We start from the raw sequence: 119,615 nt of genomic DNA on the forward strand, positions 1-119,615 counted from the left end.
GATGCCGGAAAAAAGTAAATAATTCAATGTGAAGGATATCATCTGCCAATTGTTTTCAACTATTAATGTTCGGGGGTTATACATTTATTATGTTCTTGGGCATTTTTTTTTACTGCTATTTTATTTTTCCGTAGTTTGTTGATGAATGATCTCCTGGATGGACAGGCCAAGAACAACATCCATTTTTTGTGGTGTCCATTTGTATCAGTTTGAAGTTATATATAAATAGAATGTTTGCCTATTTCATCTTAAGATTTATTTTTTTTTAATTTTACTTGTATATATAAACATTTTGCCAATTGCAGTCGTGCTTGAATTTCCTGGTGGATAGATTCCAGAGAGCAATATTGTCAATATTAGGATCCGTAATACAGAGTATACCTTTACTGGGTCTGCATAATTCTGGCCTGTTGACCTTGTTGAATGTTAGATTGACGGTTTCTGCGAGATAACCGCAGGTTCACCACCGTCTTTGACGGTTTTTTAGGAGAAGAAACTGGTATCTATGGGGTCAGCATGGTTGACAAGCAATGTCTGTGCTTACTTTGACAACTGACCTTAAGTGCATCATTTTTCTCCCCCACCTCCTCGGTTGCGACCGTAAAGAAAGACTTTTCCCCCCCATACATGTCACCATATTGTCGGCTATGAATTTGGGAATTTGGTTGCTGTAGATATGTCATGCCAACATGATTTTGTTTTTCTGGACTGTCTCACTTAATGATACTTGATCCCAAGAAAATGCATAGATGACATGTAAGGAGATAGACTTACCATGTAAATCATTCGGTTGAGACTTATCCAATCAATGTGATATATTTAAGCCATAACACTTGTGGGTTGAGCTGGACATGTGATTGGATTCATGTACACTGAACCCTGAACGTTCAAATGAAAAAAAGATAGGTCAGCAGTGACGATCTACTCCATTTCATTTTCCTTCTGTGTCCTAAGAAAACTCTGAAAACCCTTTGAAGGCACTGCGCACCAACTTCAGATTCATTGACAGAAATCAAACAAAATCTTGTACACATTTATTTTTCTGGCCAAACAAAAGTCCGTCTGAAACACATAAATTAGATCAGAAAACATAATCTTATTCCTGTTTACTTCTCTACAAATCACAATCTTAGACAAACAAGGACGGATGGATAATCCGTCACTAATTCCTCTTTCTAGATTTCTTTCTGAGTGAAACTGGAAGAGGTGGGATGCTCTGCTCATGCCTGTAGAAGTTATCTGGGTCAATCTTGGTCTTCACTTGCACCAATCTATTGAAATTATCCTTGAAATACTTGGCACCCCAAACACTAGCCTGGATAGGACTGCTGTTGCCCTTCTTGTTCATACCCAGATCAAGATCCCTATAATTCACATATGCCTGTCGAGGATTCATAGAAGCATAAGGTTCCATGTATTTGTAAAGTTCCCTTATCCAATCCATATGTTTTGATGCAATCTTCTCATCCCCACTTTGCCACGATGTTAGATACTGAATCTTCATCAAGATCCCATTTCTGTGAGGGAATGGAGTTTCAGACTCTGAAATCTTGCTCATCATTCCACCATAAGGGTTCCATATCATAAATGGTGATTCCTCTGCTAATAGTCTCTTCCATAGCCCTTCAAGCCCTGTTTCTGGTATGGGTTCTTTCATAAAATCTGATTTGGCTTTGAAATAGTTCCTGAACAAGGACTTCCCTTGAAGTAGAACTTCTGGTGGTGTGTTATCCGGGTACCCGGCCATGTAAAGAACTGACCGAATCCAGCTCGTTTCGATACAATCTTTACGCGTTAACCCTAATTCGGGGAAGCTGGATTTCATGATCTGGAGGAGTCTGTCTGCATCACCAAGAAATAGTGCATTATATGCTGTAGCTACAGTTCTTCCACCATTGCTAGAATTGGCAACATTGATGAGAACTCTAATGAAGAGATCCTCATGAAGTTTATCTGCAACTTCTTGCCATCTATAGAGGATCCTTGAAGCACCTTGTTCCAATGTTTTTGTAACTGTAAAAACTGTCACAGTTGCAGGAACAGGAACCAACTTCAACTGCCAAGCAGTAATGATGCCAAAGCTAGCTCCTCCACCACCTCTGATTGCCCAAAACACATCTTCCCCCATCGATGCTCGATCGAGTACATGTCCGGTTGCATCGATTAATCGAGCATCCGCAACATTGTCAGCACCAAGACCATATTTTCTCATCATTGAACTATAAGCACCACCTGTGATGTGCCCTCCAATGCCCAAACTTGAATAAAGTCCAGCAGGAAATCCATGAACTTCTGATTTCTCTGAAATCCTGTAATAAGCTTCACCAATTGTCGCTCCGGCTTGAACCCAAGCGCTGTTATCTTCAATATCAACATTGACTGATCTCAACCTTGAAAGATCTACAACAATGAAAGGAGATTCAATCTCTGATGCATAAGAGAGACCCTCATAGTCATGTCCTCCACTCCTCACCCTCAAGTGAATTCCAAGCTGTTTTGCACAAATCACAGAAGCTTGGATGTGGGATTCTTGTAATGGCTCGAAAATGAATTCGGGTTTCGGCACCGATGGTGTCAAGTACCTCAGATTCCGAGCAGAGGATTGGAGAACACTTGTGAAATTAGAAGAGTTTGGTGTGTAAAAACATGTAGAGAATGGAATTGGAATGTTAGAATTGACGGTAAGGCATTGCTTGAAACTGTCTTGCATTGAAACTGAAGTTGCAGATGATAGTGATGAAAGAAAGAGTAGACATAATAGAAGTGATGAGAGAACAGAAACCTTTGAAGACACAACCATGGTTTCTTTCTTGGTTTTGGTTCAAGAACTGCAGTGTGTGAGTTGTCTTTATAGATGCTGGGACCTGTTAAAATTATGGGTGTTGCACAGCACGCCACGCTTTCTTCTTTATTTTTCAAGTCATGTCTCATCAATTCATCATGTCTTTGACCGATGGAAATCTCTTGTACATATAAGTGTACAATTAGCCTTTTGGTAAATCAAGCAATAAAATTCTCTGTGCTTTTTCTACTCTCTTTTCTTCTCTCTAATCATCTTTCTTTCTCATCTGCAAATTCAAACATACTCAAGTTCTAACATAGTGTGGAAGCATAGTTTCAGCTTTGTTAGATAGGACTCCACCTGTTCATTCTTTCGGTTTGACATAACTCAATTTACACATGTCAGAGAATTTATGACTTCTTTGTTGTCTTACATCGCTTGACTAAGGCAAGTGATGTAGATTTATGGATAAGAAGTAAGTCGCTTAAGACTATTAGAGAATGTTGAAACCCACATAAAAGTCTCATCACCTCTAAACATACAAAGACGATGCCATGTGAAATTTATATGATTTATAAGACATGGAAGAGACTCAATTCATTGACTTAAACTTTTGAGTTAAAATGAGTTTTCCTCGATTGACAAGTAAACTCATATATATTAAACTCATGTAACATGGATTCACCCCGTCCAAATTTTTAACAGACAAGCGCATGGGCTGCCGACGTATACGTACCTGATAATATGGGTAATTTAACAAGGAGTTCAAACCGTGTGGGCCCGGTTGGATCGATGAAAGAATAAAGTAAGCTATAATCATATAGAGAAGAGACAAGACAAATTAAGAAAAGGAAATTAAAGCAAAATCAACAAAGTGGAGCCGGTTATGCAACCAGATCAAAGAAAAGGGTTTTACTTGCAAACAAGAGGATGCCGTATACAATTCAATTTAGGAGTCCAAATTTGTAGGGGTGTCAAAACATTGATTCTAGGACATTTTTAGGCTCAGACAACAATACGTGTTTACTAAATATTTACATGTAGAGATCCTAATTTGGGTTGAATTTTGAATGTACTTAATTGACCAAACCCATATTAATTTAAATTTGAACAAGTAAATAGGATAATCACCTAATCTGGGTTAGAGTCCGGATAAAATTTTTGTGTTTGCAGCCAAATTTTGGACATATAATTTACGTCAAAACTTAATTTAATCTCGATTGAATAAATTTGATCATCTAAACTAGACAAAATTTTGTCACTCTAGGGACAAGCTTAAGAAGGAAAGTGGGGCACGACTATTTGAAACTTGACTTGTAGTTCAAAAAGAATAGGAAAGATACTAGTCAAACACGAGAAGTAAAGGGGGAATCATATAAGGAATTAGACTTTATTTTTAGGACATTAATTGAAGGAAATTTTAAGCTATTATAAAAGGGGGAGGCATGGCACAATTAGAGGGAAGTTGTAGAGCTGCATTCACTTTAAATTTTATTTTTGTTCTTGTCTCTAATTTTTATTCTTGTTTCATGAATTTCTCATATTTAATTTTCACGTGTTCTTCATCTATGGGTTGTAACTAAATATTTTTGTTATGATGTGATGTAACCTAACATGAATATTATTTTACAAGTTATTCAATTTTACAAGCATGCAATTATAGTTCAATGGTTCTTGTTTATAATTTATTTGCTTAAAATTTATTATTTATTTGATTGAGTGACCACCAATTTAATATGCATATAAGACTAAGAAACGAACAAAATTTGCATGTTTTAATGGAATTGAAATTAGAAAGATCAATGGTCGAATGCTGAGAATACGGTGTAGGGGTTTTTTGGTTGAATAGTTCTTTAGATATTAATGAGTCATTAGCTTTTGGTTAATAACTATGAACGAATAGGATTAGTATGCTGCTTAAGTATATTTGTTGGCATCGCGAACAAACCAATAAACATAATTGAGAAAGAATCAACCCTTAAATTAGAACTATTAATTTGTGCTTGTTAATTGATGCTTGTGATATGATTGCTAAGTGAAATCAATACCCTAATCTTATTTTCATATTTGTAAAAAAATCTGAATTTTATTTCTTCATTTGTTTATTTTCTTTACACAATCATTCTTCTATTCTACCACATTTTCTCAATCATTTGTTAAGTTAGGTATCATAATTAGATTAAACTTGTCTATGTAAGACTGATATTGTACTACTTTTTCTCAATCATTCGTTAAGTTAGGAATCATAATTAGATTAGACCGATCTCGTACTTGCATATATTGTGCTATTCGTAGACATTCCTGCACTTGCGAGATTATTGCATCAATACCCGCACGACTTGTCCAGCATGTAGGCTTACGCGCGTGGACTTCAACTCAGTCTTACCTCTTAACTATCACCAAGGTCGTGCGCTAGCTTGGCGGCCCGTGTTTAGGCCCACTTAACAGTGACGACGACTCAATTTCTTTGTCCTAAGAAAACGATTTGCTTAGTAGCAAGATGAGCACTATTTATAGCCCACACTTTACTAAATACACTCCATTAACTTTGCAAAAAACGTGATCTTTCAGCACTTCATTGACCTACCATTCTCAATCCTAAATTATTCTCTTTTTCTTCCTCCATGAAACCCTAAAAATCCAAGGCAGAAACCCTTAAAACCCAAACCCATGCCATCGCTTTTTTTTGTACTCGACTTTCTTTTCTGGTTAGTAGCACCGCCGATGATTCTTTGCTTGACATTGTGCAGGTCCATCGTATTACCTTGTGAGTTCCATTGTCAACATGCATGCTCCATATCGTGTATTTAAATGAGATCGCATTCGCATTGATAGTGGAAAAAACACGACGAATGATGGCGGCCTCTTGATTGAAATATGGGTGCTGCTATTTTCAAACAAAATCTGGTACACATTTATTTTTCTGGCCTAACAAAATTCAGTCTGAAACGCATTAACTCAAATCAGAAAACACAATCTTATTCCTGTAAACAAGGATGGATGGATGGATGGATAATCCATCACTAACCCCTCTTTCCAGATTTCTTTCTGGGTGAAACAGGAAGAGGTGGGATGCTCTGTTCATGCCTGTAGAAGTTATCTGGGTCAATCTTGGTCTTCACTTGCACCAATCTATTGAAATTATCCTTGAAATACTTGGCACCCCAAACACTAGCCTTGAAAGGACTGCTGTTGCCCTTCTTGTTCATACCCAAATCAAGATCCCTATAATTCACATATGCCTGTCTAGGATTCATAGAAGCATAAGGTTTCATGTATTTGTAAAGTTTCCTGATCCAATCCATATGTTTCGATGCAATCTTCCCATCCCCACTTTGCCAACCTGTTACATACTGAATCATCATCAAGATCCCATTTCTGTGAGGGAATGGAGTTTCAGACTCTGAAATCTTGCTCATCATTCCACCATAAGGATTCCATATCATAAATGGTGATTCCTCTGCTAATAGTCTCTTCCATAGCCCTTCAAGCCCTGTTTCTGATATGGGTTTTTTCATAAAATCTGATTTGGCTTTGAAATAGTTCTTGGTCAAGGACTTCCCTTGGAGTAGCACTTCTGGTGCTGTGTTGTTTGGGTACCCGGCAATGTAAAGAACTGACTGAATCCAGCTCGTTTTGATACAATCTTTACGCGTTAACCCTAATTCGGGGAAGCTCGATTTCATGATCTGGAGGAGTCTGTCTGCATCACCAAGAAATAGTGCATTGTATGCTGTAGCTACAGTTCTTCCACCACTGCTAGAATTGGCAACATTGATGAGGACTCTAATGAAGAGATCCTTGTGAAGTTTATCTGCAACTTCTTGCCATCTATAGAGGATCCTTGAAGCACCTTTTTCTAATGTTTTTGTAATTGTAAAAACTGTCACAGTTGCAGGAACAGGAACCAACTTCAACTGCCAAGCTGTAATGATACCAAAGCTAGCTCCTCCTCCACCTCTGATTGCCCAAAACACATCTTCACCCATCGATTCTCGATTGAGTACTCGTCCAGTTGCATCGATTAATCGAGCATCCGCAACATTGTCAGCACCAAGACCATATTTTCTCATCATAGAACCATAAGCACCACCTGTGATGTGCCCTCCAATGCCCAAACTTGAACAAAGTCCACCAGGAAATCCATGGACTTTTGATTTCTCTGAAATCCTGTAATAAACTTCACCAATTGTCGCTCCGGCTTGAACCCAAGCACTGTTGTCATCAATATCAACTTTGACTGATCTTAACCTTGAAAGATCTACAACAATGAAAGGAGATTCAATCTCTGATGCATAAGAGAGACCCTCATAGTCATGTCCTCCACTCCTCACCCTCAAGTGAATTCCAAGCTGTTTTGCACAAATCACAGAAGCTTGGATGTGGGATTCCTGTAATGGCTCGAAAATGAATTTGGGTTTCGGCACGGATGGTGTCGAGTACCTCAGATTCTGAGCAGAGGATTGGAGAACACTTGTGAAATTAGAAGAGTTTGGTGTGTAAAAACATGTAGAAAATGGAATTGGATTGTTAGAATTGACAGTAAGGCACCGCTTGAAACTGTCTTGAATTGAAACTGAAGTTGCATATGATGGTGACGAGAGAAAGAGTAGAGATAGTAGAAGTGATGAGAGAACAGAAACCTTTGAAGACACAACCATGGTTTCTTTCTTGGTTTTGGTTCACGAATTGCTGTGGGTGTGAGTTGTCTTTATAGATACTGGCACCTGTTAAAATATACTTAATCTAATCCTAACACCACGTTATAATCGGTCTTTCTCTTCTTAAAAATATACTTAATCTAGAGGGGAGGCAAGATCATTTCTTGAAATAAATACGTATGGGACTCGAGGAGGGTCTTAAGCGTACAATACTTCAACTGAATTGAAACGATAGGGTAAAAAAAAACCAATAAAATTTTGGCAATAACTCCTGTCTCTATAGAGAAACAATTACGCAAGAATCTTTCATTCATTTAATGATGTGATTAAAAGAAAGTTCTTGTACAAGTTGCAACTTCACACTACAAATTCAATGATGGAAAGTAAAGTTGGCATCAAATGTTAAAATTCATATATAATATATAATAATCTTCAAATTATATGGTCTAACATCAATTCAATTCGGTTGGTAGCTAGTCATGGACATAGATATCAATAATACACTTGATGCTTCACATTTTTATTGTTAGGATGGGTCATGTCTTGTGTATGTATATATATAGAAATTCTATTATGAGGTTTTAAAATAAGGTTCTAAAATGAGATTCTAATTTTAGGATTCAAAATATATTTTTAAAATTTAGAAAAAAAAATATTTGTATTTTGATTAGTTTTAGGAACCCAACGATATACTTTTTGTTCAAAACAAAAATAAAAAAAAAATACAACCTGAAAAGTGTATGAAATGTCTTTTTGTTTTATATCCAACAATCGAGAATTATTATGCACTTTTCATGTTTAATTTGATTTTTGTTTCGAACAAAAAAATATCGTTGGGTTCGTAAGATCGATCAAAATACAAATATATATTTTTAAAAAAATTTTTAAAAAATATTTTGAACTCTAAAAATTAGATTCTCATTTTAGGATCTGAATTCTTATATATATATATATATACACACACGTGTTATAAGTAATTTCTTTTAATCAAGATAATATATAGCAAGAAAAAGACAACATGAATGGAGAAAAAGAGGGGGAGTGAAACTCACTCCCTCTTAGGGTGTGTTTGGTATGGGGGTAAGAATTTGTGGGTATAATTTGTTACCCATGTAAATGTTACAAGGGTAATAATAATTATGGAGAATAATTGTTACCATTGTTTGGTAAAAAAGGGTAAAATTTACCCAAACATTCATTACTCTTGTTTGTTACGGCTATACGTTACTGATGTAATACCATTACCCTTGTTTGTTATTATTGTAATTAATCAAACTAGAAAAAAGTAAGATCGTATTTTTTTTTTTATTGTTACGACTATCATGTATCAAAATTTAAAAAATATAGATACATATGCATATATATATATATACACACACAGAGGCAGACACATATTATATATATATATATATAAGTTTCTAGTGTGAAATTCTTCTCGTTGGAGCTTATTTTCAATTACCATGTGTGAAGAGTTTTTTGGGGATTTAATTAAGGGGATAATAGGTTAGAGTAAAACTGTCTATTACTTTTTATTACCCAAGTCCCCCCACCAGTAAACTTTATGTATAAAAAATAAGCTTAATTACTAAAATTTATTACAAGAGTAAAAATTATACTAACAAAACAAACACAAGTAAACTTAAAATTTAATTACCCTTGTAACTATTACACCCCATTACCCCTCTACAAAACGCACCATTAAAATTATAGATTACAAAAATGAGGTATTGATACCATTGACTAGCCACCATTCTTACCAATGGAATGCTTTCACACCAATGATGGGTCGCGCCCCACTGAGCCATTTGGTGGATCCATGAGTTGTGATTATGATGGGTAGCAACCCACTGAGCCATTTGGTGGATCACTGAAATGTGATTTCTCTGTATCTCTTAAAAAAATATCACATCGTTAAAATAAAGATTCGATGGTGATTATTTGGGTAGATATTTGATACTTCTTGTTACGAACAAAAATCTCGCATTGGTTGAGAGTAACCCAATCCTATAGTTTATTAAACCAAACTCACCCCCTTATTTATAGTAGTTAGCTTTGGAATGAATAAAATCGTGCAGACCCAATATATTCACGACAACCTTCTCTTCTAACTATTCTGGAAAAAGAGTTTAATAATAATTCGCAGAGTGAAATGACATGATCTAATCGTAGACTTATATGAAGTATGCATCATTGCATTGGGCTCTGACTTGACAACAGTAATTCATGCTAGATTCTTATTTTCCAACATGTTTTGGTAAATGGGCCCCACAATTTTGACATTTTGTGACCACTCAAAAGACTAGAGGGGTGTGTGTGGGCCGGCCCGTCCGCCTACGATTACTGATGCGGTGTGGTGAATGGCGCAGAAAATCAAACAGAGAAAAATTAACAACTCTTCTATAACCCTAGCTAGATTGTTCAACAAGCAAAAATTATAGACAATCAGCTCTCATACATAAGTGGCTGTTATTTACTATCAATACTCAATAATAATCATCACTAATTTTTAAAATCTTTAACGAAGTGTCAAAATAGACTTCACACAGGAAGCCCTAACAAAAGATCAAACAAATATTAAAATACCCAACATAAAAGATATTAGGAAATAGAGCATTAAATATAATGCAACGCTCAACTAGCTCTTACTCCGCTTGATATCTGCTCATTCTCTACTTGATGTCTGCTTGATGTGCTTCGCTTGATCCAATTTCTCCACATATTGTCAAGCAATGTCATCTACATCAGTTATCTCAATTGATGAAATCAAGGTCCTAACTTCTAACTACTATGTCACAATCGTTATTCTCCTATTTAACTATTAAAAAAATTCAAAAAAAAGTTTAAAATCGAGTCGGACCAGACAGGCTGGTCTGCAACAGGCCTGGACGACCGTGTGAGCCCAAGTAGTGAAGAGGTGTTGGGCCGGAGCATTCTAGGCTAACGGGCCTGAGGCCCGTTTTACACCTCCACAAAATGCTTAAAGAACAGAATTCAATGTGAAGCCCATGAATCACACAAACCTATTAATCAAATGTCAAAATGGTCGCCTACCTACCCCAACACAATCTGGTTCAAAAATAGTAAATCACTTATTTTCCGTCATTTTTGGATGGAAAAATGAACACAAAAAGGAAAATACAAGAAATTGAGAATCCTATGGGTAGCTGTTGGAGATCCACTCAAGGTCCCACATTGAAAATCACTTATTTTCCTTGATATTGTTATGTTTTTAGAAGAGTGCTCATCTAGCAACAATGGCTGACCCAAAAAAAAAGAGCAAAAACAGATCTCTTTGATGACACTGCCTGCACACCAACTTCAGTTTCCTTGACAGAATATCAAACAAAATCTGGTACAAATTTATTCTTCTTGCCTAACAAAATTCAGTCTGCAACATATTAAATCATATCAGAAAACACAATCTTATTCCTATAAACAAGGATGGATGGAAAATCCATCACTAACCCCTCTTTCCAAATTTCTTTCTGGGTGAAACAGGAAGAGGTGGGATGCTCTGTTCATGCCTGTAGAAGTTATCTGGATCAATCTTGGTCTTCACTTGCACCAATCTATTGAAATTATCCTTGAAATACTTGGCGCCCCAAACACGAGCCCGGATAGGACTGCTGTTGTCCTTCTTGTTCATACCCAAATCAAGATCCCTATAATTCACATATGCCTGTCTAGGGTTCATAGAAGCATAAGGTTTCATGTATTTGTAAAGTTCCCTGATCCAATCCATGTGTTTTGATGCAATCTTCTCATCCCCACTTTGCCAAGCTGTTAGATACTGAATCATCATCAAGATTCCATTTCTGTGAGGGAATGGAGTTTCAGACTCTGAAATCTTGCTCATCATTCCACCATAAGGGTTCCATATCATCAATGGTGATTCCTCTGCTAATACTCTCTTCCATAGGCCTTCAAGCCCTGTTTCTGGTATGGGTTCTTTGATGAAATCTGATTTGGCTTTGAAATAGCTCTTGGCCAAGGACTTCCCTTGGAGTAGTACTTCTGGTGCTGTGTTGTTCGGGTACCCGGCAATGTAAAGAACTGACTGAATCCAGCTCGTTTCGATACAATCTTTACGCGTTAACCCTAATTCAGGGAAGCTCGATTTCATGATATGGAGGAGTCTGTCTGCATCACCAAGAAATAGTGCATTGTAAGCTGTAGCTACAGTTCTTCCACCACTGCTAGAATTGGCAACATTGATGAGGACTCTAATGAAGAGATCCTCGTGAAGTTTATCTGCAACTTCTTGCCATCTATAGAGGATCCTTGAAGCACCTTGTTCTAATGTTTTTGCAACTGTAAAAACTGTCACAGTTGTAGGAACAGGAACCAACTTCAACTGCCAAGCTGTAATGATACCAAAGCTAGCTCCTCCTCCACCTCTGATTGCCCAAAACACATCTTCACCCATCGATGCTCGATCGAGTACTCGTCCAGTTGCATCGATTAATCGAGCATCCGCGACATTGTCAGCACCAAGACCATATTTTCTCATCATAGTACCATAAGCACCACCTGTAATGTGCCCTCCAATGCCCAAACTTGAACAAAGTCCACCAGGAAATCCATGGACTTTTGATTTCTCTGAAATCCTGTAATAAGCTTCACCAATTGTCGCTCCGGCTTGAACCCAAGCGCTGTTATCTTCAATATCAACATTGACTGATCTCAACCTTGAAAGATCTACAACAATGAAGGGAGACTCAATCTCTGAAACATAAGAAAGACCCTCATAGTCATGTCCTCCACTCCTCACTCTCAAGTGAATTCCAAGCTGTTTTGCACAAATCACAGAAGCTTGGATGTGGGATTCTTGTAATGGCTCGAAAATGAATTCGGGTTTTGGCACGGATGGTGTCAAGTACCTCAGATTCTGAGCAGAGGATTGGAGAACACTTGTGAAATTAGAAGAGTTTGGTGTGTAAAAACATGTAGAAAATGGAATTGGATTGTTAGAATTGACAGTGAGGCATTGCTTGAAACTGTCTTGAATTGAAACCGAAGTTGCTGATGATGGTGATGAAAGAAAGAGTAGACAAAATAGAAGTGATGAGAGAACAGAAACCTTTGAAGACACAACCATGGTTTCTTTCTTGGTTTTGGTTCAAGAATTGCAGAGTGTGTGAGTTGTCTTTATAGATGCTGGCACCTGTTAAAATATACTTGGGTTTGTTTGGTAGACAATTTTGCCAGTTCTATATATTGTAGCATATAATATGTTAGTATATATGGTGGTAATAAATGATAACAGATATGATTCTTAAAATGCTGATAGGTGTTTGATCGTACTTTTGCTGGTTGTGACAAATTACATGAAAGGTATTATACATTTAAATTGTAACAGATTTTGATAAATAGCAAAATAAATTGTAAACAAATATTTAATACTAATAAAAATATTATTAAATTAATTAAATAAGATAAATATTAAAATTATATATTTTTTAATAAATAGTTATCAGATTTAATATATTAATACCATCTCGACAATTATCAGATTTAATAAATAATTTATTATTATTAATAAATTATGAAAAACAAATCCTTATTTACACAAAGATAAGATCGGAAAATCAAGTAAATTATTGGACATAAATTGAAAATTGTGATAAAAATATTAGAAAACTGTCCAAAAGGCACCAATTTGAAAGGGCAATATTATTGTCCCTAAACTGTCTTGGAGTTTGCATCAGAAAAATTAATCTAATCCTAACACCACGTTAATGATCTTTGATTAATAGGTCTTTTTCTTCTTAAAATATATTTAATCTAATCCTAACACCACGTTAAAGATTTTTTTACTAACCTGCAAGGTACCATAGAAGAAGTTTAAATTCAGATAGTCACGTTGACACGTCTAGAAATTTTCCACCTGATGATAACAGGGTATGTTAGACCAAAACTCATTACGAAAAAAAGAGAGAGTGATACTCCTTCTAAATAAAATGTTTGTTTGGCTATCCATCTTAAATAATTGATAATACAAAACCATATAAAATGTAAAAACTATCAAGTTTCACTTACAAATTATTCTCTCTCTTTTTTGTGAAAAGGGTGCTCCATGTTTTATCCTACCTAATTTTTTTTTATCATCTAGTTTAGATGGTAATTTGGATATTCACTTTCCAAAACTAAAGAAGTTATGAGTTAGAGTGGGGGAGACGAGATCATTTCCTGAAATAAATACGTGCGGGCTCGAGTAGGGTTCAAAGCACACAATACCTCAGCTGGAATGAAACATCAGGGTAAGAAAACCTAATTTCTGCATCCACAATTTATTCAGTCAATAATGAAGAAAAAGAAATAAAATATTGGTTTGGTAAGAATTTTTTCTTCCTTGGATTATATATATATATATATATATGTATATTGAAAGAATTTTCTTTCTTGTGTATCTTCAATAGACATCAACCAATGACAATATGCTCATACTTTTATATGAAATTAAAAGGAAACTTCAATTGAATATTGAAAAGTCTTTAAGGAAATAGGAACTCAAATTCAATTATTGCCTCACAATAACTCCTGTCTCTATTGAGAAACAATAATGCAAGGATCTTTGATTCATTTAATGTTTGTGATTAAAAGAAAGTTCTTGTACAAGTTGCAACTTCACACTAGAAAGTCAATGATGTTCAGATATATATATATAAAAAAAAAGTCAATGATGTTCAGTGATGGAAAGTAAAGCTGGCATCAAATGTTCAAATCCATATAATGTATAATAATCTTCAAATCATATGCTCTACCATTAATTCAATTTGGTTGGTAGCTAGTCATGGAGATATATATCAATAATGCACACTTGATGCTTCGCATTTTTGTTGTTACAATGGAGGAATTCTTTTATCAGGTCTACTCGGATGCAAAAATACGTATCCACATCAAAAATTCATGCACGGGAATGCACGTTCTTTTAAGGTTGAATTAGTCGTAGCTGCAGCAGTTGACATTGGGAAAAAAAAATGCACTGCTTCATGCTTGATTCTTTCCAACATTGTTTTGCTAGATCGGACCCCACAATTTTTACATTTTGTGACCACTCAAAAGACTAGAGGTGTGTGAGCCAGCCCGTCGGTCAACGGTTAGTGATGATATTGGACAAAGTCCCACATCGGTTAAAAACAACAACAATATTCAGTTTATAATGGGCAAGTCTTCCTCCCCTTAATAGGCCTTTTAAGGGGGAGGTCCAAAGGGCCCAATTTATAAGATGGTATCAAAGGAGACCGTTGTGCACTCGTCCTCGATAAGAAGTCCACTCGTTAGGCCTTGGGCAGAGATACCCAGTCCACGAGTGCGAGGGGGTGTTGGACAAAGTCCCACATCGGTTAAAAACAACAACAATATTTAGTTTATAAGTGGCAAGCCTTCCTCCCCTTAATAGGCTTTTTAGGGGGAGGGCCAAGGGCCCAACTTTATATAACCCTAGATGCTTCAACAAGCAAGCAAGGATTATATAGACAATCAGTTCTCGCATAGACTTTTTAGGGGGAGGGCCAAGGGCCCAACTTTATAAGAGTTGCAGAAAATCAAATACGAAAGTAGAAAAACAACTCTTCTAATAACCCTAGATGCTTCAACAAGCAAACAAGGATTATATAGACAATCAGTTCTCGCATAGGCTTTTTAGGGGGAGGGCCAAGGGCTCAACTTTATATAACCCTAGATGCTTCAACAAGCAAGCAAGGATTATATAGAGAAATCAGTTCTCGCATAGACTTTTTAGGGGGAGGGCCAAGGGCCCAACTTTATAAGAGTTGCAGAAAATCAAATACAAAAGTAGAAAAACAACTCTTCTAATAACCCTAGATGCTTCAACAAGCAAGCAAGGATTATATAGACAATCAGTTCTCGCACATAGACGACCGTTATTTCATATCAAATACTCAATAATAATCATCATTAGTCTTCAAAATCCTTAACGAAGTGCTTAAATAGACTCCACGCACATATGAAGCCCTAAAAAAAGGACCAAACAAAGACTAAAATACCCAATACAAAAGAAATAAGGAAATATAATGCAACGCTCAGCTAGCTCTTGCTTGGTTTGATGTCCGCACCGCACATTCTCTTTTTTATGTCCTCTCGATGTGCTTCTCGTGATCTAGCTTCTCCATATATTGTAAAGCAATGTCATCTACATCAGTTTTCTCAATTGATGAAATCAAGGTCCTAACTCCTAACTATTATGTCACATTGGTTATTCTCCTATTTAACTAATAAAAAATTTCAAAAAAAATTAAAATCAAACCGGACCAGATGGTTGGCCTGCAACAGGCTTGGACGGCTGTGTGAGCCCAGCTCGTGAAGAGGTGCTGGGCTGGGCCATTGTAGGCCAACGGGCCTGAGGCCCGTTTTACACCTCCACAAAAGGCTTAAGGAAGGAATTCAATGTGAAGTCCATGAATCACACAAACCTATTAATCAAATGTCAAAATAGTCACCTACATACCCCAACACAATCTGGTTCAACAATAGTAAATCATTTATTTTCCTTATTTTTTCGATGGGAAAATGAACACAACAAGGAAAAGACAAGAAATAAATGACACTAAAGGTGGCTGTTGGAGACCCACTCAAGGTTCCACATTGAAAAAATACAAAGAAGTTGAGGTTTATAAGACAAGTGCATGAATCCAACTCACAAGCCATGATCTTGCAAAAGAAATGGGGCACCCAATACCCATCCACTTGTGTAGTATAAAGCCCAATTTTAGGCCCAGAAACATAGGCTTCCCTAAGATCCATATTTCTAACATGATTTTGTGAGAAAGAATGAGTTATGAGTTTGCCATCCACTTGTAGTATAAGTCTTATTATAGGCCCTCGGTCATCACCGTGACCGACGGATCTATTGACCTTCTCATTGCAGGTGATCAAGGATTGAAGTGGAGTTTTTATATTTGATTGAAGGACTGAATTTCAGGGCTCCCATATTGCATTGAGGCCCAAGAAGGTGAGATTCTTGTTCCACTCCTCTGTTTTTTATTTTGAGTTAAATCCTAAACCAAGCAAGTAAATCCATGGTCCCATGAGCTTTATAGCAGATAAGATTGGCACCAACTCTCTGCTCGTTGCGTCCAAGTAAAGTAAACCTGCAATCACAAGCAGAAGTAGAGTTGTGGGTTAGTGTGTATGTTTGGTAGATTAGTTGTGTTGATTTTCAACGCTAACTGTTAAGTTGTGAGAAAAAAAAATACGCTTAAACCTCTAAAATAAACTGTGAATATATTTAATATAAAGTCCTAAATCCACAGTAAAAAAAATTAAAAAAATATATCTGTCATGTTTTGATGTGTATCCCATGCCTTTTCCCATGCAAAAAGGCATGGAACCCACAGTAAAAAATTTTAAAAATAAAAACGATACCTTTTGATGTTGGATCCATACAAAAAGGCATGCAACTCACGTCAAAAGAGGTATCACCCCTCTTTGAGAGTGCATACAACCCAACGGTATCCTAGTGTTTGGTGAAGCGGACCGTGCCCGCTTCACCAAATAGAATGAGTGTGTATTTTAACCTTTTTGTAGTGAGGTGAGACAATTTTTGAAACTGTGAGTAACAATGACAAAAAGTGTTTAGCTCATCATTAAAAATACTATAGATCAAATGTCTTGTGTCGAGAGTAAAAGCAGTTTCTTGTAATTTTAGCTTCAAATTTACCACCGCGGCGGTGGTGATACGACACTACCAAATGCAACCATAGCCACACATAACGGTTGTCACTAAAAATACTGTAGATCAAACGCATTACGTCCAGAGTGAAAATAGCTTCTTGCAATTTTAGCTGCGAATTCACCGCAGCATGATGATACACTGCCAAACGCAACCATTAACCACCACAAAACAGGTCCCTTGCCGACTCTGTAATAAAGTAAACTAGCCTGCAAACTCTGACACGGTCAAATCCCCTTTCACAAATCAATATCAGTATGCCTTATTGAAAACAACATTTAGCATATAAACAAACTAGTACAAACTGCTTTGATTTTTCTGTAGACTTTTGAGCATTCTAGAGTAGAATCAACTCTGTTTTTAAGAGTATTAAGTTGACGAGAAAGAAAAAAAAAGGGTACATCTGACACTTAAATTCAAAAGACAATCATGATAATTTTTCTAATTATTACAATCGATTATCCTCTCAATCAAGGTAGAGGATAAAGAATAAAACCCAAAACATACATTTCTATGACTTATCGATTGATTATGTAGTAAGAGTCTCTGATTCTATGCCTTATTTGGAAGAGTAGGGATGCTCTGTTCATTCCTGAAGAAATTCTGCGGATCCACAGCAGTCTTCACCTTCACCAACCTATCAAAGTTGGCACCAAAATACTTTTCTCCATAAACTCTCCCTGCTTTGAAGTCATTCCCACTCTTTGGCATCACTCCTATGTCAAGATCTCTGTAATTCAAGAAAGCTCTTCTTGGGTTCTTTGACACAAATGGAGTCATGTAACTGAAAAGCATCTTTGCCTGATTAAGATAGTTTTTTGCTGCATCAGCACCCTCCTCATTCCAATTCACTGAATACTGAATCTTGTACAAGTTCCCTTTTCGATGAGGAAATGGAGTTTCTGATTCGGAAATCTCGGACATTCTCCCTCCATATGGATTGAAAACAAACCCAACTTTCCCCTGTTCGATCATCTTCTTCCATATCCATTCCAGACTCTGTTTCGAGATCGGTGTTCGAACATAATCTGATTTCCTCTTCAAGAAATTCGCGGAATCCGGGTTTCTGTCGAGCAGAACAGTTGGGGAGGTGCCATTGTCGTAATTAGCCCACCATAACACTGAATCAATCCAAGTAGTCTCGATGCAATCTTCAATTTTCAAACCCACTTCAGGAAATTCCTTCCCCAATAAACCCACAAGGGACTTTGCATTTCCTAAATACATTGCAATAACTGTTGCTCTAACTGTCCTCTGACCGCTATTAATCCTCGAACTCACCGGCTGCAATAACAATCTCAAGAACAAATTGTTGTCAATCGTTGGTGCCACTGACTGCCATTTATAGACCAAATCAGTTGCATTCCCTTCAATGGTGCTTTCAAGTCTAAAGACTGTAACTTTTTCCGGTACTGGAACCAGATTGATTGAGTAAGAAAGAACAACCCCAAAACTACCACCCCCACCTCCCTTAATCGCCCAAAACAGATCCTCCCCCATTGATTTCCTATCAAGAATTCGACCATTCACATCGACAATCTGGGCATCAAATATAAGATCCACCGATAACCCGAATTTCCTCAACATGTTACCGTACCCACCACCGCTAAAATGCCCACCAACACCCACCGTCGGGCACACTCCGGCGGGAAAGCCGAGTACTTTACTCGTCTCCCATATTTTATAATACAGTTCCCCGAGCGTCGCACCGGATTGAACAAAAACAGACTGGTTTTCGACATCGATAGTGATGGTTCGGAGATTGAACATGTCGAGAATTAGAAAGGGTGTGTCGGAGACGTACGAGATACCCTCGTAATCATGTCCGCCGCTTCTGATTTTGAGTAAAAACCCAAGTCTCTTGGCGCAGATCACGGCCCCCTGAACATGGGATTCGCTCTCTGGGGTTACGATAATCGACGGTTTTAGTGTCGATGAAGTGTTGAATCGGGCGTTACGAATGTAAGCACGAAGAATCGAAGTGTATGAACTGTTGGTTTGAGAATAAACAATGTTGGAGATATCTTGGTTGGTTTGTGTTGATAGACAATGAAGAAACTGGCTGTAGACAGAATTATCATCTGCGGCTTCGGCTTGGGATATTGAAGAAGATAGATTTAGAACAAGAACAAAAACAAAAACAGAGAGTAACAGGGTTGGTGTTTTTGTCTTCATTGTTGCAGAGAAATGAAGAGATATACATATACATGGATGCATGTTTATGTATTATATAGACTTAGAAAGGATTGAAATTTTGTTGGTATATTTTGATTTGATTGAATATTCAATGGAAATTGATGTTTATTGCGTGAACATGTTGATATGATCAATCATTATGCACCACTATATTGAAAAGTTACTAATGATATTTTTCCTTTTGTGATTGTTCTTATGTCATGGTCTTAGATTAGTTTTGATTAGATAGTGGTTTTTTTTGAAAAAAAAAAATTGATTAGTAAGTTTTAATGAATATGAGAGATGACTTTTTCTCTGTTAAACTACTATTGACAAAGAAAAATTGTCTATATTGAATTGTTGTATGATATTTATGTCTTTTTTTAAAATTTTTATTAAAAATAGTGTTTAAAATTTTAATGGTAAATTTCTATTGAGCCAAACTGTTTGTATGAACTCGAAAGGTAATAATTAGATTTTCATTATGAGCAATACCCTTGTAGCCTTTTGGTTCAACTTATCCTGTTGTCAAGTGAGAAATTTTTGTACCCGCACTTGAGTTTAAGTCTATATTGAATGTTCAAATGACAAACTTGTATAATGTCGTTCTCCACTGCTAAGACAAATTATTTAAGTCTTACATTTCTCATTGTGGACTCCAATGGAAACTTCTCTATATTTAGCCGAACCTCAATTTTTAATTATTTTGCTTTTTAAAATGGATGAGGAAATAAATTTTAATGCAATATTGTGATTGATTTATACTAAGATTGGATATTGAGCTAGTTTCCCTTTAGTATGTATTAAATTATTCAATATTATTGACTCATGCAAAATTAATACAAAGTCTATCTTTTGTGTCATTAATCTCAAAAACATATTATAATTTATATATCATATCATAATAACAAAAAATCTAACCCATAAAAAAAATATGTGTTGTAAGAAAGATATGTCCATATGCCTTATATAACTTGATGAAAAGGATATATATTCATAAATTTTCATATGAAAACATACTTGCAAATAGTTTCATAATTTTTCGTCTTTCATAAATTTAGGAATTTCAATTTCCATTGAAAGTAATATTTTTTATGACTAAACCGTATGGATTAGAAATATTTTGAATGCAATTTCCACTCAAAACAATATCCTATATGACCATATATTGATTTTTCATTTAATTTTATGTGCATATACAGATATGATAACATGAGATTAGACTCATATCGAATGTGCATGGAAAAACTTCTACATGTCATTAAGAAAAAAGAGTAATCATTAGCATTACGTTTGGTGATGAAAATACATGCAAATGCAACCATTCGTTTTATCAATTGGTGCATGTCCACGTGTAGGTTGACATCGTTGACGTACGCGCCATCAGTCAACCATAATGGTGGGTGGGTCCCGACTCGGTTAGAAGATTATCCTGTATTTGACTATTCACTATTGGAGGTCTGTCTAAAGACTTATGACTAGTTTCGCCCCACTATTTCTCCACCTTGTGAAAAGTAAACGACGACCAACTTCGTATATTTCATAGTCGCATTGCCTAATAGTGGTGGAAAAAAAATCGATTCCGAGTCAGTTTTGAATTGGACAATATCACATGTTTATAAAATATTTATATGTCCGAACTCTAATCCTAATTATATTTCAAATGTACTTAATTGACAACACCCAGATTAGTTTAAATCCAGACAAATAAAGCGAATATAATTTAATTTCGGTTAGGATCCAGACAATTAAACTGGATAAAATTTATGTGTTTGGACCCAGATCAAGTGTTTGAACTCAGATTTCGGATATATAACTTATGTCCGAAATTAATTTAATTCGAATCGGATAAATTCGCTTTGGACAGAGTTTTGTCACTACTACCTAATAGGGATCCCATTGGCATAGGGAGAAAAAGAAGCTTCATAATGGGGTCGGCGGTCGGTGGGACATTGATTGGGCAAGAAGTAGTAAAATACACGCCTCTGAGCTTATGGCATCTCCTTGGGCCTGCATCTGGGCCAGGGCCAGGCTGAAATATACGTTTATGGGCCATGAACATGAGAAATGTGCAACCCATCAACATCCACCATTCAATGTTTCTTGGCCCCACTATTCAATTTGGGCTAGAAAAGGCCACAAAGGCATACTTGGATTGCCTCATTCTTTTTCAAGTTCGTTCTTTTTGAAGTTTGTGACAACATGTAGGGTGTTAATGTGAAGAGTTGATCCACCACATGACTTTTATCTCTTTAAATTTAGAGTTTACGATGCCTGAGGTAGGTAGTTTAAACCAACCTTCTGTGATATTTTCTTATGAAATTCTAGTCCGTAGGCTTGTCCCATTTCTGGGTTCACTTAGCTTTATCTGTTGTCCATGTGGTGAGGACTATTAAGACGGTCCGAGTTTTTTCGTCCATTTAACTATCTGAATGACATGTTGAGCTGAGTGGTTCCGCCATTTAAAATAAAAAACAAGTGAATAGTTGAAAGTTTTTCCTATCACATGCAACTATAGACTATTAACCATTCATTCATTCATGCATTATCTACCACATGATTGACAAGCCAGGATGTCCTCATCTTTCCAATCCATGTCGTCATATAAACCAACACATGTTGCCATCAATATCTATACATGATAAAAAGTATTCTTTACTGATGCAAAGATCCAAATGTACATCTCTTTTTCTTGTTTTTACACAATCACAGGCCTAGCTAGGAGGAAGAAGATGGCTTTTGAACTACTGCCTGAAGATTGCTTTGTACAGATTCTATCCACCACTACCCCCCGCGACGCTTGTCGAGCCTCGGTCGTCTCTTCCACCTTCCAATCCCTGGCCGATGCGGATGCAGTGTGGGACAAATTTCTACCTTCTGATTGGCAACAGATTCTGTACAGATTAGTGAATCCAGTGGAATACTCTTCCAAGAAGGACTTGTTTCTCAGGTTATGTAATCCACAGTTAATCGACGGGGGTAGAAAGGTGAGTAATCACATCTTGTATTAGTCTCACTGTTTTTGTACATAGGGAGCTGGATTAATTGATGGACCTGAAAATGCTAAGAATTCCAGTGTTTTTTTGTTACAATTAACTCAAATGCTGAGATGAACGGACATGATTCATGCGAAATCGTGTGCCTCACATGATCCATATGAAATCGTGTGTTTCCATCCTAACATTTGAGATAGCTCTGACAAAAACAAGGAATACGGAATTCGTAATACCATTGTTGATGATCATATGGTGTTATTTTGACAGATTTTCTCATTAGAGAAATCAACAGGTAGAAAGTGTTATGTGTTGAGTGCAAGGGAGCTTTCAATTACATGGGCACACAATCCCCGCTACTGGACATGGAAGCAATTCCCCGAGTCGAGGTTACACATCACACCTTGTAAAGTTGTTTCAATTTTATATGTGTTAAGAACATGTTTCCTCTAACAACAAAGCTTTGGTTGGGATTGTGAAGTTAACTGTGGTAACTCCATGCAAATGCGAGAGATCGCAAGTTCAATTCTTACGCTTGCGCCAAAAACATGTGTTTCTGAATAAGACCGCCTACATCTGTCTGGTTAAATTTTCATTTCAGATTTCCAGAAGTTGCTGAACTTAGGACAGTATGGTGGCTAGAAATCAATGGAAGCATCAACACTTCATTGCTGTCTCCGAAAACAGTTTACGGAGCCTATCTCATCCTTAAACTCGCTCCCCGCGCCTATGGTTTAGACTCTTTGCCATCAGAAGTGACAGTTGAAGCCGGTGCCTTCAAATCCCAAGGTTCAGTATACTTGCGACGCGAAGATAGCAGTAAACAATACATAGAGCAGGTTTATTGTTTGAACCGAGTTGAAGCACTGAGATCAAGGGTTTCGGAGGGCGAGAAACGAGGTCTGTGGATGTGCCAAGACGGATGGATTGAGGTTGAGTTGGGAAGCTTTTATAATGATGGACGCATTGGTGCAGTGAAAATGAGCCTGAAAGAGGTTAAGGGTAATCACCTGAAAGGTGGTCTTATTGTTGGTGGAATTGAAATCAGGCCTAAATACTGATGATAACTAGATTATTGTTTTCTTCTCTTCTCTTCTTCCATCCAATCCATGTAATTTTCTTCTATAAGGGGAAAGTTGGACATCTACATAGTACTGTATGAATCATGACAATAAACCTTAACAGGTTTGTCCCCCAAACATGAAATGGCAATGTAATAGATTATTATGTGAACATTCTATCTTGACTTTCATATGGATTGATTGTCAATTTTTGAATTCTTCAACTCCACCATCTTCTCCCATAATCCTTCAAGAACGGCCTTCGAAATCGGCTCTTGTACATAGTCTGATTTTTTCTTAAAGTATTTTCCTGATTGAGGTTGTCTATTGAGTAAAACATCCATTTGATATTCCTTTTGGATGGTTAGACCATAACAGAACCGATTCAATCCTGCTGATTTATTTGAGTCCTTGCTCGACAAAACCCAACTCAGGGAAATTGCCATTCATGAGATCCACAAGCCTCTCTGCATTTCCAAGAAACAAAACCCACAAATTTAGCCTTAAGATCAGTGACACTTTCAGGAACAATAACAAGTTTAATTTTCCAGGAAACTGACTCCAAAACTAGCTCCACCTCCTCCTCTAATAGCCCAAAAAAAAGATACTCTTCCATTGATTCTCTATTCAAAACTCTGCCATTAACATCAACAATTTTTGCATCAACATTGTTATCAACTGTCAAACAAAAATTCCTCATCATATTGCCATACTCACCTCCACTATAATGACCTCTAACTCCACCATTGGGCAAACCCCAGCTGGGAATCCATGGATTTTGCTTCTCTCAGCAATCCCATAAAAAAAAGTTCAAGTGTGGCTCCCGATTCAACCCAAGCACTTCCATCTTCTATGTTTATACTGACTGATCTAAGATTGAACATGTCAAGGATGAAAAGCGCGGAGTTTGAGACATATGAGAGGCCATCATCACTGCGGATTCTGATCTTCAAACCATGAATTTCAGACTTCGGAGCAAATGATAGATGCTTGGATGTGAGACATGTTGATCATAACCGGCCCATTGGACCTGTACAGCCCATTTTGTAAGCTCATGGGCTTTCTATTGCTCAAAGCTTCGTAGCCCAACTTCTGTGCTTCGGCCTAAAGGATAATGGGCCCATAGATTTACTAAGGACTGGGAATTGATAGCCGGAAACCTGGACTCCGCAGCTGCTCACACGGCGAATTGTGCGTCGGAGATCACCGACGGTGGGATTGAAATGGTGAATGTGGATAGGCCAAATCAGATTGTCTCCGCACAATTCTGGGGATAAGGGACCGGCAATAGATGTTTAATGCTTTCGATTCCTGATTTCTAGATCATACAAGCGACGTCAGTATCTTCCAAACCGACGACCTGGTAGGCATGCATGATTCCACTGACAGCTATTTGGGAGATTTGCATTACCTTCAATGCGAATTGTTCCGCTCGGAGCTCAGCGACAGTGGGATGAAATGGTAGATGTGAAGCCAAAAGCACATTGTCTCCACACAATTCGGGGATAGAGAAACCCAGAAAAAGGTGGTTAATGCTTTCAATTCCTGATTTGCAGAGCACACAATCGAGGTCAGCTTCTTCCAACTCTTAAACTGACTTGGTTGGCATGATTCCATTGATAGCAATTTGGGATCTTTTTATTATTGCTTTTCATTTTTATATCCTATCGTATATACAACTAATAAATCATGCATAGTAATATTCTATTTAACCCTTGAACTGACTTGGTAGGCTTGAGAAGAATTTAGGAACAATATTGCAGTATAGTAATGCAGGTCATCTTTATCTAGGAGTGTTGAATTATATGTGTTGTATTGGTTGATTAGAAGAATGGGAGAAGATAGTATCATAACTGTATGGATGGACAGTGAGTTGACCAAGCTAAACATATAGTTTATGAAAGAGTCACCAGTTCTGTACACATGATCCTACATGAAGAATTTCTTTGTTTCAAATACAGAAGTGAAATAAAATTGATAAACTGAAAACTGGTGATTCAGGGGAGAATAATTGATTTCATTGAAAGAAAGAGTATTACAGTTTTCAGAAGCTTAAAGAAAATGGGTCGAAGAAGACCTTTATCTACGACGACAGAGAGATGATCACTCAACGCTCATTATTACGTTCCACGGTTGTTATGTAATGACTTGTAGCAACATTATGCTACAGGTGGTATGCTTTGTTCATTCCTGAAGAAATTAGAAGGATCGACCTTGGTCTTGACTTTCACCAATCTGTCAAAGTTGTTCTTGAAATATTTGGCACCCCAAATTCTTGCTTGTTTGTAGCTTGTATGATTGCCTCTTTTGTTTGTGCCAATGTCGAGATCTCTATAATTGACGTATGCTTCTCGTGGATGTTTTGAAACGTAAGGGGTCATGTAACTGTAAAGTCTTCTGATCCAATTTATGTACTTTTGTGATGCCTCAGGTCCTTCTTCTTCCCATCTCACATAGGGTTGAATTTTGTACAAATTCCCAGCTCTGTGCGGGAAAGGAGTGCTTGATTCAGGAATCTCGCTCATTCTGCCTCCGTAAGGAGCAAGTAGTAGTACGCCCCCTGCTGCTTCTTCCTCGAAAAGTCTTTCCCACAATCCTTCCAATGCAAATACAGGAATTGGTTCCTTCACATAGTCTGATTTCGCTTTGAACCGTGCTTCAAATGGTCTCCGATTAAGCAATAGTTCCGTGGGTTTAATTGGAAATCCGGCAAAGAAGAGGACAGACTCAATCCAGCTCATTTCAGTGCAATCTTGTATAGTCACATTCAACTCAGGGAAGCGCTCTTGCATCAATTGAAGGAGACTATTATTTGTGCCAAGAAACAAGGCGTTGAAGGTAGCTTGGATTGTCATCTTCCCTTCTTCAGTGGAGTTCACTCTGCCTATGATGAGCCGAAGGTATATATCTTCAGGAAGGTTAGGCGCCACGGATTGCCAATTATAGACAAGATTGGTTGCGTTTTGTTCCAGGGTCCTCGTGACTGAGAATACGGTCACAGTAGATGGAACTGGTACCAATTTCACTTTCCAAGCAACAATGACTCCGAAGCTAGCACCTCCACCTCCTCTAATAGCCCAAAACAAGTCTTCTCCCATTGATTTTCTGTCAAGAAGTCTCCCTTTAACGTCGATCAATTCTGCGTCAATTACTTGATCTGCTGCAAGACCATATTTGCGCATCAATGCTCCATATCCTCCTCCGCTGAAGTGCCCACCAGAACCCAAACTTGTGCAAACACCGGCGGGGAAGCCAAGTGTTCTACTCTTCTCAGCAATTCTATAATAAAGTTCTCCATTGGTTGCACCAGCCTGAACCCAAGCAGTGCTAGATTCTTCATCAATTTCGATCGATCGCATGTTAATGAGGTCGAGGATGACAAATGGTACATCGGAAACATAAGATAAACCCTCATAGTCATGACCACCACTTCTGATTCTGATCTGCATGCCATATTTTTTGGCACAAACTACAGTTGTTTGGATATGAGAGACACTCAATGCTGTGACAATGACTAATGGTTGAGGAGTGGTAGGTGTGGAGAACCTAAGGTTTTGTACAGAGATGTTCAAGACTGATGAATATGAAGGGTTGATTGGGGTGTAAATGAGTTTTGATGTGGAGGCAGGGGAGTAGAGGGTAATGCATTGAAGAAAATCTTCATGGGTTTGAGCTGAAGTTTCTTGAGAAAATGAGGAGAATAGCAGAAGAATTAGTAATGGAAACATTGAAGGGATTGGAGAATTCATTTGTGGTGTTTGCTTATGATTATGAAGATTGAGATACAAGACGGTGTCTTATTTATACTAGTGAGGAGGCGCCTTTATGACTTTGAAAAATAATTTTCTCTTATTACTTGTTGGGATAGATATGATGAAATTTCTCATGAGAGGCCAATTCAAGCAACTAGATTAATTTGAGTTTTTCAAAAATCTATGCAGGAAGAGCATTTCTTAGTACTTCCGCAATGCCATGCTGACCATTCAATGGATTGGTAGCAAATGAAATTAAAATTTTGAATCAATCTTTTTTGGGGTAATCGAGGAACAACCCAACCAAACCAACATGTCCTTTCAAATAGCTGAGTGGGCGTAGACCTTGAACTGCACCATGCTGGAGACAGATAAGACTGAGTTAAAATTTATGCGGGTAGGGGTCCAAAAGTGGGGAAAGCCCACAAAACCATACCTTTTCAGACAACAAAATGGGCGTAAACCTCGGCCTGCAACACTTCAGCGACATGTAAGCCTAAGCCGAAACTCATGCGGGTAGGGGTTCGAAAGTAGAGCAAACCCAGGGAACTATTATTTCACAACGAAATATCTCAGTTGGTTGGCTCGAACTCTCGACCTCGGGCACCATAAGGCGTAAGTCTAAAAAGATAACTAATTAGGTTATTGCCAAATGGTTAAATTTTAAATCAATCACCATTTAGTTTCATCTAAATGAGTAAAACAACTTCCTAATTAATAGAACTTTATGATATTAATATATGTATATATTAATTGCGCTTCGTCACGTCCATTCTTTGTGATTTACTACTAAATTTTCAAGGAAGAATTGGTAAACCATTATTCAAAAATTCAAGCATAGCCGGAGCAAATGTGCTGAACTCTGTGACTTGGTCATAGGCTTATCCGGCTTGTTCCAAACTAATTTAGTAATTTGGAGCATAATAATGTACGTTGGACCTAGTAAAATAAGCAGGATGGCTAAGTAATCAACACTTAACCATTGCACAATTGGCATTCTCCAGTCAAAAGAGGATGTATGTGTTTAAGGCTTATAAAAATTCCCACATCACCAACGATAGACGACGTAGCTTATAAGTGTGAGTCCAACTTTAAACCCTTGTAACGTATTTTGAAGGAAAAAAATCATGCGAACCTTGTGCCCAGAGCGTGATCAATACTATCAGAAATCCACACTCACATCCATGTCAACAATATTGTCCGCTTTGGGTTATCCGATTCCAGTGGATATATCGGGCCCGCACAGCTTTATTCCTCCTTAACCCAGCTACTACAGGCCGAAACCCAACTCACTGAGCAAGCCTAGCTATTATAAGTCAAAATCCAATTCACTAGGCTAGAAAAAAAACTTTGTTGGTAATAAAGGGTAGCCTTTACCCATATATACCTATCGGTTGGGACTTGTTCAACCGATGTGGGATATATGGTTTCAACAAATATCTCACTTAGATTGAGCCAAACCACTCTTGCCTCTTTCCTCTGCTTTTCACATCCTTTCATCTCATCCTTTCAATTCTGATGAAGGAGTTTAATGTGGATTTGAGGAAATAAGTCTGAAGAGATTGGAGGGTAGAGAATTGTTGATAATGCAATGCAAGAACCTATATTGGATTAGATTGGATAGGCAGTTGACATTGAAAATATAGACCAAACCAATTTGCTGAAACCCGTGACTTGGTCATAGGCTTATCCGGCTTGTTTCAAACTAAATTAGAGGAGAATGTATATTTGACCTTGCAAAATAAGCAGGATAGCAAAGTCATCAAGACTTTTACCATGCCACAATTGCCAATCCATTATCAAGTCAAAAGGAGGATGAGAGCAACATGGGTTGGTGTCACAATAAACAAAGGTTTTGGGATTGTAGGAGATGTGAAGAATGGATTTCTGATGTGGGAGTTTAATATAGATATGAATAATGGTATTGGGTACTACCTTTTTGTAAACCTGAAGATCTGCAATAAAAGGAATGTCGATCGAGACCTTCGATAACCCTGCAAGATCACACTAAAAGGGAGACCGTGAAGCATGAACACTGGTGTGGTACCAGTCGCAAAAGCTCCAATGGTCAAGTTAGTCATCGGCAGAGAGAATTTGTAGTGAGAGAAGTGAAATATTTTTAGAGAGAGAAAGGGAGAGCAAGATACCTTAAGTATTTGATAGAGTTAATGAGGATTGGTCCTCATGTAGTATAATAGTCTAGTGATTGGCACGTGTTGACCGAGCTGATGGGCCTCATACTTTGATTAGGCCTTGAGCCTTTGAAGGACCTCATGACAGCATATGCTTTGAGCCTTTGTAGAATAGACGGGCCATTCGGTGGACCTGTTGTAATCGACTCTCACAGGCCTTATGTTGACCACCCAAGCTCTCAATCTCTCATGGGCCTTTTGGTTATGGCTCAAGACTCTCATGGGGTTTGATGAACTTTGACTAAGACTCTCGTGAGTCTAGTCATCAATAGAGTTTGGGTCTTGGGCCTATAGGGCTCGACTAAGACTCTCGTGGGTCTAAAATTGTCGATTGAGGCTCTCGTGAGCCTTGTAGTATAGAGTCATGCGTGGACTGTTTTTGGCCCTTACACTTCCCACCTCCAAGAGTTTATCTGTTAAGTGGGGGGAGACGATCTTTTCCAGAAATAAAATACACAATACCTTCGTTAGGCATATACGTGGACCATTGCCGTATTCCGACCTATCTTGGATTGGATCGGATCGGATCTACAGTTGACATTGAAATATGAACCAGAGTGAGAAGTAAGTATCCATGTGTACTGGATTGGGTTTCATTAGCTGACAATGGAGGCAGGAGACACAGAAAATGAAATTGGATCTCAAGAGAACAGAAGTTGCCTAGCAATTGGGGATTTTTATTTTATTTTTATGAAGACCAAGTATTTTTCGGCCCATTGGACTCATATAGCCCTTTTTGCAATATCATGGGCTTTTTGTTGTTCAAACTTCAAAGCTTTGAAGCCCAACTGAGCCCCAAACCTGACTTGGGAGGCATGATTCCACTGGGAGCTATTTGGGATTTTTTTCTTGTCATTTTCATGTGTAACTGTAGTGTAATCTTAATTATAGTAAGGTCCTGATTCTCATCCGAGCGATACTTTATAGCCACGCGTTGGATTTTGATCCAATTTATCTTGTAGTCAGTAGGTCATATTTATCTAGGAGAGTTGCATTAGATGTAAATTTATTGGTTGATTGGAAGAATGAGAGGAGAAAACATCACAATAGTATACATGTAGCATGTGTTGAATCCACATCCCATATTTTGGAAGAATTTAAGTTGGTCTTAAAAGGAATGTGTGTGATCTCTTCATCTATAAATCATCCTAAGCATGCATTCTTCCACGATGGAGAGATTCAGAACCTTAACCAAGCTAAATAAAAGAGTCACTAGTTCTGCATAAATGAGTCATGAAGGATTTATTTATTCCAAATAGAGAAGAAAAATACTTTATTACATTGCAGAGGATAGCTTGTCATCTTCTGAGTTGTAGCAATATGATGAGATAGGTGGAATGCTTTGTTCATTCCTGAAGAAATTAGAAGGATCGACCTCGGTCTTGACTCTCACCAATCTGTCAAAGTTGTTCTTGAAATACTTTTCACCCCAAATTTTTGCTTGTTTGTAGCTTGTGCATTTGCCTTTGTTGTTTGTCCCAATATCAAGATCTCTATAATTGATATATGCTTCTCGTGGATTTTTCGAAACATAAGGAGCCATGTAACTGTAAAGTCTTCTGATCCAACTTATATACTTTTGTGTATCTTTGTAGTCTTCTTCTTGCCATCCCACCCAGTAGTGAAGTTTGTATAAAACACCAGCTCTATGTGGGAAAGGAGTGCTTGATTCTGAAATCTCTGCCATTCTGGCTCCGTAAGGAGCAAATAAGAGTATAGCCGTTGCTGCTTCTTCTTCGAAAAGCCTTTCCCACAATCCTTCCAATGCAAATACAGGAATTGGTTCCTTCACATAGTCTGATTTCGCTTTGAACCGTGTTTGAAATGGTACCCGATTAAGCAATAATTCCACGGATTCAATTGAAAATTCAGCAAAGTAGAGGACAGACTGAATCCAGCTCACTTCAGTGCAATCTTGTCTAGTCGCATTCAACTCAGGGAAGCGTTCTTGCATCAATTGCAGGAGACCATTAGTTGTGCCAAGAAAAAAGGCGTCGAAGGCAGCTCGGATTGTCATCTCCCCTTCTTCAGTGGAGTTCACTCTGCTTATCATTAGCCTAAGGGTTATATCTCCAGGAAGCTTTGGCGCCACGGATTGCCATTTATAGGCAAGATTGGTTGCATTTTGTTCCAGGGTCCTCGTGATTGAGAATACGGTCACAGTAGATGGAACTGGTACCAATTTCACTTTCCAAGCAACAATGACTCCGAAGCTAGCACCTCCACCTCCTCTAATAGCCCAAAACAAGTCTTCTCCCATTGAATTTCTGTCAAGAACTCTTCCTTTAACGTCGATCAATTGTGCATCGATTACTTGATCTGCTGCGAGACCATATTTGCGCATCAAAAAGCCATATCCTCCTCCACTGAAATGCCCACCAGAACCTACACCTGCGCAAACACCGGCCGGGAACCCAAGGGTTCTAGTTTTCTCACCAATTCTGTAATAAATTTCACCAAGGGTTGCACCAGCTTGAATCCAGGCAGTGCTATTTTCTTCATCAATTGTGACATCTCGAATGTTAAAGAGGTCAAGGATGACAAATGGTACATCAGAAACAAAAGATAGACCCTCATAGTCATGTCCACCACTTCTAGTTCTGATCTGCAATCCATGAATTCGGGCACAAATTATGGTTGTTTGAATATGAGAGACATTCAATGCTGTGACAATGACTCGTGGTTTAGGAGTAGTAGGTGTGAAGAACCTAAGGTTTTGTATAGAGCTGTTCAAGACTGATGAATATGAAGAGTTGATTGGGGTGTATGTGACATTAGATATGGAGGCAGGGTTCTGTGAATAAAGGCGAAGGCATTCAAGAAAGCCTTCCTGGTTTTCAGCTGAAGCTGCTTGTAGAAACCCGAATAGCAGAACAAAAAGTAACCGAAACGTTGAAGAGATCTGAGAATCCATTTCTGGTGCCCAGTACGAAGATTGGATACAAGATGGTAGAAGTTTGGATACAAGATGGTGCCTTCTTTATAGGTGTGAGGATGCATGTCCACGTTAACCCTCAAACCATTTTACCGTTAAAATAGTATGATGTGGACACCATTTTCATATATGTATTTTATTTTGTTAAAAACTATAAATACATTTAATTAATGACATGGCATGTTATAAAATAAAATAAATAAAAAAGAAAATCCTAAATCTAACTCTCTTCCTCCCCATCACCGTCGTCTAGTCCAACTGAAAATTTCAATTCTTCCTCACGAACTTTTTGTTAGCTCTCCAGATCCTCAATCTTTCTCCTAGCATCTTGGAGATGGTTGGGTTTATAGATGAACAAATTGTATAAGATCCTAATCAACCCTCAAAGCTCAACACTTTGAAGGACCCACTTGGAGCCGTTGATCCCAAAGCAAAATGAGGTGGATGGGTATGGTCTTGCAGTGAAATAGGAATGGAAGGAGTTTGCAACCGAGCGGACTTTCGAGTGGATGAGATGGGCAAGGTTAATTTGATTGAGGGATCTATGTTGGCAAGAGCAAGGGCGCTAACGTGGCTGAAAGCTGTGGCGGATCCAGGATTTGAAATCCCTGAGGGCATAGTTAAGTGATGGGGTTCGGGGCAGTGCCCCTGGAATTTTTTTTGAATTATTATATAGCATCAACAAAACTATTAGTAATAATTTCAAGTAATAAAATATTAAATCTTTATTTATTACAATTGTTCTCTACGTGTTTTCATTTTCTGAAAAACAATCTATTACAGCATCATTAGTAATAGTTTTAAGCAACTCTTTTTCGATGAAACATACAAGACAATCATTTAAAAATTGGTCAATCATCTAATTCCACAATGAACAATGTCTTTTTGAATACCTGGAGCTGCTATTTGAAGATTTTTTTGAACATTACATAGAACAACCTTACATATAGTTTCATTTTAAGAAAATTACCTCTATTATCAAACTCTTCTGGCTCATCATGGCCATGAAAAGGTAATCCTTGGTGTAATAAAAATCTAGAAACATCAATCGAAGCATTTATGTGAATCCTATATTCATTCTTCAGGCTTTCTGATTGCTTATGAAAAACTACCTCAATGAATTGCTTTTGCCTCAATAGATAGTTACATTTCTGAACTGCTTGATTATGTGCACTATTAACATGACCAACATCATAAGCTAGTCTTTCACTTTTGTTTCAAGATGAAAACCCTTCTGTAACAAATGCCTCACTCCCACCTTGTTTTCCAAACTGATCTCTAAATAAGTAGCAAGATAAACGATATGCTTTGTCTTCTTTTTTGCTATACTCTATCCAATTCTCATATTGATCAAACCACTTTGGATTGAATCGACATTCCTTATTGTCGATCACTTTTAAAGGAAAATCATGGCCACGAGGTCTACAAGGTCCTTCAAGTAGATATGCACATCTTATTTCATCTCTTTGATTGGGGTGATACTCTAAAAATTTTCTCCTTTTTGCAGGATCCGAATGAAGGTTGTTCAAATCAACCTCCTTTGCCATTAATGAAGAAGAGGATTCTTCACTAAGTTTTCTTTTGAAAAATCTCTCCATAAAATGTTGTTTACTGTTGAGAATGAAAATTGGGGCATCAATAATAAACTAATATTACATAAAAGATAACTATTTTAACACAAACTCATTATAAAAGACATAACTATTTAAACACAAACTCATCATAAATCACTATTCACCACCACGACACACCAACATTAGAAGCATTGAATCACTACAAAAGAACCAATTAAAAATAAGCTAGCTAGAATTTAAGAAAATAAACAAATCGTACATCTTTTACTAAGCTCTGTGGTAAGTGAATAGAAAATTATGCTATGACTTGTGACTTTGGTAATGCTACAGACCCCCCAAAATATTACCCTTTTTTTATCGATATTTTACCTAAAAATCTACGTGGCATGTAAACTAGCCATTGATTATAAACACACATGTAGGACTCGCTTAACATCTCCAACATTTCACATTAATTGGGGGCAAACTGGGATTATATTTTGGGTTCTCGAGCATTATTCACAAAAAAAAAAAAAGAAGCTTTTCATATTTATTTTTTTGGCCTTGAAAATTATTGAAAGTTCAAGATATGTGTGGTCTCTTACAATGAACATTCCCTTATCAACTACTACCATAGCTTATTAAACTTGTACCAAGTGTTGATAAGGCCTCGTGTAGTTTTTGAAATCACAAAATACAGCTGTGGGTAGATGCAAAATCTCTTGTGAATGGCAAGCATCAAAAATATGGTACATTTTATACAATAATAGAACTTGGAATTCGTCCCCTCATTTTAACTCAATTTATCCTTCGTCGGTAAAAAAAATCTGTGCACATAGGTATGATGAACCTTGTTTAAGCTTGATACCGAAAGAGCGAACCATCTCATTTTCGGTTAAAAAAACTTGGAATTTGGTTTTGTTTCAAAGAAGTGAAATTGTCATGGAAATGTTTTTTTGCACATCACTTTCTTGTTTTCTTTTTCTTCTTTAACATTTAATGTGTAATGCCATTGTAAACTTTGCCTTCCCACACATTGATATCAGCAACTCTGTTTTAATGGCAACTATGTTAGAAATCCACACGCTCATACAATCAATTATATTATCCATTTTAGATTGTTCGGTTCGTGTGAATATTGTTTCTCCCAAACCTAGCAAGTGGGCTAAGCCCAATTCAACAAATTAGGAAGGAAAAAAAAAAAAAAAACTTAGGTGATTGTAAAGAATTGGACTTGTCCTTATAAAGAATGAATAATCCTTACATCTTTTGATGTGCTATAACAATCTAGTAACCTGTCTAGACTCAAATTGTACAACAATAACATTTTTGTCACGGGTGATGTTGAAAATCTTTAATTTTGTTTAGAATGCAAATGAGTCGAGCAGAGTATTAGATCGTTTAGGCTTGTTAGTGTAGATTTTTTAAGAGCTCCATCTCATGCCGAGTATTGAAAGAGCTCAAGTTGTGATTTTCGAACTCAGCTCGCTGATTCTCAGACAAACTCGAACTCTGCTTGAGCTTCGCTCCATAATAGTCTACGAGCCTGCTCACAAACATGCTCGCGAGCATTAGGTAATAGCCGCGCTTGTTATGTCTTTTTATATATTAATTGAGTATGTTACCGAGCCTTTAACCGATCAAGCTAACAAGCCACGAACAAGCTTGTTCACGAATATAACCTAACCGAACCAAACACAGGCTTGGCTCGTTCAAATGTCGAGTTTAAAAATTACAGTTCAAGCTCGTTGAATAAAATTCGCGAACGAACATGAGCTGAGGTGAGCCTGTTCGATCGCGAGCAGCTCACCGAATATTCGACTCATTTGCAGCCCTTGCCGACACTGTGATCTGTGGATGGGGTTGCCCCAACAAGTGGGGGATCGTAGTAGATGTGTGTATTGACAGTAGATGGCGAAGCATGAAGGGACCTACGTCTGCAAGCCGCATCAATGACACTGATTTTGTGGATGGGGTTGGCCCAACAAGTGGGGGATCGTAGTAGATGTGTGTATTGATAGTAGATGGCGAAGCATGAAGAGACCTACGTCTGCAAGCCATATGCATGACACAGTTGGTAGTAGATGCAAAATCTCTTGTGAATGCCCCATGCCACAAGTGGGGAATCTTAGTAGGTGTGTGTATTAATGATAGGACACGTACGTCTGCAGGCCACATAATCAAAGCTTGACAGTGGAATCTGATATCCCATCTCCTCCTCAAGAGAATAATCTAAGGCTTTGAAGGTTATGTTTCAAGATTTTCATGCGTCTTTGATGAGCTTTGACTAAGAATCTCGTGAGTTTAGTTGTCAATAGAGTTTGAGCCATAGGTCTATCGGGCTCGACTAAGACTCTCGTAGGTCTAATACATCAGTCGAATATTGGGTCATGGGCTTGTTCGACTAAGACTTTCAAGAGTTTAGCATTGTCGATTCAATTGAGGTTCTCGTGGGCCTTGTAGTATAGAGTCACGCATGGACAGTTTTTGGCCCATACACTTTTCCACCTCCAAGAATTTATTGGCCAAGTGAGGGGAGATGAGATCTTTTCCTGAAATAAAATATACAATGCCTTATTCCGCCCGTCCGTATTCCGCCCTATCTTGGATTGGATTGGATCTGCAGTTGACAATGAAATATGAAACAGAGTGAGAAGTAGCTTTGGTTCCAATAGTTGACAATGGAGGTAGGAGATGAAGAAAATGAAATTGAATCTGAAGAGGACAGAAGTTGCCTACAAATTGGGGATTTTTTTTTAAAATTTTTTTCTGTAGACCCAGTATTTTTCGGCCCATTGGACCCATATAGCCCATTTTGCATTATCATGGGCTTTTTGTTGTTCAAAGCTTTGTAGACCAACTTTGGGCTAAGGGAGAGGGAGCCCATTGATTTACTAGGGATTGGGATAGCCGAAGAACCTGGACTCCGCAGCTGACTGCCCGGCGAATTGTGCGGATCGGAGCTCACCGGCGGTGGGGATCGAAACGGTGAATGCGAATCGGCCGAAGCAGATTGTCTCCACTCAATTCTGCGGATAGGGTAGCCCAGAAATAGGCGATTCCTGATTTGCAGAGCACACATTTGAGGACAGTATCTTCCAACCCCGAACCTGACTTGGTAGGCATGATTCCACTGATAGCTATTTGGGATTTTTCTTGTTATTTTCGTTTTCATTTTCATGTGTAACTGTAGTGCAATCTTAATTGTAGCAAGGTCTTGACTTCGATTCCCGTTAGGAGCAATCCCTTGTAGTCAGTGCACTGGATTTTGACCCAATTCATCTTGTAAAGTCGAAAACTTATGTGGACGAGAGCCTGATGGCCCGATTACATATCCATATCAGATGTCCAATTGTATGGTATGATTCTCGGTTAACAAAACAACAATGATCTTAATTGTATAGGCTTGTCAATACTTGTGGAAAGATATTTTATTGTAGCCTGTGGGTCATATCTATCTTGGAGAGTTTGATTACAAGGTAATGTATTGGTTGATTAGAAGAATGAGAGGAGAAAACATCACAAGAGTATACATGTAGCATGTGTTGAATCCCCATCCCATAGTTTGGAAGAATTTAGGTGAGTCTTAAAATTCATGTGTGGGATCTCTTCATCTATAAATCATCCTAAGCATTCTTTCATGATGGAAAGATTCAGAACCTTAACCAAGCTAAATAAAAGAGTCACTAGTTCTGCATAAATGAGTCATGAAGGATTTATTTATTCCAAATAGAGAAGAAAAATACTTTATTACATTGCAGAGGATAGCTTGTCATCTTCTGAGTTGTAGCAATATGATGAGATAGGTGGAATGCTTTGTTCATTCCTGAAGAAATTAGAAGGATCGACCTCGGTCTTGACTCTCACCAATCTGTCAAAGTTGTTCTTGAAATACTTTTCACCCCAAATTTTTGCTTGTTTGTAGCTTGTGCATTTGCCTTTGTTGTTTGTGCCAATATCAAGATCTCTATAATTGACATATGCTTCTCGTGGATTTTTCGAAACATAAGGAGCCATGTAACTGTAAAGTCTTCTGATCCAACTTATATACTTTTGTGAAGCTTCACTGTCTACTTCTTGCCAACCCACATAGTGGTGAATTTTGTATAAATTCCCAGCTCTATGTGGGAAAGGAGTGCTTGATTCTGAAATCTCTGCCATTCTGGCTCCGTAAGGAGCAAGTAGGAGTACAGCCCCTGCTGCTTCTTCCTCGAAAAGCCTTTCCCACAATCCTTCCAATGCAAATTCAGGAATTGGTTCCTTCACATAGTCTGATTTCGCTTTGAACCGTGCTTCAAATGGTCTCCTATTAAGCAATAATTCCAGGGAGTCCATTGGAAATCCAGCAAAGAAGAGGACAGACTGAACCCAGCTCACTTCAGTGCAATCTTGTCTAGTCGCATTCAACTCAGGGAAGCGCTCTTGCATCAATTGCAGGAGACCATTAGTTGTGCCAAGAAACAAGGCATCGAAGGTAGCTTGGATTGTCATCTCCCCTTCTTCAGTGGAGTTCACTCTGCTTATCATGAGCCTAAGGTATAGATCTCCAGGAAGCTTTGGCGCCACGGATTGCCATTTATAGACAAGATTGGTTGCATTTTGTTCCAGGGTCCTCGTGATTGAGAATACGGTCACATTAGATGGAACTGGAACTAATTTCACTTTCCAAGCAACAACGACTCCAAAGCTAGCACCTCCACCTCCTCTAATAGCCCAAAACAAGTCTTCTCCCATTGAATTTCTGTCAAGAACTCTCCCTTCAACGTCGATCAATTGTGTATCGATTACTTGATCTGCTGCAAGACCATATTTGCGCATCAACGGGCCGTAGCCTCCTCCACTGATGAACCCACCAGAACCTACACCTGTGCAAACACCAGCCGGGAACCCAAGGGTTCTAGTTTTCTCACCAATTCTGTAACAAATTTCACCATTGGTTGCAGCAGCTTGAATCCAGGCGGTGCTAGTTTCTTCATCAATTGTGACATTTCGAATGTTAATGAGGTCAAGGATGACAAATGGTACATCAGAAACATAAGATAGACCCTCATAGTCATGTCCACCACTTCTAGTTCTGATCTGCAATCCATGAATTCGGGCACAAATTATGGTTGTTTGAATATGAGAGACATTCAATGCTGTGACAATGACTCGAGGTTTAGGAGTAGTAGGTGTGGAGAACCTAAGGTTTTGTATAGAGCTGTTCAAGACTGATGAATATGAAGAGTTGATTGGGGTGTATGTGACATTAGATATGGAGGCAGGGTTCTGTGAATAAAGGCGAAGGCATTGAAGAAAGCCTTCCTGGTTTTGAGCTGAAGCTGCTTGTAAAAACCCGAATAGCAGAACAAACAGTAACCGAAACGTTGAAGAGATCTGAGAATCCATTTCTGGTGCCCAGTACGAAGATTGGATACAAGATGGTGCCCTGTTTATAGGTGTGAGGATGCCTGTTTCTGACATAGAAAAATACCCAGAAACTGTGAAGCTGAAGAAATGGTCATGTTGACTTGTAAGATTAATTCAAGTTTTTCAACAATCTCTGCATCATTTCTTGGTTCTTTTTTTTGGTAAGCATAATTTCTTTGTTCTTGCCCAATTAAATGCTGACCATTCACTGGGTTGTTTAGCTTCAAACTTTGAACCATATCACCATTGAATACAACTTTGGATTCTCTCTTACATCATTGATTATGATACCTAATTGATGATCTCTGTTTGAAGATTTCTTTCAGGAATAAAAAACACTTTTTGATTATATCTAATTGAGCAGATGATAGATGATATTTCTTAAGTATCTGCTAGACCTACTTCTGGTTTTCTTCCACATTAAAATAAGGGCCTGTTTGGTTGAATTTTTAGAGATTGATATTTGAAAATGGATGATGTTTCTTGCATCAGACACACCAACAATCTTTAGTATATGATTATTATTACACAAGGTTTGGAAAAGTCGTCTTCATTTTTTTTCACACACAATCACAGCCTCCATGGACTGTCTATTAATGTCAAATAGAAAACTAAATAACTTGATTCCAGCTCAAAGAAATATTATTTTTAATTGAGAACGATACCATGCAAGTTTGTCATTTACACATTTGATATTGGTCTAAAATCAACCTGTCATGCCCACGCGAACATAAATTGTCTACTTGACGACAAGGTAAATTGCTTTGAAGTCGAGCACGTGGCCGCAAGAGTATGGCCTCTGTGGGAATCAAACTCAAGACCTATAGAGTACATACAATTCGACCTCAGAGATATTTACCAGCTAAGCTATCACCTAAGTGATTAGATCAAAACAATACTGATATTCGTATCTCTAGTATCTCCATCTACGATAGTGAAGAAAGTCTTGAGGCATTGAAAGTCCTCATGTTCACTTGCTCGTGAAAATGAGAAGAGCAGAACAAAGTGAAATGGGGTTTTGAAGTGATTAGCGAAAATGATAAAGATTCCAATAATTGGTATCCCAGTCATCCCAGCTGTTGAGTTGTACGCACAGGATCCAAGTGAATTCGTGGACTCTATATGTCCACATGATGCATATGAAATTCTGTGCATACAACTCAACTATTAGGATAATTGAGATACCATCTAGCTATTGGGATCCGTAGCATTACTGGGTGACTGGAGACTTCATCTGTGGGGTTGCTTATGACATAGGTGCATGAAGGTGCCTTATTTATAACCTAAAAAATCTCACCAGTACAATGGTGATTCAAGCAATCAAAGCAGACTCCTACTGCATACATCAATAAATCAAGCAATTGCAATTAACTAAGTCGATCAGCTTCTTCCAATATACATATGGGATAATCCTCCCCTGCAACAATTGCAGAGGACAATACCCCCATTAATGGATGATGAGATGTGGAGCACAATCCATTGGGAAGAGTAGGAACACTCTGTTCATTCTTGAAGAAATTACTAGGATCAACCTTGGTCTTGATTTTCACCAGCCTCGAGTAGTTCTCCTTAAAGTATTTGATCCCATAAACCCTAGCTTCTAAGTAGCTGTCCTTACCATGACTGTTGATACCCAAATCAAGATCTCTGTAGGCTAGAAATGATGCTCTTGGGTTCTTGGACACAAATGGTGTCATGTACTTGTAAAGCTCTCTTGTCAATTCTATATACTTATCAGCAGCTTCAGTTCCCTCCTCATCCCAATTTGCTGCATACTGGATCTTCCATAAGTTCCCCGCTCGATGGGGAAAAGGCGTCGCCGCTGCTGGAATCTCTGCCATTTTACCACCATAAGGATTGAAAGCCAATAGTGGTCTCTCTAATTCAATCATTTTCTTCCAAATCCCTTCCAAACCCTCCTTGGAAATAGGTTCTTTCACATAATCTGATTTTCTCTTCAGGTGGGTTAGTACATGAGGGACTCTGCTAAGTAAAAAATCTACTGGTGTTCCAATTGGGAGACCTGTCCAAAACAGGACTGATTCAAGCCAAGTCACCTCAATACAATCAGATTGAACCAAACCCAGTTCAGGGAAACTCTCATTCATGAGCTTGAGAAGCCTAGTTGAGTCACCAAGAAACAATCCTATAAATGAAGCCCGTACCGTCTTCTCACCGCTTCGTCTTCCATTCACAACATCTAAAATAAGCCTGATGAAGATGTCTTCATCAAGCTTGTGTGAAACTTGTTCCCACTGATACACTATATCTGTTGCATTTTGTTCTAGTGTCCTCGTGACATTGAAGACTGTGAAAATTTCTGGTATATAGACAACTTTTATCTTGTATGCAACAACTACTCCAAAACTAGCTCCTCCTCCTCCTCTGATTGCCCAAAACAGATCCTCCCCCATTGTTTCTCTGTCAAGTAATCTTCCTTGAGCATCAACCAGTTGCGCATCGACAACATTGTCGACGGATAAACCATATTTTCTCATCATATTACCATACCCACCTCCACTAAAATGCCCACCAACACCAACTGTAGGACAAACGCCAGCTGGGAAACCCCAACTCCTGTTTTTCTCATTGATTCTGTAGTAAACTTCTCCGAGAGTCGCTCCGGCCTGAACCCATGCAGTCTCGGTCGCTACATCGACATCAATGGACCTTAAATTGAACATGTCAAGGAGAAAGAAAGGGACAATGTGTGATACATATGATCTCCCTTCGTAGTCATGACCTCCACTTCTGATTCTCATCTGCAAATCATGTTTTTTAGCACAAATTACTGCTGCTTGGATGTGAGATTCATGCAACACAGTGAGGATTAAGAGTGGTTTGGGGGTTGTGGAGGTGTTGAATCTGAGATTTCTAATGTATGACTGCAGAACAAGTGAGTAGGAAGAGTTGTTTGGAGTGTAAATTGCATTGGAGATCGGTTGAGAGGGGAGAGAATGGTTTGTTAGGCATTGGAGAAAGGTTTCATCTACAGAACCTGAAGCTGCAAACCATCGAACACTTGCTATGAGAAGAAATGAAAGAATTACAGGACTTGAAATGTCCATACTAGATGGAGTTGGGTTTTTTTTTTTAAGTTTGTTAATCTAGTTAGGATGTACATATATAGAATAGAGTAATGCTATAGATTCTCAAAATATGACCCATATTTTACCTCCAAATGTATGTGACATGTGAAATAGTCATTGTCAACACATATGTAGGGCCCACTTAATATTGATTGGGGACAAACTGGGGTTATATTTTGAGGTCTCAAGCATTATTAAAAAAAAAAATCTGTTTTTTTATATTTAATTTTTAGGCCTTGAAAATTATTGAAATATCAATATATAATAAGGCCAATGGACTATATGAAGTCACCTCTCATGTATTGGTCCCACAAAGAAAGGTTTTAATATTGATATTTTTAAAGTTGTTCTTGAAGATTCCCTTATCAACTACCATAGCTTATTTAAGGCCTCGTGTAGTTTTTCAAAACCACAAAATGCAGTTGGTGTCAAGACTAATATCTCACGTCGGATTGACATAACCCAACGCGAATGGTATATAAATAAAATTCTAAGACCTATCAGATAACGATATGTTTTCTGAGGCATAAGAATCAATGGCGATGGCTTACGAAGAACAAATCATTTTGGATCCGTGACTCAGAGCGAACAATATCCTCTTCCACTTGGATTTCAAACAGTTGGTGGTAGATGCAAAATCTCTTGTGAATGGCAAGCATGAAAAACATGGTACTTTTGATATAATAATTGAACTTGGGAATTTGCTTTTGTTTTATAGAAGAAGTGAAATTGTCATGGCTTCATATCACTTTATTGTTTTCTTTTTCTTTTCTTAATGTTTTATGTGCAGTCTCATTATCAAACACACTGTTTTCTCTTCTTTGGATCCTTCAGACTACATTTTGGTCTGAGTTTCGCACAAATTTATTCTTCTTGGACATTCGTCATTGATACTTAGATCCAAAAAATACGTCATTCTGAGAGAGGAATTAAACCTCTACTTATAAGCCACTCGATTGCAGTCTTGAAAGGTGATATTGGAAATGAACCAATGGACTATGAAGTCACCTTTTCTTGTATTGGTCCCAGAAAGAAAGGTTGTAATCTTTGATATTTCTAATTGTGAATTGTCAGTATTTAATATTTTATCATGAAAGTTCCATTGGGAACAGAATCATGAGTATGTGTGGTCCTCTCCTCAATGAACACTCCCTTATCAACTACTACCATAGCTTATTAAACTTGTACCAAGTGTTGATAAGACCTCGTGTAGTTTTTGAAACCACAAAATACAGTTGGTGGTAGATGCAAAATCTATTGTGAAATGGCGAGCATCAAAAAATATGGTACATTTTATACAATAATAGAACTTGGAATTTGTCTCCTCTTAGCCATACGATGTGCTTTAGCTCAACTTATCATTTGTCGGTGAAAAAAATCTGTGTACGTAGGTCTAATGGCCCTTGTTTAAGCCTGATACCCAAAGAGCGAACCAGGTCGTTTTCGGTTAAAACAACTTGGAATTTGGTTTTGTTTTATAGAAGTGAAATTGTCATGGAAATGTTTTTCTGCATATCACTTCCTTGTTTTCTTTTTGTTCTTTCAACGTTTAATGTGTAGTGTCATTGTAAACTTTTCCTTCCCACACAGATTGATATCAACAACTCTGTTTTAATGGCAACTATGTTAGAAATCCACATCCTCATACAATCAATTATGTTGTTCGGTTCCTGTTAATATTGTTTCTCCCAAACCTAGCAAGTGGACTAAACCCAACTTAGTAAATTAGGGGGAAAAAAAAAACTTAGGTGATTGTAAAGAAGTGGGCTTATCCTTATAAAGAAATAAAAATCCCTACAAATTTCGGTGTGGGATAACAAACTAGTTACCTGTCCAGACTCAAATTGTACAACAATAATATTTTGGTCTTGGGTGATGTTGAAAATCTTTAATTTTGTTTAGAATGAAAATGAGTCGATCGAGTAGAGTATTAGGTCGTTTAAGCTCAAGTTGTGATTTTCGAAGTCGGCTCACCGATTCTCAGACAAACTCGAACTCTGCTTGAGCTTCGCTCCATAATAGTTTGCGGGCCTGCTCAAGAAGTATTAGGTAATAACCGAGCATGTTATGTATTTTATATATTAATTGAGTATGTTATCGAGCCTTTAACCGATCAAATTAGTGAGCCACAAACGAGCTTGCTCGGGAATATAACCTAACCGAAACAAACACAGGCCTGGCTCGTTCAAATGTCGAGTTTAAAATTTACGGTTCAAGCTCGTTGAATTAAATTCACGAACAAACATGAGCTGAGTTGAGCCTGTTCGCGAGCAGCTCGCGGAATACTCGACTCATTTGCAGCCCTAATTCTGTTGGCGACACACTGATTTTGTGGATGGCGTTGCCCCAACAAGGGGGGATCGTAGTAGGTGTGTGTATTGATAGTACATGAAGAGACCTACGTCTGCATGTCACAGTGTGTGTCAGTTTCAGTGTATTAAATGCTCCATTTGAATGCATGTTGTTTAATAATTAATAGTAGCCTTGGAAAATGAAAGGACTCAAAATAATGATTGTCAACTAAAAAAAAATTAAGTTTTTTTATGAGAAATATTATTATTTTCCATGGGTTTTTTTTCTTCTTCTAATTTGTTCAATTTGGGACAGTTATATAGTATTAAAATTTGAGGAGACAGTTCACCCCCGCCTAGATCCTTCAATTCCAACGATAGTGGCTATCTCCACTTATTCGTTGGTAAGAGGTTCGAGTTATAGAGGCGGGGTATTATATCTAAAATTAAATCCATGTGGGCCCCACAGCGGACTGTACTTTCGTTGTGAAGGATTGGAAGGCATGTCAAAGACCCAGGTCCGGCCCAAAATCTGCCCTCGCACCCATATGATGATCAACTCAAGCATCTGCAGCTCAACAGCTCCAGCCTCGTAGCAAAGAAGTCCAGAAGAAAGAGACCCATCATCGTCATAGCCCATGTAGCAAGAGAAAATGTAGCTCAACAACACAAGCCCACCTTCGTGACAGGCCTGCTACCCATTCCAGTCCCAGCCCACAACCCAAACATCAATTCGGCCCATAGGAACCCAATATCCATGGGCCTTGCACCCAATGATAAAACACAGGCCCATGACCTATGTACCTGTCCATTTAAGCCCAATAGACGAGCACTTCCAAAACCAAAAAGAAGTCGGTTTGGGCCTCCTTTTAAAAAGTCAGTTTGTTTCGATTTGTCTGAACAAAATTGAAACCCCAAGCTTTCCTCGTTTCGATCTGTCCGAACCTCCGCCTCTCCCGAGCGCAGTCAAGAACCCTAAAAGGAATACAAAGGAGGCGCCTTCGCGTTAACGAAGGAGGTGTGTATATGCTCGGAACCTCTATTTGTATGTCTTTTTCTTTTACTCGAACTATCCTTTTGTCTCTTTTTTGTCTCTTTCAAGCGAAACGATTTCTCTATATTTGTCTTGTCTTTGGATATCGTGATGAGGCACGGCGATGTCTGTGATTGTGTCGATCTCATCTGTTTAGTCGATTAAGAATTGAATTCTAGCTATAATTACTTTGAAGTTGGATTTAATTTTGAAGTTAATTTGAAGTTTGAACATATATACTGGTATGAGAAGTCTTGGCAGATCGGGTTTTATAGATAGGGTTTCTTGAATTTTAGTTTTCAAGTGCGAGGAACAATTTGTAATTATACAAGCTAAACAGTTTTAATCTCAATTTTGTTGTTTTCTCAGAAAAATTGCTGTAATGGGAAAGAAAAAACCGGAAGAAGGCAAGCCGAGCAGCAGAGATGCTCCAAAAGATGGAAAGAAAGAGAAACTATCATTGTCAGCAATGCTTCTGGAACCAAAGCCTGAGAAACCCAAGAAGGGGTCGTCCTCTTCCGTGACCGCCAGTAGGTCTAGAGCTGCTCCAAAAGCATCCTCTTACACTGATGACATTGATCTCCCTCCCTCAGATGATGAGGAGGATGAGCAAGAACTACTGGAGGCCGAGGCCAAAAGACAGGCTAGACAGCAAAAGGATGACCTGAAGACAATTGACACATCTTTGTCGGAAAAGGAATTGAAGAAGCGGGAAAGGAAGGACATGCTTGCTGCCTATACTGCAGAGCAAGCCAAACGAGAGGCCCTTAGGGATGATCGTGATGTTTTCACTGTTGTTATTGGCAGCCGGGCTTCAGTCCTTGATGGCGAGGATGAAGCAGATGCTAATGTCAAGGATATAACGATAGATAATTTTTCTGTGTCAGCTCAGGGGAAAGAACTTTTGAAGAATGCATCAGTAAAGATATCCCATGGAAAGAGATATGGTTTGGTTGGACCCAATGGAATGGGCAAGTCTACATTGTTAAAACTTCTTGCTTGGAGGAAGATTCCGGTACCAAAAAACATTGATGTCCTCCTGGTTGAACAAGAAGTGGTTGGTGATGATAGAACGGCCCTTGGAGCAGTCGTGGCAGCAAATGAAGAGCTAATAAAGCTTCGAGAAGAAGTTGAAGTTTTGCAGAACTCAAGTTCTGCTGCTGCTGAGAATGAAGATGATGGTTTGAATGACGATGATGCGGGTGAAAAACTTGCTGAATTGTATGAAAAGTTGCAGATCTTGGGGTCAGATGCTGCTGAGTCCCAGGCGTCAAAGATTCTTGCTGGTTTGGGTTTCACTAAAGAAATGCAGGGTCGTCCTACCCGGTCATTCAGTGGTGGCTGGAGGATGAGAATTTCATTAGCTAGAGCTCTTTTTGTGCAACCAACTCTTTTGTTGTTGGATGAGCCAACTAACCATCTTGACCTTAGGGCTGTTTTGTGGTTGGAGGAGTATCTTTGCAGGTGGAAGAAAACTCTGGTGGTGGTTTCCCATGATCGTGATTTTCTTAACACAGTCTGCAATGAAATTATTCATCTTCATGACCAGAAGCTTAACTTCTACCGTGGGAATTTTGATGCTTTTGAAAGTGGTTATGAACAGCGTCGCAAAGAGACAAACAAGAAGTATGAAAATTATGAAAAACAGATGAAAGCTGCCAAGAGGTCAGGAAACCGCGTTCAGCAGGATAAAGTTAAAGATCGTGCAAAGTTTGTTGCTGCCAAGGAAGCTTCAAAGAATAAGGCAAAGAGCAAGGTTGATGACGATGAGCCACAGCAAGAGGCACCAAGGAAGTGGAAGGATTACAGTGTGGAATTTCACTTTCCTGAACCTACCGAGCTGACACCTCCACTCTTACAGCTTATTGAAGTCAGCTTTAGTTATCCCAACCGGAAGGACTTCAGGCTTTCAAATGTTGACGTCGGTATTGATATGGGGACTCGTGTTGCTATTGTTGGGCCCAATGGTGCTGGGAAATCTACTCTGCTGAATCTTCTTGCTGGTGATTTGGTTCCAACTGAAGGTGAAGTACGGAGAAGCCAAAAGTTACGTATTGGGAGGTACTCCCAGCACTTTGTCGACTTACTGACGATGGACGAGACACCAGTCCAGTATCTTCTTCGTCTTCACCCAGAACAAGAGGGACTTAGTAAACAAGAGGCTGTACGGGCAAAGCTTGGAAAATTTGGACTCCCGAGCTATAATCACCTCACTCCGATTACAAAATTATCCGGAGGACAGAAAGCCAGGGTCGTCTTCTCTTCAATCTCTATGTCAAAGCCGCACATATTGCTATTGGACGAGCCCACAAATCATTTGGATATGCAGAGCATTGATGCATTAGCTGATGCACTTGATGAGTTTACTGGTGGAGTTGTGCTGGTTAGTCATGATTCTAGGCTCATATCGCGGGTTTGCGATGATGAAGAGAGGAGTCAAATTTGGGTTGTAGAAGATGGAACTGTTATGACATTCCCTGGAAATTTTGAGGAGTACAAAGAGGAGCTACAGAGAGAGATCAAAGCTGAGGTTGATGATTAAAGCGTCATTAGAGGTAAAATTATTTTTTTCCAACACCATAAAACAATCGTCTGTGCACTTGGATCAGTATTGTCACATAAGTGCATTAGGACAGTCTCATCTTTCTTTGACTACAGTTGAGTGTGTTATATCCTGTATTGCGTTTATGTCATATACAAACCATTTTAATTTATGAACTTTTCCTCTACCTGTATTTTGGCTCAGCAATTATCATTTGAGTAGTTTTGGCTTCTTTTTCCTTTTGCTGCTGGGAGATGTTTTGTTATCATATGAGACTGCTGTGAACCTACCATCAACCTAGTTAATGTGATGCTATACAGCTTTGTTAGTTCAATGTTTTTTTTTTTGTTATTATCAGAGCACTTTCAGATTCATCTGGATAATCTCGTCTCAGAATGTGGAAACTGATGGATAAATTTAGGTGATTTAATCTTTTTCAAAACACTGCACAAATATGAAAAAAGATATTCTACTTGAACTTCTAGAAATTAACTGTATCATCTGAGACTTTTTTTCATTGACATATTTATTCCAGATCATTGAATAAATTTCTATTTAGAATAGCATTGCCAAAAAGACTTGAATCCATAAGGATTGGAGCAATGCATGAAGAAATCTACCCAGAAAATATAGAACTAAACAAAAATTATAGAATTCTTTTAACAAATCTGGGGGGCGGTAGATGATAATAAATCTCAATAGATTTTCATTGACAACATAGTACTACAATCACAAATCTGCAATCAATAAAAGAATGGAATAACAAATCACATCTTTATAAATAGACAAAAAGTAAAACCAGTTTATCTATTTAGTACAAGCAGTTCTTGATCTTGTATCGATATAAAACTCTCTTCTTCTTGTTCGAGCCATTCCCTATTGTCAGAACAATCTTCCCAGGTTCATTGTTCCTGAAAGTGTTGCGAATTGGTCCTTCATTGCAACCCATCTTCTTCTTCTTCTGGACAATGATAGTGTATGAACCTTCATCGTTGGGCACAAATTCCTCCTTGTAGTTCACTTCCCAATTCAGAACAGTCAAGTCCCATATCAATGTGGATCCAACCTATGGTTCATCAAAAGTTCAAGTTACATTTTCTCAAATAACCCTTTACAATGCAGTTTTCAGTCACTACAATCACAAGACTAAACAAAGAAATGAAGAACTTAAAGAGTTGTTTTAGCAATATCAGTACGAATTCTTTCATCAGTTCCTGTACCTCAGCTGCAGGTATTTCAATGGTTTCAGTCGATCCGGCCTTGATGGTAAGTTCTGAAACAGGATCATTGGCCTTGGAGAACTCCAAGTCATTCTCCTTCTTGAAGCCACCATACTGCACAGGGATCTCCTCAGCCGAAATGTACCTTCAATACAGCATTATACTCATCCTTTCAGTGTCTAATGAAGTGACCATCAAGATTGATATCATTAATTGAAGGAGGAAGACTTACTTGAGAAGGGTTTCAGTCACCTTGGCCGGGCGAGCAACGACAAATTTGCTCTTAGTTCTTTGGGTTAAGAAAGGAGACAGAAGAGCATTCAGAGCATGGTACCAAAATGGAGCATTTACGAATATCTGCAATTAGGATCATGTTGACTCCATCAGATACTTTTGCAAGGATTCGAGAGAGACAGAGAAGAATAAAACTTGAAAATCAAACTTACATTTCTTGCAACAAATTCAGGGTAGTTGTCCTGCAAAACCCCAACAACTTGCTTCATGGAAACCCTCAGGTCTTTCTTTGAGATTCCTGGAGAATTCTTTAGATCAGTGATTTGAAGCAAAGAAGTAACCCCACCAGGCCTCATATCAAGCTCTTTAATACCCTTCTCCATCAGTTGGAACCTCCATCTCAAGAACTGTGAGCGTTTCTCCTCAGTCCCAAATGTCTTGGTGTAAAGCTTCTCATCCTCAAACACTCCAAAAAAGTTGTAACAAACAGGATGACCTTCAAGATCAACACCATTCATGTACGCAACAGAGCTTAGATCTGAGCCCAAGTCCTCGTCCAAGATCGAATCAATGTTGGCGTCTTTCCGCCATTGAAGTGTTTTCTTGAGCATCTCAAAGGCATCATTGACCTTGAACTCCCTAGCCCTCAAGAACTTCAAGAGTACCACATCAGTAGCCTCTGCTTCTTTGCTGGGTAGAAGGGGAACTCCCCAAATGCAGATATCTTCATCGACTTTAATGCTTGGCTTCTCTTGTTCGCTTTCTTTTGCTGCATTTTCGTTCTCTTGTCCCGCTGATTTCTCTTCTTCAATTTTTCCAGCCTCTTCTTCCCCTGTTTTTTCACTTTCTTCACCCTTTTTGGTTTCATTGTCCTTCTCTTCCTCTTCTACTACTGGCTTCTCCTTCTCATTCTTCTTCGACTCTTCTTTCTTGAACAAATTGTTGCCAAGAATGGCTTCTTCGAGTTTCGCCTTTAGTTCATTCAGAGCCTTTTTCTCAAACTCCTTGAGATCAGAGAGGAAGTTGCTTTCTTCCCTGTAAGAAGAGCTCTTCTGTACTTTTTGGGTCTTGGAATCATCCATTTTCTTCACTTCTTCTACAGATTTTTCGGTCTCTGCAACAACCTTCTTGAGTTCGTCTTGAGGGATCATAAGCTCAGCCTTCCGACTCTCCACAGCTTCAGCAGTCATGGTTGCTGAAAATCAAAACTGAAAGATTGCTTAAACCAAGAGATTGTGAAAAGGAAATCCCAGTAATTGAAATAAAAGAATAGACCACAAAAATGGAAGAAAATGAGAGTAAACCCACTTCAAGATTTGATTTTAATTTCCCCTGCCTTTGCCCTTTCCTGTGTTGGCGATGAGGGTGCGTTTGGTTTGAGAGAAAGATGGGGGATTTCAACGGCTATATATTTTCAAAAGGGGGCCCACAACGGTCACTTGTCTGGAGCCACCGCATGGGAGCTGTTGGGGGATTCTTTTGTTCCCAAAGGTTTTGCTAGCCTGGAGGCCAGCACAGAGAATCTTTTTGGGTCCACATTCACAAATTTCAAAAGCTTTTTTTTTGTAAGCACAATTTCAAATGTTTATTAAAGTTGATCTAAATGATTTGTGTTTGTTCTGTTACTCTTGTTACCACTAGATTATCTTTTCTTAATCGAGAACAACAATATACAGTTTATCCTCTACACATTCGATATGAGCCTAAACTCATGCCTTTAGGCTCACACGCACAAGAATTTTTTACCTGACGACAATGTAAGTTGGACAGAATGATATTGCTCTCAATAAAAACGAGCTCAGTACCTTCTCGAGTCCATATAATCTAACTCCAAATAGATTATAACCCTTCACAATGTACTTGGTATTTGAAGAGGGGATAGATCATGAATAACTCGATCACTCTGGAATCTCACAAAATTACTCGAGAAGGAATTGGTTCTAAGGCCATTACCCTTTGCCCAAGTCACACTCCATGTGCATGATTAAGAATTATGTCGTCCAAAACTCCAAATCAATGATTTAAGCTATTAATCATCACAAAAGGAATATTTACTTAGTAAATATAATCCTCAATGAGTTGTGATGATTGGAGCATCCCATTATTGTTTAGTGGTCAACTGTGTTTTGGCTGACAGGTTGTGTATTTGTTAATAATCCATTCCATTTCATAACAAAATAGATCCAACAGAATCTTTGCCAATGTTGTGTTTTTACTCTTAAAATGGACATAGATTGATACATATGGTTGGTGGATATATTTGGTTTGTAGTGAACCACAATTGGGAGGACTAACATCTGCATGAAAGGATGTAAAGTGGGCCAATTCAGCATGGCCTGAAGCCCGTGTACGTAAAGTGGGCCGGTCCTAGCACAGCCCGTGAACGCTGGATGCGAATCGTGCCAGACTCAAGGCCCCGGCCCACTTTGTGGCAAAGCAGGTCGCTTTCATAAAGAAGGCAAACAAAAGGAAACCACTCATAACAAAGGCAGACACAGAATCCACTAAGAGCAACAATAACAAATACAAAGATCCCATGGCTAAACCACCCTATGTTAAAAGGACCTTTTGACCATGCGATCATTGAACCTGAAGGCTGAAAGGATTACTAGACATGCCATCTTCTACATTCCAAGCTGAGATGGGAGGGATGCTTTGTTCATCTTGGAAAAAATTAGCAGGATCAACCCTCGTCTTGACCTGCACTAGTCTGTCAAAGTTGTTCTTGAAATACTTGACACCCCAAATCCTTGCTTCTTTATAGCTTGTAAGTTTTCCTCCTTTCTTGTTTGTGCCAATGTCAAGATCTCTGTAATTGATATAAGCTGCTCGCGGATTTTTCGACACAAATGGAGCCAAGTAACCGTAAACCCTTCTCATCCAACTTATATACTTCTGGGATGCCTCATTGCCTTCTTCATGCCAGTACACCAAGTGTTGAATTTCATATAAATTGCCAGCTCTGTGTGGGAAAGGAAGGTTTGATTCCGAAACCTCGCTCATTCTTCCTCCATAAGGATGAAAGATTAGTACAGCCCCCACGGCTTCTTGCTCGTAGAACCTTTCCCATAATCCTTCCAATGCAGATTCAGGAATTGGTTCCTTCACATAGTCTGATTTTGCTTTGAAGAATCTTAAATCTGGGTCTGTCCGATTAAGCAAAGCGATCGGATATTCAACCGGAAATCCTGGAAAGTAGAGTGTGGATTCAATCCAGCTCATTTCAGTGCAGTCTTGTTCAGTCAAATTCAAGTCCGGGAAGCTCTGCTGCATCAAGGGAATGAGTTTACTGGTTATGCCAAGAAACAATGAATTGAAGGAAGCTTGGACTGTCACAATCTTCTTCCCATCTTGTTCCGAATTCGCTCGGTTTAATATGACTCTGATGAACAGATTGTCATCAAGTTTATCTGCAACAGATTGCCATTTGTGCACAAGCTTGGTCGCATTCTGTTCCAATGTCCTGCTCACTGTAAATACAGTCACAATAGCCGGAACTTGAACCAGTTTCACCTTCCAAGCAACAATGACTCCAAAGCTCGCTCCCCCACCTCCTCGAATCGCCCAAAACAAATCTTCCCCCATCGAATTCCGATCAAGAAACCTCCCCTTAACATCAATCAACTGCGCATCAATTATATTATCCGCAGCAAGACCATATTTCCGCAGCAAAACACCATGTCCCCCGCCGCTAAAGTGACCGCCACAACCAACAGTCGGGCAAACTCCGGCAGGGAACCCAAGGGTTCTGTTCTTCTCTGCAATTTTATAATACAACTCTCCCACCGTCGCCCCAGCTTGAACCCAAGCAGTGCTGGTTCCTTCATCAATCGTCACTGATCGAATGTTGATGAGGTCAACGACCACAAAGGGTACATCGGACACATAAGACAGACCCTCGTAGTCATGACCACCGCTTCGAATTCTGATTTGCAATCCATGTTTTTGGGCACAGATTACGGTCGTTTGAATCTGGGAGACAGCTAATGGTGCGACAAAAGCTAGTGGTTTAGGAGTGGTGGGTGTGGAGAATCGAAGGTTGTGTGCAGAGAAGTTCAAGAGACATGAGTATGAAGAGTTGAGGGGGGTGTATATGACTTTAGATATGGAGGCAGAGTCTTCCGAATAAAGGCTAAGGCATTCAAGGAAGTCGTCGATGTTTTCTGCAGAAAATGCTCGTGAAAATGAGAGGAGCAGAAGAAAGAGAAGGGTAACCATTGGAGGAGCTAGCTTAGAGAGTGCCCAGCCTAGCGTTACATTACTCTGTTTCGGCCGACAAAATCTGTACTTTCTATCAAAGTTTTCTTTTTTTTATGAAAAATTATCTTTCAGTATTAGCGACTGTTATTCTTAGTCAAACACAGTGTCTACATGTTTATCATGTGAATATCTGGAGGGCTAGAGCCTAGAGGTGTCAAACGGGTCGAAAACACCTCCAACTTTACTTTCATGGGCTGGGTCAGGATTCTCGGCCCAACCTAAGAAAGAGTTTCAATCGTACCAGCCCGTCTGGTGGTGTAAAAACAATTAAAGGAAACACAAATCATAAATGTTGTAGTGATTATCACCTTGGTTTACCATCTAATTGCCCAGAATTCTAACCTGACCATACACAATTTTAATCAAGGGTGTCCTGGGGCAATTAGATGTGAAGACTTGTGTATGGCTAGGTTTGAACTTAGGCAATTAGATGGTAAACCAATGTGATAACCACTACATTTATGACTTATGTTTCCATCTTTAATTCTTTTACACCACCATGCAGCCGGCTCGTTAGGCCCCGGGCTCGGGCCCGACATGGCAGAAACACTTTCATGGGCCAAGAATCCTAGCCCAGCCTATGAAAGTAAAATGGGCCGAGTCTACTAATGGGTCATTCGAAGTCGACAGCCCATTTGACACCTCTACATCGGTCCCCTTGTTTGTATAAACTTGCCTTGAGAGAGAACTTTGAATTACCAAACCAAGCATGTTTATAAATAAAATGACTTGGAGACTTTCACAAAAAGATCTTTCACCTGTTCCAAATTTATACAAGTTGCAAGTCCTTGTTGAAATAAATACCCAAATTACCTATTTTCTTCTGGTTGGTTCCTCACTAATATCCATGTATTCACCAGTTGCCCTGCCAAAGTGGATGTAAAAAGTAAGTTCACCATCAACATTTGTTCCATAACATGACTGGAAAGAAAAAAAAGAAGAACAAAGACAACCCAAAAACAAACTGGCTTCAAGAAACAGACACAGATGACTAGTGAGAAAAGTGTGGATGCCTGCATATGCTATCAGAAAAGGGAAGGTGGGGAACAGAATCTGGAAGCCTCCAAGATTTTAGATGCAATTTACACGGTGATTGTGACGCATTTGCAGCCCATATACGGATATATCTCGGTATCAATAACGGTTTTGGATCGCAAGAGTAAGAAAGAACTTTCATATGGTCCATATAGTAGTTCTCTGATGTGAATTGAGAAATCAAAAATAAGAGAAGGATGAAGCATGTGTTTCTCCTACCTATTGTACGACAAGAAGGCTTCGCCTATAGTTCCTGCAACTTTATTCCGTACCTTCCGCACACAAACCTGCAATTTTAAATCCATCTCTAAGTCCAGTGCAATAACAAAGACCAAAAACAGAACAATAATTGTAGCGAGCGGACTGAGTAGATATCCATGTTCATGTAATTTTGAAAGCTTACAGATCATTAGCGTCCAAAGATGAAAGGCATTCATGAAACGTGAACTAATTTGTCAGTAAAACTCCCACCTGTACTTGATCCACAGGCCCAGCTTGTGGATCTCTGTTTCGATGAATTACGATCCCATTGTCACATTTGTTTATGAAGTGAGCACTGCCACTTATATCGTACAAATTAGGAGGACCTCCAACCCAATTGTGTAGCTGTTAGACAAAAAAAAAAAATACTTATCAGTGATGTGGGAGACAGGAGCAAAAATCCATGCAGCATATCAAGTTCAAGGACAGCAACCTGTCGAGGATGCGCTACAAACCAAACGTGGCAAGAGTGATGCTGAGCGAATCGTTTGATCATTGTAAGCATTTGACTAACATACTCGGTTTCAGTCCTGGAAAAATGAAATCTGAGTTTAGCTTACAACTCTAGATTTATGGCATAAAATGGAAGAGAATGCGATGAAGGCAAGTACCAGAAATAGTATTCCAGTAAGTATAATACAGTTTACTTCGAGCATTTAAATGAATTTGTTACTATCATTTATATTCTACAAGTAGCATTCAGGTTTCATTGGCAAAACAGAGATTATAAACAGAATAGATAAGAAAATGTCGAACATAACCAAAGAAAAGAAACCTTGAAAATCAAAACTCAGATCGAAGTAAGATCCATGTTTCATGGTGTGTGTACACAATCAGTTGCCTAATGAAAGATTTGACTAAATATAAATAAAATTGGCATCAGAGACTTTGCCTACTAGTTGAAGCTGCCAAGTTTAAACTGCAGCACAATATAAGAAAAACTTCTGAAAAAGAGACCAAAGACTTGCAACCAAGGTGCATGAGAGGCGAAAAAGAACTCACTGACTTCCAGGTCGTTGATGATCGAGCTCATTATAAGGATCAATTACAAGTCCACGAACCCCATGCCTAAGCACTGCTGCTTTTGCAAGACTGAGAACCCATTTTATACTGGGAAGTGAATCGTCCTCACATCTATACCACAGTCAACAAGGAAAACCACACAACAGGGCATCAAGATAATTAGTGTGAGCAGAATGGACCGAGCATAATTCATCTATGATAAGCTTGCGGTAATACAGGTAGAAGAAAACTTGCTGAACTTTAATAACAGTATTAATCAAGAATGCAAAAGGAAGCCAATAAATGTACTCAAATTTTCTACAAGTTAAGTGCTCAGTAATTAACCATGAAGGACGTATAACATTATGAGAGAAAATGTTACAAAAAGTAGTCTCAATTACGCAAGACCAGAAGCTTATAACCTTATGAGATAAAATGTATCATTTAACCAATGTTTCCCCTGCTCAAACTCCTCAGCACTCATTCGTTCAGCAGATTCTCCATAACTGGAGTTGACAAAGAAAAAAAACATAAAGATAATATGGTCAAAAAGATGAACATGGAAGAATTTATGAGAACACAAGTAGAAATGAAAAAAAGAATATAAAGAACCCAAAAAATCACATAGTTCCTCAAACAAAAAAATTGCTCCACAAATTCCACCAGTCCTCATATACATTAATTTATTCCACTTTGTTGTTGCAGTTTATTAACATTTTGCAATCCACAGTGGAGAACTATATATACACATTTCAGAATACTACATACACCCTATTTCATGCAGGCGACTACTAACCTTCAGTACAAAGTACTCTGAATCTATAACACATCATATGCATGGTGCCTAGTATCTAGGAAATACTTCTTAAGGAAGGCCTCCAACTGAAGCAGAGTGTTTGTGCGAACATTTTCCAGAAAATTCATATAAGCTCTCCAGCAGACAGCAGGTACCTTTACGTATTATCTTCAAAAAAGCACGATACTCACAACAAGTTGATTTTTCTCAAGAAATATGGGGGAAAGGGGGTTATGAGATTTCAACTTGGTATTTGTTGATCTAATAAGTGTACAATGAGTTTTTTTTCATTAATACCAAAAACAGAGTAAAAGATACTGAACGTGAAGCTGTGAAAAGGGGAAAAAAATTTAGCAGAAGCGGCAACCTAAACAAAAAGGAACCATTTGCAACGAGAACGTCTCAACCCATATTTAAAAAAAGCCGCGTAAAGTTTATCAAATTAAGAATCGAATTTCCTCGCCTCTTTCGGACGTGAAATCCAACAAGAAATTAGGGATTAGATTTCAAAATTAATTCATTTATCATTCAAAATGAATTAATTGAAATAAAGGTGAAACCCGAAAAAGGGGAATCAAGAAAGAAAAAAAAAATCGTGATGAAGAAATTACACTCACCGTCCCTCGAAGAATGGTTTCTTTATGTGCTTCTCCATAAGTTTCCTTGCATGCTCCCGAACCTAAGAGCAGCACAAATTGAGCAAGAATTAAGAAAATGGCTTACATGGGCACAATTCGTGATCCGGGAGTCCCAAGTGGATGGGCTCTCACTCAACGGATCAAAGGTACACCAGGGATAAGAAATTTAGTATAGGTATAGTGACATAAGGTATCTTAATCAGTGCCAAGGACAAGCGAGTTGATTATTGCATCATTACCGTTAATCATTCTTAACAAACTGTAAGATTACAATAGTTCATCAAGCGTACAAGGGAATGTTCAAATTGATAATGCAGTAGCTTACCTTATTCTCCATGGAGCAAAGTGCAAATCTCCAACCAGCACTTTGATTCATATTACACAAAAGAGCGTCAATCCACTCACTCTTGCCTGAATTGGGAACCCCAGTCACTACAGTCAACTCCCCGGGTACAACCTGATGAAAACATGAAATAATCAACACAAAACAAGCTTTACCTGCACAACTAGTCAACAAATACAGCAGTTTTCTATAAACCCCTCTCCAAAGAAACTAAGACAGAATACAGCACGGAAGACTACAAACAAATATTGTCAACACAAGACCGAACTGGTTATAGCTTGGATATTATATCAATAATTTAAGGAGTATCAAACCAGCAGATTGAAGAGCAACCTGTAACGCAGCCTCGCAATGAGCACAGAGTAAACTATTCTTTTCCCTTTAACTAAAGAACTAGAACCCATAAGTTACCAAATCTGGTTTGCAACTGGTTCTTGGCTTAGTAAAAAACTAATTAAAACCAGAAAAACAATAACTTGAACTTCATCTTCTTTGAAGTTTTAACACTGCCATCATGAAAAAAGGCTACCATATAGTGCACAAATAAAAAAAAATTTGGCATGTTCTGTTTTCTCTTTGTTGACTCATTTTCGTTTTCTTTTTCACTTTTTTAACTGATACTTTGTAATTATAATGTCTTGGTGATCTAACATGTTCAAATGCTGACTATGGTAAACTCTCTGTTCTCTGGCAACTCCAGTTTTTTAATGTTGCAATAAATTTGTCAACAGATAAAATAGGACAAAAGAAACAGCATCTAAACTAAAATGCTAAATGATATACATCATTACTTTATTTCAGTCACCGTAGCGAAAAAATGCATAATGAAAAACTAAAGATTACTAATATTAAAAAAGACGAAGTCAATTATAAATCTAAGAACATTATATGATATTGTAACATGAAAGTCCAAAGTACCAACAAAATCAACTATTCAACATCAAAGAAATAGAAGAAAAAAATGCACATCTAAAGAAAATTAGAAACTCTGAACGCAAAGTAACATAACCCTTACATTGTACAATGCATTTAGAGCCCTCCATCCGGTCGATAAGCCAAACTCATATCCAAGAGTCCGATTGTAGTATGCATCAATTTCATCAAAGTAATCCTTAAATTTGAACAATCCACGTATAGGGTATAACTCAGCATCCTCAATTACTTCCTTCAGTACATGAGGGCCCAAAAACATTAGAACCTGTGAACAAATTTTAGCAAATTCAGCTGTTATTACAAACATTGTAGGGCCAGATGGCCTAAACAAACAACCACAGTGGCTCATCTGCATCCTAATCCAGGTTATTGCAATCAAAAGAAAGAAGTTGGGTACAAACAGACCCCATTAAGTAGTTTTGGTTCTATAAACAATTCAATCAATAAGAAATATCAATCTGTCCCTATTCTCCATCCATTTGGCTCACAAATAAATTTGATATCTCACGTTACTCATCTGTGGAAGGACAAATGAAACTTTTATGCAAAACTATAAACATATGCTAGCACGAGTTTAAAACAGAAATCTTCCTTTGCATTTCACTACAAAGTGACGGAGTTTTGAATCTCTCAAATAAACGCAATATCAACTCAATACAGATAATTAAAAAAGAAAGAAAGTAGAGAAACAACATATAGCATGTACCGAGAGTTTCCAGTGTACTGCAAATGAGCCACATCACAATCATTAACAAAATATAGTCAACAATTTCACCAAGCAACTTGGACAGACTAAATTTTCCTATGAGGATATTTCATATCTGACCTCGTTTGCATCTTTGAAATGATCAACCTCGTTTTTCTTTGGCCATTTGACTCGCCAGCATCTGGATCATCATAGAAACAAGTAATTATCCTTGAAAAAATAGCACAGAGATTTCCTCATGTCACTAAGATAAACAGCATTAACATGACACAAAGTGCAAACCTCTCTCGTCCAAGGCGACGTGCAAGCTCTTCAGCTAAGGCTTGACCAGGAGGATCCCCATCAGTGGCAAGTATTATTCGAGATGCCTATCAATGTTTTTGAAATGTGTTTAGATCCAACACCTTTCAATCATACATTGCACTGAAAATCTTGAAGGAAGGATTTTTGTACGAACCTTCTCCAAGTACTCTTTGCAATTCCAAAGATACTGATATTTTGTATCCTAGCTTCGCAGAACATTAAAAGAGTCAAATTCAGATCTCAGCATTGATGTCACCAGATCAAAATATGATGACAGTAACAGATTGCTTCTGAAAGTTATCCTTCTTGAATGAACAATACTTAAAAATACCTAGAAAATTTATTCTGATTTTCCATGAAATCATAGTTAAAAGCTTTGGTGGTAAAATTCATTCCAGTTATGCATTCCAAGTCAAACAATGATTTCACATTACTGACTTGCAGAATTTATGTATGCATAAAACATGTTGCAACGCTTGCATGTGTTGTTAATGAAAATCCAGCCAAATAGAAATGCATAAATCTTTCTCAAGTTCTTGTCCATAAGTTCCGTTCATGCGATAAATAGCTGCTGCCTTAGATACTCAGTAATCAGTATTGGAAAGTTAAGTACCTAATTCTATTGTAAACCCAACAATTGCATATACAAAAATAACAAATAAGAAAGATTATAATGTTCTGATATCTAGAACTCTAATATTCATGCAGACCTTCTTTTCTGGTGGCAAATCTTTTGGGGAAACTGAGGGTGGTGCACCATCAGGCACACTCACGCAATTCCTGAATCCAGCTTCTTCCATGGAAAGTTTATCTATTTCACCTTCAACCTATCAAAAGGGATGGACCAAAAAGAATCAGAGTATGTATTAATATTGGAGGAATTTCTCATAGATGATGCTAACATACAATGATGACGTCACTAGCACCCTTTATATCATCCAGCCCATATAATATCTTTTCAGTATCCTTTTCCTGTGGGGGGAAAAAAGAGTAACCAAAAATCAGCTGGCACTTAAATCAAAAGTGCACATCCTTATTCGGCATTTAAGGCAGAAGGACAATTATTCATCAAAATTATATACAGGAAGGGCGAACTATACTACCATATTAACATTGAAACTTATAAGCAAATGTAAATCAATTCAACTGAAAATGATATTCATATGGGCACAAGTCTTGACCAGATCAAAATCACGTTACTATCTTTTTCTATTTCTTTTTCCTTTTCATAAGAAATGCATTCATCAAGAGCAAGAAACAGTACAACTAAGGGCCACTAGCAGTACACAGTCGAAGCACTCAAAAGAATAAAGGAGAACTGAGAAAATGATATACAGTAAAAACAGAAACAGATAAACTAATAGCTAAATCCTAAAGAATCACATTCCAGCAACAGCAACAGGAACATGGAAAATATTGAATGGCCGTAAATAAAAATAATCAGTGTCCTTCGTCTGGATTAATCACAGGGTGCTCAATGACCACAAAACTCAGCAATTTAATTCCTTCTATAATTTCCACTTTGTGTGCTTCTTTAACATTACTTCTGTAATCTTATTAACAGATTCATATCTATTTATAGTTTCCAACAATGAATAAAAAATAATTCCATAGTTTCCAACAATAAATAAAAGTTCATCTGAAACTATTGTCATGCTATTCTTAATTGTTATTGTGTGTTACAATAAAAATTGTCATACATCAAGTAAATTATTTGTAAACTATGGTGTCAACATATTCATGACTCAATTGTATCTAAAGCCCATCTCCAATTTGTCTTTCTAAACAGATTGTTTTCTCACATATTAAAACCAATCAAAAGCTTTTGTGCAATTCGGTACGTTCAACATATGTAAGACATGTATAATGTATTGAAGAATCGTCAACTGGTATCTGTTATTTTGTCGTCAATTGAGAAATAAAATTCAAGGAGAAGCAGGGCTCATCAGCACATTATTTAGATATACAAGGTATCACTTATCAGTTATCACACAAACCTGCCAAAATCTCTTGTTGATGTCCCTATACTTGCAATTTACAAGCACTCCATTTCTCCAATAAGTAAATGCTATAGCTATCTGCCAATAAAAGATCAGGAGCAATTAGATTAAAAAAATAAAAAAGAAGAAGTACAATAACATTTTCTCTTATTGATTCAAGTACCCAGCCTCAAATTGTTTTGAGAAACGGCTTCGTATGATCCATTTTCCATGTGAAAAAAGAACTCTTTTCACAAAGTAGCTAAATAGAACTGAACTTCCTTCACTGATATTTTAATATTGAAAAGTATTAAACACGGGCGAGCATGTGTCCCACTGGTAGAGTTGCAGGGATGCAACCTAGAGGTCACAAGTTCAATTCTTGGAAACAACCTCTCCACATATTATGTGTGCACGAGAGTTGTTTACCTTATATTGAAAAGCATTAAACATCCATTTTTTCAAATATGAGTAGAACATCTTAGTTGTATAGAATTTATCAAAATACTAGAATGCAAAATGGTTTAATTTTTAGGTCCAGTCATATTGTAAACTATACTTCTGCAATCTTCTGTCACAAAATCATGGGGAAAAAGTCCAATGCTTCTTTCATCCAATTTACAGTAAAGCCAAATCTTATCCATAACATGATCATGCTAGATAGGACTGAACTTCCTTCTCCGATTTTTTTTTCAAATTTGCAGTAAAGCAAAATTTTATCCCTGACATGATCATTTGCATCCTAACCTCATAATCAATAATTAAGATATAAGACATTTCTTTATTTAGCACCATCATGCACCTCATTCCCAAGTGATCTTTTCTGCATAACAGAATTTCTCCGCAACGTCTCCTGTGATATTAGTCGCTCGGCAAAATAACCAACTAGCTGAGACAAGGCAATATACGGTTAAAAAGTTACATGCAAAATACAGAAACAACAAATGCCAGGCAGCCGTATAAGAGCATCAAAATCCAGCACAATAAAAACTTAAACTACAAAGAGGAAAAATACTTAAAATCACATTTCCGTGCAATCAAATATTAATTTAAGCAGAAAAATACTAGAGCACAAATCCAGTTGTGAAATTTTTCCCCCAAATGAATAACCATTGTGAAAAATTGAGTAGTCAAAATAGGCATATGTCAATAAAGATGTCCCATGATCAGTTGGACAGAAAAGGAAAATTAGCAGAACAAATATATCGTTTTTTCTGCTCCAGTCTTGAAGAATATTGCTCTCCATTTTTTGAAAAAAAAAATTACTGCCGTCTAGTGTGTGACGGGCTCGATACATCGCATTGAAATTAATTTGATAGGATTATTTATGGAAAATACACATTAGTCTCATTGGATCAAAAAGAAGTTTAGGCTTCAACCACTCCCTTTTCGCCAGATGAGAAAAAAGATCTTGGATGTGCACATGCTAGAGGAACCGTGGAAGAAGAGATTGCTACAAGAAGAGAATAAGAAAAAATTGATTGAGCTTAAACAAGACCGCAGACAGCTTACTAGGGGTGGATATACAAAATTAAGCAATTTACTGTCCCTTTTTTTAATGAAAAAAATCTATACCATCATGCTTCTTTCAACATAGAAAAATATGTGTTCTGACTTCTGCAACTAAGGCAACCAATTACCGGAGATGGGGAGCAAATGAGCAATTAAATAACTTTGACAGCTCTATCTAGTATAACCAAGTAATGGCCATATGACAAACGAAACGGGCTTGAAAATAAGCTATCTAGTATCTGCCTATAACACATTCCGAAACACTGAGCAGTCACTGGCGAGGCAGAGAAAGACGTAGAAAATGTTGTATTTCAGCTCCATAGATAAAATCCTAAAAGCTAAAGGATCCTTGAACCATCAGACATCAAACTACATGACCTTCCTAGAAATTGAAGATAACTGTTCTGAGCAATGACCAGAAACTCATTAGGCAACGGAAAGCCTTAAAAGGTTATCACATCGCTTGTGCTCCATAGAGGGTAACCAAACATGGAGTTGAAGGGAGTCAAAGACCCTTGGTGACAGCATCAACAGTATCGCATAAGAACATAAGACGTAGCGGAGCCTAAAACCATCATGGCTGCTCACAAGATTCAGAAAGGTCATACTTAATTCAAGCCAGCATCATCTTAAAACCAACAGGTACATGGAGAGAAAAGACTAAAGAGGAAATTGAATCACCTCATTTGAAAGCGGTTCTAGTTGCAAACTCTGTACCGTGACTTCCCTAATGGGCTTTACTTGGGTAAGTTGGTTAGAGGTGCTATATGATGACTTGCTATCTGCAAAGGCCTGCAACAAAGGGGGAAATGAGAATTAATATAGAAACTCTCTTCAAATCAAGTCAGACAGTAAATCATCTCACCCTGGTGCCACCCCTAAACCCGCACTTTGCTCGAAAACACGACCACAAGGCATATCCCCTAAACACTCAACAGATCCAAAATATATGCCGTTAGAGATAGTTTCAGAGAGGGAAAGCGCAAGATAACTCATGAAAGAGTATGGTAGAGTAGCATACCCATCCTTGTCAATGGAAAGAGAAAAGCTTTTCTCCTCTGAATCACCACCTTTGCACTATCATGCCGAAACAATGAAACGATAAGTATAAATTTAGCAAGATGGCAAAACTAAAAGAAGAGTAATCATTATACATCAACCACCAGGATGCAGAAAAACAAAAGCAAAACTTATTGATCCTTCCATTTAAAAAGATATCTGACAGAAGAGTAAAAGGCCAACAACAACTACTACAAGAGTGACCCAAAATGGTTTACCATTGGGCAGAGTAGGCGATAGTTCTCCCCAGTAGCCAATGCAAGGTCTTTTATGCCAATCTCTTCCAATTTCCGCTTCAAAGCATCCAAATTCGCTCTTTTTACTTCCGGGTCGTTTACATACACTAAAAATATAACATAAAATACCATATACAAGCAATTACAGTTAGATGAATATGTGTTTGATTTCACAAATCCACACTTGTCTTCTGGGCTATAAAGATAGACTAAACACAAGACAAACATGGAAGGATTTCTACCATATCCTCCAAATTTAGGAGGAAAAGAAAAACACACATGTGCCGAGACACAAGTATCTGTTCATAAAAAAGACCCAAAATTGAATTACCTGGTCTGGGGACAGCGGCATGAGAGGAATAAGGGGACCCATTGCTCTTGAGAAGAGAACGGTGATTTTGGGACTTGCCATTGGGATGTGAACACAAAACAGGTATATAGCGTTTATGGGTGTGGAGTTTCCGGATGTGTGATGAAGGGTACGAAGCCACGACATTGAAAGGAGCAGTTTTAAGCAAGTGCTTGGAACCCATGAGACGTGCAATGTTCGGGGACAAGAAGGAGAGCTTTCGCAGATGACTGTGAGCACAGTGGGGAAAATAAAGCATCTTTCTTCTCCCTCTTCCTCTGGGTTTCTTTTTCCTCAACAGGTTTCCATGTCTGGCTGTGAAAAAGAGCAACGAAGGGAACAAGAGGGTTTCTGAGGGTTTTTAGGAAAAGCGAAAGAGACGAACTTTGTCAGGGCGCGCTCTCAATTCCCGAACTTCCATCTTTATACTAGGGCATGTTTGGTTGGCGCAAACTTATTTCTTTAAAACGACGTCATTTTAGACATTAGTACAATCTTATCCTTGCAATTGCACTATTTTTGTCCCTTTATTATGAGTTTGCAATTGCACAAATGAATTATCCACAATTCTCTATATTTGTAAATTCTGTCTCAAATTAAAAAGATACCAAAAAATTACATGATTGTTCATGTCACCCATAATCATTAAGAGGTTTTTTTTTTGAGGTTTTTTTTTTTTAAACGAGAAAGAGGGAATTCGAACCATAGTCATCAGAGTGATACACATCACCCTTATCACTCATAACATTGTTTTTAACCTATAACAGTAAGTTTAAACATCCTATATGTGCCAAACTAAAGTGCGCATAGGATTTCTCATCTAACGACCAGCTAAGTTCAGGCACCTTTGTAAGTGATTCACTGATTTGTGCCAAAAATTGCAAGCATGTTAATGGAAACAATTGAAGCCATTCCTCATTTTTGGATGCATGTTATGTGGAACAGTCAACATAGAATGACATTTTCGAGAGTTACTGGGATCACTTATTTTGTTCATATAAACTAAGAAGTAAATTGTTTATCTGGTTGCATATGCTAACTCTGCTTTCTACCAGAATCAAAGGGGACTTCCCAAGCCAACAGGCCTAGCATGACCAAATGAGGAATCACCTCCATAACCTCTGAAGTCAGCAAGAAGAGTGTTAGAAACATTCATGTAGCTCGAACGTATAAGCCGGGGAGGAAACATTAATGTCCTCCCCTTTTCATTCATTACTTTGCTATTTGTATACTGAAGGTAGACTGTAGTCATAGTTGAGCAGCCTAAACCCTAAACCACTTCGCCTAGCAGCACGATGTTGCTCTCCCACAACCCCATTTTCACTGTTTAGGCTGCTTCCATTTCACTCGCCGCTATTATGGAAATCGCTCCTGCTTTCTTTGCCTCTGGTTACTAAAATATTTGAGTTCGTCAGGTTGTCTCTTGTCTGCCCATGGATTGAGCATAAATTTCGAACATGGTATCTTATCCATGAGTGGTTTGATTGATTGTGACACAAGATATAAGAAACTGGATCTCTGCTTACATTATACAAAAACTTAAGGGATGATGTATCAGAGAAACTGAAATGCTAACTTTAGGAATGTGCGGCAAGTTCAGACGGATGGAACCCGGTTGTGGCGTCTGCTATCCTCTGAGTGATGCTGGAATGGCAAAGCAAGGCAAGACTCATAGGCTTTGCTTATCATGTTAAAGATGTGGCTCAAGCTAGGGTGTTTTGTGCTTGATTGATCAATGCACATCAGCCCTAACCCTATCCCATTTTTGGCTTGATTTACCATATTTTCTGACAATTTCATCCTCTCATCAATTACCTTCTGCAAGCTCCCTGGGTAATGCCTTCTGATATGCTGAATGAAGTCCGCCTCCCCCTCATCGAAATCTTCATTCGGTCTCCTGTTCGCAATGATCTCCAGCAGAAACATACCCACCTTGTAAATCTCTGAAACACCAAGATATATAGATAACAGAAAAATGAGAAAAAAATGAAACAACATATAGTGCACAATGATGAACTTACTCTTTGCACAATTGCTTCGATTTCCGACCTTAAACCTTGAGATCAGTGGCTCTACATTGCTAGACAGTAGCACACTGCTTGTCCTGAGATCATACTCAACTTCAGGCCATTGCTCTTCCAGATAACACATGCCATCCAAAACTCCCTTCATTACTTTCAACCTGTGTGTCCATGGTGGAGCTGTGTCTGATAACCACATTTCGACAGTTTCTCCGTCCGTCCATTCTGTGACAATGGCTCTCAGTCTTTGGTTGTCACACCAGCCCATAACTTGCACTATGTTCTTGTGACAAAACTGCACCAGAACCTTACATTCCTCCACAAATTTCCTCCGATTATCCCTCGATATGCCATCATTGTAGATCTCAATCCTTACTTCAGTTCCATCTCCCAAACTTCCTCTGTATATATCCACACCCTCACCCTTTGCCACTGCATTCCTCCTCGAAAACTCGTTTGTGATGGATTCTATCATGGAAGGTGTAAACTTGTGTCTTCTCTGAAACATTCTAGGTAAGTAATCTGGCCTAACAAAGCAAAGCCACCCAAAACAACCAACAAACAGAATCAAAGAGATTGGAAACAGAATCAATAGTATTACAGCCTTGATAGTATAATTCCTATGATTTGGAAGGATACCAGATTGAATAACACACGAAGCATTAAACCGCTCGAAGAAGTAAGCATCAGAGATTTTGCTCTCAGAGAAATGATTGTATGATAGGTTAAGGACTGTGAGATTGTTAAGGGGGAACAAGCTTTGAATTGGAACTTCACCAGTAAGACCATTGTGGCTCAAATCAAGAACCTGAATCTGGGTACATTGTAGTATCTCAAGTGGAAAACTCCCTTTCATGGAATTGTTGGAGATGTCGATGGTTAAGATTGTTAAGGGACAGTACTTCCAAAAGAAGTTGAATGACAGATAAAGAGGTACAATTTTGGGTTTGTTCTTAAGGTCTATTTTCGGGAAGGATTCGACGCAGTTAGGGTTTTTGGACTCATTGCAGAGATGGGAGGCAACTATGGTGGATTTGAAGATGTCGTTGAGATCCTCGGGGGAGGAATTGCAGTATCTGAGAGATGGGTTGTTGAGACAGTTTGTGGTGATCGTGGAGTTGAAGTCTGGTGGTGGGTGCAAGTTGTTTAGGTCTTCTACCAGTGTTGCATAAACAGATAGTCTAATGAAGAACAAGAAACTGAAAGTTGCAGAAATGGAAGCCATAGCAATGGTGTCCTTCATGAATTCAAATTGGCGGAGGTTGTAGGGAAAAAAACTCCTTACTTGCACGTTTGGAGCAAATGTAGGGGGTTGAGGCAAAATGTGTAAAAGGTCCAACATACCCCTCCATCCCCTCAAATACTTGAATTGCATCCCTCATCAGTCCACACTTGGCATACATACTCAACAAAGCATTGCCCACATACAAATTCGTATCAATACCTATCTTAATTGAAAGACCATGGCATCTCTTTCCGCGCCCCAAAGCCAATGCAACACCACATGCACTCAAAACACTAGCCAACGTGAAATGGGTAGGTATCAAGCCTTCTGAAATCATCGTATCATACGCATCCAAAGCTTTTTCTTCGTACCCACCATGTACTAACGCACTAATCAAGTTGTTGCAGGAGACATCGTTCCTCTCAGGCATTTGATCAAACAATTCAGAAGCATAACACAAGTTCGCAGATTTACAGAACGCACACAATATAGCATTCCAAGAGTAAATGTTCTTATGGGGCATTCCATCAAACACATTATAAGCAGACTCAGTGTCGCTGCATTTCGAGCAAAACTCAATAAGCCGGTTAGACAGGAAGATGTCGACGAAGAAACCATTGCAGAGGATGTAGGCGTGGAGGAGCTTGCCAGCTAAACGGCTCTTTCTGTCTATACAAGATTGCAACAGAGTTGCTATGCAGCCATGCAGGTACTGCTCCTCCTTTCCATGTGCTTTCGAGCGGGTAAATCATTTGAATTGGGCTAACCGTCCACCATATATCTCATCGATAACTACCAACTACCCTCTATTTGGTATTGGGCCAAGACCTATTTTGTGGGCCTTTGGGAGATTCATAATAGCCCAAGCTGGGATTTGGACATTTTAAAGCCCAATAAAAGACAAAGCTTCGATTGTTGGATGAAGCAAAGCCCAGTTTAGGCTAAAAGTCAAATAACTAAAAAAAGAGCAACTTTCTTAATGACATCCGTGACATGTCCAAAAACTGATAGTTAATAGGATTCATAAATCAATGCAAATACGATGATAGAAAATTTTGTTTTAACAGAAATTTCCTAAAAATCGAATTCACTACAAATTTGAAAACCGCGAATCACATCCATAACATCCTTTAAAACTGCTTTTTAAATGAATAATTACATGCATGAGAATTTGATCTATAGTTGAGATATGCCAAGCAAAAAATGAATAAAGTTATTTGTAATATGAAATTTTAATATTTTGAAGGATAGATCATAGATCCTGCTTGTGACTGTAATTAATAATTTATAAATACAATAATAATTGGTTTTTTTTAATAATTTTTTCCTTGAAATATAACAAAGAAAATAGGAAGAACAGTTTTCATCCATAGCAAATATAATAAAGTGGTGATGAATCTCTCTAAAATCAAACTGTATGAACCATGAACTTGAAACATTTTTAATTCGATTTCTACTGCGAGCAATAGCTTTGTGGGCACGTCATGAGCTTTAATCCAATTTACTTATTTCATCGAGTGATAAACTTTTGTGCGTGCAGAATTTGACAACCCGACTTTAGGCCCCCCACCGGATGTCTAAATAACAAACTTGTATGATGTATTTCTTTGTTATAAAACATATAATAAAGTGAAACCAAACAAATCATAACAGGAAAATTAATTAGGTTTTTAGTCTGTTTGATTGAAACCTAAACAGATAGATTAGCGCGGAAGCAACCAACAACGTCGCACCTGTGACCCCGCACACCAAGCTCGCCACCAGCAGCACGCGCCTCAAGCGATCATTTCCGCCTCCTCCACCTCCCCCGCCGATCAACCAAGGCTTCGGACTGTCTGAATTCATTGCCCTCGGCAATGTCGGCGATTCTGCTGATGACGCTCCTCCGAAGAATTCTTTAATTTCCGGCGACTCCTCCGCGGCCTGCTGCTGTAATCCTTGATACTGTAGTCCGTGATTGGACGGTCGTAGTTCTCGAGCAGTAGAGAACTCTCCAATGATCATGATCGAAATCAACGGCACATAGAAGGCGACCATGACCATCAATGTTGCGGATGCCATAGAGAATTAAGCTGGTCTCGGTCTCAGAATTGAAGGAAGAGAAGTTTATATACTAAATTGAATGAAACGACATAATTATTAGTTCAGGTGGAAATTATGCAGAGAAACGGTGTCGTTTCTAGTGTTCAATGAAATTGGCAGTTACTTCTCACTGAAGGCGCGTGACTTTCTGTCGGTGGTGGACCACCTTTTTCACAAAGCTGGACCCGCCGTTTTCTTATTTGTCTTCATTATTTTTTAATTCTATACTTTTACTCACAATAAAAGTGAAATAAAAAAGAAAATAAAATAAAGAGAGAAGTCACAGTCTCACAGACTCACACACCCGAACCACAAATTATAATGATAAAAATGATGTCCTCATGATCAGGATTCAAATATTCCTCACCGTTTTGGAAAAAAATGGCCATAGACTCACAAACCATGGGTAATTTTTTTCTATCACTTTTTTTCTTTAATTTTCATTCTTTTTCTTTGTTGAATTGAACAGGATGAAGCTATTAGACTATGACTTTTTATGGAGACAATCATGGAACTAATGATTCATTTATTTTTCATATCAATATTTTTAAAAAAATCTAAAAATAAGTATTGATAATTCTCTGAATCTAATGTTGTTTTTTTTATGTTGTATTAAAAAATCAAATTGATAAAAAAAATTGCATAAAATTTCAATAGTTTTGAACCATTGGATGTAAAGTATTTAAGATGTAATCTTTTTTTTTAATCTTTTTAAAAAGATTCAATTAGTTTAATACATGATTCAACGGTTAAAATGTCTATTTTTTAATTTTTGAAATGGGCTGTGTACCCCAATTCTGTTCAAGTTTATTTTATGCTTGGATGAGATTAGTATGATTTGATAATTTCATTAGATTCTAATATTATATTTTTCTTTTCTTTAGTAACGAAATTCAATGTTTTTTTTTTTAAATACCGTTAAGAAATATGTTTCACATTATAATTGAATTTTGTACACACATATGCTTAACCCAGTCGAACGGAATTCAATGTTGAAAACACAGGCAATCTTGCATTTAATATGCATACAAAAAGCATAGAAAGAAAAAAAATATCAATAATAGTATGAATCAACACCTAAAGAAATAGTACCTAAAATGGTTTTAGTTGATTCCTTGGCGCTCTATGGCATGGGCTTTGCGGGTCCTGATTGGATTGGTTGGGCTGCAGGGCTACAATGATTTTATCATGACAATGAACAAAAGCCCATGCAACAAAATCCAAATGCGGCCCAGGCCCAATATTTCCGCTCAATTTGATCAACAAGGTTCAAGGATAAGATAGTCCAGGATTCTTTCTGGTGCGAGTCCGCGCTGTCAATTCAAAACCTCCAAGCCAGTCTTTACACTCGAACAGTACTCGCAAATTCTCCTCCCAAAACCATGTCGAACCACTCTAATCCACACATTTGTCAGTGCCTGGCTCGCTTGTCAACGCTACGACGAGAATCTGTGGTGACCATTGCCGGTAACCGGCGAAAGACCGGCCAGCAATTCGTGGAAAGTGTGTTGAGTCTGGCTTGTGGATTGCTCGGACTTGGACTACGTATCGGTGATGTCGTTGCCATCTCTGCTTTCAATAGGTTCGGCTGCCTCTAACTTAAAGAAATGTTGAATTTTGTATGTTTTTGGTGTGTTGATGGTTGCATTTGATTTTTTGCTTCAGTGATTGGTACCTGGAGTGGTTACTTGCTGTTGCATATGTTGGTGGTATAGTTGCTCCTTTAAATTATCGCTGGGTAGGTCTAACCTCTTACTTTATCTTCTATGATGGTGGTTGCTTATATATATATATATATATATATATATATATATTGGTCATCATTTATGGTTATTAGGAGGTACAGCATTTGCAATTTAGTTGCCCGAATTGATATCTTTTGTCAGCAAAACATACTAAAAATGCAGTCTTTAGTGCAGTGGAACACTAATTTCTTTATTTGACTTCTGCTTCTCATGATTCTTGTTACATCATGTATCATGAATTGGGACTTTGGTAGCACTTCAACGATTTCACTTCCTCTTCTCAAATTCTTGCTATTAATCTTTCTCTATAAGTATCAATTAAACCCAACAAAGTTTCTCGTCTTAAGAATTTGATAGTTGAAGTCCAGAGAAGTAACAACTAGTAAGTATTTGAAAGGAGTGATTCTCTAATCTTTGAAATATGAAACTGTGGTGAGAATAGATTTAATATTGCAGTGCGCATGTTTGTTAACTACTCAATGGTTTCAGTATTGTTAGTTTAAGTTAGGAGAAGTGTGACAAAATGATAACCTATAGTACTATGCCAACTGATTTTGAACTAGTGGATTTGAGATCATTCGACATTTCGTCAAATATAAAGTAGTTAAGTTCTAGGAAATATGATTTATTTTTGTTTGTCAATGCTTGGGAGGAATTGCAAGCCCTTGACTTGAGTTGGCTGATATCTTTGTATATCAAATACAAAAGAGCATTGACGGTATAATTCACTTTTAACTTGCAGAGCTTTGAGGAGGTAAAACTAGCAATGTTGATAACAAGGCCAGTGATGTTGGTAACTGATGGAAGCTCTAGCCACTGGTATTCAAAGCTCCAGGATAATGCCATAAATTCTTTAAGGTGGCATATTTCCTTGGACTGGCCTTCTTCAGGTTCTTCCTGTAAGTGGAATGGTAAGTAATTTTATTGACATCTGAAGATTGTAGTTAAGAGGTATTTGATGAGCAACAAGTTTACTTGTTTCTTTGCTTGTAGTAATATAATTGCTGCTTCATAATTTTTTCAGTATTAAATATTGCAAAACTCAAGCAGCATTCTGTCGAAAATGTACCTCCAAATTATGCATGGGCACCTGAGGACGCTGTTATAATATGCTTCACTTCAGGTATAAACCGTAGCTCATTTGATCTTATTTCTTAATGGTATCTTCATACCGCAGTTTTGTTTATCTCAAAATTCCCCCCCAGTTGGTTTATACATAAGCAATGGGTGATTTAATTACTTTCCAAAAGTATTGCCTTAAATTTATACTTCACTAGTTCAGCATTTTCATCGTTATGATTGAAGATGTGTGAATTACTTGAACAACAAAAGCAAGGGAGCTTAAATTTTCAAAATGACGTTCTGTCGAAAGGGCATGTGCTAGGAATTTTAATTTGTCAAAGATTCATACCGATAATGGTGGAGTGTTGGCGTCATCTTAATAATTTTCTCTCAACTTGATTTTTCGATACTTCTTTGAATAGAGTTGATTTATGTTTTACTCAAACAATCACTTGAATGCTGAATCTATGTGAAGTTAGAGAAGAGAAACATTGTTAGAAACTAAAAAATAAAGCTACAATATAATTCATCAGTTTTTCCATTTGTTCAAGTTTCTTCCTCAAAGAGATTTAAGTTGATGAACAACTTTCCTGGCTACATCAAGTTTTGGCTAATGGTTTCTTGCCTGTAGGAACCACTGGAAAGCCGAAAGGAGTTACCATAAGCCATTCAGCTTTGATCACACAATCCTTAGCAAAAATTGCCATTGTTGGTTACTGTGAGGATGATGTATGCTGTCCTTTGAAATCTGTTTGTTCTAATGAATACTTCGGCATTTAGATGCAGGGAAATAATGGATGTGTATGTGCATGTGCAGCAGAGTTCCACTAAGATACTGCTTAATGGAGAAATGAATTTTCCAATTGTTGTAGGTTTATCTGCACACTGCTCCACTTTGTCATATTGGCAGTTTGTCATCTGCCATGACCATCCTACTGCTTGGAGGTTGTCATGTCTTAATACCCAAATTTGAGGCTAAATCGGCCCTCGAAGGCATAGAGCAGTACCATGTGACTTCTTTAATCACCGTCCCTGCAATAATGGACAGTTTACTTTCCTTGATCAGGTAGAGGATTCAGTTCCAACTGTAATTAGGGACAAATATTAGGAAGTTATGTTATTGTTGTCTGGCTGGAGCATTATCTATGCCCTCATCAACATGACAACATGTGAACAGATTACAGGATGGACCAACTGAACCCTTTGTAATTGATAATTTCAGGAATGTTCTACTTTTGAGTTATCAAGTGTAGGAATGCATTGCGCAGCATGAAATAATGATGTCCAACCTTAATAGTCATGGAAGATTTTGCTAAAGCTATATTTGTTTTAGTTTATGGTTTAATTTCCATGTAAATGCTTGTCATATTGATTTTAAAACAGCTTGGTATCAAAGCCCTGCCTAAGATGCATAACTCTGTTTTCCTAAGAAACTCATCATATTGCTTTTACGGCCTAACATATTTATTGTTTTAGTTGCCTAATACTACAACTTAAGATTTTTCTCAGGGTGAAGAAAAGCTGGAAAGGGAAAGAGAGTATGATGAAGATATTAAATGGTGGTGGGGGTTTATCAACCGAGCTTATAAAAGATGCCATCAAGTTTTTCCCAAGAGCTAAGCTCCTTTCAGCATATGGTGTGTCTCACTTATCTTTGCTCCTTAAAGTCAGATTGCATGCACATACTGACCATAATGATAACTTTTATGGAAGCTCATTGATTTATGGCTTGTGTTTGCAAATTAAAACAATGATGACTTCTGATGGACAAGAGTATAATATTGACAGGTTTATGCTGTCATTTGCAACTGAGCTAAGGCTAGCAGAGTTTAACTTAGAACTCAGCCTAGCATTGGATGTTAACAGTTATTAATATTTTATTAATCAAGCCCAAAAAGGTTTTATCATTTACAGCCTTAGGAAACATCTCGTGAAAGAGATGCAGATGTTGAAAGTAAGCTTCCTGCTTGTCTCTTTATATTTCTTTGCAAAATTTATGTCTTTTCTGTTCATTTCTTCTCTCTTCTGAAATAAACAGGAATGACAGAGACTTGTTCCTCACTAACCTTTATGACCCTGTATGACCCGACGTTTGATAACCCTGGCTCGTCTCTGCATACACTTGGCCTAGCAAAATCCAATACAGTTCCACAGCCACAAGGTGTTTGTGTGGGCTTGCCTGCACCACATGTTGAAATGAAAATATGTGTGGATGACTCTTCTCACATCGGAAGAATTTTAACTAGAGGTCCACATACTATGATTGGATATTGGAACCTCAATACATCTGGTACATCAAAGTCTAGTGATGTCGTATGGCTTGATACCGGTGACATTGGGTGTATTGATGATTATGGTTACCTATGGCTTATCGGACGAACAAATAATCGCATTAAGAGTGGAGGTGAAAACGTTTACCCTGAAGAGGTGAATATGGCACATGTTTTCTGATTTATTTGTTTATCACTTGGATTAGTGAAATAAACTGAATGGGTGAGACCCACCAGAATTCTTTTCCTTCTTGAATTAATAACACAATGTATACAGTTACTCTCTAAATGTTTTTGTTTGGTGATATAGGTGGAGGCAATCCTATTACGACATCCAGGACTTACTGCCATTGTTGTCTTGAGTATTCCAGATGCTCACCTGACAGAGATGGTTGTTGCCTGTGTTCAATTAAGAGAAAATTGGAAATGGTGTGACAGAAATCTGAAGTCGTCAGCTGAAAACAAAGAGCTCATGATATCCAGTGATATACTTCGACAGTATTGTAGAGATGAGAAATTAACTAGGTACTGCTCCACCGAAATTTCTAATATCCAAACATGAATCAGCAACCACTTCTATCCCAATCTGTATCTTATGGTTGACATGTTTTGTTACTGTCAAAAAACTTTTCAGGTTCAAAATACCAAAGATATTTATTCTTTGGAGGAAGCCATTTCCACTAACCACAACTGGGAAAATTAGAAGAGACCAAGTTCAGAGAGAAGTTATGTCTCAGCTGCAATCTTTCCCGAGCAATCTATAACAGTTGCAGATTCAGCCAATCATTGATTCAACATATCACAGCATTTTGGGTGAGCACTCCATCACTATTGTCAATTCTTGCATGAACATCAATCTATTGTGCACATTTTTTCTTTTTTCTTTTTTTTTAATGAGAAATAGTGTACATGAGTATGCTGCCTATCAAAAGATTATGTACCACGTATTAAATTTTCATAAAGTATGGCAGTAGAGGCATTTTTGTGTGGCCATATGGTGCAAATAGAACTATAGTGAAGTACACGAGTACACTAAAAAATTATCATATAGCTAAAAGGGAAAAGCTTCAATCCACAAGGAACTTTTCTATGAAACATTACTATATGATCTATATTCTTCTATTAAACCCATTTTTTACAGTATAATGAGAAAAAAAAAGAAATATTTACATTGCTAAACTCGACAGCATGTCAGTCAAAGGGAGAGTAGGAAAATTAGAGAACCCCGAACTAAGGCCTGTTGAGGAAGTCTACCAATTTATTCTTCAACACTGCTGTATTTATGAAGATGTTCCAAATTCAAACTGATACTTAGAAACAGCATCATCCACAGAGAGATTTAATCCCCCGCTGTCTAATACTTAGTTAAGCTCATGGACTATCAGGAGTAGGGGTTATGTCTCGGAAAACCTGCAACCTATTCCTCCTCTTTAAATCCAGGTTCTTCTCAAACGAAGAAGGGCTTTCCTTCAAAGAATGGTAACTGCCAAAATTCAATCCCTTCTTTGCTTTTGGGGTTGCAGAGTAGCAATCTGATGATTCTGGCTCCCGAAAACGCAAGGAGCAACGTGCTACTGGTTTTCTTGATGAACCAAAATTCTCAGATGTAGCATAGCCATCCTTAAGATCAAATACTTCAAGCCTCTGAGATAGATTTTCCATGCGGTTTGAAGGAGAACTTCCACAAATCATGTTGATGTTTCTATTTTCATCATTGAACTGTTCTTCATATTTCCAGTCATCCACACACTCAGTTGAGTTTGTTCCACCTAGTTCTTTCTCCTCATCTTCTTCAACCATATCTGCCCAACTCTTTGTCTTCGAATCTTTCGAAATATAATGATGTGCATTACTAGACTTGGGAGAGTGTTGCTGCTCTCCACCTCCAGGATGCGCATTCCATGTTGTAATACTGCCAAAAACAATGTCACAAGAATTCTGGTCCAGTTTACCACCAGTGTTATTATGTGGCCTCACAGGCAGATTGCAACTCAGGTTAGAATCATTCACAATACGCTGAGCATTGGACTCTATGATGGATCCACGGGTCACCTGCACATAGTCACAGTTACCCCATGTAGTTTTCTTCCAGTCCCCTTTCACTTTAGGTTGTGAAATAGGTTCTGTGGCTGCTTCGTCTTTCGATTGAGCAATGTGCCTCCATGAGTTTTGTCTTGAATCTCCATTAGCAGCTGAAGGCAATCCACTGTCAGATTCTTGCACTCTAACACATGATTTTTCACTACTACCCCCCTGTAACTGTCCATTGAAATTCTGAATCCTATGCGATGTTACACTTTCAGCATTTACAGTAAGCTGAAATGACAGTTTGCGATTCACACTTCCATTGACCTCTCCCCTTCTTGTAATTACCTGATCATCTCTATTGAAACCCCATAAACATCTTTTTGGTTGTGTGTACAGCGCTTCTGAATTCTTTCTCATCAACTCTGGGGATGTATATGCTCCCTTTTGCAAACTTTCACACAAGTTTGAGTTTCTACTGGTATGTATCAATTTTCCATCTCTAGGTGACATGAAGGATCTCTGGAGTTTGCCATCTTCTTGTTCATGTGGATTTAATTTTAGCTTTGATTGAGATTCCAAATCCGTCAGCATCTGAACTGCACGCTCAAATGATTTAGCATAAGATTCATCCATCTCTTTGTTTGAGGAAGCAACTCTGACAGACTCGAGCAAAGATTTTGCTTCTGTAACCCTGTTCATGTGCATCAAGCAGACTGCCAAATTGCATTCTTTGTTATTATCTGGCTCCAGAAGCAGAGCTTTCCTGACATATGAAACATTCAGAATTATAATTTGCTAAAATCTCTGCAAACAAGAAAAGACTTAGAACTAACCTGTAATTCTGTTCAGCAAGTCCATAGTTGTGTTGCTGCATGTAAGCCCAGGCCAAGTTCCCCAGTATCCTGCATTTTTATAGGAGAAACCTCAGATAAATGCACAGAGCTATGTATGTACAGCAAGTAAGAAGAAACAGAAAGAATGCAATATACACCTTGATCTATCTTGTTCAATAGTTATTTGAATCTTTCTCCCTTGGGACCTTGCGACCTTCGTCCTCTTCCCCCCGAAAGCTATACCTTCTTCGATCTGCTTCAGCTTGCCCTGGAGCACTTTAATCTCTTCTTCCACCCTCCCAGACCTCTGCAAAAGGAAAAATGTCATGGAAAGTCCAACTGCTAGTCTCTTACAGAATCAAGAAGTTAAAACAGTAAAAACTGAATTGTGGGTTTACCTTGTAGAGTTCGACAAGCACATTGTAAATGGATTCTTGAGACTCATAGGGGCAGAGATGACGGAATGATTTGATAGCTTCAATCGCCTCATCTGATCGATCCAACTGTTTCATGGAAACTGCCATATCTTTGAGTGCACTTTCAACACGATCCCCAGCATTTATAGCTGCCCAGAACATAGAAATTGCCCTACTTGGGTCCTTCTCTATCAACTGTACAAGAAAATTTGAAAAAAATCAATGAAGAAGAACGATGATGTTAATAGCTTAAAACGCAAGAAGTGGAAAGAAGAGAAGAGAGAGTGAATGAAGAACCCATGAGAACCTGAACATGTTTGGCTCTGACATATGGAGAATCACCAGAGGGAACCTTGTGAACAACATGAAAAAGATCTTTCTTCACGTTTTTCCTCTCCGTCATCGACTTTTCTGGAGGAGCAGTCGTCCTCGACTTCAAACTCGCCGGTGGGGTGTAGAACCCCCGCGCCTGAAAACTCATTCTCAGTTTCTAGGGAAAATCTTTCGACCCTTTTCAAGAATGCCCGAGAAAAGGCTTCCTCTTGCGTGAAAAATTACAGCTTTACAATGTTTGCCATAAGGGGGGCAGAAAGCAATTCCTCTTTTAATGATTTTTGAGAGAGAAAGACCTGTTCTTTTCTTTGAGGGGAGAAGGCGATGATGAATTTGAACGAAGAAAAGGGAAATTTTTGTGAGAAAGAAGTAGCCGTTTCCGTTTTATAATTACTAGCCGTTGGGGGCACGTGAGTTCTCACGTGCTTCTCAAGAGAAGAAAAAATGAGCACTTTTTTTGTGGAAATAGTTTATGATAAAATCTGCATTAATTCTTTTTTCAACAAATTTTATGCAGAAGATTGGCCTATTGCATCCTTCTCGGGTTATTTTTGAATGAGAATTTTTTTTTTATAACGATAAAGGCTCGATTGATGATGATAATGTTTTTTTTTTTGAGGATTTTTAAGTTTTGGAATGAATAACAGGGGATTCTCGCAAACCTCTGCAAGTGAATACTAAGCTTCTATTTCCCTTTGTGGAGGCTCAGGTTCCTGTGCTTCTTATTTTTCTTCCTCCTCCTCTGCTTCCCTAATTGCCTCATTAATTGCAAGCTGCCTCATCAAGTTTATCTGCTACAGATTTCCATTTGTGCACAAGTTTGGTTGCATTCTGTTCCAATGTCCTGCTGCTCACTGTAAACACAGTCACAATAGGTGGAATTCGAACCAGTTTCACCTTCCAAGCAACAATGACTCCAAAGCTAGCTCCCCCACCTCCTCGAATCTCCCAAAACAAATCTTCTCCCATCGAATTCAGATCAAGAAACCTCCCTTTAACATCAATCAAAACACCATGTCCTCCGCCGCTAAAGTGACCACCGCAACCAACAGTTTGACAAACTCCAGCCGGAAACCCAAGGGTCTTATTCTTCTCTGCAATGCAATTTTATAATACAGCTCGGACATTGAAATTTGAACCCAAGCAGTGCCGGTTCCTTCATCAACCGTTACTGCTCGAACATTGACGAGGTCAATGACCACAAAAGGTACATCGGACACAAAGGACAGACCCTCGTAGTCAGGAGTCAGGACCACCGCTTCGAATTCTGATTTGCAAAACCAGTGGTTTAGGAGTGGTGGGTGTGAAGAATCGAAGGTTGTGTACAGACAAGTTCAAGAGAGATGAGTATGAAGAGTTGGGTGGGGTGTATATGACATTGGATATGGAGGCAGAGTCTTCAGAGTAAAGGCCAAGGCATTGAAGGAAGTCGCGGAGGTCCGGCTGACTTTACTTTCAAGGGCTGGGCCGATTCTCAGCCCAACCCGCCAAAGAGCTTCTATCATGCCTGGCTCAGCCCGTGAAAGTAAAGTAGGCTGAGCCTTGCATGGGTCATTTGCCTAGGTCAATGGGTCATTCCAGGCCAACGGCCCATTTGACACCTCTTCATAGGTGGTGGCCTGGTCATGGTTATTGGTTGTTGAAGATTAATTTTTTTTCTTTCCCTTTTTTCTAATAATTGAGAATGATACCATACAAGTTTGCCTTTCGAATATCTTACATAAATCTAAACTTATACCCTCAGGTATGCTCATACAGAAGTTTTTCACATGACAACAGGGTAAGTTAGGTTAAAACTCAGTGTGTGACCTCCAAAATATTACTCCCAATAGAATCAAACTTAAGATCTCTCGAGTCCATACGGTTTAGTCCCAAAAAAATTCACAAACTAAGCTATCACCTAATTTGATGAATTTGACTCCAAACTGTATGAACTTGGGAGGTCCTGAGTTTAGATTGATGTCACATGTCCAATAATAAATTTGTATGATGTTGTTTTACCCAAAAAAAAAAAAGGTGCATGGAAATACAAATCCTATCATATATCACTCTAATACGGATACAACTGATTTGGGCCCAAGATAGAGAGCCCAAGCGGCAGAGACTCTCTCATCTTTGTTATTGGGCCAAAAATTGATAATCCACTTTCAAGCCCATAAAACATAAATTTGTGAATAGTCAATGAATCATTGCGGTTGTGATGCGACACCACATGCCGGCATGTCATGTTTGTCATCTCTGTTTGAGTAATGCCTCTCACGTAGCTTAATCGATAAAAATCCATACTTGCACACTCCTTGATCATCATCCAACACAAGAAGCCCACAAAAGAAGCACGAAATTCTCCATTTGTGTCCTCTCTATCCTCTTTTTTTCTCACTTGATTTCTGCATCAGGATACTCTGAATCTAATGATGCAGACACTATTTATATTCCTTACTTGAATATCCCACTGTTGCAAGACTTGCCCTCTGAAGATTTCCCGTCATTTGCATTCTATCAACAGAGTTAACCAGACGCTGAAGCCATCATCCACAACAAGGTCAACCAATGGTTCCAGGTAGCCTAAACAATAGCTTAGTCTCACTGGACCTGAGTTCAAATTCCCCGGGAGGGATATTACCTGACTCAATAGGTGTTCTTAAGAATTTGCAGCATCTTCTCCTTTCTAGCAACTCTTTTTCGGGTTCCCTTCCGGGGCCTGTCATCTTTGGAAAAATTGGACCTCTCTTTCAATAAGATGGATGGGACAATTCCAGAAAGTTTCGGAGAGCTAGCAGAGTTAGATGAGGCAAACCTCATTGCAAATTCCTGGGAAGGAGTTGTGAAAGAATCACACTTGATGAACCTACGAAGATTAGAGACTTTTCTTCTTACAACTGACTCAAAGAGGCCTCTGGTTTTCAATGTGTCCAGTAAATGGGTTCCTCCTTTCAGGCTTAAATCTATCAAACTTGAAAACTGCCTGGTAGGTCCTGTCTTTCCCATGTGGCTTCAAATCCAAACTGGACTAACCTCTGTTACTCTGAGAAACGTTGGCATATCAGACACAATACCAGCTCAATGGTTCTCAAAATTGTCTCCTCAAATCACCTATTTGGTTCTATCAAACAACCAAATCAAAGGCATGCTTCCACACCAATTGCAATCTCCGAATCTGAACTTCATTGATTTAAACTCTAATCAGTTTGAGGGTCCTCTTCCACTTTGGTCCACTAATGCAACCCGAATTTCTCTTCAAGAAAATCTATTTTCAGGACCAATCCCACAGAATATTGAAGAGCTAATGCCAAGACTAGAATATCTATGTCTTTCGTCGAACCATCTCAATGGTACAATCCCATCATCCATGTGTAATATGACCAGCTTGCAAGTTCTTTCCCTCCGCAGCAATCACTTTTCCGGAGACCTTCCCAACTGTTGGTACCAACAGCAAATGTTGTGGGGTATTGATTTATCAAAGAACAGTTTAACTGGCAACATCCCAAGTTCATTTGCATTGCTAGCTTCCCTCAGTGTGCTGATGCTGGCTGACAATAATCTTGAAGAGGAAATCACTCCTTTGCAAAACCGCTCAGGATTGACGAGTATCGATCTGCGAGGGAACAAATTCTCAGGTAGTCTGCCATTGTGGATAGGAGAAAAACAGTCCTTGTTTATGCTACGTCTTCAGTCCAACTTGTTCAGTGGACCTATCCCAGATGAGTTATGTAATCCTCCCAATCTTCACATCATAGACTTTTCTCACAACAAACTGTCCGGAGGCATTCCCAAGTGCACTGGCAACATACGTGCCTTGGTCTATGGTAATAACAGTGAGACATTATTGCAGGGAAGAATTGATGAGTACAGCAGCATTGCTGAAAATTCTAATAGCATTGACCTTTCAGGCAATAATCTAACGGGAGGGATTCCTAGTGAAATAACAAGCCTTTCAGCATTGCGGATCTTAAATTTATCGAATAATTATATCAGTGAGAGGATTCTTGAGAACATTGGAGACTTATAGAAGCTGGAAACGCTGGACCTTTCTGGTTCAATTCCCCCGAGCTTGGCTTCTTTGAATTCCTTAATGCGGTTGAACTTATCTTACAACAACTTGGAAGGAAGAATTCCCGCTGACCTTGAAAAATTCAATGATCCATCCATTTATATGTGGGTAATCCATCACTGTGTGGTGAACCTGTTCCAAACAAGTGTCCATGAGATGAGATATATATCTAACAAAGATGAGGGTAAGGTTTTAGTTTATGCATCAGGGTGTATTTGTACTCAATATTGATGAAAGTAATCAGAAGGGGAAGGAAAAGGCATGTTATCATGACATGTCCAGCTGCTTCAGTCTTGTGCTAATGGTGGAGTCGCTCGGCTCTTCTGTCTGTCTGTCTGTCTGGTTTGAGGGTTCTTGACCTAGGTGAAATTGGGAATCTGATTTTGGTGCGAAGGTTCAACCAGAGTTAAGCAATTAACTTCACCTGGGTCTCCTCTCAGTCTGAACTGAAGTGCACCGTTTCACTTGGGATCAATACGCACAGTTTTATTCAAACTGAATATATATATATATGTTTTTTTTTTTTTTTTTGAAAATAAAGAAATAATTTTGCTGGCTAGGCTATTGTATTGTTTGTGTGTGTGAGATCATTAACTTATCTAGTGGCCAATGCACACCCGAATAGTAATGACCAATGACAGACTGACAGTAGATTTTCATCCAATTGGAATTGGATCCTTGAAGAAACGACTTTCTTTTTTTTAGCATCGGGCGAAATCGTACGATTGGAGTGATCAAGTCGCGCATGTGTACATCCTGTCGACCAAATTAAGTCAAGACGCAAATGTTGACCAAATTAAGATACTAAAAGCATATATAGCTATATTGTCAGATATTTAGACAAAAAATAATAAACTAAGTTAAGTGGCTGTGCTGCGGCCAATCAAATTCATCAAACATGCATTATAATTTAATCCCGGTACCCAACCCGATAGAAAATCCATCATAGAATATATATATATATATATATCTAATCGATCCGGCCCATTTCCTTCTTAGCTGAAAATAACAACTACGCAGTAGCAGCAATGGCTATGGCTCCCTTTGTCGTCCACTTTTCGCACGATAAACAAATTACATCTATCGTACTTGGGCCTTCTCTCTTTATACATATCTGGCTTGACCGATGAATAACTCTTGAGAAATTATACAACCCACCCCCAAATCTATATGTAAGTGTTGTCTCTTTATACATATCTTGCTAAGCCAGGGTTCCGTGAATTTAATTAAGCATTTGCTTTCTTTTGATTCTTGCAGGCTCAGTGTACGTGTAGCTTGACAAACTATCATAAGTTATTTCTGCGAGCTAGGCTAGGGTTCCATGGACTGGACCGAATTGGAATTGGAACCCATCATCAGCTTTCCTGATGGTAAGGACGTTAAGGAATTTGTTATTATATATGGATGAGTTGAGTTGGGTCTTAATTTGTTTATATATCACATCTCCTTGTACCTGTAAAACTATAATGTTATGAAGACTCTTTATGTTATGGTCAAGTTACTGGTAATTAATTCCTTATAATCTTGTTGTAGATCGGAGCAGAATTCATATATTGAAAACTGAATGTGAAAGAGAGCTGGTATCGAAAGCTTACCAGGCCTCATCATTGTATTTTCAGATAATGGTACAACCAAACTCTCCACTTCTTGTGGTGAGTTGTTATATATACTAGTTACAAGAGATAAACATATTTATACATATGATGGAGTACGTATAACAAATGTGTAACTAATCCTCAACTAAGAACAAGCATTATCTTTTGGGAATCTTATCATTATCAGTAGAAGTTTTATCTCTAACACACCCCTGCAAACTGTTGGGGAGGACACAAACCAGCAATTTGTCACGTAACTGAACAAAGCGAGATGCAACCTGATCTTCATCTGAATATCCTGATCTGTAGTGGAAATGTGTTTGATCTGAGTATATATATATTGCAGTGAATTTATTGAATTTCAGGTTTTTGTTTTTCTTGGATGTTTTATATATTACAAGTAAATAACTATTTTTGGATATTATCCTCCTTCCATATATGATCAGATACATGAAAAAGGAGTCATTTATGACTTTATGTTGTAATTAATAGAAGCTTTGTACCTATACTGTGTAGTGAATGCTTCACATGTGTGTGTGTGTGTATATATATATATCCTAAAACAGAGTATTACTAGTTATAGTTAAAACTTAAAACAACCGAGCAGTCTGATAAGCTCTTACCTTTCCCTTTTTTATTTATTTTTATTTTTTATTGTTCATCTTATTTACGTCTGAACCAACATTGACATTTCCTAAAATATTCTTTGACATCTTGTACATAGATGTCAGAAAAAACAATTTGGAGGGATTGTTTGGTTACCAAGCTGCTGCAGCAGGACCATCAACAATAATAAGGGAAGGACCCCCTCTAAATGATGACAAAAAAAAAGAAAAAAAAAAGAAGGGCCGATCAAAAACACCGTGAAAAAAAAAAGGTAATATATATTCATCTCTTTTAATTGCTTAGTTAATTAAATTTTATTTTTTTAGTTAATTATAGTTTATATTTGACATATAGTGTAGAAATGTATGTTAACTAGCTAGCTTGGGCTTTGGCGACTAGAACTACACACTACAATTACAGTTTTTTGGATTGATGGTGCAGGCACGCCATCAGAGAACAGAGAAGGATTTGGAAATCGCCAACAAAAATTTGGAAGAGGCCTGGAGAGGAATGGAAGACCTTCGACGTGCAAATGAGTCATTGGAGTTGGAAAGAAACTTGTCGGCTCAAATGGCGCATGATGGAGACACTAAGAATGGGCGGCTTCGATCTGAAATGAAAAGATTGAACGAAGTGATTGCGGTTCAACAACAAGACATTGCTGTTATGAGTTCGAATCAGGTTAGCCAATACTTAGATTAGTTAACTCCCTCAATGAATATTGAATGTGCTTTTATTAATAATACGAAAATACAAAGGATCTCAGTGTGTTTTCTGTCCTAGCTATTATCCCAAACGGCATCATTGTCGTTTGATCTCTTCTTCTTTTTTTTTGTCCCAGTAAATTTATCTTTATTGGACGTAAGCTGGTCTTGTTTTTTTAGTAAGATGATGATATTATTTTCAGTAAATAAACTAGTTACTGGGTATTTATAAGATCTATTTAATGAAAATAAAATCTCTAGTTAGTTACTCATGAATGTATATATTGCAGGTCGATGTCAGGAAAATGGAAGAGGAGTTGCGAGATCTCAGGACAAATATGTTCAAACTTGAATGTAGGAATGCATCTCTTGAATGTATGAATGCATGTTTGACTACGGAAAGAGACGTGATAAAAGAAGAATTGCAGAGAGCAGAAACTAGTACCAAGCAAGAGTTGACCATATCCATGTTAATGGCACAAATTGAACAATTAAATCAAAAGGTGGATGCTCTAGAGACTCCAAATCCTCCTTCACAGGTATATTATGTTCAAACAAAACTATTTTATGTAATTTTATATTAAAGAGAATGAAGATGTAATTCAATTGATTTATTTAATAATTTAGGCATCAAATGCATCCACTGCGCATGATAGTAATATGTTCACCCAGCTCAACAGGTGAACATAGTAATATGATCATCTGTTGAGTTGGGTGATCTTACTACTATGCTCTTTAAAATGTCATGAAACTTGTTGTACAACGCTAGCTAAAAATGTTTGATTCTCTTGTTTATATAGCTCAAAAATTAACCCTTTATTCATGTCAGCTTTTACTAATTATAAATCTCAAATGTTAAGAATGAGAAAATATACATATTATTATATCTCTTGAAACTGGTTAAATTGCTTTATATTTTCTGTCCTTGCAGAGTGGCTAAAGAGGGAAAACAATTGGGTGCTTCAAGGGCAATGTTATCAACGGATCGATTGCTCGAACTTTTTCTATTGGGTTGTGAGAACTTTATTAATTACGTCTTTTATGAACTATTTCTGGGCTTCTAGATTAAGTTGCTGTTCACTTTTGTGTTTGGATTTTGTGAGTTGACACAAGAATATTAATTTGTATTGTGGTATGTTTTCATTTGAATTGTTGGCCTGTTTTTATGTGCAGGCTAGTCGCATGATATTGGTATGCTTGAGAGTTGAGACCTTTTTTTGGTAGATTTTATATCTATTACTAGAGTGGAAGGTATAGTGGATACAAATAGCTAGATGTAACTAAGACGAAGCCTCTCCATAACTAGAACCATAAGTACCACCAGGGATGATGAGTATATGCCTAACCATGGCATCTTAGTTGAGGGATTAGTTGTTGGCATATACATATAACTTCTCGCCACCATCGCCTCAATTCCCATGATCTGATTGCTATGCTCATCTTCTATCGTTGATGTTGGTTAATCTGCATGCTCTAGATGGCCCTCTTCTGGATTTCTTCGTGTGATTTTGAGCTCAGAGATGGGTCCCTTCTTGGTGTTCTATTGTTGATGTTGGTTCACCTGAATTCTCTCGTTGGTCTTCTGGAATTTTGCGGGCGATTTGTAGTCTTTGTGTTTGGGTTCTTCTTCTTTATTGCTCCCACATTTGTTTTGTCGCATGCCTTGGGTTTCTTGTTTTGCTCCCCTGTTTTTGCCTGGCCTTTCTTGGGGTTTGGACTGCCAAAGGGATTCTCTCTCTTTCTAATTCTTAATGTTTCACTTCAATAAAAATACCACTGACTTATCAAAAAAAAAAAGAGGAGATTCGGTTAAGACTCTTTTCATTGGTGGTTACAGGCAAGTCCTATGTGTTGCCACTTATGTATAAATTCTAACAATTCATTGGTCGGACTGATTTTTGCCTCTCCAACTTTGCACTTTGTTGAGGTTCGCCCTAAAGACAATAACTATGGCATTTCACAAGAAGCTCTCATGATTACCTCCAGAAAGATGTTACGGTCGCCCATGCCCAACCTTTTACCCAAAAAAAATTTCTTGATATATTGGACCGCGAAAGGTATTTGGACCGGTTGTATTCCGTTTTTTTTTTTTTTTACCAAAATGATATATGCCATAATTTTCTCATCCATAAACTTACATAATCTAGGTGACAAGTCAAATCGGCATGCCACATAGATTAAAAAAAAACATAAAAAATTTATTAAAGAAATCACATAGATATACCACATGTTTATATAAATTTATGGATATTTAATTTATGAATGTATAGTGCTTCCGCTTTTTTTAATGATTATAGATTTGCCCAATGTTTATAAAATACCAAGATTGACGAAGCCCAAATGCTCAACGGTCTCACTGTTTGTTAAGCTAACCCATTCTTCAAGAGAAGAAACCGAAAATACATTTCAGTTGCACACTCACCATCTACAATGCAAGGGTGTTCCAACTACTACTTCACCGTTTCAAGGTCTCCAAATAGAATGGGAGACCACATTTTACCAGAAACCAAGGACAGAGAACCACCAAATACCAAATCATGCCAAGTCAGAGACAAAGATAAGAAGAATTGTTTAGGACAATTTATTAAATTGCAAGTCATCAACAAGTAAAGAGAGAGAAACAGGTCTGCATTTGATGTCAGAATGACTATCTAACAGGCTATAATTTCTTTTGCTAAGTACTTCTGAAAAAGTTTACAAAAAGAGGGGGAAAAAGAAAGAAAATGAGGCAAAAACATATATATAAGTTATGCTCCTTCTCTAGACCTCTCTCTTCACAATTAAAGAATGGCTTTCCTTCTAATTCAATTTCTTGCAAAACATACAACACTCTTTCTTATATGACATCATGCAATGTAAGAATGATACCAGGAATCCTTGCTGTTTAAATGAATTCTGCAGTATCCATAGAAGGATCCATCCACCAAAAGATATCAGCTGTAAACACATGTCAATGCGGAGTGCAGTTGATCTAAAATGCCATTCGACCAGCAAGCCTGCTTTCTGATATCCTTTTATCTATGGCTGCATCAGCCGAGCTCATCTGAAACATGCAACAGTAGTGATGATCAGATGGGAACCATAACTACCAATCACTTGGACATACCATATCTTTTAAAGCTTCATCCTACAATGGAGATATGAAACTTTGTGAAAGAAGCTGACCTGGGCCCAAAAGTCTGAGTTCACTGTTCGACCATAAAAATAAATTGCAAGGATGCTACAAATAGCAAAATTCTGTTGGGTATCATCTTGTTCCACTCATACCCCCCCTAGCTTTCAGTTTAAGCACAGGGAGAGCGAGCTACAAAAATTAAGGATTTCAAGAAGAGCAGTACATACACACTGTTCTTAACTGAGACCGACGCTAGGATGAAGAATCCTCGAGTCCTTTCCAGCAAGCTCGTCAAAATAGTAATAACTAAACTACCAGCATAAAAATATGCATATACCTACTTGAATCTTTTGTCGTCCATACTGTAGGTGGCAATGGCATGCAAGCCAGAGCATCCCAGTAAAAAACAAATATCATGCCCATCCATCGATAGCAATGGAAGTCAAAAGTAATCCGATTATAGACACATACATCACCTTTCACTAACTGCTTTATTTTCTTGAACTAGGGCAAAAATTGGAAATTATACAAAAAATACCTCTTTAAATAGGTAACAAGCATAAACAGCGGTATCTGAAAACTTGAGACATAAACCTACCCAACTCGTTAGATGCGCAAGCCAACTCCAAAGGTTAAAGAGGTAGTTTTAACTTACCTGGCTAGTTACATCATGAACCTGATACTTTGCTGACGACATTCTTCTTTCCTCCTAAATGAAGTAACCAAATTATTATAACGGATAAATATTAATAACTACTGAGTTCAGACTAACATTGGGGGAAAACCTCAAACACACAACATACCATGGACATCACCTCATCGTCCCAAACTAAATAGACCCCATTCACAGCTGGCTGGTTTGCAGGAGCTTTGTTTGCAATTACAGGGGGAGGTCCAATGGAAGGACCACTGGTGTTTGGACCAGACGCATCAGAATGTGAATTGATCACTGTCCCTCCTACAGAAAATATTGTCAAATTAGACAGCAGTTGCAAAAACAATCCATAAAACATTCACACGCACCACAAAAATGAAAATAATGAATTAGCAACAAACTCTTGGATTTGCAATCACCCCTAGGCAAAAATAAAATGATTGTAACTGCAAAGGTTGCCCCCATTAAAGGAAAATGCCCCCTTCCCAGCTTGATTCCCCAAGAACCCAAAAACAAAACATAAGGAAAAAGAAGAACTTAAACACGGCAGAACTAAGACATGGATAGCCCCTGCAATTAGTCTCACATGCGCATACTAAAGTCGAATGCCCCCACCCCCCCAGGCAAAGCCGGATTTCTCAAAAACACAAGGAAAGAATCACTTGAGCAAGGGAGAACTAACAAATGACAATGCACAAAGTTTCCAGCCAACAGATGGATACAATATAGAAAGAATGGATTGTTCTAATCAGAGCACTCCCACAGCAGATGTAACCATATTTCAGCACCAAATGCAACTCCAAAACATAGTTAACAAAGAATTCCAACCCATTTTTTTGAGTAAATTCCAAAATTTTAAAACAATTAAAAGTAAAATCTTAAAATATCCTTCTCGTGTAATCAAACATTATAAAAATTTCAGCAAAATACATTAGGAAAAATCACTTCATAACAGTGAAGTCCAATCAAACCTGAAATGCTTGGACCATTAAAGCTGCTTGTCATTTGGGAGTTTGCTCCAGCATGTGCATTAGTTGACGGATTAACTTCTGTTGCAGCAATTGGTGAAGTATTTGTTGAAGTCAAAGAAGCAGGAAAAGGTAGACTTTGCGTCGCTAAATTGCTACTAACAACCGGGAACAAAGGTTGCGATACAGGAACAGGTGGCATGGACACTGGCAGTCCAGGGGGAACTACTTGTGAAGGTTGGAGAGAAGGTGATAAAAATATAGGAAGAGGAGGCCTCACGTTCTGCACAGGAAACAATGGCTGCTGAGCATATCCCACTGGGGCAACTGAAAGTGCTGGATGTTGTGGGAACCAAGTCTGTGGATGAGGAGGAACTGGACAACCAGCAGGAGGCATGGGTACTGCAGCGTTGTAACTGTGACCAAGCAATAAAAATGCAATGAGCCCTTGTGAATGATTAAAAAAGAAATTATCAAGGAAGGAGACTAAGAGGGTAACCCCCTTGTACAGAAAAAGAATATGACACAGAATCTATAACATTCAACATCATATTATTTATAATTACCTTACAGTATGCCAGAAACAAAACATAAACAACAGTACATAAACATGAGAACGAAAAGGAAATGGAAGAAACAAACTAGAGTTCCTATTCCCTAACACCTAACAGCACCACGTGTGAAAAAGAACGTAATTTGAAAGAAAACTTACGCTGGTGGTATCGCCCCTACATTTGGTGCATGGGGATATGAAACACCTAATTGTCCCGGAACTACACCCCCGACAAGCTGAGTTGTTGGAACCTCCATTTTTGCTGCTTTTGATGGACCTTCTTCTTCTGCAAAGATTTACAATTGTAGGGAAATATGACTACCTTAAGTGCTTTACCTTTGCTATATAAGGTTATAGATTTACCACCATCTGTACTCTGAGAAGAAATTCAGAATCAGCACAGATGCAATTGAAGAATCAACAGAAACCACTGAAGCATTAACCTTTCTCTTAACTGTTTCTAGTAAAATTGGATGATTATATGGAAGCAATGAAATAACCTTTCAACTTCCAAGTATTGCACAGATAGTAAAGTACCCCAACATTGACATGAAGTTTTGTGAGGGGGAGCACTTGAATGTGATTGTACATAGAACATATCAAGCAAGCTAGATCTTGAAAGTTCTTCCCATTAATATTCCAAGGCTAAAAGGCCATTTTTAAAAAAAATTAAGTTCAAAATAAAATAGCAGACATGCTCCACTACCCATGCGCACACACCAAAAAGTAATAGGGATGGTGGGGAACTCTGCATTCAGGTTACCTCTAGCAGCATTGTATGAGAACAAAATAAGAACTTAAAAGAAACCCAAGGAAAGTAGGAGAACAACTGAAACAAAACTTGAGCAACTTATGAGCCCATTCATATGTTGTTAATTCTTTAGAAACCAACATCTCTGGAACAAGACAAAAAGTCCCACAAACAGCCTTAATTGTGATAAGGCATGACAAAATGTCCAAGCAAGATCAGAAACAAACACACAGCCAAGTATTATTAAATTCAAGTCCACCAATTACTTACATGTAAATTAAGGAAGGAAGCACTCCCAGAAATATGAGAAAACGATCAAGGAATCATCCCATATTTTCTAAGTGCTTATTGTCTTTGAAGAATGGAATAAATTAGACCAATGCAGCAAGTCCCAAGATAAACCAGACACCAAATTCCATCGCAAACAACACAATTCTTCTTGAGAGGGTTTTCATGTTCAAGACAGTAATTTAAAAACAAGAGTTCAAGATAAGAACTACGCAAAGTCGCAAATCACAATTTAACGAAAGACCGGGTTTGTCGCATTCGTGAATAGATACTCTCACTCGAAAAGATCTCAAGGTAGAAAATAAATGAATCTATCCACAGCACACACAAAAATCCACAGTTGATCCAGACAATATAGAAAGTAACTGATTAATTGATAAATTTTCAACCCACCTTCTCCATAGTGAGCAGCCAAGACATCTTGAGGAATTCCTTGCATTCCATATATATCAATTTCAGTTGATTCTCTGCCAGGTTTTGCATTGGGAACCCTGACAAAAAAATTATCATGATAAAAAAGATCCGTAATGCAAACCAGCACAACATGTCTGATGCCATACACTAGCAAAAATTTAGACATTACAGTTCTGCTCATTCATAACTATCACTGAAAATAAAAAGTCAATAAGTAAAAGAATACGTAAAACAGAAGGCTTCAGATATTCTTATACTTCTTCATCCTTCAACTTTCATAAATTCAACCCCATCGTCAACTAAATTTCCTCATTGAACCGTGTAATTACCCCATGGAATGATCATGTAGTGAACCGTCCCTAGGATTTAACAGCCCGTGTTACACACCTTTCAATAAAACCACTGACCAATCAATATAGTATCTACACTAAAGAGCTAATCTTTGTAAATTTAAAGTCAATACAATTCCCATTTGCAATTTACCTCAAATAGCCATGCCCATAAGCCAACGAAGACTAAATCAAGCACAAAAAACGATGTAGAATTAAATATAGACAATTATGTATACGAAAGCACAGCAAAGATTAGGGTTTTAGGATAGCAGGGATTACTTGGTGATGTTCTCTATGTGGACCTGAAGGACGTGGATAGCAATTCCACTGGCAGTAGAAAGCTTCTTGTGGCAGACATGGCCCTTGAAGTGCTTCGCCTTCTGGTGCTGCACCAGGATCTTCTCGTCGTCGAATTCACAATCGCAGTAATAGCACAAAACCTTGGAAGACTGTTACGCCTATCCCACATCGGTTAGATGTGGGTGTGGAGTGCAGATAAGGGTGGCCGGGTCTCTCCTTGATCAAGGTTTTTTTGTTGGTAGGGACTACGGACCCGGGCCTGACTGGGTCTTGGTTACAGTCGGCTACCATGATGAGTAGTCGGTTAGGCCTCGGTAGGTGATGTAATTACAGCGTGATGGTGATATTCAAACCCGTTGACCCGCAAGCGAATACCAGGTCAAGCCACTCAATTTCGTTGATCCAATGAATACCGAAATCAAGCCCTCAATTCTCGTTGAATTCTATGAATGCCCAAGAATTGAAAAAGAAGACTTGTATATCAAATCTTATTAATTCACTCAAAAACTGCCCCTGCCTTCTGAAGGCTACATGCATAAATACTCGAACTTGTCAAGTTTAAACAACCTTTTTGGAAACAATATAATAATGAGCTAGTGATGGCCAACAATAAAGGAGTGCTAGTAGTGGCCAACAATAAAGGAGTAATAAAATGCTAAATTAACGGAAAAGACGTAATGTAAATATTCTTGATTCCATGATTGCAGTAATAGCCTTGTAGTCTGCTGAATTGACGGAATAGCTAATCCCATCCTTAATTCATACGCCTGTCGTATCTCTCCATGAATGCGTGGGCCATGTGGACTGCATCATCCTTCCCTGGTGAGACAAAATTCGACCCCGAATTGGAACTGTGTTCTCCCTCGGATGAATCATCTTGAACTGGCCATAAGTGCTTGACATTGAAGACATCCGAAGTGCGAAGGTGGCTGGGTAACTTGAGGCGATAGGCATTAGAGTTTATCTTCTCAAGGACTTCAAGGGGGCCAACTTTGCGTGCTGATAATTTGTTATACTCGCCTGGTGAAAAGCGGTCCTTTGTTAAGACTGCCCACACGAAATCTCCAACTTCATAAGTCACCGAACGTCGCTTTCGGTCAGCCATTTGCTTATACTTTGTCGTGGACTCAAGCAGCCGTTGTTGCGTACTATGATGCAACTGTTGTAACTCAGCAATAAAATCTTCAGCGCGGCCATGTGGGCGCTTCTGATCTGGGACAGCAGCTAAGTCCATTGGAGCTCGGGGAACCATGCCATAGACAATGTAGAAGGGGCTATATCCAGTGCTGCGATTAACGGAGTGGTTATAGGCAAATTCAGCTTGACTCAACTTCTGATCCCAAACCTTCAGATTATCACCGACAAGACAACGCAATAAATTTCCTAACGAACGATTGACCACTTCCGTCTGCCCATCCGTTTGGGGATGGTAGGCACTACTAAAATTCAAATCAGTATTGGCGAGGCGCCAAGTGCTGCGCCAAAAGTGACTCAAGAAGCGCGTATCCCTGTCAGACACAATTGAAAGGGGTAACCCATGCAAACGGTATATTTCACGAAAAAATATACTTGCGACGCTGCTCGCATCAGTGGTCTTCTTACAAGGGAGGAAGTGTGCCATTTTGGAGAAACGATCAACAACAACAAATATGGCATCATATCCTCGTTGGGTTCGAGGTAAGCCTAACACGAAATCCATACTTAAGTCGGTCCATGGTTGTGAGGGAATTGGGAGTGGCATGTATAGGCCAGCATTAGTAGCCGTACCCTTTGAAACTTGGCAGACATGGCATCCCTCCACAAAGCGGTTAATCTCGCGTCGCATACTAGGCCAATAGTAGGAGGCGGCAACAAGTTGATATGTCTTATCGCGACCCACGTGGCCTTCTCGATGAGCTTCACGAATAATGAGTTCGCGAAGACTGGATGCCGGTATACAGAGTTGAGCGCCCTTGAATAAAAATCCATCTTGCAAATAAAATGCCGAAGGTGCATGGGCTGCTACTTGAAGGAGGATTGGTGCAAAAAATGGATCCGTGCTAAGCAAATCCTTGATGGAGTCAAACCCCACTACTTTGTTTCGCATTAACGATAATAAACCATGTCGGCGACTTAATGCATCCGCAACACGGTTTTGCACTCCGGACTTATGCTTGACGACAAAGGTAAACTGTTGCAAGTAGTTGGCCCAAGCAGCATGGCGAGAGGATAATTTGGACTGGCTATTTATGTGCTTCAATGCCTCATGATCAGAATAAAGTACAAATTCATTATGAACTAAGTAACAATACCAGTGTTGCAATGCGCGGACTATAGCGTAGAACTCGGTATCATATACACTATAGTTGAGCTTGGCTCCCCCTAATTTTTCACTGAAGAAGGCCACGGCTCTATTGTCTTGACTCAATACGGCACCAATGCCAACCTTCGAGGCATCACAATGCAACTCAAATGGCTTCGCGAAGTCTGGAAGCACAAGAACTGGAGCACTAGTTAAAGCTTGCTTGATCTCCTGAAATGCAATTGTAGCTTCTGGAGTCCATGCGAATTTACCACCCTTGATGCAATCCGTGATTGGTGCCACCAGTGTACTAAACCCAGCAATAAAGCGGCGATAAAAGGAAGCGAGCCCATGGAAACTACGCACGTCAAAGAGTGTCTTAGGCGTCGGCCAATTGCGAATGGCCTCTACCTTGGACTCATCCACTGCAATTCCCTCCGCTGAAATATTGTATCCCAAAAACAAAACTCGGGGAATCATGAAAGCACACTTATTAGCTGCAGCATATAACTTTTCTTTGCGCAAAACAGTTAGGATTTCACGGAGGTGTTGAACATGTAAGGTGGGGTTAGCACTATAAACCAAGATGTCATCAAAATAAACCACAACTGATTTACCGATGTATGGCCGTAGAATCTGATTCATAAAGCGCATGAACGTGCTTGGCGCATTGGAAAGCCCAAAAGGCATGACTAACCATTCATATAGTCCCTCGCGGGTTTTGAAGGCCGTCTTCCACTCATCTCCCGGGCGAATACGAATTTGGTGATATCCACTCTTCAGATCAAGTTTGCTAAACAAAACAGCACCACTCAATTGATCTAATAGGTCATCAAGTCGAGGAATAGGAAATCGATACCTGACCGTGATTTTGTTGACGGCTCTGCTGTCCACACACATTCTCCATGTTCCATCTTTTTTTGGAGTGAGTAGTGCTGGTACAGAACAAGGACTAAGACTCTCTTTGATATGTCCTTTCTCCAATAGCTCTTCCACTTGGCGCCTTAACTCCTGATGCTCCGTTGGACTCATCCGATAGTGAGGTCGATTCGGTAAAGATGCCCCTGGCATAAGGTCAATATGATGCTGAACACTCCTTAGTGGGGGCAGAGTATCAGGTAGAATGTCAGGAAACACATCATGGAACTCGGCTAATAATTTTTGTACTAGGTCAGGTAGGTCTTGTGTAGTGTGGACCACTTCTTTTGCAATTAGCATGTAGAGCATATTGTTTTCGTGAAACTCACTTTCGAACAGGGCCATAGATAGTAAGTTAGGCCCTTCCATGGTTGTGGGTGCCGTTGGTGGGGCATCTTCATTATTGGGAATTAACACAATCTTCGTAGCTTCAAACATAAAAGAATAAGTATTCCTCCTCCCATCATGTAGAACACAACGATCGAACTGCCACGGTCTACCAAGGAGTAAGTGGCACGCATCCATAATGATGACATCACACCACACTCTGTCTCGATATTTTGTACCAACAGAAAATGAGACGTGGCATCGCTTCGTAACGGTGATTTCACTCCCTTTCTTCAACCAAGTGAGTTTGTATGGCTTCGGGTGTTCCTCCACTTGTAGATTTAGCTTTTGTACTGCCACCTCTGAGATGACATTTTCACAGCTGCCGGAGTCAATGATAAAGCTGCAAACCTTGCCTCCAATGGTGCATGTGGATTGGAAAACATTGTTGCGTAACCACTCAGTTCCTGCCGAAGCACGGGGTGTGTAGCACGCCCGTTTAATAACCAACAATGGTCTCTGATCTCCTTTGACTATCTCCTCAACTAGGCCATTGTAATCCTCTGGGTCGGGATCATACCGTGGTTCTTGGGATTCCAAAAACTCCTCCAACTCCACAAGCAATCCTTTTCCAGTTCGTTTTGGGCAGTCCGCCATGCGATGACCCACTTCTCCGCACTTGAAACACCTCATACTACCAGTACGTCCGGTAAGGGATTGAGGTTGTGGACCAATAGGAACTGGCGTTGTTCCCCCAGGACGAGGGGTCGGCGTGGTTGTGAAGCCACTACTACTGCCTGCTCCCCAAGCACTTCTCGTGCCCTTACGACTCAACTGTTTCTCCAATTGTTTGGCTCGTTGGAAAGCTTCGGAGACTGTATATAGATCAAACAAATTAACCACATCCTGGAATTGAATAGGCAATCCACCAATGTAACGAGAGACCAATTGTTCTTCCGTTTCGGCAAGATCATTACGAGCCACCAACTGATAGAATTCTTTGGTATAGTCATCCACTGAGCGAGACCCCATTGTTAGATTTTGCAACTATTGATAAAGGGTCCGGGTATAATTGTGCGGTAAGAAAGTGCCACGCATATATTTCTTTAGCTTTTCCCACGATACGATTTTGCCCTTGCCCTGCCGCTTCCTACTCAATTTGAGCTGCCGCCACCAAGCAGAGGCACGGCCCCGAAATCAAGTTCCTATCAATGCCACCTTTTTATCTTATGGAACCTCCTTAAAGTCCAGGACTTCCTCCACCGCATTGATCCAATCCAAGAATTCCTCTGCCTGCAAACCTCCATCAAATTCAGGGATATCAATCTTCAACCCACTCTCCCACCTTCGTGATTCATATTGATTGACAGGACGATGGTCTCGAGGTTGGGGTGGAACAAGCGGATTGTGTCAGTCACCATCTTCCTCTGACGCTCCGTCGTCAGATGATGGTACATCATCACCTTGTGGTGCGGGCTGCCGCGGACCTTCATTTTGTTGAACCAGCACGGTTGCCAGCTGCCTTGACAACTCCTAGATCTGTTGTTGCGTCCGAGCAATGTCATCACGGTGGTAGATATCCGCCACAGGTACCTCAGCTCCAGCACGTCTCCTAGGTGCCATCAACAAGAACCGCTCCTAAAGCTTCGATACCAACTGATGTAATTACAGCGTGATGGTGATATTCAAACCCGTTGATCAGCAAGCGAATACCAGGTCAAGCCACTCAATTTCGTTGATCCAATGAATACCGAAATCAAGCCCTCAATTCTCGTTGAATTCTATGAATGCCCAAGAATTGAAAAAGAAGACTTGTATATCAAATCTTATTAATTCACTCAAAAACTGCCCCTGCCTTCTGAAGGCTACATGCATAAATACTCGAACTTGTCAAGTTTAAACAACCTTTTTGGAAACAATATAATAATGAGCTAGTGATGGCCAACAATAAAGGAGTGCTAGTAGTGGCCAACAATAAAGGAGTAATAAAATGCTAAATTAACGGAAAAGACGTAATGTAAATATTCTTGATTCCATGATTGCAGTAATAGCCTTGTAGTCTGCTGAATTGACGGAATAGCTAATCCCATCCTTAATTCATACGCCTGTCGTATCTCTCCATGAATGCGTGGGCCATGTGGACTGCATCAGTAGGTGAGTGAAGTCTGTTCCTTATCAAAGACGCTCTCTTCTTCTTTTTTCCCATCTTTAGAAATTAGAAATCACGCTTATTGTCCTCTCCTACAACTTATCCTTCTTCTTCGTTTCTTCCCGATGGTGAAATCGCGGGAGCTAAATTAGGGTTTCGCTCTGGTACTCCTTTATTTTGCCATTTGTTTTCCTATTACAGAAAGAAAACTGCCTACAGTCATTAGCTGGCTTATTTGGATGGCATGTCATCATGCTGACATGTACTAAATGCCACGTGGATCATTCATTAATCTGATTAAAATTAAATGATCTTGCTACCCGGCAATCTCCTGGTTTCGGGCGGCAGTAGTAAAAACTACAATAGACCCAGTTGTAGGTGATTTGGATCACAAAATTTTTTTATTTTATTTTGAAAAAATTATAAATATGTAGTCTATGATCTAACAAATCCAACGATATATTTTTTCTTAGAAACAAAAATCAAATTCATCATGATCTAGACACCGAATGTTTTGAGTTTATAACTGACGGTCTAAAATTGTTAAGCATTTTTCATGTAGCATATGATTTTTGTTTTGAATAAAAAATATATCGTTGGATTCATTAGACCATAAATTACACATCTATAATTTTTTCAAAATAAAATAATTTTTTTTTTGTCTCAAATTGCTATTACAACAGGGCCTATTGTAATTTTATTACAGGACCCGAAAATTACAACAGAGCCCCGGCACCAGTTTCAGGTCTTGCCAAGTCTCTCATGATTAATCATGTCACATAGCTTCATAACCTGCTGCAATTTCTATCAGTCAAGTATTTATTGTTGAATTATTCTAGTTTCCTTAAGCGGTTGGACTGAGCTGGCTGTAAGAACTTTCTCATTTCTCACAAGCTTGGCTTCCATTGTCAAAAATCATGCAAACTACCCTCTGCCTTGGCTGGTTTAACTTGGTATATTAAGACTAGAGATCACCAGCAAATTAGGCGTCTAACTTCATATTTTCCTGATAGATTCAAGAGTCCCGAACCAAAATTGTTGTCAACAAATATATGATACACATGATAATTCTTAGATGCTATTGAAGTTAAAAACATCACCACACGACAGATCGATCTGCCCTTGAAAGCTCATATCCCTGTCGACTCTCAAAAACTCGTCAACAAACTGGTTTACTGCTGCCTCTGTTTGCTGCACCTCGATAGGCGTCACTTGTGGAGCTCGTCACCTCTAGCATGGGTCGTACAAGAACCATCCCTCCTCATATTGGGAACTTATCCCTCCTTTCCGAGCTCTCCTTTGCAAATAATAGTTTTCACGGTTTTTTTTTGCCTATTGAGTTAGCCAGATTACTTCGGCTTCGATACATTAGCTTGGAATATAACAACTTGTCGCAACCGGGGTCACGACGCAGTCCGACGTTTGAAAGAATGAAAAATGTTTAGAGTCGCCACCAATTGATTTAAGGTGCAATTGGACACCGTAAAAAACCTGCGAACCAGAGAAAAGGGTACGGGGATCGATTGAGTGTGAGGAAGGTGTTAGGCACCCCACAACTCCCGTTTGAAAACAGTTACCCTAATTAATTTCATGGCTATCTTATGGATACTTGCTCTTTGCAAGATATAATTGTTAAAGTTTGAATTATTACTTTCAACACACTTATCAATTTATGATAATGTTTGAAAAAAAAATAGCTTGGAATATTACTATCAATTTATGATAGTTTTTATTTGGAGACACACTACCAACTTTTGGTAGGTTTAATTTTAAACACCAACTTATGGTGTTAATGATAAAATACCCTACCAACTTTTGGTAGGTTTAATTTTGAACACCAACTTATGGTGTTAATGATAAAATACCCTACCAACTTTTGGTAGGTTTAATTTTGAACACCAACTTATGGTGTAAATGATAAAATGCCCTACCAACTTTTGGTAGGTTTAATTTTGAACACCAACTTATGGTGTATATGATAAAATGCCCTACCAACTTTTGATAGGTTTAATTTTAAATACCAACTTATGATGTAAATGATAAAATACCCTACCAACTTTTGATAGGTTTAATTTTAAATACCAACTTATGATGTAAATGATTATTTGGAAAAAATGTCATTTGCCAATTTAATCCATTATTGCCAACTTATGGCAAATTCATAAATGAAATCAAATATGGTCCATAATCCAGATAAATGAAATCAACTTATGATTTCCTTAATTGAAATGACAACATATCAAAGAATCAAGATTTGCACAAAACAGATTTTCAAACCACACACTGCGCACAGATTTTTCAACTCTGATTTCACCTATCAAATGAGGTCGAAATGCAACGAAATTTTATATACAATGTCACAACACCTCAATAAACACTATATCAAAATTTCAGAGCAAAATTCAAAGTTTAAAGCAGTCTGCTAATCTCGGACAGATTAGGGTCTTGAAAATCCTGCAGTTTGAAGTCCTTGATTGTAGAGGCTCGCATTGGAGAAGATTGTTGTAGCAAAAAAAATAACAGGAAAGCTTGATGATTGATGAACTTGATAGCAAGAAGTTTCTCCCCTTTTCTTTCTCTCTTTTTCTTTTTCTTCCCCCCCTAGCTCTCTATTTTTGCTCTCTTCCCTTAGCTCTCTCCCCTAGCTCTCTATCTTGCTCTCCTCCCTTAGCTCTCTCCCTTAGCTCTCTATTTATAGGAAATTAGGAGCTACCCATCCATTGAATGACCAACCATGGCAACCTAAGTGGAGTCACCACCATTGAATAACCAATTTGCACTAAGTAAGTGGATTCACCACCATTGAATGTAAATGGAGTCACCACCATTGAATTTGCACTAAAATGATGGATTCACCACCATTGAATGTAAATGGAGTCACCACCATTGAATTTAAGTGGAGTTGCACATCAATTTGCACTAAAATGATGGTGATGCATGGAATGATGTCAAGAGAGATATACATATATGTGTATTTATGTATAGGTGGAAATAGTAATGGGTTTGACAAATCATGTGGTGGGCTTTCAAATGATAATCAAGACATTGGTCAAGATGGTAGTGGACACAAGCAAATTAGCTCTTCATGAAATGGGCCAACAAATGTTGAACATAGGTTGATATGAATTGGGCTAAGATATGAGTATTTGTGGGCTTAAGAATCCAAGAAAGAGAATATTTATGGGCTTATAGGTACAACAAATGTGTTTTTTTGCATTTTTGTGTTTTTTCTCATTTTTGTATTTTTTTGTATTTTAGCCGGACGAAAATCGGGTACTACAGCTGCCCCCCTTTGTATGTCTTTTATGAAATAAAAGGCAAACAAAGGTATAGTCAACCGAGTTTCGTACGAGAATTGAAATGCACGGGATCACTATGGCCATTCCCGGCTTGGCCAAATATTTGTGCAAGAAAATAAAGGGGCACGGGATCACAAGGCCATTCCCGGCTTGGCCAAATATTGGTGCAGGAAAATAAAGGGGCACGGGATCACAAGGCCATTCCCGGCTTGGCCAAATATTTGTGCAAGAAAATAAAAGGGCACGGGATCACAAGACCATTCCCGGCTTGGCCAAATATTTGTGCAAGAAAATAAAGGGGCACGGGATCACAAGGCCATTCCCGGCTTGGCCAAATATTGGTGCAGGAAAATAAAGGGGGCACGGGATCACAAGGCCATTCCCGGCTTGGCCAAATATTGGTGCAGGAAAATAAAGGGGCACGGGATCACAAGGCCATTCTCGGCTTGGCCAATGTTTTTTTTTTAATCTTTGACTTTTTTTTTTTGGTGAAAAGGTGCTCGGGATCACTGTAGCCATTCCCGGCTTGGCTGAAAATTTTTTATTTTTGATTTTTTTTATCGTGAAAAAGGTGTTCGGGATCATTGTAGCCATTCCCGACTTGGCTGGAAAAGATTTTTTTGATTTTTTGAGAAAAAGGTGCTCGGGATCATTGTAGCCATTCCCGAATTGGCTGGAAAAGATTTTTTGATTTTTTTGATTTTTTGATTTTTTTTTTTTTTGAGAAAAAGATGCTTGGGATCATTATAGTCATTCCCGGCTTGCCTGGAAAATTTTTATTTATGCAGCGATGATGCATGCACTGACCTATTTTGCTCAATTATGAATGTCTCATGAATGAATGAATGCATGTTTTCTCAAGGCTTTGCCATCCTCCAACAAGCGCACAATTACGAATTGCTAAACCAAATTTGTTTCTCTGTTAGGGTTGACCTTCTGACTCACTGAGCTTTCAATGTATCTTCTCTAATCTGATTAGTGAAGGCCTTTTTCCATTCTGGATTCTAGCTCTTGGGCTATCTCTTTTCCTTCTCCAATGTGCATTCCCATAATCAATTGATTTTCCCTGAAATTTGCATGTTCGTACGCATCTGAGTTCAAAGCTACCCATTTATCTGAATTTCTTTATTCAATTTAATATATTTTTTTTTGCACGGCTTAGGAATGTGAGCTTCTCTTTCCTGCTAACACCTGCTTCAGCTTCAGGCTTTTCACTCAGATCCTTTCCAGCTTAGGATGCCAAAATCCATCAACTTCCTATCAAAAGTATTGTCCTGATGCACTCATTATATTTCCTGTCAAAACTTTGTCAGTGATAAATTTAAAAGTACAGCCATGCTTGTCAATTATTGAAAGCAAATGATAAATTTTTGGAGTATGAAATGAGAATTGAATTGGGATGTGGAAAAGGAGACAACAAGCAACAAAATTGAAGAAATGAATTTCCTCACAATTTGTTTCTTGGAGTATCAAATGAGAATTGAATTGAGATATGTAAAAGGAGACTACAAACCACAAAATTGAAGAAATGAATTTCCTCACAATTTTTATTGAAAAGGATGGGTGGTAATAAAATATTTTAGAATGAAATATGTACAAGAAATTAGGGAGGTCAAAGGCAAGAAGGACAAACCGAACTTATTCAAGATGAAATATGTGATAATTCAAAGATTGTACCAAAATTGCCCCAATTTTGGTGTGCACCCAATTAACAATAATCAAAACTGACTTGTATGAGGCTATCTCTGAACCTTCCATTTCTGCCAACAAACTTCTTCTTCTATGTAACAGACTAACACCTTAGCAAGGTAAAATATCTGATGGTATCAAGAGCACCCCAAAATCTACCCCAGTTTTGGGTGCATGTCCAATTAACTGATCTCCAACCCTTCAATTACGAAATTAATTTTGCACTCCCACCTATGTCAATGTGAGACAAGTTAACAGCCAACTCAGGCAATACTCATCAATTCAACAGATTCGTGATCCAACCATCTTGCAGCCCAAACTAAAATGCCCGTAAGGGTTTTTTTTCACTTTAGCGGAATTCTTCTTTTCTTTTTTTTTTTTTGCCCCTATTTTTGCCTAGAGCGCCCTTTCAGGTTTTCACTCTAGCGAGATTTTTCTTATTTTGTCCCTAATTTTTGCCTAGAGCGCCCTTGCGGGTTTTCACTCTAGCGGTTTTTTTTTTTTTTTTTTTTTTTTTTAAGCATAATACTGCCTAAGAACATCGATATTTACTGGGTGAGGCAAATCATCTCCATCCATCATTGTCAAAATTACTGCTCCACCAGAGAATGCTTTCTTCTCCACATATGGTCCCTCGTAGGTAAGAGTCCATTTTCCACGATGATCTTTTTGAGGTGGGTGAATCATCTTTAGTACTAAATCCCCTTCTCTGAAACAACGAGGTCGCACCCTCTTGTGATGTGCTCTTATCATTCGTCTTTGATACAGTTGTCCTCTACAAAGTGCCCCTAATCTTCTCTCCTCAATAAAATTTAGATGTTCATAACGAGTTCGAACCCACTCATTCACTAGTGAATGTACGCACAGAAGTCCGATATCCATATAGAGCAAAGGAAGTCTTGGTATTCATGTAGGAGACCTATCAATTTTTTCTATCTTCTCCTTCAAAAGCTGCACCAATCCTAACCTCCTTTTTCTGATCTTCAGTTCCAAGTTAACAACCTCAATTATTTCTTTGTGTGGCTGAATTATCCTCTCTTCTTGGTTAACTTGTCTCAACATTTCTGGCGATGTCTCAAATTCGTCCTTAATGTCAGGGTCAGATTCAACATTGTTAATGGGTGCCCCAAAATCTGGTTCATTCGATTCATCTTTTTCATTATCCTCAATTTCAATCCTGTTAAAATGGAATATGTGAGATTTGGAATTTTGGAGGTGATGGATGAAATGAATAAATGTGAGAATTATGAGCAACGATTTTTGTGTATGATAAGCATATCAGAATCATCAGAAACATGAGAACATGCAAATGCCTTACTATGCGAATTCATCAAAAGATAAAGTAAAGACATGCTCATTATAAAAACCCTATCAGTGGCCATGAGCTGGGTCACAGATCATAGTGCACATGGATATTACTCTTGAAGGCTGTTGATAGAGACTGGCAATTCAAAACTGGTCCAGTTGTTGAGCTTAAAACCTGAAGGACATGGCAAGGCTTAACAGCAAAGTTTTGATCATTCCCCATAATAGCAACATGGAATTCCTCAAACTGCTCACATAACTCCCCAAAATTTCTGACTGTTGGATTGCTATGTTTTCACTTCCGTATCATATCCATGACTGCTACCAACATGTGCTCCAGCCTGTGTTGTCCATCTTCTAGTGTTTGTAGCCCCATCTCTAGTCGGGCTATCGCTGCACGCATGCGATCTGATTGTGGAGATGCTGCAATTACTGATGAGGAATCACCAGGTGGTGATGCTGAGGGACCTTCTTGGGTCTGCTTCTTTCCAGCAGAAGTTGTTTTCAAACGGTTGATGCTCTGACGCCATGTCCTTCTTTCTAGTATGGTGACCTGATATCCCAAAGATGCTTGAGGCCGAGGAGGTCGAATGCTTTTGAACAAAAGCAACCTAGTGATAAGCCGTGGGAAAAATAACTTCCCCGCCTTTGTTGGCTTCGTCTCGACAAAATCCTTGGACATGCACCCAGAAAAGCTAAGAGTGGAGGATGACGGTGACGGTGATGATGATGATGAACATAGATCACAAGTCCCCGGAAGCTTTCTTTTGTTTGTTGATGCATCTCTCTTGGTTTCCATCTCTGGTCATGTAACCTTTCAAGCGCTTCACATCTGACAACTTCACTGGCTTTACAATAAAATCCTTTGCTCCTTCTCTCAAGCATCTGTTGATCGAGTAACTACGTTCTCAGATGACATGATTACCACTGGAATCTCTCTCAAGGCAGACGATCCCTTGATTTTCTTCAGCAACTCGTATACAGTAGTCGGTGATAATCAGATCCACCTTCAAACTATCAAACCCAATAGAACAATTATTCTCCTCGTCTAATCCCAGAAACTGAAGTACTCTTATTCCACTATCCACCGCCATCACTTTACAGGAAGTAATCTTGAGCAACCTTTCAATGACCATTCTATCAACAAGGTTGTCATCGATAGCCAAAACATGAACCTCCTTATAATCAGATATAAAATGATCTATTCCAACTCGATCAACAAGAAAATTAAGAGTCAATTTCCTCAAAAACTGCCCCATTATATTTTTTTTGTTGTTCATTTTCATTGTTTTAGCAATTCACAACTGTAATATTGTACTATAAGGATGGCAAAGACATGAGTGAATTGGTGTTTTTTCTTCTTCTTTTTTTTTTGTTTTTTTTTTTCATGCATGACTATGAACTTATTTAGTTTGACAAAATGCAATGACTATACCTACGTGAATGCATGAGAGAAGAAACCAGTAATGGAAATTACAATTAAAAATGTGTAAAACAAAACGTCAATGGTAAATGAATAAATCACACAAAAATAAAAATGCCATTATATGGGGTAACCTAAATTTCTGGAGGTTTCGGACATGGATCTAGGGTTTTATAAAGTGCTTGGGTAAGTTTATCTAACTATTCCGCGAGGCCCCAGATCATGTTGCTTTTAAAATCCCAACTATTGGGACAAAAGCTCCTCCCTTAACTTTTAAGGGAAGTCGATCCGGTGAGGATATCTTCCACTACCCATGCGGAGACGGAATCTCACGAGAATAGTGGTCAACCCTCTCTAATACTAAAGGTAGAGCCCAGCTGGTAGGCTACAGTGAGTGTAAATGTATGAGATGACAAATACTTTACCACAACAAAATAAATCAACATATCTGCCATATAAAGGAAACAAACAATTAATCATACAACAAGAAGTAACCGTAGCCAATCAGTTTAATCATATGGGCTTGACCCTCTTAGGTTTAAAAACTTGGTGTCCCCAGCAGAGTCGCCAGTTGTCGCAATCGGGGTCACGACGCAGTCCGACGTTTGAAAGGATGAAAAATGTTTAGAGTCGCCACCAATTGATTTAAGGTGCAATTGGACACCGTAAAAAACCTGCGAACCAGAGAAAAGGGTACGAGGATCGATTGAGTGTGAGGAAGGTGTTAGGCACCCCACAACTCCCGTTTGAAAACAGTTACCCTAATTAATTTCATGGCTATCTTATGGATACTTGCTCTTTGCAAGATATAATTGTTAAAGTTTGAATTATTACTTTCAACACACTTATCAATTTATGATAATGTTTGAAAAAAAAATAGCTTGGAATATTACTATCAATTTATGATAGTTTTTATTTGGAGACACACTACCAACTTTTGGTAGGTTTAATTTTAAACACCAACTTATGGTGTTAATGATAAAATACCCTACCAACTTTTGGTAGGTTTAATTTTGAACACCAACTTATGGTGTTAATGATAAAATACCCTACCAACTTTTGGTAGGTTTAATTTTGAACACCAACTTATGGTGTAAATGATAAAATGCCCTACCAACTTTTGGTAGGTTTAATTTTGAACACCAACTTATGGTGTATATGATAAAATGCCCTACCAACTTTTGATAGGTTTAATTTTAAATACCAACTTATGATGTAAATGATAAAATACCCTACCAACTTTTGATAGGTTTAATTTTAAATACCAACTTATGATGTAAATGATTATTTGGAAAAAATGTCATTTGCCAATTTAATCCATTATTGCCAACTTATGGCAAATTCATAAATGAAATCAAATATGGTCCATAATCCAGATAAATGAAATCAACTTATGATTTCCTTAATTGAAATGACAACATATCAAAGAATCAAGATTTGCACAAAACAGATTTTCAAACCACACACTGCGCACAGATTTTTCAACTCTGATTTCACCTATCAAATGAGGTCGAAATGCAACGAAATTTTATATACAATGTCACAACACCTCAATAAACACTATATCAAAATTTCAGAGCAAAATTCAAAGTTTAAAGCAGTCTGCTAATCTCGGACAGATTAGGGTCTTGAAAATCCTGCAGTTTGAAGTCCTTGATTGTAGAGGCTCGCATTGGAGAAGATTGTTGTAGCAAAAAAAATAACAGGAAAGCTTGATGATTGATGAACTTGATAGCAAGAAGTTTCTCCCCTTTTCTTTCTCTCTTTTTCTTTTTCTTCCCCCCTAGCTCTCTATTTTTGCTCTCTTCCCTTAGCTCTCTCTCCTAGCTCTCTATCTTGCTCTCCTCCCTTAGCTCTCTCCCTTAGCTCTCTATTTATAGGAAATTAGGAGCTACCCATCCATTGAATGACCAACCATGGCAACCTAAGTGGAGTCACCACCATTGAATAACCAATTTGCACTAAGTAAGTGGATTCACCACCATTGAATGTAAATGGAGTCACCACCATTGAATTTGCACTAAAATGATGGATTCACCACCGTTGAATGTAAATGGAGTCACCACCATTGAATTTAAGTGGAGTTGCACATCAATTTGCACTAAAATGATGGATTCACCACCATTGAATGTAAATGGAGTCACCACCATTGAATTTAAGTGGAGTTGCACATCAATTTGCACTAAAATGATGGTGATGCATGGAATGATGTCAAGAGAGATATACATATATGTGTATTTATGTATAGGTGGAAATAGTAATGGGTTTGACAAATCATGTGGTGGGCTTTCAAATGATAATCAAGATATTGGTCAAGATGGTAGTGGACACAAGCAAATTAGCTCTTCATGAAATGGGCCAACAAATGTTGAACATAGGTTGATATGAATTGGGCTAAGATATGAGTATTTGTGGGCTTAAGAATCCAAGAAAGAGAATATTTATGGGCTTATAGGTACAACAAATGTGTTTTTTTGCATTTTTGTGTTTTTTCTCATTTTTGTATTTTTTTGTATTTTAGCTGGACGAAAATCGGGTACTACACAACTTTAGTGGTAAAATACCATCTTGGCTTGGAGATCTTTCCCAGCTTCAAGACTTGGGATTATACAGCAACAATTTCATTGGCGGCATCCCAACTTCTCTGTGCAACTTGTCAAAGCTAGAGATGACGTACTTAAGCAACAAAAGTCTACGAGGATCCATACCTGAAGCCATTAGTAATCTCCACAACTTACTTGAAGGAGCTTAATTTGGATCATAATGAGCTGTTTGCACTGAAATAAACTTGACAGATGTCCAATGATAAATTTGTATGGTGTTGTTTTGCCCAAAAAAATGTATCTGGAAATACAGATCCTATCATATCATTCTAATACGGATACACCCAAGATAGAGAGCCCAAGCGGCAGAGACTCTCTTATCTTTGTTATTGGGCCTAAAATCGGTGACCCACTTACAAGCCCATAAAACATAAATTTGTGAATAGTCAATGAATCATTGCGGTTGCGATCTGCATGTAGTGTTTGTCATCTCTGTTTGAGTAATGGCTCTCACGTAGTTTAATCAATAAAAATCCATACTTGCAAACTCCTTGATCATCATCCAACACAAGAAGCCCACAAAAGAAGCATGAAATTCTCCATTTGTGTCCTCTCTATCCTCTTTTTTTTCTCACTTGATTTCTGCATCAGAATACTCTGAATCTAATGATGCAGACACTATTTATATTCCTTATTTGAATATCCCACTGTTGCAAGACTTGCCTTCTGAAGATTTCCGGTCATTTGCATTCTATCAACAGAGGTATCCAGAAGCTGAGCTCTAACACAAAGAAGACAGGACCCCACAACCTCTCCCAGAGAAAAGGACCACACACATCCCTGAAAATACACAAAAAGCCCAGAAACACACTCCCTCAATTCTCTTACCCAAGTTAAGACCATACACACCCTCACCTGAATACGCTTACCATTGACCCATAAAACTCAGCCCCAACTCTCTCCCAAAGATTAACCCACACACCTGAAAATATACACAATACCCATAAAACTCACCCCCTCCCCAAAACTCTCTCACAGGATTTAATACCCCCCCCCCCCCCCCAACAGAGAGAGAGAGACACACTTCCCCTGAATATTCACATAGTTCCCCAGCTCACACTCCCAGTAAACAGATGCAGCCTCAGAATACCCACAAAAGCCCAGAAACACAACAATGAGCAGGTGCAAACAGCCACAGAATACCCAGAAAACCTCTTCTTTTACAGAAGAAATATAAAGCACAAAAGAAACCAAAGAAATAAAGGAAATGGAAAATCTTACTAGCTTATGTGACAACGCATCCACAATAACTTCCATCTTCTATTCCATCTGATAAATCAATTAAGGTGACAATTCCATGCAGTCTGTCTAGCTGGTTCTGGTCTAAGCATAAAAAGCTGGTGATCCTCAGCAAGACTGAAGGCATTCGAAAGTCATAGGAAGTCTCTTCCCGGAAGCCCACTTCCACAGGTGTACAAACCTACCTCCATAAGCAATTAATAACCGATATTAATTGAAAGAAATTAGAAATAACAGCACAACATTAGGCACCAAATCTCCAATCATTGTTTCAGATCGAAGTTAACAATAGAGTAACAATCTATGAGCAAAGACTAAATTATCGGCTAACACAATCACAGATTTAGGCGAAGATTCATAATGGTGTCATATATTTTGAACTATTGGGAGTGAATCCCACTTTCAGCAGTTAAGTACGATCTTATTTTTCATCGAAGCTTGTTTGAAAAAAGAAGAAGAGATCACGGGAGAGGATAATTGCAAACTTTCTTACTTGTTAGGTGTGAATCCCACTTTCAGTGACTTGGGGAACTTGAAGAAAAGACAGTCTTAAACATGCATATAATCCAGCAATTGCCACAATTTCAAAGCGGCTTAACCCAAAGTCAATAATGAAATCTAAATTTTGTGAGGTAAGAATTTCATGACACCAAAAAATGAAATCTATATTTTAGACACAGCAGCAATTTAGTACAGAACACATGAGTATAACAGACATTCACAATTCTCAATCAATGGAAAATATAGAGGACTCAAGTCTTTATAAAATGATAAATAGATAAACCAAACGATCACATAAGTTCAAAATATTAAAGATACGATTTAAAAAGAATGTAACAATGATTTAATATTATACTTGAGCCATCTATTCATACTACACGCATTAAAGCTGCAAGTTCAGCAAGAGAATAGCATCAATGTTGCTTAAAATAAGCCAAAGCACTCATTTTTATTGACTTTTCTTTAAAAATCTACTTCTCTTCCCTCCAATTTTACTTCTTTTGTTTTTTTCCCACTCTCTTTAATTTCTACTTTAACTTCTATGTCTATCCGTTTTGGTTCATCTCTTGCTTTTCATCTTCTTCCTTCTCTTTCCTATAATTTGATCCCTCCCTCTATCTCACACCCCTCCCCTCCCCCCTCCCCCTCTTGTTCCTCTATTTTTTCTTGTCCCTATGAAATTTTCTACTTACCTTCTCTCTTTTTGCTTGTTTCCTTCACTTCTTTTCCCCAACTTTCATCCTCTCCTTTCTCTCTCTCCCCCATCCCCATCCCCATCCCCTCCCCCTTTTATTCCTTTTGTATTTTTTCCTCTCTATAATTTTCCAGTTACCTTCTCTGTCTCTCTCTCTTTTTTTTGTTTACTTCACTTATTTTTCTCTTCTCCATTCTCTGTTTTAATCCAATCTCCGTTTTAATACGGTCTATCTCGGTCCCCCATGCTCCCTCTCTCCCTTCCCATAACTTCTCTGTCTCTCTTTCTTGTTGTTTCCTCTTTTTCTTTCTCTCGGTTTTTTGTCCTTCAAATCTTACCTCTCCCTTACACCCCTTAAGATTCCTTTGTATCTTTTCCTCTGTCTCTCAGTTTTTTTTTTATTCCAGCAGCACCAATATTACCTCTATTATATTTTGTAACAAAGGAGATCAAACTCAACACCCTCATTCTTTTCAACTCAATTAAATTCAAACTTCCTTATCTTTTTAGTTTTTAACCTTATCCAATTGGATGCAAACCCACAAAAGAACCATCCTTGATGAACTTCACTCTAATTCTTCATCATCACACGAAATGCCAATTTTCTGTTCTCCTCCTCGACACAACTCACACAAAGAAAGAAAGAAATCTAAAGGGTTATGTTGAAATAACCTGCTGCAGCAGCATATCAGTAAGGTGCTTTCATCATCGCAGCTCTTGATCTCCGACTTGCAGACCGAAGGATGCACAACCAAGAAGAATAGGAGAGAGTCGTGTGAAGAGAGACGCGAACGGCAGGAAGTTCACCCACCTTCACCATCACTATCACGATCTGAGCAAAAGACGGGAAGAATCTCACCATACCGTGAAGGCAGAACAAACAAAAGAGCCACAACGGCGACGACGATTGTTGTTGGTGTTCCGGTTAGGGATTGGATTAGAGCTAGGGTTATCCTCTGACTGAGAGGCTTCCATTTCAAATTACGACCCCAAGCAGAAACGACGAAGCCGAAAGCAATTTCAAATTTGTCGAACCGATTGAGATGTGAACTGTGGATGATTCTTGCGAGGGAAGGCAGCTTGGGTTGAGATGAACAGCCTTCCCCCTTCATTAAATGAAAAACTGACGTAGAAGAAGTCGGTGGTGACAAGTTTTCCCAAAAGTCAAAGTTGTTACGATGAAATCGATAAGTTATCGCGAGAAATTCGATACGTATCGTATGTTTTTCTGGCCTGAAAATGACAGGCGCCCTTATCGGACGAACAACCTCGTATCGTTGTCTATTTAAATGATATAAGTTACCTTTGTGTCAACAACACTGCTACAGTGCTCCTTGTCCTTGACATTTGGTTTGTTTTTTTTATTCTTGCAGGCCCACCATGGACGCTTTCTCCTTGTACCATGGTAATAATATAATTTACCAAAATTATTTATGTGTTTAGTTTTTAAGGTATTATGTATTTAATTCATTGATAATACTTGTTTTTTCCTTTCCTGTTAGATGAACAGTATGTCTCAGGGCCATTGATTATCAATGAAACTGATTGGATAGATTTTGAAGATTTCATTAATAACCCAACTCTAGCAACTGTTCATGATCAAGCTCCTCCAGGACAACCAGCTGGGCGACCCCGTCTACTTGATGAAGAGAAAAAACAAAGAAAAAAAATCGCTGACAAGAAATACCGGGAGAAAAATAAGGTAAAATATATGTATTCCTCTATTTGGTGTGGTGATGTGATTGATTAATTAAGAACCACTACTTATAATTATATATATATATGTGGTGCAGGCAAATGTCAAGAAATTGGAAAAGGATTTGCAGATTGGAAAGAATGAGAACGAGCAGCTTCAACAACGAATTTGTTTGCTTCAGGTTAACTCTCTCAATGACTACCAGTACTGAACTGTCAATCATTTGATATTTTTTTCTTAAGTACTCGGTCTTGCAGTAAATTAATTAATAAACTTATTATTGAATATAAGATCTCGATCTCTAGTTAGTTAGTGAAAATATAAAACTACTCACTGTAACAAAACACTAAACGACTTAATTGTATGATCGATATGATATATATATATATTTGAACCACAATGACACACGAGCAAACCTCGATAGCATATCATGTATATATGATAATATTGTGTATGTACATATTGCAGGACCATGTTGCAAGATTGGTAGAGAAAGTTCGAAGTCTCAAGTTAGAACTATACAAAGGGGAAGTTATGCATGCCTCCTTCATGTCTGAAAGAAACATGATGATACAAGAGATCACACGACAAAAACAGTTGCTGGACTTTTATTCAGACAGGACAACATGATGGCTATATATGAAGGCAAGATTAATATGTCTGTACATATATATTTGATCAATATATAATTAACCTAGCTAGGAGTAGCTGATCAGCTTGTTATACCTTACTAGGACATTTAATTTTCTTTGATAAAAGTAAATGTAAATTGCGGGTTTCTAACCATGATGTATATACATTTATTCATATATATATATTATTGAATATTATTGTATAAATATAAACATATATTGTGACTGAGAAGTGAGAATGTGAGCTGTGGAAAATGCATGCATGCGTATGGACTTGGTGGTCATCTTATTGTTGTAGATCTCCCTGCTTCCCCAGAGCTTGAACTTCACTTATAAAGGCAATATTTTTATGTTTCATATCGATAACTCTTTCTAAAAGTCCTTTCACCTCATACATCTTCTCAATCACCTTGACCATGTTCTCCAGCACATCTCTTTCTTTTCCAAGCCGGTCATCATCATGATCTGGAAGCGGCTGTACGTGAGAAAATTAACTAACATTACATTTGGAATTCAATCACCAATAATATAATTGACAAGGCTCTTGATTTTATTTCATTGATATCTAGAGTTTAAGTGATGACTTTTGTGTATCGATCGATCTAGTTCGATGAGCATTTAAGGATGGTTCAAATCTCAAAAACTTACTTTCTTACTTGACAATGAATCCACAAGAACTTGTTGTCGACTAATCTCTTCTCTCATAGTACCAATTTCAGTCTTCAGTGTCTCAAGCCGAGTCATTCTTTTTTGCAAACTCTCTCTCTGTCATTAGATCTTTCTTAATCACTTGTAAAAAATATATATTTTTGTTTGATTATAAAAAATAAAAAACACGAAAGAATTAAAGAGCTAAGACAAAAGGGACAAAACACAAAATTTTAACATGGGACGGTGGGACCCATAATATCACAAAAAAGTTGCAAAAAAAGATTAGCACTTTTCAATTTCTGCGTTTTTTCTCTTTCTTTCTTTGAGACTCCTTGTATAACATGTTGAAATAAAGTGACAAACAAAATGACTTGCTTTCTATATAAAAACTAACAAAAGCAATTCAATTAGTAGGGCTTCCGTAAATGAGCAAAGGCTACTCGGTTTCACGGGCCTTACAATTCATCGCGGGTCAAGTGTTTATATGGCTAAACAACACAAACGAGACCATATACTTGTAAAGAAAAAAGAAGTCCGACCAGGGCGGAGCTGATTTTGATAACACAATTCGGGACCCCTAATTTATTTAAAAGAACAAGAGCAACAATTTACTGTGTCACTTTGGGCACAAAAGTGGCTAGAGCCGACAATTTTGGGTATAAAAGTGGCTAAGCTAATAACATCGATGATCAATGAGCATTCAAGGACGGTTCCAATGAGAGAAAACATATTCTTTCACATAGGAAATATGCGAAAATTGTAAGAAATATAAAGCCCAAAGAAACTGGAAGAAAAATCTTACTTGTGTACATGTCAATTCATCCACAATAACTTGTTGTTGATTAATCGTTTCCTTTAGCCTACGAATTTCAGTCTTTAGTCTCTCAGTCTCAGCCATCGTTCCTTGCATACCCTGACTATGACCCACCAGATCTTTCTTACTTGTAGGAAATGTTCATGGATCTTGTGTTGCATACATTTGGGATCCGAGAAGATTTTATAGGTTCATGTCGCATGGCTTGAATTTGTTGCAAGACAACAAAACACAGGTCAAGCGTGGCTTGGATTTATTTCTTTTCAGAATAATAAAATTGATTCCTGGACTTTGTCTTTTTTCTTTAAGAAATTTTATTTTGGGTGCATGGAGAAGAATTAATGCATGTTGTGGAATTCGGCATGATTTAGGGCACGCAGGGATCTTGCAATACTAAAGGAGATGAATTCACTAATGAACCCAACAATCAAGTGGCCCAATATAACACAACAAGTAGGGTAACTTTAGTCACACCCCGATTTTTTCTAAAGACACCCCAATCTAAGTTGATCATCCATTCTAAAAATCAGTTGACGGGGTGTCTTTAGAAAACATCGGGGTGTGACTAAAGCTACCCCAACAAGTAAGACTCAGCCCATTCAAGCCCATCTCATCTGAAGCCCAGACATTTGAATTATATCCGTTGTGACTCTCAAAGGATATCTGATCATCTCTGTCCTCTGTCATACGAACTCCGAAATGATTGTACTGTATAGCCGTTACAAACTCTCGTATATGTATATGTATATGTATATTGTAAATTTTTTGTGTCCATTCTTGTTGTAAATTCCCAACCCACTCATACCAATAATTTTATTCAATTTGGGTTGTTCGGTTCTTGTGAATAAATCTGGTCCGCACGGCTTTCTTTCTCTCTTGGATCTTCTCACTTAATGGTACTTGAGCCCAAACGAAAAGGCCTTGTTGGTGTGTATATCGGAGCAATTCGGTCCAGTTAAACATGATCTCTACTCTACTTGTTGGGTCTGACATAACTTAGCCTATGAGGGGGAGTGTCACATCGGTAAGATATGGGGACAAATCCTTATATATAAGGACAAACCCTCCTTCACATCCAACAAGACTTTTTCCCTTGGGCTCAAACACCATTAAGTGAGAAGGCCCAAGGGAGAAATAGAGTCATGCGGATCCGATGTATCTACGATAACTGAATAACTCATTGTCAACCCGATGTTGTATCAACGGGAACCGAACAACCTAAAGCGGAAAATATTATTAATATGAATGGGATTGAGAATTTACAACAATTCTTTTTACTATTTTATTATTTTACCCCATTAGTCTTGACATTGGGTCCATTACGCACAACGCGATCCGTATCAAGAAAAAGATGACTTCCATATTCTTCTAACAATCTGAAATTCATCATGGTATTTGAGCAATTTTATCAGATGTCCCGCCAGGCTCTCATTGTTGTTGGACACTCAATTTTATTTGATAAAAGTAAATGTAAGTTACGGGTTTCTCTTCTCGAGAGCTCTTAACTTAGAATATGCATGCTTCACGTGCACAAACACCATGTAATTTCATGAACAAAAGTGTTGCTTTAACAATATATATATGACTTGCTTTAAACACAAAGAAACATATGGATGTGAAAATCATCACTCATTCGAATTACAACTTTGTACCCACAATAATCAAACACCAATTCCAAAATATCTAGATTCTATAAACAAATACGGATCATTATATATATGACTTATATATTATTAATCCCTAGCTTCCAAGCTTAGGAAATTTATAGGATGAAGAAGAAAAGCTTTTTCTCCATCCTTACGTACGCGTTCAAAACCATCTGCAGGAGCCAGTAGTATTCACACACACATCACTTTGCCACGTTTTGATTTGCTATTCAATCACTGCATCCACACAAGAAAAAGTTGTTATCGTTAATCATGCAATTTTGCACAAATTTCATAATTAGGTAAATCATATTAATTATATGTGTATATACCGGAGAGACTGAGATAGTTGAGTTGCTTTTGCAAAATCATTGTCAACTTTTGGTTTGAAGATTTTGAAGAGTAGAATGAGACGTTGTTGGATACTGAGGCTCAGCTGTGAGATGAGGTTGGTCTCCATCTTGAGTTGCTCTTGTTCTGCCTTTAGCTCTCGATATTCGTTTCTGACTTGTCTTTTTCCCTCTTTGATTTTCTTTTGTTCTTCATCAATCTCTACCATTTCAGCTCTCAAACGTTTTATAAAAACAACGAATATAAAAAAATGAAAAAAACACAAAACATCAAATGTTAAGAAATTGGAAAAGGATTTGCAGATTGGAAAGAATGAGAACGAGCAGCTTCAACAACGAATTTGTTTGCTTCAGGTTAACTCTCTCTAATCTCAATGACTACCAGTACTGTACTGTCAATCATTTGATATTTTTTTCTTAAGTACTCGGTCTTTCAGTAAATTAATAAACTAATTATTGAATATAAGATCTCGATCTCTAGTTAGTTAGTGAAAATATAAAACTACTTACTGTAACCAAACACTAAACGATTTAATTGTATGATCGATATGATATATATATTTGAACCACAATGACACACGAGCAAACCTCGATAGCATATCATGTATATATGATAATATTGTGTATGTACATATTGCAGGACAATGTTGCAAGATTGGTAGAGGACGTTCGAAGTCTCAAGTTAAAACTATACGAAGAAAAACGCGAAGGGGAAGTTATGCATGCCTCCTTCATGTCTGAAAGAAACATGATGATACAAGAGATCACACGACAAAAACAGTTGCTGGACTTTTATTCAGACAGGACAACATGATGGCTATATATGAAGGCAAGATTAATATGTCTGTACATATATATTTGATCAATAATTAACCTAGCTAGGAGTAGCTGATCAGCTTGTTATACCTTACTAGGACATTTAATTTTCTTTGATAAAAGTAAATGTAAATTACGGGTTTCTAACCATGATGTATATACATTTATTCATATATATATTATTGAATATTATTGTATAAATATAAACATATATTGTGACTGAGAAGCTAGTGAGAATGTGAGCTGTGGAAAATGCATGCATGCGTATGGACTTGGTGGTCATCTTATTGTTGTAGATCTCCCTGCTTCCCCAGAGCTTGAACTTCACTTATAAAGGCAATATTTTTATGTTTCATATCGATAACTCTTTCTAAAAGTCCTTTCACCTCATACATCTTCTCAATCACCTTGACCATGTTCTCCAGCACATCTCTTTCTTTTCCAAGCCGGTCATCTTCATGATCTGGAAGCGGCTGTACGTGAGAAAATTAACTAACATTACATTTGGAATTCAATCACCAATAATATAATTGACAAGGCTCTTGATTTTATTTCATTGATATCTAGAGTTTAAGTGATGACTTTTGTGTATCGATCGATCTAGTTCGATGAGCATTTAAGGATGGTTCAAATCTCAAAAACTTACTTTCTTACGTGACAATGAATCCACAAGAACTTGTTGTCGACTAATCTCTTCTCTCATAGTACCAATTTCAGTCTTCAGTGTCTCAAGCCGAGTCATTGTTTTTTGCAAACTCTCTCTCTGTGTCATTAGATCTTTCTTAATCACTGGTAAAAAATATATATATTTCTGTTTGATTATAAAAAATTAAAAAAAAAACACGAAAGAATTAAAGAGCTAAGACAAAAGGGACAAAACACAAAATTTTAACATGGGACAGTGGGACCCACAATATCACAAAAAATTGCAATAAAAGAATAGCACTTTTCAATTTCGGCCTCTTTTTCTTTCTTTCTTTGTTTGAGACTCCTTGTATAACACGTTGAAATAAAGTGACAAACAAAATGACTTGCTTTCTATATAAAAACTAACAAAAGCAATTCAATTAGTTGGGCTTCCGTAAATGAGCAAAGGCTACTCGGTTTCACGGACCTTACAAGTCATCGCTGGTCAAGTGTTTATATGGCTAAACAACACAAACGGGGTCATATACTAGTAAAGAAAAAAGAAGTTTTAACCAGTCCG

General features: G+C 38.2%; 20 protein-coding genes, 2 long non-coding RNA genes and 1 pseudogene across 25 annotated transcripts in view; 7 read left to right on the top strand and 16 right to left on the bottom strand.

The window, feature by feature from the left end:
- Positions 1-252, top strand: part of LOC119980845 (dihydroceramide fatty acyl 2-hydroxylase FAH1-like) — a 4,119-nt gene extending 3,867 nt beyond the window's left edge. The window contains exon 7 of the mRNA XM_038823643.1: positions 1-252. This exon is cut by the window's left edge and continues 98 nt beyond it. Coding sequence (XP_038679571.1) covers positions 1-22 — 22 coding nt within the window. The 3' untranslated portion in view covers positions 23-252.
- Positions 253-914: 662 nt separating this feature from the next.
- Positions 915-2,939, bottom strand: LOC119980844 (berberine bridge enzyme-like 15). The gene has a single exon (XM_038823641.1). The coding sequence runs from the start codon at positions 2,798-2,800 to the stop codon at positions 1,163-1,165; it is 1,638 nt and encodes a 545-aa protein (XP_038679569.1). The 5' UTR covers positions 2,801-2,939; the 3' UTR covers positions 915-1,162.
- A 2,675-nt stretch (positions 2,940-5,614) lies between these two features.
- Positions 5,615-7,478, bottom strand: LOC119981060 (berberine bridge enzyme-like 15). The gene has a single exon (XM_038824028.1). It carries the CDS (start codon positions 7,441-7,443, stop codon positions 5,806-5,808), a length of 1,638 nt encoding a protein of 545 aa, XP_038679956.1. The 5' UTR covers positions 7,444-7,478; the 3' UTR covers positions 5,615-5,805.
- Positions 7,479-10,751: 3,273 nt separating this feature from the next.
- On the bottom strand, positions 10,752-12,666 carry LOC119980505 (berberine bridge enzyme-like 15). Its single transcript, XM_038823220.1, has one exon. The coding sequence runs from the start codon at positions 12,539-12,541 to the stop codon at positions 10,904-10,906; it is 1,638 nt and encodes a 545-aa protein (XP_038679148.1). The 5' UTR covers positions 12,542-12,666; the 3' UTR covers positions 10,752-10,903.
- A 4,806-nt stretch (positions 12,667-17,472) lies between these two features.
- Positions 17,473-19,350, bottom strand: LOC119981250 (berberine bridge enzyme-like 19). Its single transcript, XM_038824304.1, has one exon. The coding sequence runs from the start codon at positions 19,310-19,312 to the stop codon at positions 17,690-17,692; it is 1,623 nt and encodes a 540-aa protein (XP_038680232.1). The 5' UTR covers positions 19,313-19,350; the 3' UTR covers positions 17,473-17,689.
- Positions 19,351-21,955: 2,605 nt separating this feature from the next.
- LOC119980299 (F-box protein PP2-B15-like) lies at positions 21,956-23,396 on the top strand. Its single transcript, XM_038822937.1, has 3 exons — positions 21,956-22,299; positions 22,576-22,694; positions 22,907-23,396. The coding sequence occupies exons 1-3, from the start codon at positions 21,988-21,990 to the stop codon at positions 23,364-23,366; spliced, it is 891 nt and encodes a 296-aa protein (XP_038678865.1). The 5' UTR covers positions 21,956-21,987; the 3' UTR covers positions 23,367-23,396.
- Positions 23,397-25,362: 1,966 nt separating this feature from the next.
- LOC119980298 (berberine bridge enzyme-like 15) lies at positions 25,363-27,338 on the bottom strand. Its single transcript, XM_038822936.1, has one exon. The coding sequence runs from the start codon at positions 27,113-27,115 to the stop codon at positions 25,526-25,528; it is 1,590 nt and encodes a 529-aa protein (XP_038678864.1). The 5' UTR covers positions 27,116-27,338; the 3' UTR covers positions 25,363-25,525.
- A 3,173-nt stretch (positions 27,339-30,511) lies between these two features.
- Positions 30,512-32,240, bottom strand: LOC119981348 (berberine bridge enzyme-like 18). Its single transcript, XM_038824440.1, has one exon. It carries the CDS (start codon positions 32,222-32,224, stop codon positions 30,587-30,589), a length of 1,638 nt encoding a protein of 545 aa, XP_038680368.1. The 5' UTR covers positions 32,225-32,240; the 3' UTR covers positions 30,512-30,586.
- A 4,415-nt stretch (positions 32,241-36,655) lies between these two features.
- Positions 36,656-37,249, top strand: LOC119981507. Its single transcript, XR_005464131.1, has 2 exons — positions 36,656-36,916; positions 37,009-37,249. It is a non-coding gene; the product is annotated as an uncharacterized LOC119981507 (long non-coding RNA).
- A 224-nt stretch (positions 37,250-37,473) lies between these two features.
- Positions 37,474-39,473, bottom strand: LOC119981506 (berberine bridge enzyme-like 8). The gene has a single exon (XM_038824657.1). The coding sequence runs from the start codon at positions 39,259-39,261 to the stop codon at positions 37,549-37,551; it is 1,713 nt and encodes a 570-aa protein (XP_038680585.1). The 5' UTR covers positions 39,262-39,473; the 3' UTR covers positions 37,474-37,548.
- Positions 39,474-40,449: 976 nt separating this feature from the next.
- LOC119980833 (berberine bridge enzyme-like 8) lies at positions 40,450-42,278 on the bottom strand. Its single transcript, XM_038823630.1, has one exon. It carries the CDS (start codon positions 42,273-42,275, stop codon positions 40,575-40,577), a length of 1,701 nt encoding a protein of 566 aa, XP_038679558.1. The 5' UTR covers positions 42,276-42,278; the 3' UTR covers positions 40,450-40,574.
- Positions 42,279-45,466: 3,188 nt separating this feature from the next.
- Positions 45,467-48,394, top strand: LOC119980832 (ABC transporter F family member 4). 2 transcript variants are annotated; one of them, XM_038823628.1, is made up of 2 exons: positions 45,467-45,605; positions 45,990-48,394. In XM_038823628.1, the coding sequence occupies exon 2, from the start codon at positions 46,003-46,005 to the stop codon at positions 48,160-48,162; it is 2,160 nt and encodes a 719-aa protein (XP_038679556.1). In that variant the 5' UTR covers positions 45,467-45,605; positions 45,990-46,002; the 3' UTR covers positions 48,163-48,394. The 2 variants fall into 2 exon arrangements, with proteins under 2 accessions (XP_038679556.1, XP_038679557.1); XM_038823629.1 differs by having other exon boundaries at positions 45,480-45,632.
- A 451-nt stretch (positions 48,395-48,845) lies between these two features.
- Positions 48,846-50,891, bottom strand: LOC119980834 (patellin-4-like). Its single transcript, XM_038823631.1, has 4 exons — positions 49,829-50,891; positions 49,615-49,739; positions 49,383-49,527; positions 48,846-49,228 (listed from the first exon to the last, which is right to left on the bottom strand). Exons 1-4 carry the CDS (start codon positions 50,804-50,806, stop codon positions 48,974-48,976), a joined length of 1,503 nt encoding a protein of 500 aa, XP_038679559.1. The 5' UTR covers positions 50,807-50,891; the 3' UTR covers positions 48,846-48,973.
- Positions 50,892-52,096: 1,205 nt separating this feature from the next.
- Positions 52,097-53,929, bottom strand: LOC119981103 (berberine bridge enzyme-like 18). The gene has a single exon (XM_038824105.1). The coding sequence runs from the start codon at positions 53,832-53,834 to the stop codon at positions 52,197-52,199; it is 1,638 nt and encodes a 545-aa protein (XP_038680033.1). The 5' UTR covers positions 53,835-53,929; the 3' UTR covers positions 52,097-52,196.
- Positions 53,930-54,571: 642 nt separating this feature from the next.
- Positions 54,572-65,432, bottom strand: LOC119981102 (twinkle homolog protein, chloroplastic/mitochondrial). The gene is made up of 21 exons (XM_038824104.1): positions 65,011-65,432; positions 64,662-64,786; positions 64,406-64,461; positions 64,250-64,307; positions 64,066-64,176; positions 62,675-62,761; positions 61,891-61,971; positions 60,800-60,865; positions 60,604-60,720; positions 60,048-60,095; positions 59,873-59,958; positions 59,711-59,771; positions 58,967-59,149; positions 57,934-58,065; positions 57,588-57,649; positions 56,597-56,680; positions 56,175-56,306; positions 55,606-55,702; positions 55,383-55,517; positions 55,131-55,198; positions 54,572-54,741 (listed from the first exon to the last, which is right to left on the bottom strand). Exons 1-21 carry the CDS (start codon positions 65,285-65,287, stop codon positions 54,690-54,692), a joined length of 2,118 nt encoding a protein of 705 aa, XP_038680032.1. The 5' UTR covers positions 65,288-65,432; the 3' UTR covers positions 54,572-54,689.
- Positions 65,433-66,012: 580 nt separating this feature from the next.
- On the bottom strand, positions 66,013-68,999 carry LOC119981252 (probable LRR receptor-like serine/threonine-protein kinase At4g29180). The gene is made up of 2 exons (XM_038824305.1): positions 67,050-68,999; positions 66,013-66,971 (listed from the first exon to the last, which is right to left on the bottom strand). The coding sequence occupies exons 1-2, from the start codon at positions 68,422-68,424 to the stop codon at positions 66,625-66,627; spliced, it is 1,722 nt and encodes a 573-aa protein (XP_038680233.1). The 5' UTR covers positions 68,425-68,999; the 3' UTR covers positions 66,013-66,624.
- Positions 69,000-69,856: 857 nt separating this feature from the next.
- On the bottom strand, positions 69,857-70,374 carry LOC119981376. The gene has a single exon (XM_038824467.1). The coding sequence runs from the start codon at positions 70,333-70,335 to the stop codon at positions 69,937-69,939; it is 399 nt and encodes a 132-aa protein (XP_038680395.1). The 5' UTR covers positions 70,336-70,374; the 3' UTR covers positions 69,857-69,936.
- A 1,294-nt stretch (positions 70,375-71,668) lies between these two features.
- Positions 71,669-76,424, top strand: LOC119980260 (2-succinylbenzoate--CoA ligase, chloroplastic/peroxisomal). 2 transcript variants are annotated; one of them, XM_038822886.1, is made up of 10 exons: positions 71,669-71,938; positions 72,022-72,094; positions 72,844-73,012; positions 73,126-73,224; positions 73,795-73,892; positions 74,036-74,229; positions 74,673-74,800; positions 75,202-75,590; positions 75,744-75,958; positions 76,068-76,424. In XM_038822886.1, exons 1-10 carry the CDS (start codon positions 71,739-71,741, stop codon positions 76,195-76,197), a joined length of 1,695 nt encoding a protein of 564 aa, XP_038678814.1. In that variant the 5' UTR covers positions 71,669-71,738; the 3' UTR covers positions 76,198-76,424. The 2 variants fall into 2 exon arrangements, with proteins under 2 accessions (XP_038678814.1, XP_038678815.1); XM_038822887.1 differs by lacking the exon at positions 72,022-72,094 and having other exon boundaries at positions 71,808-71,938.
- Positions 76,425-76,448: 24 nt separating this feature from the next.
- LOC119980259 lies at positions 76,449-80,314 on the bottom strand. 2 transcript variants are annotated; one of them, XM_038822885.1, is made up of 6 exons: positions 79,706-80,314; positions 79,018-79,179; positions 78,693-78,905; positions 78,453-78,601; positions 78,295-78,363; positions 76,449-78,224 (listed from the first exon to the last, which is right to left on the bottom strand). In XM_038822885.1, the coding sequence occupies exons 2-6, from the start codon at positions 79,111-79,113 to the stop codon at positions 76,805-76,807; spliced, it is 1,947 nt and encodes a 648-aa protein (XP_038678813.1). In that variant the 5' UTR covers positions 79,114-79,179; positions 79,706-80,314; the 3' UTR covers positions 76,449-76,804. The 2 variants fall into 2 exon arrangements, with proteins under 2 accessions (XP_038678813.1, XP_038678812.1); XM_038822884.1 differs by lacking the exon at positions 79,706-80,314 and having other exon boundaries at positions 79,018-79,496.
- Positions 80,315-81,076: 762 nt separating this feature from the next.
- Positions 81,077-83,452, top strand: LOC119980539 (annotated as a pseudogene).
- A 625-nt stretch (positions 83,453-84,077) lies between these two features.
- Positions 84,078-87,683, top strand: LOC119980275 (protein Spindly-like). The gene is made up of 6 exons (XM_038822910.1): positions 84,078-84,266; positions 84,352-84,464; positions 85,414-85,566; positions 85,737-85,976; positions 86,290-86,538; positions 86,931-87,683. Exons 3-6 carry the CDS (start codon positions 85,504-85,506, stop codon positions 86,937-86,939), a joined length of 561 nt encoding a protein of 186 aa, XP_038678838.1. The 5' UTR covers positions 84,078-84,266; positions 84,352-84,464; positions 85,414-85,503; the 3' UTR covers positions 86,940-87,683.
- Positions 87,684-88,612: 929 nt separating this feature from the next.
- Positions 88,613-93,527, bottom strand: LOC119980276 (protein SUPPRESSOR OF FRI 4-like; the record flags this gene model as incomplete). The annotated part of the gene is made up of 7 exons (XM_038822911.1): positions 88,613-89,042; positions 89,770-89,823; positions 89,918-90,072; positions 90,741-91,153; positions 91,450-91,576; positions 92,723-92,820; positions 93,355-93,527. Coding segments are annotated over 7 exons (1,092 nt in total), but the record flags the coding sequence as incomplete, so codon positions are not given.
- Positions 93,528-110,138: 16,611 nt separating this feature from the next.
- LOC119980447 lies at positions 110,139-113,047 on the bottom strand. The gene is made up of 2 exons (XR_005463880.1): positions 112,476-113,047; positions 110,139-110,789 (listed from the first exon to the last, which is right to left on the bottom strand). It is a non-coding gene; the product is annotated as an uncharacterized LOC119980447 (long non-coding RNA).
- Between the last annotated feature and the right edge of the window lie 6,568 nt (positions 113,048-119,615).

This window comes from Tripterygium wilfordii, chromosome 16, assembly GCF_013401445.1.
Source record: "Tripterygium wilfordii isolate XIE 37 chromosome 16, ASM1340144v1, whole genome shotgun sequence".
NCBI lineage: Eukaryota > Viridiplantae > Streptophyta > Magnoliopsida > Celastrales > Celastraceae > Tripterygium > Tripterygium wilfordii.

Bases quoted from the DNA above. Each gene is read 5' to 3' on its own strand.
- LOC119980844 (XM_038823641.1), bottom strand. From the start codon at position 2,800: ATGGTTGTGTCTTCAAAGGTTTCTGTTCTCTCATCACTTCTATTATGT.
- LOC119981060 (XM_038824028.1), bottom strand. From the start codon at position 7,443: ATGGTTGTGTCTTCAAAGGTTTCTGTTCTCTCATCACTTCTACTATCT.
- LOC119980505 (XM_038823220.1), bottom strand. From the start codon at position 12,541: ATGGTTGTGTCTTCAAAGGTTTCTGTTCTCTCATCACTTCTATTTTGT.
- LOC119981250 (XM_038824304.1), bottom strand. From the start codon at position 19,312: ATGAAGACAAAAACACCAACCCTGTTACTCTCTGTTTTTGTTTTTGTT.
- LOC119980299 (XM_038822937.1), top strand. From the start codon at position 21,988: ATGTACATCTCTTTTTCTTGTTTTTACACAATCACAGGCCTAGCTAGG. The intron at 22,300-22,575 runs GTGAGTAATCAC...TTATTTTGACAG, and splicing joins TAATCGACGGGGGTAGAAAG to ATTTTCTCATTAGAGAAATC. The intron at 22,695-22,906 runs GTTACACATCAC...TTTTCATTTCAG, and splicing joins AAGCAATTCCCCGAGTCGAG to ATTTCCAGAAGTTGCTGAAC.
- LOC119980298 (XM_038822936.1), bottom strand. From the start codon at position 27,115: ATGAATTCTCCAATCCCTTCAATGTTTCCATTACTAATTCTTCTGCTA.
- LOC119981348 (XM_038824440.1), bottom strand. From the start codon at position 32,224: ATGGATTCTCAGATCTCTTCAACGTTTCGGTTACTTTTTGTTCTGCTA.
- LOC119981506 (XM_038824657.1), bottom strand. From the start codon at position 39,261: ATGTCAGAAACAGGCATCCTCACACCTATAAACAGGGCACCATCTTGT.
- LOC119980833 (XM_038823630.1), bottom strand. From the start codon at position 42,275: ATGGACATTTCAAGTCCTGTAATTCTTTCATTTCTTCTCATAGCAAGT.
- LOC119980832 (XM_038823628.1), top strand. From the start codon at position 46,003: ATGGGAAAGAAAAAACCGGAAGAAGGCAAGCCGAGCAGCAGAGATGCT.
- LOC119980834 (XM_038823631.1), bottom strand. From the start codon at position 50,806: ATGACTGCTGAAGCTGTGGAGAGTCGGAAGGCTGAGCTTATGATCCCT. The intron at 49,740-49,828 runs GTAAGTTTGATT...TCCTAATTGCAG, and splicing joins CTGAATTTGTTGCAAGAAAT to ATATTCGTAAATGCTCCATT. The intron at 49,528-49,614 runs GTAAGTCTTCCT...GCTGTATTGAAG, and splicing joins GTGACTGAAACCCTTCTCAA to GTACATTTCGGCTGAGGAGA.
- LOC119981103 (XM_038824105.1), bottom strand. From the start codon at position 53,834: ATGGTTACCCTTCTCTTTCTTCTGCTCCTCTCATTTTCACGAGCATTT.
- LOC119981102 (XM_038824104.1), bottom strand. From the start codon at position 65,287: ATGCTTTATTTTCCCCACTGTGCTCACAGTCATCTGCGAAAGCTCTCC. The intron at 64,308-64,405 runs GTATGCTACTCT...TTGAGTGTTTAG, and splicing joins CTTTCCATTGACAAGGATGG to GGGATATGCCTTGTGGTCGT. The intron at 55,703-56,174 runs GTGAGTTCTTTT...TCATTTTTCCAG, and splicing joins CATCAACGACCTGGAAGTCA to GACTGAAACCGAGTATGTTA.
- LOC119981252 (XM_038824305.1), bottom strand. From the start codon at position 68,424: ATGCAATTCAAGTATTTGAGGGGATGGAGGGGTATGTTGGACCTTTTA. The intron at 66,972-67,049 runs GTAAGTTCATCA...TTGGTGTTTCAG, and splicing joins TCGAAGCAATTGTGCAAAGA to AGATTTACAAGGTGGGTATG.
- LOC119981376 (XM_038824467.1), bottom strand. From the start codon at position 70,335: ATGGCATCCGCAACATTGATGGTCATGGTCGCCTTCTATGTGCCGTTG.
- LOC119980260 (XM_038822886.1), top strand. From the start codon at position 71,739: ATGTCGAACCACTCTAATCCACACATTTGTCAGTGCCTGGCTCGCTTG. The intron at 71,939-72,021 runs GTTCGGCTGCCT...TTTTTGCTTCAG, and splicing joins GCCATCTCTGCTTTCAATAG to TGATTGGTACCTGGAGTGGT. The intron at 74,230-74,672 runs GTAGAGGATTCA...GATTTTTCTCAG, and splicing joins AGTTTACTTTCCTTGATCAG to GGTGAAGAAAAGCTGGAAAG.
- LOC119980259 (XM_038822884.1), bottom strand. From the start codon at position 79,191: ATGAGTTTTCAGGCGCGGGGGTTCTACACCCCACCGGCGAGTTTGAAG. The intron at 78,602-78,692 runs GTAAACCCACAA...TTCCTTTTGCAG, and splicing joins TGCTTGTCGAACTCTACAAG to AGGTCTGGGAGGGTGGAAGA. The intron at 78,364-78,452 runs GTGTATATTGCA...ATAAAAATGCAG, and splicing joins ATTGAACAAGATAGATCAAG to GATACTGGGGAACTTGGCCT.
- LOC119980275 (XM_038822910.1), top strand. From the start codon at position 85,504: ATGATGACAAAAAAAAAGAAAAAAAAAAGAAGGGCCGATCAAAAACAC. The intron at 85,567-85,736 runs GTAATATATATT...TTGATGGTGCAG, and splicing joins AACACCGTGAAAAAAAAAAG to GCACGCCATCAGAGAACAGA. The intron at 85,977-86,289 runs GTTAGCCAATAC...TATATATTGCAG, and splicing joins CTGTTATGAGTTCGAATCAG to GTCGATGTCAGGAAAATGGA.